General features: G+C 44.6%; 2 protein-coding genes and 1 long non-coding RNA gene across 4 annotated transcripts; 2 read left to right on the forward strand and 1 right to left on the reverse strand.

Moving 5' to 3' along the window:
- The first annotated feature begins 27,336 nt into the window (after positions 1–27,336).
- On the forward strand, positions 27,337–36,058 carry dtwd1 (DTW domain containing 1). Of its 2 annotated transcripts, XM_060924309.1 has the most exons (6): positions 27,337–27,456; positions 28,989–29,030; positions 29,531–29,821; positions 30,946–31,083; positions 31,241–31,514; positions 35,657–36,058. In XM_060924309.1, exons 3-6 carry the CDS (start codon positions 29,540–29,542, stop codon positions 35,878–35,880), a joined length of 918 nt encoding a protein of 305 aa, XP_060780292.1. In that variant the 5' UTR covers positions 27,337–27,456; positions 28,989–29,030; positions 29,531–29,539; the 3' UTR covers positions 35,881–36,058. The 2 variants fall into 2 exon arrangements, with proteins under 2 accessions (XP_060780292.1, XP_060780293.1); XM_060924310.1 differs by lacking the exon at positions 28,989–29,030.
- On the reverse strand, positions 35,538–120,767 carry LOC132888231 (NAD(P) transhydrogenase, mitochondrial-like). The gene is made up of 21 exons (XM_060924308.1): positions 120,497–120,767; positions 116,953–117,182; positions 116,655–116,872; positions 116,448–116,535; positions 116,208–116,296; positions 114,351–114,538; positions 114,040–114,173; positions 113,653–113,844; positions 113,322–113,475; positions 112,970–113,131; positions 112,740–112,850; positions 110,818–110,963; positions 97,834–98,029; positions 97,416–97,649; positions 96,932–97,092; positions 74,131–74,310; positions 73,793–73,952; positions 73,169–73,250; positions 65,160–65,278; positions 40,963–41,078; positions 35,538–36,208 (listed from the first exon to the last, which is right to left on the reverse strand). Exons 1-21 carry the CDS (start codon positions 120,582–120,584, stop codon positions 36,056–36,058), a joined length of 3,201 nt encoding a protein of 1,066 aa, XP_060780291.1. The 5' UTR covers positions 120,585–120,767; the 3' UTR covers positions 35,538–36,055.
- Positions 50,982–51,882, forward strand: LOC132888234 (uncharacterized). The gene is made up of 2 exons (XR_009654920.1): positions 50,982–51,544; positions 51,823–51,882. It is a non-coding gene; the product is annotated as an uncharacterized LOC132888234 (long non-coding RNA).
- Positions 120,768–144,179: the final 23,412 nt, after the last annotated feature.

The raw sequence follows: 144,179 nt of genomic DNA on the forward strand, positions 1-144,179 counted from the left end.
TTTGATTATAATGAAGTCAGTAACAATTACACAGGTTTAACCAGAATGTCTGTTAAAACCTGAATGTTCCCTGAACCTGAGAAGACGTTATTTTATGGGGTCAAGTAAACCGTACGATGTTCTGAGAATCTCATTGTGTGATTACAAAAACACGTCACGCTGAGGTTAATAAAACATCTCGAACGATCCTTTCTTTATTAATTAACATCGTTATACCTGCTGTGGCTTATACATCAGTTATTATTATGCAATTATAAGGTTAATTACAACATTATAATTTGCCTAGAACTTCAAAAATAATTTGATATAATTATAAAAATCTTAATAATAAATTAATTTAAAAGGAATAGACAGGTTTAACTGTTATTTGAAATTATTTTTTAAACCTGGATTTCATTGTTACATGAGAGCATTTTATAAATAAGTATTTATAAAAAAAAAATTGATCATTCTTTACTGATAATTATTTTTAATTATTTATCAAATATAATTTATTTAACATTTGTATTTGCATTTCTCATCAATTATGTAAATATGCATTATTATTCAATACAGTATATTTACAGAAAAAAATATAATTGTTTATTACAACACAATTACGAACACTGTTATTTAATCATCATGGAATACAAAACCCAAACACCCACTGGGTCATTAAAGCCTGCGCGCGCACACACACACACACACACACACACACACACACACACACACACACACACACAGAGGGAGAGAGAACAGAGTTGCCTGAGTGTTTTTATTGAACATTTTTAATACGAAGGCAGCACTGCAGTAAATTATTTAGCGTATGTTACAGATATAACGCTCAGGTCTGCGCCTCCTCTTTGTGTTCCTGAAGTGAATGTCTGCACGCAAGTCTGCACTTTCCAGCTCATTTAATGTGTCTGAACCCCCTTTTCCACCAAAGCAGTTCCAGGGCTGGTTCGGGGCCAGTGCTTAGTTTGGAACCGGGTTTTCCGTTTCCACTGACAAAGAACTGGCTCTGGGGCCAGAAAAACCGGTTCCAGGGTAGCACCAACTCTCTGCTGGGCCAGAGGAAAGAACTGCTTATGTCAGCGGGGGGGCGGAGTTGTTAAGACCAACAACAATAGCAAGACCGCGAAAGGTCGCCATTTTTAAGCGACGAGATATCATGGATGCAGTAAAGCAGCAGTAGTCTGTGGAGGAGACAACAACCTGTCTCCTAGCGATATGGTCCACAGATGAAGTCCAGGCGAAACTGGAGGGTGCTACGTGGACCAAGCCCGTATTACACCAAATACAAAAAGAGGTGGCTGCAGCGGGGTATGAACGTACTCTCGAGCAGATCAGCAACAAATTAAAGAAGCTGAAGAAAGACTACAGGGACCAAAAAAAGGACCTCGGTCGAAGCGGCAATGGGTGACCGAGGAAGAACCCCCACTTCGATATTCTGGACTTGGTCCTCGGTGATAGACCGGCAAATAACGCCACCGGAGCCTTAAATTCAGCGACGGCGATGGTGGACGACACACTGCTGCAATCAGAGCCTGGTAAGTTTCTTTTCAAACATTTTCGCCTTGCATAAAGTTTTTTAGTGAGTGACCGTTACTAGTTACTTCAGTTAATGTTTGTTTGTAGAATGTTATAATGAAATCTGACGCATAGTTTCAGTCACTAGTTCATTTCTGTAACTGTGAACTTAGTTCAGAATTGTTCATTACGAACTGAATGAGCTCATTTTAAAATTTGTTCACTGAACTTTGAAATAGTTCATGTAGAAAGTGAACTTTCCCAACACTGGCTGTTTTTATGTGGTTTATAGAGTTGTCCACCATCGGGGACGAGGACCTGATGTCTCCACTCCACTGCAGCTCTCCTGCACCATCCAGCAGCTCAGGACAATCGCAGCAGACCAGACCTGGTAAGTTGTTGTGCTGAGTATCCAGTAGTCTGTCTCACCGGATACTATGCAAACATGGATATATACCGAATAGTGTGACTTTATAATATAAATACATGCTGTAATAAGTGACCAGTCATTCATATAAAATCCCCCACCAACCGTAAACAGTTAAAGATCTGATGACACGAACATGACTCTATGCAATTTCTTAAATAAACTATACAACATGGCAAACGTTAGATTTCTGTTATAATTACGTGAAAAGAAGCTGTTGTTACGCGAATATCCAACTTTTAATTGCACAGCACAAGAAAACTGGGTCCGTATTGCATTTTCATATAAATGGAAATGCAATACACTAAGCTCAAATGACTTTTGGAAAGTATAATTTCTAAATTTTTTCTACATATTCTTGAAGTCTGTCATCGGGGTACTTGCTACTGTTCCCTAACAACGCATGGCAAAGGGTAAAGTGTAGTGTTGCTACGAGTACTTGCTAAAGCCTCCGGTGGAAGATCCTCGATGTGCTGATAAGACATACAGTTCTATATAACACACAAGTGTCACGATAATCACAAAACAGATGCAAATTGTTAAAATACCTAATTTTTAAGCAATCATGTGTTGATCTCTTCCGAATAGAATCTATGATAGCCTACCCTCTTTACCCTTTGCCTCTCGTTGCTAGGCGGCAGTTACATGAAAGCCGCAAGCTTTCACAAGCAAATACATGACTGATATCACGCCGACTTTATGATTACATTTATGATCATCATGAATGTGTACTCTATGATGTGTACTCTATGAGCGCTCTGGAGCGAGTCACTTCCAAGATGGCCGCGCAGACCGCATGGTTACTATTTTTAGCATCATGTCGGAGCACTCTATAGCTCTACGTACCTTTATCTTATGTCGTTTCTCAACACGTTCTGACAGGAGGACTGTCTTTGGAGGAGTCGGCTTGTCCCAGGCGACTGCTGGATCCGGCATAGCTACTAGTAGACCCCCTCCGGAATCCTGTAGGCACTGCTGATGGTAGCAACACACGTTTGTGCTGAACTGAACACCCAAGAGATTCCTTTAAGCTGGGAAGGGTGTCAAAACAATCCAAATCGAAGTGTTCAGAGCACAGGACGGATGTTGGTGAGGGCTCCCGCTTGTCACGAGTGCGCCTGACTTGCTTCACCCACTTCGCATGCAGCTCGGGATCTCTGGGAAACTTGAATAAACTTACCCCATCCTTGTGGGTTTTGGAGCAAAAGCCGGCAACACAACGCGAAGGCATAATAACTATATATAATGTATAATAATGTATAATAAAAATACTAATAATGATAAACTGAACACCTCTCGCATCAACAACAAACTGGTAAGTGAGGAGGAAGATTCTTTTGCTGACGTCATATAGCCCCTCCTCCTCTTTCATCTCCTGGGTGCTGCAGCCCCGTCAAATTTGCCCAAATAGCCGAGTTTTTTATCAGAACTTGTAAAATAGGCGCCTTCGTGAATTAATATATGGATCATCGGGAATTACTTTTTATGTTATAAAACATCGCCAAAGATGTCAAAAACATGTCATCAGCACTTTAACTAATGCTCTTATTGCTGAGCCGACATGTTTCTTATTGTATTGCTGAACCCGTGTTAATCTACTTATGACTTAATAAAAACTTTTAAACTCATTATTCTGTTCTTGTACACAGCTAAGAGGAAGCGAGACAGCAACACTGAGCTCCTGGACTACCTCGAGTGGGCGGACGAGAGGTTCCTGCAGCACAGCAAGGAAACGAACGATGCCTTGCTGCACAAGCTGGAGGCAGACAACAGTGCGTTCCTCAGTATGATGGGGCGCATGGTGTCTGTAATGGAGGCGCAAGCCAGAAAATAATCACACCACTTTTCTTGTTCTGCACCTTTGCACTGTTCACGTCACTTTGTTGTTATGTTGTGTTTCTATGCACTGTGTAAATAAATGTTTTTTTCTAAAGAGACATGTCTGCTTGTATATGTTTTCACTAGTGATGTAAAATTATTTTAACTGTGTAATAAGTACAAGTAAAGCTGGTTAGAGCTTGTGAAAACAAGTAATGAAAGAACTCAACAAGCTACCTTTTATAACACAGATGCTGTCAGTCACTTTATTTACAAATAAATGACTCATTTCTGTGAACTTATCGAACTGAACAATTAAACAACATTGACATGAAGTAAATAGCAAAATAACCAAACAAATTACTCGTTCCCTCTGTTAAAGTAGGCCATTAAAGCGGCTCTAATGTCAGCCCCTTCTTGACTGCCATGTTCAGGTAATGCCTGAAGAGGAGGCTGGATGTTGGCATGTCTGTCTTGGTGCTCCTCACTGAAATTGTCTCCATGTTCCTCACAGATGTTATGAAGGACACAGCAGGTCAGTGCCATTTTCTTGCACAGTTCCAGCTTGCAGTCATTTCTTTTTAGTAGGCACCTCCACCGTCCTTTCAATCTCCCAAATGCCATTTCCACAAGCGATCGTGCACTGCTGAGGCTGTAATGTAGGCGTGTTGTTCAGGGGTCAATCTGCCAGTGTCAGAAAAGGGTTTCATCAGCCAGTTCTGCATGGGGTAGGCTGGATCACCTATCAGGTAATGTCCAACCTCACAGCCAGAGACGGTCACTTTGCTTTGACCTAGAAATTCCCCGTCACTTAGGACTTCCCACAAATGTGACTGTTTTAGGACTCTTGCGTCATGCACACTCCCTCGAAAGCCAACACACACATCCCAGCAAAGACCTCTGCCATCTACAACTGCTTGCAGAACAACTGAATGCCATCCCTTCTGGTTGTAGTAGTCTTGGGGATACTGTTCTGGTGCTATAATGGGAATGTGGCTTCCATCTATTGCACCAACACACTGTGGCACTCTCCAACGACTCTGAAAGAGAGCAGCCATTTCCGCTAACCTCTCAGCATCAGGGCATGTAATGTGGGCAGGGAGCAGCAGCTTGATGACTGTGTTACAGAAATCCTGAATGCAATTAAAGACGGTGCTCATGCCTACTCCAAAAAGATGGCTGATGATCCTGTATTCACAACCAGTGGTCAGCTTCCAGATGGCAATAGCCACCCACTTCTGGTTTGGGACACACAAATGGTAATTTGTGTTCCTTCTCCCCAAGACATGCCTCACCCGACTGCAGATATACTCAAACGACTCTCGGGACACATGGAGATTCTGCATGAACTGGTGTGAGGTGAAATCAGGAACAATTGTGTCCCACCAGTAGCGAGATCTTGGGTGTGCCCAGACAACATGTGATCTCCGCCTTGCCATCAGTCACAAGATTACCTGTAAAGAGAAAAATGTATAGGTAAATAAACATGTTGTGTGGAGAGTCATCAATACTCAAACAAATATTCATCATGGTACTTAACCCTTGTGCCTCTTTTTCCCCTTAGATTAGAGTGGGATGTGTACTGAGAAATAAATGTGCATGTATGAGTTTTGGAAACATAAGTGTTACATTTACTTGTGGAGTTAATGTACAGCACATTTGCCGTACTTTATTTTCTCATCTCATCTCATTATCTGTAGCCGCTTTATCCTGTTCTACAGGGTCGCAGGCAAGCTGGAGCCTATCCCAGCTGACTACGGGCGAAAGGCGGGGTTCACCCTGGACAAGTCACCAGGTCATCACAGGGCTGACACATAGACACAGACAACCATTCACACTCACATTCACACCTACGCTCAATTTAGAGTCACCAGTTAACCTAACCTGCATGTCTTTGGACTGTGGGGGAAACCGGAGCACCTGGAGGAAACCCACGCGGACACGGGGAGAACATGCAAACTCCACACAGAAAGGCCCTCGCCGGCCACGGGGCTCGAACCCAGAACCTTCTTGCTGTGAGGCGACAGCGCTAACCACTACACCACCGTGCCGCCTACTTTATATTCTATTGACCTTATTATATTTCTATATATATGAACACAGTCAAAATAATAAAGAAAATTAACAACCGACAAGCCAAAAATGTCCTTAGTGAGGCATAAGGGTTAAAGAAACGAGGTTAAACATAAATCATTCACTTGTATTTCCATGCAGTTTGTTTACATTCACTTCAGTAAGTTAAGTTCATTACAGAGCTAAGCATCCTCATATCTACCGCTGTGGTAGGTACAGTATGAGCAGCGACTTAAAAATCGCCAGTAATAAGTTTGTGAATTTGTGACAATTCCAGCAGGGACATAACACCGGCTAACGTTAGCTCATAACAAAGGCTAACATAACCATCTCACATTCAGTGTAAGTAAGAGTCGAAACGTTATTAGGTTATTACCTGTCTCCTAGAACGTAATCGCCGTCCACTCAAAACCTGTCGATCAACACAAACATATTGGATCTGCCGTTTTCTGATCCCAATGAAGCACCGTAAAGCCGGAAGCAGCAGCTGTACAAACGCGAAGTCATCCATTATCGTTATTGTTGTTGTTGCTTCTTCTTCTTCTCCATGTTGTTGTTGCTTCGACGTTCGCGCCAAGGTTTATGCAAACACAGCGATGTAACTGACGTATACAGTGACGTAATGACGTAGCTCTGGTTCTCAGCTGGTTCGCAAGTTGAACAAGTTGCGAACCAGCACCAGCACTGGCCCTGAACCAGCCCTGGAACTGATTTGGTGGAAAAGGGGCATGAGTGGAGCGAGTTCACAGGTCTGAGCTCACGTATTCAATTACAGCTGAGAAAATCAGATGAGTGTCAAAAAGTGGTACGGATCTGGAACTAACACAATGAAGTGAAAAATTTAACAGAAAATTAGAAATATTTACTCTGTACACAATCCTGAGACCTAAAAGTGTTAGAGGGTGGAGGCATGTATTAGAGGATGGAGGCGCGTGTTAGAGAGTGGAGGTGTGTGTTAGCTGGTGGAGGCGTGTGTAAGACAGTGGAAGTGTGTTAGAGGGTGGAGGTGCGTGTAAGAGAGTGGAGGTGTGTGTTAGAAGGTGGAGGCATGTGTTAGAGGGTGGAGGTGCGTGTAAGAGAGTGGAGGTGTGTGTTAGAAGGTGGAGGCGTGTGTTAGAGGGTGGAGGCATGTGTAAGAGAGTGGAGGTGTGTGTTAGCTGGTGGAGGCGTGTGTAAGACAGTGGAAGTGTGTTAGAGGGTGGAGGTGCGTGTAAGAGAGTGGAGGTGTGTGTTAGAAGGTGGAGGCATGTGTTAGAGGGTGGAGGTGCATGTAAGAGAGTGGAGGTGTGTGTTAGAAGGTGGAGGCATGTGTTAGAGGGTGGAGGTGCGTGTAAGAGAGTGGAGGTGTGTGTTAGAAGGTGGAGGCGTGTGTTAGAGGGTGGAGGCACGTGTAAGAGAGTGGAGGTGTGTGTTAGCTGGTGGAGGCGTGTGTAAGACAGTGGAAGTGTGTTAGAGGGTGGAGGTGCGTGTAAGAGAGTGGAGGTGTGTGTTAGAAGGTGGAGGCGTGTGTTAGAGGGTGGAGGTGCATGTAAGAGAGTGGAGGTGTGTGTTAGAAGGTGGAGGCATGTGTTAGAGGGTGGAGGTGCGTGTAAGAGAGTGGAGGTGTGTGTTAGAAGGTGGAGGCGTGTGTTAGAGGGTGGAGGCACGTGTAAGAGAGTGGAGGTGTGTGTTAGCTGGTGGAGGCGTGTGTAAGACAGTGGAAGTGTGTTAGAGGGTGGAGGTGCGTGTAAGAGAGTGGAGGTGTGTGTTAGAAGGTGGAGGCATGTGTTAGAGGGTGGAGGTGCGTGTAAGAGAGTGGAGGTGTGTGTTAGAAGGTGGAGGCGTGTGTTAGAGGGTGGAGGCACGTGTAAGAGAGTGGAGGTGTGTGTTAGCTGGTGGAGGCGTGTGTAAGACAGTGGAAGTGTGTTAGAGGGTGGAGGTGCGTGTAAGAGAGTGGAGGTGTGTGTTAGAAGGTGGAGGCGTGTGTTAGAGGGTGGAGGTGCATGTAAGAGAGTGGAGGTGTGTGTTAGAAGGTGGAGGCATGTGTTAGAGGGTGGAGGTGCGTGTAAGAGAGTGGAGGTGTGTGTTAGAAGGTGGAGGCGTGTGTTAGAGGGTGGAGGCACGTGTAAGAGAGTGGAGGTGTGTGTTAGCTGGTGGAGGCGTGTGTAAGACAGTGGAAGTGTGTTAGAGGGTGGAGGTGCGTGTAAGAGAGTGGAGGTGTGTGTTAGAAGGTGGAGGCGTGTGTTAGAGGGTGGAGGTGCATGTAAGAGAGTGGAGGTGTGTGTTAGAAGGTGGAGGCATGTGTTAGAGGGTGGAGGTGCGTGTAAGAGAGTGGAGGTGTGTGTTAGAAGGTGGAGGCGTGTGTTAGAGGGTGGAGGCACGTGTAAGAGAGTGGAGGTGTGTGTTAGAAGGTGGAGGCATGTGTTAGAGGGTGGAGGTGCGTGTAAGAGAGTGGAGGTGTGTGCGGAACATGCTCCCAGAATAAGACAGCCAATCGACCCCCTGCCGACTTACTAAGACCCCTTCCTACTCCACATTGACCTTGGTCTCACATCGCCTAGGACTTCATCACAGGACTCCCCAACTCAGGTGGCAATACATGCATCCTCACTGTCATTGACTGTTTTTCTAAGACCGTCCATTTCATTCCTCTGCCCAAGCTCCCCTCAGCCAAAGAGACCACAGAACTTCTCGTCCACCATGTTTTCCGCCTACATGGTCTGCCTACTGACATAGTTTCTGACCGGGGTCCTCAGATCACTGCACAGTTCTGGAAAGCCTTCTGGAAACTCATCGGGGCCACCTGTAGTCTCTCCTCAGGCTTCCACCCACAGACCAATGGCCAGGCAGAATAGGCTAACCAGGCTTTGGAGGTTGCACTCAAGTGAATGGCAAACAGGGATGCCAGTTCTTGGAGCAAATACCTACCTTGGATCGAATACAGACATCACACTCTCCCTTCCTCTGCCACAGGTCTCTCTCCAATCCAGTACTCACTAGGGTACCAACCACCACTGTTCCCCAGCCAGGAGGAGGACGTCACCATACCATCAGCCCAGGCCTTTATACACCACAGCAGGAGAACGTGGGCATTGGCCTGGAGAAGACTCATTCACTCCACACTCGCATCCAAGAAACAGGCTGACAAACGTCTCTCCAAGGCACCCATCTATCGAGTGGGTCAACTAGTTAGGATGGAGATGTGTGTTAGAGGGCGGAGGCGTGCGTTTGAGCGTGGAGGCGTGTGTAAGAGGGTGGAGGTGTGTATTAGAGGATGGAGGCATGTGTTTGAGGGTGGAGGCGTGGGTTAGAGGGTGGAGGCATGTGTTAGAGGATGGAGGCGTGTGTTAGAGGCTGGAGGCGTGTGTTAGAGGCTGGAGGCGTGTGTTAGAGGGTGGAGGCGTGTGTTAGAGGGTGGAGGCAAGTGTTAGAGGCTGGAGGAGTGTGTTAGAGGCTGGAGGCGTGTGTTAGAGGGTGGAGGCGTGTGTTAGAGGGTGGAGGCATGTGTCAGAGGGTGAAGATGTGTGTTAGAGGGCGGTGGCGTGTGTGAGAGGGTGGAGGCATGTGTTAGAGGGTGGAGATGTGGGTTCGAGGGCGGAGATGTGTGTTAGAGGGTGGAGGCATGTGTTAGAGGGTGGAGATGTGGGTTCGAGGGCGGAGATGTGTGTTAGAGGGTGGAGGAGTGTGTTAGAGGGCGGAGGCATGTGTTAGAGGGTGGAGCCATGTCTTGGAGGATGGAGGCGTATGTTAGAGGATGGAGATGTGTGTTCAAGGGCGGAGATGGGTGTTAGAGGGCAGAGGCGTGTGTTAGAGGATGGAGGCATGTGTTAGAGGGTGGAGGCATGTGTTAGAGGGTGGAGATGTGTGTTTGAGGGCTGAGGCGTGTGTTAGAGGCTGGAGGCATGTGTTAGAGGGTGGAGAGGTGTGTTAGAGGCTGGAGGCGTGTGTTAGAGGGTGGAGGCGTGTGTTAGAGAGTGGAGGCATGTGTCAGAGGGTGAAGATGTGTGTTAGAGGGCGGTGGCGTGTGTGAGAGGGTGGAGGCATGTGTTAGAGGGTGGAGATGTGGGTTCGAGGGCGGAGATGTGTGTTAGAGGGTGGAGGCATGTGTTAGAGGGTGGAGATGTGGGTTCGAGGGCGGAGATGTGTGTTAGAGGGTGGAGGAGTGTGTTAGAGGGCGGAGGCATGTGTTAGAGGGTGGAGCCATGTCTTGGAGGATGGAGGCGTATGTTAGAGGATGGAGATGTGTGTTCAAGGGCGGAGATGGGTGTTAGAGGGCAGAGGCGTGTGTTAGAGGATGGAGGCATGTGTTAGAGGGTGGAGGCATGTGTTAGAGGGTGGAGATGTGTGTTAGAGGGCGGAGATATGTGTTAGAGGCTGGAGGCGTGTGTTAGAGGGTGGAGGCGTGTGTTAGAGGGTGGAGGTGTGTGTTAGAGGCTGGAGGCGTGTGATAGAGGCTGGAGGCGTGTGTTAGAGGGTGGAGGCGTGTGTTAGAGGGAGGAGGCGTGTGTTAGAGGATGGAGGCGTGTGTTAGAGGCTGGAGGCGTGTGTTAGAGGCTGGAGGCGTGTGTTAGAGGGTGGAGGCGTGTGTTAGAGGGTGAAGACGTGTGTTAGAGAGAGGCGGCGTGTGTTAGAGGATGGAGGCATGTGTTAGAGGGTGGAGATGTGTGTTAGAGGGTGGAGGCGTGTCTTAGAGGATGGAGATGTATCTTAGAGGATGGAGATGTGTGTTCAAGGGTGGAGGCATGTGTTAGAGGCTGGAGGCGTGTGTTAGAGGGTGGAGGCAAGTGTTAGAGGCTGGAGGAGTGTGTTAGAGGCTGGAGGCGTGTGTTAGAGGGTGGAGGCGTGTGTTAGAGGGTGGAGGCATGTGTTAGAGGGTGAAGATGTGTGTTAGAGGGCGGCAGCGTGTGTTAGAGGGTGGAGGCATGTGTTAGAAGGTGGAGATGTGTGTTCGAGGGCGGAGATGTGTGTAAGAGGGTGGAGGAGTGTGTTAGAGGGTGGAGCCGTGTCTTAGAGGATGGAGGCGTATGTTAGAGGATGGAGATGTGTGTCCAAGGGCGGAGATGTGTGTAAGAGGGCAGAGGCGTGTGTTAGAGGATGGAGGCATGTGTTAGAGGGAGGAGGCATGTGTTAGAGGGTGGAGATGTGTATTAGAGGGCGGAGATGTGTGTGAGAGGCTGGAGGCATGTGTTAGAGGGTGGAGGCGTGTGTTAGAGGGTGGAGGCGTGTGTTAGAGCGAGGAGGCGTGTGTTAGAGGGAGGAGGCGTGTGTTAAAGGATGGAGGCGTGTGTTAGAGGCTGGAGGCGTGTGTTAGAGGGTGGAGGCGTGTGTAAGAGGGTGGAGGCGTGTGTTAGAGGGTGAAGACGTGTGTTAGAGGGAGGCGGCGTGTGTTAGAGGGTGGAGGCATGTGTTAGAGGGTGGAGATGTGTGTTAGAGGGCGGCGGCGTGTGGTAGAGGGTGGAGGCGTGTCTTAGAGGAAGGAGACGTATCTTAGAGGATGGAGATGTGTGTTCAAGGGCGGAGATGTGTGTTAGAGGGCAGAGGCGTGTGTTAGAGGATGGAGGCATGTGTTAGAGGGTGGAGGCATGTGTTAGAGGGTGGAGATGTGTATTAGAGGGCGGAGATGTGTGTGAGAGGCTGGAGGCGTGTGTTAGAGGGTGGAGGCGTGTGTTAGAGGGTGGAGGCGTGTGTTAGAGGGAGGAGAAGTGTGTTAAAGGATGGAGGCATGTGTTTGAGGGCGGAGGCGTGTGTAAGAGGCTGGAGGCGTGTGTTAGAGGGTGGAGGCGTGTGTAAGAGGATGGAGGCATGTGTTAGAGGGTAAAGACGTGTGTTAGAGGGAGGCGGCGTGTGTTAGAGGGTGGAGGCATGTGTTAGAGGGTGGAGATGTGTGTTAGAGGGCGGCGGCGTGTGTTAGAGGGTGGAGGCGTGTCTTAGAGGATGGAGACGTATCTTAGAGGATGGAGATGTGTGTTCAAGGGCGGAGATGTGTGTTAGAGGGCGGAGGCATGTGTTAGAGGGTGGAGGCAAGTCTTAGAGGATGGAAGCGTGTGTTAGAGGATGGAGATGTGTGTTAGAGGGCGGAGGCGTGTGCTTGAGGGCGGAGGTGTGTGTTTGAGGGCGGAGGCGTGTGTTTGAGGGCAGAGGCATGTGTTAGAGGCTGTAGGAGTGTCTTAGAGGGCAGAGGCGTGTGTTAGAGGGCAGAGGCGTGTGTTTGAGGGCTGAGGCGTGTGTTAGAGGCTGGAGGCATGTGTTAGAGGGTGGAGAGGTGTGTTAGAGGCTGGAGGCGTGTGTTAGAGGGTGGAGGCGTGTGTTAGAGGCTGGAGGTGTGTGATAGAGGTTGGAGGTGTGTGTAAGAGGGTGGAGGCGTGTGTTAGAGGGAGGAGGCTTGTGTTAGAGGATGGAGGCATGTGTTTGAGGGCGGAGGCGTGTGTTTGAGGCTGGAGGCGTGTGTTAGAGGCTGGAGGCGTGTGTTAGAGGGTGGAGGCGTGTGTTAGAAGGTGGAGGCATGTGATAGAGGGTGAAGACGTGTGTTAGAGGGAGGCGGCGTGTGTTAGAGGGAGGCGGCGTGTGTTAGAGGGTGGAGACATGTGTCAGAGGGTGGAGATGTGTGTTAGAGGGTGGAGGCGTGTCTTATAGGATGGAGATGTATCTTAGAGGATGGAGATGTGTGTTCAAGGGCGGAGATGTGTGTTAGAGGGCGGAGGCGTGTGTTAGAGGATGGAGGCGTGTGTTAGAGGATGGAGGCATGTGTTAGAGGGTGGAGGCATGTGTTAGAGCGTGGAGGCATGTGTTAGAGGGTGAAGATGTGTGGTAGAGGGTGGAGGCGTGTGTTAGAGGGTGGAGGCATGTGTTAGAGCGTGGAGGCATGTGTTAGAGGGTGAAGATGTGTGTTAGAGGGGGGCGGCGTGTGGTAGAGGGTGGAGGCGTGTCTTAGAGGATGGAGACGTATCTTAGAGGATGGAGATGTGTGTTCAAGGGCGGAGGCGTGTGTTAGAGGCTGGAGGCGTGTGTTAGAGAGTGGAGGCAAGTGTTAGAGGCTGGAGGAGTGTGTTAGAGGCTGGAGGCGTGTGTTAGAGGGTGGAGGCATGTGTTAGAGGGTGGAGGCATGTGTAAGAGGGTGAAGATGTGTGTTAGAGGGCGGCGGCGTGTGTTAGAGGGTGGAGGCATGTGTTAGAGGTGGAGATGTGTGTTCGAGGGCGGAGATGTGTGTAAGAGGGTGGGGGAGTGTGTTAGAGGGCAGAGGCATGTGTTAGAGGGTGGAGGTGTGTGTTAGAGGATGGAGATGTATCTTAGAGGATGGAGATGTGTGTTCAAGGGCGGAGATGTGTGTTAGAGGGCGGAGGCGTGTGTTAGAGGATGGAGGCATGTGTTAGAGGGTGGAGGCATGTGTTAGAGGGTGGAGATGTGTGTTAGAGGGCGGAGATGTGTGTTAGAGAGCGGAGATGTGTGTTAGAGGGTGGAGATGTGTGTTAGAGGGCGGAGATGTGTGTTAGAGGGTGGAGATGTGTGTTAGAGGCTGGAGGCGTGTGTTAGAGGGTGGAGGCGTGTGTTAGAGGGTGGAGGTGTGTGTTAGAGGCTGGAGGTGTATCTTAGAGGATGGAGATGTATCTTAGAGGATGGAGATGTGAGTTCAAGTGCGGAGATGTGTGTTAGAGGGCGGAGGCGTGTGTTAGAGGGTGGAGGCAAGTCTTAGAGGATGGAGGCGTGTGTTAGAGGATGGAGGCGTGTGTTAGAGGGTGGAGGCATGTGTTAGAGGGTGGAGGCATGTGTTAGAGGGTGAAGATGTGTGTAAGAGGGCGGCGGCGTGTGGTAGAGGGTGGAGGCGTGTCTTAGAGGATGGAGGCGTGTGTTAGAGGCTGGAGGAGTGTGTTAGAGGCTGGAGGCATGTGTTAGAGGCTGGAGGCTTGTGTTAGTGGGTGGAGGCAAGTGTTAGAGGCTGGAGGAGTGTGTTAGAGGCTGGAGGCGTGTGTTAGAGGCTGGAGGCATGTGTAATAGAGTGAAGATGGGTGTTAGAGGGCGGCGGCGTGTGTTAGAGGGTGAAGGCATGTGTTAGAGGGTGGAGATGTGTGTTCGAGTGCGGAGATGTGTGTAAGAGGGTGGGGGAGTGTTTTAGAGGGCAGAGGCATGTGTTAGAGGGTGGAGGCATGTGTTAGAGGGTGGAGATGTGTGTTAGAGGCTGGAGGCGTGTGTTAGAGGCTGGAGGTGTGTGATAGAGGCTGGAGGTGTGTGATAGAGGCTGGAGGCGTGTGTTAGAGGGTGGAGGCGTGTGTTAGAGGGAGGAGACGTGTGTTAGAGGATGGAGGCATGTGTTTGAGGGCGGAGGCGTGTGTTAGAGGCTGGAGGCGTGTGTTAGAGGGTGGAGGCAAGTGTTTAGAGGCTGGAGGAGTGTGTTAGAGGCTGGAGGCGTGTGTTAGAGGGTGGAGGCATGTGTTAGAGGGTGGAGGCGTGTCTTAGAGGATGGAGGCGTATGTTAGAGGATGGAGATGTGTGTTCAAGGGCGGAGATGTGTGTTAGAGGGCAGAGGCGTGTGTTAGAGGGTGGAGGCATGTGTTAGAGGGTGGAGATGTGTGTTAGAGGGCGTAGATGTGTGTTAGAGGCTGGAGGCGTGTGTGAGAGGGTGGAGGCATGTGTTAGAGGGTGGAGGTTTGTGTTAGAGGCTGGATGTGTGTGATTGAGGCTGGAGGTGTGTGTTAGAGGGTGGAGGCGTGTGTTAGAGGGAGGAGGCGTGTGTTCAAGGGAGGAGGCATGTGTTTGACGGCGGAGGCATGTGTTAGAGGCTGGAGGCGTGTGTTAGAGGCTGGAGGCGTGTGATAGAGGGTGGAGGCGTGTGTTAGAGGGTGGAGGCATGTGTTAGAGGGTGAAGACGTGTGTTAGAGGGAGGCGGCGTGTGTTAGAGGGTGGAGGCATGTGTTAGAGGGTGGAGATGTGTGTTAGAGGGTGGAGGCGTGTCTTAGAGGATGGAGATGTATCTTAGAGGATGGAGATGTGTGTTCAAGGGCGGAGATGTGTGTTAGAGGGCGGAGGCGTGTGTTAAAGGGTGGAGGCAAGTCTTAGAGGATGGAGGCGTGTGTTAGAGGATGGAGGCGTGTGTTAGAGGGTGGAAGCATGTGTTAGAGGGTGGAGGCATGTGTTAGAGGGTGAAGATGTGTGTTAGAGGGCGGCGGCGTGTGGTAGAGGGTGGAGGTGTGTCTTAGAGGATGGAGACGTATCTGAGAGGATGGAGATGTGTGTTCAAGGGCGGAGGTGTGTGTTAGAGGCTGGAGGCGTGTGTTAGAGGCTGGAGGTGTGTGTTACACTCAAAAAAAGGATTCTAGCTGTCTGTAAAATGTACATAAATCTCGCAAGCACTTTCTACCCAATGTTGTCACGTTAGCAAAATGACAGTGAAAACATCGTGTAAGATTTACTAGGCAGTTATTCCAAAGACTATGTAATGTTGAACGAATTCAAAGCAGTCAAGCAATTACTCCCACTACCCAGAATGCCACGCTCCAGCCTTTCGACTTGACCAGAGGAAGAACAGTTCGCTTGTCAGCAAGGTAACGGCGGGTAAGGAAACCTCTTCCAATAAATCCTTAATCTTCCTCTTATGAAACAAATCAAAACTCTGAGTAAATTTGTAACATGTTAATATCATACTCTTATTTAGCAGCAGCACACGATATGTTCGATGTTTGATGTTATTAATTACCCTACAATGTAGGCTAATTAATAATAAATCCCCAGAGGAATTGGCAAACCACGGTTTTCACCTCAGTGACCATTTTCCTATGAATTCAAAGTGAATTGGTGGCATGTCTTCCAGTATTTATATTCGTGTCCTTGGCCAAGCGTAATGAATCGTCATTTGAAAAAAGCTCATTGCTCCCTTGTTACAGGGGTTAGCACGTGCTCTGATGTGCGGGAGTTTCGCTGGCCTGTACGCGCTGTTTTGTGGACAGGGAATGCTATGGGGGCCTTCAGGGAAGTCAGTGGACGGGAGCAGTCCTTTTTCCATCCAATTCTGAAGCGACTTAAGCCCCATGTCGACTTAATTTAAAGCGACACAAGACGCACCAAAACCGTTTTCCATCACATGTGTCGCATTAACTTTTTAATGCGCATCATTTTAAAGCGACTTCATTTTGGATGGAAAAAGGACTTCTGCGCTTTGAAACAAAATGTGAATTGAGCCGTCAGCTTCAGCGAGAGCGGTGTTAACTCTACAGCCAGACCATGAAATCTAAGCGGTTTCTGAACGACGAAGTAGCGTGCAGTCTATTCACCTGGCTTATAAATGGGTGTACTTTCTTGAAAGTTGCACACCTTTTACACGTAGGGTCACCTAACCAAGTAAACCATTGAGTGGCCTTTTAAACAATGTTTTAAAAAGGGGGCATTTTGAAATATCATATTGAACCTAAATGTAACTGTAGAACTATGCAACATGTGATAATCTCACCAATTACAGATATTGTGTTTATTGCAGAAGTGTACAGCGTCTTGCAGTAGCCTACTGTTAATGCTGGCAAAAAGTGCAATCTGAGTTCTGGAGTATTTCAGGGTATGTTTTACTATGCTTCCATTTTAGGTGTGATGAATGCAACATACCTAGATTGTGTGCGATTACAGCACAGTCATAAGCATCTTGCATTCACACAGATCTTTCAAGATATAGAATGCTTTGCATATCCATTTGTGTGTTAATCACCAAGACTATTTCCAAAAGGTGTATTCAGTTGGGAATTGTATCCTTGTTGTGATATTCAAACAGAGACGACGATTTCCTCACAGGCAGTGGCTTTTGGGTTACCTGACAGCATCAGTGAGCTCAGATGAAATCTCTCCTGGAAGATTTCAAGGTATGAACTGTTTTACTGGGCTGCATCTTCCATCTTCCAATATATTAAACCTTTGCATGTAATGAATGTAAAATATGAATAACCACAAGATTTGAGCTGCTGAAATATTCAGAGACAGTCACTGGCAACAACCCTGTTGCATATCCATTTGAGTAGACCAAGACAACTTCTGGAAGTTACATTTCATATTCACTTGCCATTTGTGTCCTTGTGATCTTCAGACAGAGACTGATCTACCTGGCTGGTGGCTTGTGTGGTACCCTTCAGCATCAGTGAGCTCAGGTGAAATCTCTCTCCTGTGATGAATGTTATATGTGTGGCCACTAGGTTTTAACTGTTAAAACATTTGGGTATTAGAGTCAAAGGCTTGGATTGTTTGTTTTGGCCTTTGGAGACACTTGCCCTGTAAACTTGTTACTAGAAGATCTGAGTAATGATGTAGAAATGTGCACTCTCATTCAGACCATACACAGCTCTTGTACACACTAACAGTGTTTTTTTTTTTTTTTTCTGCCTTAAAACACACTTTTAAATGTTGTATTTTAGAAAGGCCTGATGAATGTTACTAAAACCTATCTAGGTGATGTAGAAATGTGCTTGCTCCCTCATACAGGAGGTGGTGTTTGGGCATTCCAGTAATGTTTTACCAAAATCTGTTTGGGTAATGATGCAGAAATGTGTTTTACATGATGTTCATTGTTACTTTCTCCCCATCACTGCAAGCACTGAGCAGATCATTGAGAGGCTCCAACCACTCCACCACTATTAGTTTTCCAGTGCTAAACACTGTCTGCAGGCGTGCTGTGTCTGTAAGTGTGTGTTTGTGAGAGAAGAGAAATGTACACACAGACGAGTCATATCCATGCATGCGTCTTTTACAAACATGCATATTTTGTCTTCAAATATTTATAATTTTCATTGTTGTTTGTTTGTTTGTTTAGCTGTTTTTTTTTCCCCCGGAAGAGACAGTTGCCATATCTGTGTGTCGCTTGCATGTCTCCCCAATCACATACATGAACTCTTGTGTACACCAAATGTTTAAGTTTTTATTATTTTATTTATTGCCCTCAAGACACAATTTTAAATGCTGTGCTTTTCTGAATGGCCTGGGGAATGTTCAGAATAAAAGTTAATCTTGAACATCTTGGTTTTGTGGCGTTTTTTTTTTTTAACCTAGATTTATAGCCTTTTCAATGCAAGCTTAACTGTAATGCTTTGAAAGTAATTGATTAAAACATGGAAAGTATTTCCACATTAATCAATAGCACATTTCCAACATTATGAGCTCTTGCTGGATCAACTTGAGACCATTGGGATAATCAACCCAGAATCAAACCTGTTGGCTGAACATTATGAGATCCTGTTGGATCAACTTGATTGAATCAGGTTTAGATAACCTGACTCAGTAATGTTGGATCAACCCAAATAAGTAAGGTTACATGAACTGAAGGTAATCCTTTTAAACCAACAAAGTTGCCTAACTTAAAAATAAGAAAGGCGATCATGTGGAAATACTTTCCATGACTTTCTTAAGTAAATCCAACACTTTTTTTTTTGAGTGTAGAGGGTGGAGGCGTGTGTTAGAGGGAGGAGGCCTGTGTTAAAGGATGGAGGCATGTGTTTGAGGGCGGAGGCGTGTGTTAGAGGCTGGAGGCGTGAGTTAGAGGCTGGAGGCATGTGTTAGAGGGTGGAGGCGTGTGTTAGAGGGTGAAGACGTGTGTTAGAGGGAGGCGGCGTGTGTTAGAGGGTGGAGGCATGTGTTAGAGGGTGGAGATGTGTGTTAGAGGGCGGCGGCGTGTGGTAGAGGGTGGAGGCGTGTCTTAGAGGATGGAGACGTATCTTAGAGGATGGAGATGTGTGTTCAAGGGTGGAGATGTGTGTTAGAGGGTGGAGGCAAGTCTTAGAGGATGGAGGCGTGTGTTAGAGAATGGAGATGTGCGTTACAGGGCGGAGGCGTGTGTTTGAGGGCGGAGGTGTGTGTTTGAGGGCGGAGGCGTGTGTTTGAGGGCAGAGGCATGTGTTAGAGGGTGGAGATGTGTGTTAGAGGGCGGCGGCGTGTGGTAGAGGGTGGAGGCGTGTCTTAGAGGATGGAGACGTATCTTAGAGGATGGAGATGTGTGTTCAAGGGCGGAGATGTGTGTTAGACGGCGGAGGCGTGTGTTAGAGGGTGGAGGCAAGTCTTAGAGGATGGAGGCGTGTGTTAGAGGATGGAGATGTGCGTTAGAGGGCGGAGGCGTGTGTTTGAGGGCGGAGGTGTGTGTTTGAGGGCGGAGGCGTGTGTTTGAGGGCAGAGGCATGTGTTAGAGACTGGAGGAGTGTCTCAGAGGGCAGAGGCATGTGTTAGAGGGCAGAGGCGTGTGTTTGAGGGCTGAGGCGTGTGTTAGAGGCTGGAGGCATGTGTTAGAGGGTGGAGGCGTGTGTTAGAGAGTGGAGGTGTGTGTTAGAGGGTGGAGGCGTGTGTTAGAGGGAGGAGGCGTGTGTTAGAGGATGGAGGCGTGTGTTAGAGGGTGGAGGCGTGTGTTAGAGGGAGGAGGCGTGTGTTAGAGGATGGAGATGTGTTTGAGGCTGGAGGCGTGTGTTAGAGGCTGGAGGCGTGTGTTAGAGGGTGGAGGCATGTGTTAGAGGGTGAAGACGTGTGTTAGAGGGAGGCGGCGTGTGTTAGAGGGTGGAGGCATGTGTTAGAGGGTGGAGGCGTGTGTTAGAGGGTGGAGGCGTGTGTTAGAGAGTGGAGGTGTGTGTTAGAGGCTGGAGGTGTGTGTTAGAGGGTGGAGGCGTGTGTTAGAGGGAGGAGGCGTGTGTTAGAGGATGGAGGCGTGTGTTAGAGGCTGGAGGCGTGTGTTAGAGGCTGGAGGCGTGTGTTAGAGGGTGGAGGCATGTGTTAGAGGGTGAAGACGTGTGTTAGAGGGAGGCGGCGTGTGTTAGAGGGTGGAGGCATGTGTTAGAGGGTGGAGATGTGTGTTAGAGGGTGGAGGCGTGTCTTAGAGGATGGAGATGTATCTTAGAGGATGGAGATGTGTGTTCAAGGGCGGAGATGTGTGTTAGAGGGCGGAGGCGTGTGTTAGAGGGTGGAGGCAAGTCTTAGAGGATGGAGGCGTGTGTTAGAGGATGGAGGCGTGTGTTAGAGGGTGGAGGCATGTGTTAGAGGGTGAAGATGTGTGTAAGAGGGCGGCGGCGTGTGGTAGAGGGTGGAGGCGTGTCTTAGAGGATGGAGATGTATCCTAGAGGATGGAGATGTGTGTTCAAGGGCGGAGGCAAGTCTTAGAGGATGGAGGCGTGTGTTAGAGGATGGAGGCGTGTGTTAGAGGGTGGAGGCATGTGTTAGAGGGTGAAGATGTGTGTAAGAGGGCGGCGGCGTGTGGTAGAGGGTGGAGGCGTGTCTTAGAGGATGGAGACGTATCTTAGAGGATGGAGATGTGTTTTCAAGGGCGGAGGCGTGTGTTAGAGGCTGGAGGCGTGTGTTAGAGAGTGGAGGCAAGTGTTAGAGGCTGGAGGAGTGTGTAAGAGGCTGGAGGCGTGTGTTAGAGGGTGGAGGCATGTGTTAGAGGGTGGAGGCATGTGTAAGAGGGTGAAGATGTGTGTTAGAGGGCAGCGGCGTGTGTTAGAGGGTGGAGGCATGTGTTAGAGGGCGGAGGCGTGTGGTGGAGGGTGGAGATGTGTGTTCGAGGGTGAAGATGTGTGTTAGAGGATGGAGATGTGCGTTCGAGGGCAGAGATTTGTGTTAGAGGGCGAAGGCGTGTGTTAGAGGGCGGAGACGTGTGTTAGAGGGCGAAGGTGTGTGTTTGAGGGCGGAGGCGTGTGTTAGAGGGCAGAGGCATGTGTTAGAGGACGGAGGCGTGTGTTAGACAGCGGAGGCGTGAAGCCATGTGTTAGAGGGCGGAGGCGTTTGTTAGAGGGTGGAGGCGTGTGTTAGAGGGCGGAGGCGTGTGTTAGAGGGTGGAGGCGTGTGTTACATGCTGGAGGCGTGTGTTAGAGGGTGGAGGCGTGTGTTAGAGGGCGGAGGCATGTGTTAGAGGGCGGAGGCGTGTGGTGGAGGGTGGAGATGTGTGTTTGAGGGCGAAGATGTGTGTTAGAGGGCGGAGGCGTGTGTTTGAGGGCGGAGGCGTGTGTTAGAGGATGGAGGCCTGTGTTAGAGGGCGGAGGCGTGTGTTAGAGGATGGAGGCCTGTGTTAGAGGGCAGAGGCCTGTGTTAGAGGGTGGAGGCGTGTGTTAGAGGGTGCAGGCGTGTGTTAGAGGATGGAGGCCTGTGTTAGAGGGCAGAGGCCTGTGTTAGAGGGTGGAGGCGTGTGTTAGAGGGTGGAGGCGTGTGTTAGAGGGTGGAGGCGTGTGTTAGAGGGCGGAGGCGTGTGTTAGAGGGTGGAGGCCTGTGTTAGAGGGCGGAGGCGTGTGTTAGAGGGTGGAGGCGTGTGTTAGAGGGTGGAGGCCTGTGTTAGAGGGCGGAGGCCTGTGTTAGAGGATGGAGGCCTGTGTTAGAGGGCGGAGGCGTGTGTTAGAGGGCGGAGGCGTGTGTTAGAGGGTGGAGGCCTGTGTTAGAGGGTGGAGGCGTGTGTTAGAGGATGGAGGCCTGTGTTAGAGGGCGGAGGCCTGTGTTAGAGGATGGAGGCCTGTGTTAGAGGGCGGAGGCGTGTGTTAGAGGGCGGAGGCGTGTGTTAGAGGGTGGAGGCGTGTGTTAGAGGGTGGAGGCGTGTGTTAGAGGATGGAGGCCTGTGTTAGAGGGTGGAGGCGTGTGTTAGAGGGTGCAGGCGTGTGTTAGAGGGCGGAGGCGTGTGTTAGAGGGCGGAGGCGTGTGTTAGAGGATGGAGGCCTGTGTTAGAGGGTTCAGGCGTGTGTTTGAGGGTGGAGGCGTGTGTTAGAGGGTGGAGGCATGTGTTAGAGGGCGGAGGCCTGTGTTAGAGGCTGGAGGCGTGTGTTAGAGGGCGGAGGCGTGTGTTCGAGGGCGGAGGCGTGTGGTGGAGGGTGGAGATGTGTGTTAGAGGATGGAGATGTGTGTTCGAGGGCGGAGATGTGTGTTAGAGGGCGGAGACGTGTGTTAGAGGGCGAAGGTGTGTGTTTGAGGGCGGAGGCGTGTGTTAGAGGGCAGAGGCATGTGTTAGAGGACGGAGGCGTGTGTTAGACAGCGGAGGCGTGAAGCCATGTGTTAGAGGGCGGAGGCGTTTGTTAGAGGGTGGAGGCGTGTGTTAGATGGCGGAGGCGTGTGTTAGAGGGTGGAGGCGTGTGTTACATGCTGGAGGCGTGTGTTAGAGGGTGGAGGCGTGTGTTAGAGGGCGGAGGCATGTGTTAGAGGGCGGAGGCGTGTGGTGGAGGGTGGAGATGTGTGTTTGAGGGCGAAGATGTGTGTTAGAGGGTGGAGGCGTGTGTTTGAGGGCGGAGGCGTGTGTTAGAGGATGGAGGCCTGTGTTAGAGGGCGGAGGCGTGTGTTAGAGGATGGAGGCCTGTGTTAGAGGGCAGAGGCCTGTGTTAGAGGGTGGAGGCGTGTGTTAGAGGGTGCAGGCGTGTGTTAGAGGATGGAGGCCTGTGTTAGAGGGCAGAGGCCTGTGTTAGAGGGTGGAGGCGTGTGTTAGAGGGTGGAGGCGTGTGTTAGAGGGTGGAGGCGTGTGTTAGAGGGCGGAGGCGTGTGTTAGAGGGTGGAGGCCTGTGTTAGAGGGCGGAGGCGTGTGTTAGAGGGTGGAGGCGTGTGTTAGAGGGTGGAGGCCTGTGTTAGAGGGCGGAGGCCTGTGTTAGAGGATGGAGGCCTGTGTTAGAGGGCGGAGGCGTGTGTTAGAGGGTGGAGGCCTGTGTTAGAGGGTGGAGGCGTGTGTTAGAGGATGGAGGCCTGTGTTAGAGGGCGGAGGCCTGTGTTAGAGGATGGAGGCCTGTGTTAGAGGGCGGAGGCGTGTGTTAGAGGGCGGAGGCGTGTGTTAGAGGGTGGAGGCGTGTGTTAGAGGGTGGAGGCGTGTGTTAGAGGATGGAGGCCTGTGTTAGAGGGTGGAGGCGTGTGTTAGAGGGTGCAGGCGTGTGTTAGAGGGCGGAGGCGTGTGTTAGAGGGCAGAGGCGTGTGTTAGAGGATGGAGGCCTGTGTTAGAGGGTTCAGGCGTGTGTTTGAGGGTGGAGGCGTGTGTTAGAGGGTGGAGGCGTGTGTTAGAGGGTGGAGGCGTGTGTTAGAGGTGGAGGCGTGTGTTAGAGGGTGGAGATGACGTGTTCTCATTGTTAAACTCAGATTTTTGGGTGAAGCTGGGTAGTCTTGTGTGTGACTGAAAGAGAAACACAGCACCATCACACAGCTGCACTCATTTTATTGAAATAAACTTCCACAGCTGGAGCAGGCAGATTTGCGTGCAGACGTGAACATGAAGAACATCTGGAGGAACCTCCTCCACTGTCTGCTTATGTACACATACATCTGTCCATCCCATCCTGAACATTCACAAGCTACAGGGTGTTGAATCCCACTCAGTGAGTCTTTTATTCAGTTCTCTCACTTTATTCAAAACAACCGATCTGACGTTTCACTCTTTCATCTGTAAAAGGAGGTTCCTCCAGATTATTTATTTATCATTCATACCACAAAGACACATAGTATAATAATAATAATAATAATAATAATAATAGAAAGGGAAACTCGATGTACCTTATGTAAATTGTATTCACTCTTTTTTTTTGTTTTTATCTGGAACCACCCCCGCATATATTTTAAAGTGTCTGTGTCTTTACATAAATCAGACTGAAAATATTTTCATTAAAAATACATTAATATTTTTTTCCTGTGTTTGTTATTTTATCTGATTTCCTCTCTTCTCAGGACTACAACATTTTATTAAAACTGCAAACATGAAGAATCACTTGTGCTGCTTCACTTCACAGAATTTATAATCTGAAGTAATTTTTATGACTTTTATGCGTCATATGAGTCAGAGTTTCTCTCTGAAGTTTATCATTACAACAATAATACTTTAAATGTTGTAGTATTTAAATAAAACCGTATCAGATGGGTCTCTGTTTCAGCCCAGACATGGAGTCTCAGCCTTAGATGGTACCGTATCTAAAAAAGTGGAAACATATCATCTGTTTGTTTTTACTTTATATCTCATATCTTCACATTTCTGTAGATCATTTTACTTCTTTCTCGATATAAATGCCGTGTGGTTTTCAGTAAAAGTTAGGGGGTGCAATTTAGTTGTGAGAGAGCAGCAGAGGGAATAAATGTGTAAATGGATGACTTTTACACACACACACACACACACAGCTATGACCTTTATTACACTGTTTATAATACATAGGGCCAAATTACTCAATTCTGATTGGTCAATCAAGGAAGACTTTTTTCCTTAACACGGGGCCGTATTTCTGAAATGCTATTGGCTAGTTTGTTGGAATGGCTAAAAAGCCAAACAAGTCCAAAAGCCTGATGAAACAAGAACAAGATATTTTGTGGAAATGCGGTCCTCGTGTCGTGTCCCCGTGTCATGATGAAAGACGCTTTAGAAACTGATTCAAACGTGCAAGATAGTCTTGTGCCCTGATTGGTTCAGAAAACGTGAATGACAATTGTTGTGAACTTGAATGGCTTCCGAAGTATGAATTTGGCCCTATAGATTATAAACAAGTAATCGTATGCTTCCTCGTAAAATTAAGGATCAATTTCAGTTGTGATTTCGAAGTTTTGAAATTTTCAAAACTTTGAAATCACTCGTGAAATTAATCCTTAATTTTACTCGGCCTCATACGATTACCTATACTTATCTTCACTTGATCATCTGTTCCATCAACCTGACATTAAACAAATCACAATAAGTGAACACCATTAGTACACACCACGAACTTCAACAATTAACTACACATCTGTGTGTGTGTGTGTGTGAGAGAGAGAGAGAGAGAGAGATTTTTGTCATTGACTTTCATGTATTTTATTATTTTTCCCATGCAGGACCTGTGGTTTTATTTATATCACATTATTCATCCAGGATGGCGCTGCGGACGGCTGCCTCGGGACTTTGCTCTCTCATACTTTCTATGTTCTGTGTAATTGTTGTGTTAATTCTTCTTCGTGCTTTCACGGAGAGCTGCTGCACTGAGGTTTTTTAAATGTTTCCACATAGTGCTCCTGACAGGAGCATAATGCGGAGGTGTTTTTTTCCTCTCATCTCGCATTGCTCTGCCTCTCCTCCCCTGAGCTTTCTTGCTTCTGACTCGTCTTGTCTGAGAGACCCTTTCTGCATTGTTCTTCAAATCAAAATTCATGGATTTGATAAACTGGTCTCTTCACACAATTGACACAATCTTCTCGACGAGAAGCCTGGGTTCAGGGGAACCAGGCTGTCCTGCCGGAACGTTCGCAGCTGGATATACGATGGACGCTTGGGAAAAGTGTCGTGTCGTGTGCCTGGCGGTTCTTTCTGTGGAGGACATTGAGGATATTTACCTATTCGGAACCATGATCACAGGACTTTTGCTGATTGGACTAGGCATTGCCCTGGTGTATTGAGGAAATCAGAAAACGGTGACAGCTGTTCAAAGCCCCAAAAAGCTGCCCGACATGATTGAAGCGGTGGGCAGAGCTGTCGGCACTCAGACTGTGGCTATTTAAAAACTTGAGCCGCTCGGTGGATTCCATATTGGAGAAGTTGATGGCTTTGCAGAGAGATATGTATCATTTTAGTGACCAGAATGGACGAGCGGGGTAGTCTGCCACGTCCACCCGTTTCAAGCCTAAACAAATTCCAATCTTATCTTCGGCTCTCCCAGCCAGCACTGCCTCAAGGTCGTTGCTGGAGCAACAATCTTCCCCTGAAGATCACTGCAGTTAGACTCTCCCTCTGTATTTCCTATTATTCCCTACTATTGCACCATTCCTGTGTTTTGTTTGTTTGTTCGTTTTATCTGTGTTGTACTATGAAAGCTAAGTGGTACCGGAGTCAAATTCCTCGTGTGTGTTTGCACACCTGGCAATAAAAGTGTTTCTGATTCTGATTCACATGGGTTTGTGTTCACTTGAGTTCACACGGTTTACAGGACTTCTGATTCTTCTGTAAGATATAAAACTGTAAACATCTAATCTTGGTTTTATTACAATTAAACTTTAATTAGGGTAATTAATTTAATGCGTGACCATAAATAATCCCTCATGACGTCAATGATTAGAATCTCATCTCATCTCATTATCTGTAGCTGCTTTATCCTGTTCTACAGGGTCGCAGGCGAGCTGGAGCCTATCCCAGCTGACTACGGGTGAAAGGCGGGGTTCACCCTGGACAAGTCGCCAGGTCATCACAGGGCTGACACATAGACACAGACAACCATTCACACTCACATTCACACCCACGGTCAATTTAGGCTACGTTCACACTGCAGGCTGAAGTGACTCAAATCCGATCTTTTCGCCCATATGTGACCTGTATCCGATCTTTTATTGACAATATGAACGACACAGATCCGATTTTTTCAAATCCGACCCAGGCCGTTTGGATATGTGGTCCTAATTCCGATTCCTATCTGCTCTTTTCATATGCGACTTCAGTCTGAACCGCCAGGTCGCATTCATCCGACTTACACGTCATCAACAAGCCACAAACGTCACTATTCTGCGCTGAAGCAGGCGGCGGGTCTCTCAAAAAAAGTTACAACAACATGGCGCATAATCACGGGCGTAGATAGAGGGGGGGACTCGTCCCACCCAGATTTAAATTCACCTCATTCGGTCCCCCCCACTTATAGGGAGGAAAAAACGTCTATGCTGTCTTTCTTTGCATAAGGCAAACCTCACGGAAAAATCAAAAGACTAATTACCATTCGGTTTATTGAGGTGCACAGCAGTGTATACATAGTTGCAACAACTCACATAAAACAAAACAAAGACTGATATTCGGTTGGTTGAGCTGCGCAGACTGCACAGGTTGCGAGCTCAAGCTTGGTTGCTATGGTAACCCACAACAAGTTTGACAGGCATATCGGGGTTGGGGTTGGTTTGCTGGCAGCTTTGTCCCCCCCAGTTCAAAAAACGTATCTGCGCCCCTGCGCATGACATCAATGCGAGGGACGCTTCGGGCTGTGAAGGTTCTGAATCTTCTCAATGGAAGGACGCAGAGGTTAGGGAGCTGATTTCCATTTGGGGGGATGCAGCTATTCAAGCTAGATTGGATGGGTCATACCGCAACCGGGCGGTTTTACTTCCATAAACACTGGCCATGCTCACTGCGTGTGACGTCGTCGTATCCTGCAATGCGCATGCGGAACACTTTTAGGTCGCTTTTCATTCATACTGAGGATCACATACAAGTCGCATATATTTGTTAATGTGAACGACCTCACAAAAAATCAGAATTGAGCATTATGATAGAGTCACCAGTTAACCTAACCTGCATGTCTTTGGACTGTGGGGGAAACCGGAGCACCCGGAGGAAACCCACGCGGACACGGGGAGAACATGCAAACTCCGCACAGAAAGGCCCTCGCCGGCCCCAGGGCTCGAACCCGGACCTTCTTGCTGTGAGGAGACAGCGCTAACCACTACACCACCGTGCCGCCCCTGATTAGAAGCTATGTTTATGTTTATATTCTACCGTTAAATTCTTTTCACATCTATTTACTTATTTTTAATAAAATATTAATTATTATTCATAATTAATTTTAGTTTAATTTCCTTCGCAATCCTTGAAATTTATCAAATTCCTCATTCGGCACAAACCCTCCAGTTAAGCACTTCCTGTGTGAAGTCCGAGTGTTTCCGGTGCGCCGCTAGCACAGTGGGTCAGGCGAGCAGTGAAGCTGAAAGTGCTGGGCTGTAAGAACAGTGCAGATGTTTCTCCTGGGTGTGTGATGTTTGTGTGAGTTCTGTGGAAGGTGAGTGCGGGAACACTGATAAACAGCGAGCTCGCTTCCGGTTAGCTAACAGCGCTAATCTCGCAACGAAGACGCGGTGGTATATTTGTGCGCATGCGCATTACGGTTTCCGGTAAACCTCCAAACCCGAACAGTAACCGTCACTAAAGCAGATGAGTGTAACTGTCAGGAAGCTTATACAGCATTACAATGAGTAAAGTTTCCGGTCTGCTGAGGCACAGAAAAGCCCAGAGCATCCCAGAGCGTGAAGCAGAGCTCATATTCCATGTTTATTACAGAGACATGGGGCAGGGTTCCTTAAAGCGCCCTGTGGAGGGACGGAGGACCTCCTGAATGATGCTCCTGCTCCTTCTGAGGAAAAGCTCCCTACATGACCCGTGTGAAGGTGAAGGTCTGTGTGCACATCTCCTCCTGTCAGGAGCTCCATCAGCTCTCCGGCCCTGACTCGGCCCGGAGCTCCAGTGGAGGAGGATAAAACACACGTCTCAGTCCTTCTGCTGGAGAAACGTGTCCTTCAGCCCAAAACTGAGGCCGTGTTTCATCACAGTGCAGCCGGTTAAATAACCTGTTTCTCATGAATATTAATTTTAATTACAGCGTGCAGTTCTGAGATACACAGAAGGAATTAGATATCGAAATAAAAATAGAGAAAAATACATTTAAAAGGATCCATAGTGACAGTTGGGTTTGACATACATGTCAACCTATACGGAATGTCCGTATTTTATACGGATTTGATTCAATAAACGTGGTATACGGGCGGCACGGTGGTGTAGTGGTTAGCGCTGTCGCCTCACAGCAAGAAGGTCCGGGTTCGAACCCAGTGGCCGGCGAGGGCCTTTCTGTGCGGAGTTTGCATTTTCTTCCTGTGTCTGCGTGGGTTTCCTCCGGGTGCTCCGTTTTCCTCCACAGTCCAAAGACATGCAGTTAGGTTGACGTGGGGTGCCCTTGAGCGAGGTACCGAACCCCTGACTGCTCCCCGGGCGCTCTGGTGTGGCTGCCCACTGCTCTGAGTGTGTGTGTGCGTGTGTGTGTGTTCATTGCTTCAGATGGGTTAAATGCAGAGGATGAATTTCACTGTGCTTGAAGTGTGCGTGTGACGAATAAAGGTTTCTTCTTCTTCTTCTACGGGCGTATAAATAAAGTTATACGGATTCTTTAAAAAAACTTCAATATTTATTTAGAGCTATAATCAATTCCCACGATGATAAAAGAGCACATAACATTTACAAACGTACTGTACACCACAGACAGCCAGTAAAGAGTCTTATGAAATCGCGCGTTGTCTTGTGGTAGCGAGGCTTCATTCCACTTTTGATCATGCGCACACCGCATTGCGAGAATCCCGCCAACCGTGAAGTCATAGACATATAAACATAGACGCCGCCTTCTGCGTAGAATCATACGTCATCCTCGCCGCCATATTGGATGTGGCAAAGTGGAGATTCTTCAGCCGTCTCTGGTATAGCGTCTAGACAGTAGCCGAGAATAAAGATGCCTCATTCATGTGCTGCGTTTAACTGTACCAACAGGTTTACCGTCCAAACGAGATCACATGGGATTACCTTTCACAGGTGAGACTGGAAAAATACTTTTCATTGTATTTGGTCATTATAACGTAATTTTACGAACAGATTTTCCTGACTTTGTGGCTAATATGAAGTCTCGCGCATAATAGCCGCTCGGTGAAACCTGTCTCCAAACAACAAAGTATTTCCTTTGTAACTACGCTGATAACACTTTGTGTTTTTGTCAAACATTGGAGCTTTGTATTCATTCTGAAGGTTTATTGTTATTAATATTGAATAAAAAGCAACTGGGATATATCATTGTTAATTATCATTCAAATTTTAGGTAAATTATTTTAATTTGCATCTGATACGGATTTTATAAGGGAAATACGGATTTTGGAGGTTGGTTATACAGGTTTGATTGACCAAAGGTTGACATGTATGGTTTGATCTTCAGGTGATGTTCCTCCCTTTGTGGAGAAAATGCACAGTGAAGAGTGACTGACCCAATAAAGGGTTTATAAAGAAATGAAAACGTGTGTGTGTGTGTGTGTGTGTGTAAGGTGAGGGTGATGTCTCAAACAGGAGAGGACAGACAGGATCATGGTGAGAGTATGAAGAAGGATGATGAAGGACTTGCTGATGGACCAGTGGAGTGTGTGAGGAAGAAGAAGGATGGTGATGATGATGAAGATCCCCTGAGGGGTCTAGTCGTCTCTCCTCACACTGTGCTGGAGGAAGCTCATCACACAGGCAGGTTAAAGTGCTCCACCTGTGGCTCCTCCCGCCTCCTCTACTGCTACACCTGCTGCTGCCTGGTGGGACTCGACCCGCAACTCATCCCCAACATCAAGGTCAGAGACACACACACACACAATATTACAGACCCTCCAGGATTTTGCAATGTTGCAATTTGCAAATTCAACCAATCCCCGCGAATTCAGGGCGGTGTTGCAATTCTATCCAATCACCACAACTTTCCCACAAATTTGACCAATCGTTGGCATCGTCTTGCGGTGACGCCGACAAACTACCTTCCGCCTTACTTCTGTATATACATTCAAGAGAAGCAGCATGTGCGCAGTGTTGCCAGATTGGGCGGTTTTAAGTGCATTTTGGCGGGTTTTGAACATATTTTGGGCTGGAAAACGTCAGCAGTATCTGGCAACACTGTGTGCGAGTCAGTGTTTATATAGGCTTAAAGTCTGTTGCTGAAAGTGTGTTATGTTTACAGTGAAGGACTGTGTGCACTTTACATTACTTTTTACTTAATACAATAAATTAATGGATGCCAACATTTTTGCCAAAATGGTATTTTATTTTCCATTGTTTAGGCAGCTTCAGCATCATACTGTGAGATTCTGTTCAAATTGTTTTTTTCTTCTATGAAGCCTGAGCCATTTATTTTATTAGTTTATAATTATTGTTTAATTTAGTCTTCAGGAGAGACTGCCTGCACACAGTACTAGTATTAATAGTGTTTTTTTCTTACATGAAAGCTGAGGCATTTATATTATATTTGAAGGTAACTTCATGTTGTGCTGTGAGGTTCTCTGCACTTTAACTTTTGAACCAACAGGAGCATTTGGATAAGTAAAGCCTATTTTTCTGCATTTTTGTAGTCCTGGTAATCTTTTATATTGGTAAAGTTGTTTATAGGACCATTTCTCAGTGTCTTTGTTTTTTTAATCAATAGTTTTTCAGTAATAACTTAATATTTAACATAGCACTCAATTTTAATCACAAAAAGAGAAAATCGCAACAATTTCTCGCAACTTTCACTTCCTCCCGCAATGTAATCGCAACAAAAACCTAAAAAACACCGCAACTTTCATCGCAATTTTTTGGAAACCCCCCCCCCACAACATCAGACATTTTAGCCCGCAACAATCACAAAAAAGGCCCGCGGAATCCTGGGGGACTGATATTAGGTTCGGGTAAATACAGATGTGTTTACAGTTGGTTGTGTGTGTTTCAGCTTCCTGTAAAGATTGACATCATTAAACATCCAAATGAGACGGACGGGAAGAGCACCGCGGTTCATGCTAAACTCATCGCACCGGACGACGTTTCCATTTATACCTACCCCTGCATCCCAGAGCTGGACACGCACAGCGTACGGGTTACACACACACAGTGTAGCATTCTCTCTCTCTCACACACACACACACACACACACACACCATTATTAATGTCATTTCATGTTCCTCACACTTCACTGTTCATCTGGTTGTTTTACTCAAGTGTGTGTGTGTGTGTGTGTGTGTCTCCAGGTGGTTCTGGTATTTCCAGGTCCAGACTCCATGACGGTTGAGGAGCTTGTGGATTATATCAGTCAGAACGGAAGGAAAAGAGGAGCAGAGAGATTTGAGGAGAGAGAGACCAAGAAACCCAAACTGGAGAAGACGAGTGACCGCTCACACACACACTCGCACACACACACGTCAGAGTGCATACAGGAACACACGTGTCCCATTCAGAGGGTGATCTTCATCGACAGCACCTGGAACCAGACCACGAAAATCATAACAGATGAACGGCTACAGGGTAACACACACACACACACACACAATAAATCATTTAATATGGATTGGTTATTTATTTATTTATTTTTACTTTTAATGGCAATAAACAGCTGAAGAACCTCTATCAGGGCTGTGAAAAATCCGCGGATCCGCAGAATTCCGCGAATTTGGCCGCCAAAAACATAATTTTAGTAAATCATCTAATTTTGCAATAAAAATTGGGGGGGGTGTTCTTTTGCGACAATGACAGACCGGTTTACGGCATTTGCGCCATGCTTACAAACCACGGCGTGAATCTTGTGCTCTTTAAACACACTTTCGATATCAACGGTTTTGAAAAGGAGAATTTCGCGGTATGCCCGTGTCATGGAAGGACATCGTTCAGAGGGAGGACGGTGAGACTGACGATATCGAAAACATTTGACAAGGAAAACGGCATCAAAAATCCATGGAATTGGCGATGGCTGGAGTTTAAAGTCGGTAGTGAATGAGCACATACGGAAGATAAAAGAACCGGGAAAGCTTACTGCATCTTGTGCCATCAGGATGTGAAGTACGGTTCTGGTGGAAGAACGCGTTTGGTTGACCATGTTGAAGGAAAAAAACATGCGGAATTGGTGAAATTGAAGCTGTCGAACTATAGACCCTTTTCAGTCACGTGACCTTCGTAAACGCGACCACCATTTTGGACATGTAGCGGACTTCGGCTCGAATTGGTTTGAATGCGAGGAAGGCGACAAACGGAGAACATGCAAGAAAAAGGAGCGACGTAGGGCATTTACAGGGCGAGCAGAGGGAGAAATAACAGTAACGACACATTAGCAACGCCGTACAGAAATAACGGTTTATGGCACAGACCCTTTCGGTTCTCGCTCATCTAGCTGCTACAATGACTGCTTAGACTGCAACAATAATACCGAACACACATTTAAATATCCGTCGTAAAGACGTGAAACTCATCGAGTGACGAGCGTGTTCATTGATCAGCTAACACAATCTAAAAGTAGACATACCATCACACTGCCCTGGCGCTGTGTACAGTTTACCTTCTATGGTTTGTGCACTCGCTATTTGCCATTATTTTCTCCAACCCAGTGTTACAGATTACAGGGAACGGCCTGGATTTAAGAGACAAATACATGCTCCTCTTGTTTTGAACACTTATTTGTAGGCAGTGCTTAATTTGTAAAGTGGGAGGTCCCGGAGCGCAGAGGATGAGCGGCTCCAGTGCGGGAAAAAAAGAGGGGGGGAGGGGGGCGCGGCGCTGCGCTTCTGGGCATGTTTTGTAATAACACTGCAAATTAAGTTCATCTGCAGATATTTTGTGGATGTCGTTTCATGAGAGAAATCACCAACAAGGCAGATATCAAAATCAGACATTAACACTAAATAAACTTGCATTTTTTTATTTAATTATTTGGGTTTTGTTTTTTTTGTTACATAGTCAAAAGAGGTGTCGGATCACCGGATCCAGTGTAAATAGCTGCCGGAGCCAACGCCCGAGGTTCCGGAGCGCGCTCCGGCTTGCTCCCCCTCAAATTAAGCGCTGTTTGTAGGACACTGCCTCTGATCTGTCCTACAGTCTACCAACAGCAAAGGAACACAACGCTAGCTAATGTCGTTAGCTAATAGCTACTACAGAAGAACAAAGAGGTTACAATGGGTTATTTTAGCCTATTTGGTTACACACTCGCCGCCACAGAATGTTAACAGCAATGTAATGCCTTTTCTGGCTAATTTTATTCGTCTTACCTCCAACAAAGTGGTCACTGCACAAGCGCTGGTATGCCAAGGGCTGCCAATCTTTCCTGTTAATGGCCGCTATCCATCTTCTCCGTCGGGATCCGATAAAATGATAACCCTTGCCTTGTTTGTTGATGGTTACTACATCCAGGTGCACAACAATATAGTGGCATGATGGAAGTCTTGCTGAAAATAAACACTTTCTTTGCTGCCGTTCCTCAATGCTGGCTGTGGTAAACTACTGGTAGTACATGTCCAAAATGGCGGCCGCGTTTGTCGTGACGTCACGTGAAAAGGGTCCATAGATTACCAGGTAGACCATCTTGTTCACATTTATATATTCAATTTATTATAATAATAATAACTAGACCGGACAATTCCCCGGGGGAAATTGTGAGAGGATGCAGTGCGCGAAGCAATTCGGTCACGCATGTTTGCTGGCCGTGAATGTGTGACCTGCAATGATGTTTCAATGCAATGATTATGTGTGTGCTTGAGACAGCAGCCGTCATGAAGAAGAGCTATTCAAGAGTATAACCAAAGTGACTACAGGCGGAAATTAGCATGTACTGCTATAACCTGGGACAGACATCTGTCCTTACCACAAGGATAATGTTTAATTTGTGCACTGTCCCTTTTAAAAATAAAATAAACTCTAAGGAGAGTGTTTGTAGTTTGTATGTACAAACAGAAGTGTTCCTAATAAAGTGGGCGGCTAAGGTGAAGTGTCATGCCGACCGAGGCTGGTTTTTTTTTTTCACAAACAAAAGACATTCACAAAATTCTTTCACAGTGAGCGCTAGAAGGGTCTCCTGAATAAAATGATGTATTTTTTGTCTGTAGTGTTAAAAATAACGACACTAGAGCGATTTTAAAACGAGTGACTTTTCTCTCACGTTTATAATGGGTGTCAATGAAGCCTGTCAGCTGCCCTGTCCTCAGTTTGACGCTTGTCATTCAAAGACTGTAAATCCTATCGTTTAGGTAGACACATTGTGTGAATCAGGACAAGTTTTACTACTACTTTTGAGAAAATCATGTCTGTAGAGTGAAATTTGTGGCTGAAAACACAGTTTAAGCGAGAAAGTTTGAGCTTTTTTTCAACCTCTCTCCACTCTAAGTTAACGAGCTTCACTGGTGTGTAACGCAATAGACACCCATTCAAAAGCTGGATTTTCTCCCAGAACCCACATGGCGTTTGAGCCAGGACTGATCCGAAAGTGTAGAACCTAGCAGAAAAGTTGAATGCCAGATCCACAGAGGAGAAGTTTTCCTACGTTTTAGAGTTTGAATCACGTCTCTAGGTGAAAGCATGCCAGAGCAGCGTACGTTTGAAAAACGTTGAAAAAGTGCTTTTTTTTTCAATTAATTCCATAGAAATGAATGGGGGTTTTTTCGACGATTTTTTCGCGACGTAGTCACGAAAAAATCGTATTCTGTAGAGAAAAGTAATAGCATAGCGAGTCCGATCGAGCCGCACGTTTTGATATATTGTTTGTCTGTGTGCGACATATGGTTATTGAGTTATTCGAAATCGAAATTTGCGTAGGAGGAAGAAGAATACGGAAGAAGAAACACGTAGAAGAACAATAGTTGCAGTGCTTTGCTCCCCTAGGGGAGCCCATAGGTTGCTATGCTGCAGCACTGCATCCTAATAAACAGTTCAAATTAAATGACATGGTTGAGAAAATATTTGCTTTCAGCAGATGCTTCAAATCTATCAATATACACAAAATCTGTTCAGCTTCTGGGGCCCCTGGCTCCTGGGGGGCTGCTCCTCCCAGACCCCCTGTTAAAATTGTTTCTTCGGATTTTGTCATTTCTATTTCACAGCCCTGCTCTATGTACCATCACCCTCATTAAAATCGCCCTTCTGAATATGCCTGCGTATGCAAATGAGGACACGCCCCCAAAGCCCTGGCTCTCCCTCACAGTTTAACATCACTAGCATTCACTAAGTTAGCTAGCAGGTTTGCTAACTGTTACTAAGCAGGCTCTCTTTACATCCTGTCTCTATACTGATCCTCATGCTCCCTGTCTGTCTTTCTGTCTGTCTCTCTATCTGTCACTGTCTCGTCTCGCTACTGATCCTCATTCTCTCCATCTGTCACACTCTATCTCTGTGTCACTCTCCCTGTTTTTCACTCTCTATCTGTCTCTCTACTGATCCTCATCCTGTCCATCTCTCTTAATTTGCATATCAGACTGTGATTGGTTTGAAGCAGTGAAGATAACTTGGTGACATCACAGTCTGAGCTCATATGTAGCCCTGCCCACAAATAATTGGGGAAAAAAAAGGGAATTAAGGAAGGAAATGTGTTTTATTTGGAGCAAACAGACACATTTAAACAGCACACTGTAGAGTTCGGGAGGATTTTAATGTGTGTGTGTGTGTGTGTGTGTGTGTGTGTGCGCGCACAGAGTTTCCACGTGTAGAGCTGAAATCGAGGAAGACGTGTTTCTGGCGTCACCAGCGAGGATGTCCCAACACATACTTATCCACCATCGAGGCTGTTTATTACTTCCTGAAGGATTTCCACACACACTGTTTACAGAGAGAGTACAGAGGAGAGTACGACGACCTGCTCTTCTTCTACACCTTCCTCCACAAACTCATCCGAAAAGCCAAACAGGCCAGAGTGTGAGGGGGAGGGAGGAGCACACACACACACACACACACTTCCACAATCAGTATTCCTCCACAGTAACTCCACCCACTGTATTACTGATATATATTTTATTTACATGTGTGCACTTGATTACTGAGTGTGTGTAGGTGAGTGTGTAGTCAACTTTGCAGAAGAATAAATGTTGTTTCTCCTAGTTGGTGCTGAGGGTGTCTCTGATTTTGGCCTGCAGACTGTCGCAGGTTTTCTTGGCGTCTCCCAGCAGCATGGCCGTGTTGGGCTTGTAGAAGATGGGATTATCTACAGCGGCGTAACCCACACCCAGCGTCCGCTTCATCACAATTACCTGAACACACACACACAATAGAGGTGCAGAGAAAGACACCACCCTCCAGTTAAACACGGTCCATACTGAGATTATGAAGTCTACATGTACAGTGGTGCTTGAAAGTTTGTGAACCCTTTAGAATTTTCTATATTTCTGCATAAATATGACCTAAAACATCATCAGATTTTCACACAAGTCCTAAAAGTAGATAAAGAGAACCCAGTTAAACAAATGAGACAAAAATATTATACTTGGTCATTTATTTATTGAGGAAAATGATCCAATATTACATATCTGTGAGTGGCAAAAGTATGTGAACCTTTGCTTTCAGTATCTGGTGTGACCCCCTTGTGCAGCAATAACTGCAACTAAACGTTTGCGGTAACTGTTGATCAGTCCTGCACACCGGCTTGGAGGAATTTTAGCCCGTTCCTCCGTACAGAACAGCTTCAACTCTGGGATGTTGGTGGGTTTCCTCACATGAACTGCTCGCTTCAGGTCCTTCCACAACATTTCCATTGGATTAAGGTCAGGACTTTAACTTGGCCATTCCAAAACATTTAACTTTATTCTTCTTTAACCATTCTTTGGTAGAACGACTTGTGTGCTTAGGGTCGTTGTCTTGCTGCATGACCCACCTTCTCTTGAGATTCAGTTCATGGACAGATGTCCTGACATTTTCCTTTAGAATTCGCTGGTATAATTCAGAATTCATTGTTCCATCAATGATGGCAAGCCGTCCTGGCCCAGATGCAGCAAAACAGGCCCAAACCATGATACTACCACCACCATGTTTCACAGATGGGATAAGGTTCTTATGCTGGAATGCAGTGTTTTCCTTTCTTCAAACATAATGCTTCTCACTTAAACCAAAAAGTTCTATTTTGATCTCATTTGTCCACAAAACATTTTCCAATAGCCTTCTGGCTTGTCCACATGATCTTTAGCAAACTGCAGACAAGCAGCAATGTTCTTTTTGGAGAGCAGTGGCTTTCTCCTTGCAACCCTGCCATGCACACCACTGTTGCTCAGTGTTCTCCTGATGGTGGACTCATGAACATTAACATTAGCCAATGTGAGAGAGGCCTTCAGTTGCTTAGAAGTTACCTTGGGGTCCTTTGTGACCTCGCCGACTATTACACACCTTGCTCTTGGAGTGATCTTTGTTGCTCGACCACTCCTGGGGAGGGTAACAATGGTCTTGAATTTCCTCCATTTGTACACAATCTGTCTGACTGTGGATTGGTGGAGTCCAAACTCTTTAGAGATGGTTTTGTAACCTTTTCCAGCCTGATGAGCATCAACAATGCTTTTTCTGAGGTCCTCAGAAATCTCCTTTGTTCGTGCCATGATACACTTCCACAAACATGTGTTGTGAAGATCAGACTTTGATGGATCCCTGTTCTTTAAATAAAACAGGGTGCCCACTCACACCTGATTGTCATCCCATTGATTGAAAACACCTGACTCTAATTTCACCTTCAAATTAACTGCTAATCCTAGAGGTTCACATACTTTTGCCACTCACAGATATGTAATATTGGATCATTTTCCTCAATAAATAAATGACCAAGTATAATATTTTTGTCTCATTTGTTTAACTGGGTTCTCTTTATCTACTTTTAGGACTTGTGTGAAAATATGATGATGTTTTAGGTCATATTTATGCAAAAATATAGTAAATTCTGAAGGGTTCACAAACTTTCAAGCACCACTGTACACTACATCCTTCCCAACTCCACAGATTCCGACAGGTGAATCCCACCTACCGATTTTAGGTCTAAAACGACTGCATTACAAAATAATCAGCGAACACGGTTGGATTCAGCCTTCTGATCTCACTCCAGCTGTTTTTAACACAGAGGATACGAGTTTACTGCATCAGATAGTCATATGAAGTGAAGCTGAGAGCCAGTGGAATGGCGCAATGATGATATTGAATCTAAACCGTATCGTTATCTGTGGTTGGTTGAAGAGAGCAACTGGACTTGCTTGACGATTCTTGAAAACGTTTCGCCTCTCATCCTAAAGGCCTCCTCAGTTCTGTCTGACTAATAGGGAGTATCCAGTATTTATCCTCTCATAGATCATCATAGAATCCGAATCAGAATGCTGATGGCTGCATTGTAGGCGGCTGATAAAAGATGTCATAGACACCCACCTCTGTTCAGTGATGGTCGTTCCAGGTTGACAAAAATGAACGATCCTCTCTGGCTAAGATGTCTGCCAGTTTTCTGGAAGTCCTCTCACACTCCCGCACCAGTCGAAGGGATCTCATCCCAAAGTGCGTAGAAACATATCTGTGAAGAATCTCAGTCATCCAGGTACATAGTAATCTGTGGTTGGTTGAAGAGAGCAACTGGACTTGCTTGACGATTCTTGAAAACGTTTCGCCTCTCATCCTAAAGGCTTCCTCAGTTCTGTCTGACTATCTGTCATTTTTGTCATCCTGGAACGACCATCACTGAACAGAGGTGGGTGTCTATGACATCTTTTATCAGCCGCCTACAATGCAGCCATCAGCATTCTGATTCGGATTCTATGATGATCCATGAGAGGATAAATACTGGATACTCCCTATTAGTCAGACAGAACTGAGGAAGCCTTTAGGATGAGAGGCGAAACGTTTTCAAGAATCTTCAAGCAAGTCCAGTTGCTCTCTTCAACCAACCACAGATTACTATGGACCTGGACGACTGAGTTTCTTCACAGAAACCGTATCGTTCCATTGGTTCTCGTTATGGTTCTCATCAATCAGCAATGAGGTCACATACTACAACAAATTGTGAAAAAGTATTTGTAAAAATCAAACACACTCTGGTGATCACAAACGATGAAAAGTCTGAAGGGAAAAAAAGGTTTGCTGTGACAAGAAGTTCAAGGCGACTTGGTCATCGGATCCTCAGCATTGAGGCGAGGTGAGAAACAGCATTCTGTGAAGTACGTTGGTCCGATTTCTTGATTCGTTTTCTTCAAATATGGCAGGCAGATTGCAGGAGAGTACACCATTTTACACCACTTTTTCCCAAAAAATTTTCAGGGGGGGCATACCCCTGGACCCCCTCTAAAAGGGCGTGGCACAGCTGTGCAATCTGATCTACCACTTTTCATTCTCTGGGGGTTCATGAGTCTGGGTACTGCGTCGTCTCCATGTGTGATGAAAACAGCAGATACTGCGAACTGATGAGTTCCTTTTCTGGAACCCATTCAGAATTTTCAGTCCAAACAGTTCTCGGGTCTCAGTGAGAGGATCTGCCCCCAGGGGGCGCTCCCCTGAAAACTACACACCATCAAGGGCTGTTTTTCCCTGATTGCATTCATACTGTTATTAGGAACACCGTACTGCTGTAAGCTGGCCGATGGTTGCTATAGCAACGTCACTAGTTTGTTGTTTTCATATGAATGTTGTCTTGTCCATCGATGTTCTTATGTTTCTGTGAAAACAACAAACGGATTTAAACTTGTCCACTTTCGCGTGTCATGTTTCAGTCCAGTGTTTCTATAGAAACGGATCGTTCCACTGAGCTGTAGAAGGGGCGGAGACCAGAAGTGTTCGTGCTGAGAGTAAATTCTTTATTTTACATTATAAAGAGTGGAGGAAAATAATTAATGAGTGATTAAAATTGCGTGTTTCCTGATCATGTTAGTGTGGATTATTATTTTATAGGCTAACGGTTTTCTTACATGATGGCTAAGGAAGAAAAAACCCATGGACAAGAACATTTAGTGTAATTAAGGTTTTTATATTTTGCTTAGCCGTGTCAAAAACACACTGCATTTCCTTCATCACATAAACACAATAAAGTGTGGACTTCACCGCTGCTCCATTTGCCCATGAGTTTTCTTCCGTTTTTTTCACACTAATATTAAGAGCTGTTGTTTAAACCGCTGACATTTTACACGGATTTTTTAAAATAGCAGTTGTCGGGGGTGTCGTGGCTAAGGCGCCATGCCATAAATCCGGGGACCCGGGTTCGATTCTGACCCGAGGTCATTTCCCGATCCCTCCCTGTCTCTCTCTCCCACTCATTTCCTGTCCTGTCTCTACACTGTCCTATCCAATAAAAGGTGAAAAAAAGCCCAAAAAATATCTTTAAAAAAAAAAATAGCAGTTGTCGGTGTTGCATTGGCTCACATTCAACCGATCACTGCACACTTCCATCACTCGGGGTTCCTATTGTGCTGGGAGAGAACCTACCCTGAAGTAGGAGCTTAAAAAGTTCCTCAAAACAGAATTCTAAGAACTACGATCATCCACAGGTCCTGTAGCGTGACTCACAAAAAAGGGGGAACTTCCTCCAACAGTTCTCAGAACTATGAAAAAGTTCCTCTGGTCTGAAGGCGTCTATAATAACCAGCCTGTGGCCACGACCTAAGCTGCAGTGTATAGAGCTCAGTAGCCAAGCTCTGAGATGTTCCTCAGCAGTGGGTGATACTTGGTTAATGTTGGTCATAAAGGTTTCCTTGAGGCTAGAGTCAAAGGTGTAGCCTACCTCTGGAACAAACACCTGTCTAACAACAACAACAACATGTGGCGAGTTAGCAGAGAGTAAAGCTGACTGAATGCTGTATGTTCTCACACAGGAAGATCAACAGATTGTTCTGAGGTCTGCTTTTCTAACCCCAGGGTGTGGGGCTTTGACTCACAGCCTAATGGCACCTTTCATCTCTACATCTATAAACAGAGAGGAGCGAGCCAGTTCCCTAACATCTCCATCATCATGTTCAGGAGGTGGGAAATCAGTGTGTGTGTGTGTGTGAGACATTCTGACCTGTTTTGACTTCCACACCTCCAGCACAGGCATCCCGGCAATTATGGAGTTTGGATCCTCCTGAGCTGCAGAGTTCACCGTGTCGTTGGCTCCAATCACAAGCGTCAGATCAGTCTCTGAAGTACACACACACACACACACACACACACACACACACACACACACAAGACCAGGCTCAGCTCTGCATGATTATCAGCTGTGTGTACACTGTTGCTCCAAAACATTGCATGTCTGTACACAATTAAAGGATGAAAATGAATCTTTACAGTGTCAACACATACACACACACACACACACACAATTGCTTGGACATGAAACAAGGTTTTCTGAGAAGTTCACACAGTGTTAAATGTCGCCTTTGAGCTCTGACTGGAATCGATTGACTCGGAGCCTGTTCATTACTTCACTGTGTTCACATGAATATGACTCGGATTATAAATCAGTGATTCACTTTATTTGGACTGTAAACATTGTTAATGTAAAGAAATGACTTTTTCAATCTTACTCTCCATATTTATTACTGAATCATTTCCATGTTTGTTTGAATGGTCTCATCTCATCTCATTATCTGTAGCCGCTTTATCCTGTTCTACAGGGTCGCAGGTGAGCTGGATCCTATCCCAGCTGACTACGGGCGAAAGGTGGGGTTCACCCTGGACAAGTCGCCAGGTCATCACAGGGCTGACACATAGACACAGACAACCATTCACACTCACATTCACACCTACGCTCAATTTAGAGTCACCAGTTAACCTAACCTGCATGTCTTTGGACTGTGGGGGAAACCGGAGCACCCGGAGGAAACCCACGCGGACACGGGGAGAACATGCAAACTCCACACAGAAAGGCCCTCGCCGGCCACGGGGCTCGAACCCGGACCTTCTTGCTGTGAGGCGACAGCGCTAACCACTACACCACCGTGCCGCCTGTTTGAATGGTGAATGAATGAATTCATTTGACTCTTTTGGATCACTGCCAAAGATTTGTTTTATTACCATGATTGATGATAACAGAAATAAGCGATTCTTTGTTTTGAATCATTTTCCTCATGATAAAATACAGCTCAGTAATTCTTTAAATCTCATTTCATTGATTCCTGAATTATCGCCATGATTCATTTTCACACTGTGACTAATGACATTGTGAATAATGGATTCGTCTTATTTCTGAGGAAGGACTGATGTTAATATCTCTTAGGACAGAGTATGAATCAGTGACTCTTTACAGAACATTTTGAAGATTTGAATCGGAGTCAGCATGTCTGAATCTGACAAAAGACAGAATACGATGCAGTGATTCATCATAATCAGTCTGAATAAATCACACTCACTTCTTTATATGGATTTTAGCCCACTATGAGGCAGTGCCAGTTGTTTTTTTTTTTCTCATAACAGGATAGCAGCAGTGAATCAGTGCCTCTTACAATCGATTCTTTCATGTCTGAATCAGTTTCATGGTATTTTGTGTTAAATATTTTACTTGACACAGAATATGACTCAGCGATTCTTTAAACATTCTGAATTATTTCCACAGCTTGTTTGTATGAATCATTTATTTATTCACCCCCCCCCCCCCACACACACACACACACACACTGCTTGGATGTGAAGGTTTTTGGGAGCTTTCACACAGCATTAACATTCAGTCCGAGTTCTGAATCTGCACAAATTGAATCAGTGCCAACAAATAACTCAGTGACTCTTTGAATTTTATTCCAGAGATTCTTGAATCAGTGCCATGACTTGGTTTATTTCTAGCGAATCCTTGTTTGGAATACAGTTCTGAAACTTCGCCAATACTAATTTTTTTTAAATTGCCAAATACAAAACATTGGTTCTTTGCATTTTTGAGAGATTTTCTGCAATTTCTAAATCATTACTCTCCGTTTCTTTAGTCCAAGGCCGGATTAACTATATGGGCCTGCGGCACAGTGCCCAGGGGCACCAACCACTCACAGCCAGTAGGGGGGCACCACATGACAGAAACTTTAAAAATATTTTTCGTGAATGTTTGTACACTTAAAATGGTTATACACTTGACATTGTTAAATAGTCATATATAATTCATTATGAACACTAATTTCATAAGAACAACAACAATAATCATAATTCTGAGCAAGAGTGGCCTATGTGACCATTAACCCCCCTTTCCTCAACCTGTCAGTTGAGCCAGTCCACTTACGGTGAAATGTATCCATTTTTTAAAAACCGCGGTAGAAATGAAAAATGGACAGACATCAATTGAGTGGTTGTGCAAAGAGAAAATTAAAAAAAAGAGAGACTCCAGGCGTGTAGCTGCAATTAAAAATGTTCCAGTGTTTGATCTTTTTTTTATAAAAATATCGACAACTGCTGTCACTACCAGCGCTGAAGCCAAAGCTAGTGAAATCAGCGATGCTAGTGAGGGAGATGGCCCTGCTAGCACTAGCCGGGGAGATGCTACAACCACAGCCAGTGTTAGCTGAGGGGTCGGCGACGACGAGGATCCCCTTGAGACATACAAATATATGCTGCTCATTTTTGAAAAAGACATTTCAATATGCCTACATGCATATTGTTGGTTGTTTTCACTGAATTTCATGGGCTGATGTAGCCTACTTAATACATTTTCAATGAGGAAGAATGACCTTGTTTATGTGTACTATTGTTTATGTATACAGTGGTGCTTGAAAGTTTGTGAACCCTTTAGAATTTTCTATATTTCTGCATAAATATGACTTAAAACATCATCAGATTTTCACACAAGTCCTAAAAGTAGATAAAGAGAACCCAGTTAAACAAATGAGACAAAAATATTATACTTGGTCATTTATTTATTGAGGAAAATGATCCAATATTACATATCTGTGAGTGGCAAAAGTATGTGAACCTTTGCTTTCAGTATCTGGTGTGACCCCCTTGTGCAGCAATAACTGCAACTAAACATTTGCGGTAACTGTTGATCAGTCCTGCACACCGGCTTGGAGGAATTTTAGCCCGTTCCTCCGTACAGAACAGCTTCAACTCTGGGATGTTGGTGGGTTTCCTCACATGAACTGCTCGCTTCAGGTCCTTCCACAACATTTCCATTGGATTAAGGTCAGGACTTTGACTTGGCCATTCCAAAACATTCACTTTATTCTTCTTTAACCATTCTTTGGTAGAACGACTTGTGTGCTTAGGGTCGTTGTCTTGCTGCATGACCCACCTTCTCTTGAGATTCAGTTCATGGACAGATGTCCTGACATTTTCCTTTAGAATTCACTGGTATAATTCAGAATTTATTGTTCCATTAATGACGGCAAGCTGTCCTGGCCCAGATGCAGCAAAACAGGCCCAAACCATGATACTACCACCACCATGTTTCACAGATGGGATAAGGTTCTTATGCTGGAATGCAGTGTTTTCCTTTCTCCAAACATAACGCTTCTCATTTAAACCAAAAAGTTCTATTTTGGTCTCATCTGTCCACAAAACATTTTTTCAATAGCCTTCTGGCTTGTCCACGTGATCTTTAGCAAACTGCAGATGAGCAGCAATGTTCTTTTTGGAGAGCAGTGGCTTTCTCCTTGCAACCCTGCCATGCACACCATTGTTGTTCAGTGTTCTCCTGATGGTGGACTCATGAACATTAACATTAGCCAATGTGAGAGAGGCCTTCAGTTGCTTAGAAGTTACCCTGGGGTCCTTTGTGACCTCGCCGACTATTACACGCCTTGCTCTTGGAGTGATCTTTGTTGGTTGACCACTCCTGGGGAGGGTAACAATGGTCTTGAATTTCCTCCATTTGTACACAATCTGTCTGACTGTGGATTGGTGGAGTCCAAACTCTTTAGAGATGGTTTTGTAACCTTTTCCAGCCTAATGAGCATCAACAACACTTTTTCTGAGGTCCTCAGAAATCTCCTTTGTTGTGCCATGATATACTTCCACAAACATGTGTTGTAAAGATCAGACTTTGATAGATCCCTGTTCTTTAAATAAAACAGGGTGCCCACTCACACCTGATTGTCATCCCATTGATTGAAAACACCTGACTCTAATTTCACCTTCAAATTAACTGCTAATCCTAGAGGTTCACATACTTTTGCCACTCACAGATATGTAATATTGGATCATTTTCCTCAATAAATAAATGAAAAGTATAATATTTTTGTCTCATTTGTTTAACTGGGGTCTCTTTATCTACTTTTAGGACTTGTGTGAAAATCTGATGATGTTTTAGGTCATATTTATGCAGATATATAGAAAATTCGAAAGGGTTCACAAACTTTCAAGCACCACTGTATGCTACTATTTTTGACAGCAAAGGGCAAGGTTTGTGAGTGTGTGCAGGAGGTTACTGAACACGTGCGCGTGGGGGGGGGGGCGGGGCACTTGAGGTATAGTGCCCAGGGGCACCGCATTGGCTTAATACGGCACTGCTTTAGTCAATTTGATCGATGACTGAATACGACCTTTATTTGAGCAGTTATTTAAGAGTTTTCAGAGTTAGTAATTTGGTTTTAATTTCCGTGGCTGAGTGTAGAAGATGACTCTGTGATTCTTCTGCGTGTCAGTAAACCTGCCGATTTCGACCAATTTACAAACATGGACTCTATGAATTACACTTCTCAGAACTTACAGCACCCTCTGTCTCCTGACTATTAACCACAGCTGTCACTCATCACTCTATTGGTCCATCCATCCATTACCTGTAGCCACTTATCCTGTTCTACAGGGTCGCAGGCAAGCTGGAGCCTATCCCAGCTGACTACGGGCGAAAGGCGGGGTACACCCTGGACAAGTCGCCAGGTCATCACAGGGCTGACACATAGACACAGACAACCATTCACATTCACACCTACGGTCAATTTAGAGTCTCCAGTTAACCTAACCTGCATGTCTTTGGACTGTGGGGGAAACCGGAGCACCCGGACGAAACCCTATTTAAACTCCACTCTCACACCAATTCACTGCGAAGTATCGTTCTGCCTTTCCCAATACATACTGAGCCTTGTTTATTTCTGACTGATGCACATTTTCTCAACTTTAGCTTCTCCTCTCTCGTTTACTCTCTTACCTGTCCTCGTTTGCCCTGTTTGCCGTTCGCCCGACCATTGCAAGTTCTTCGACTCTGATTCACATCTCACGTTTTGGCTTGTTCACTGTTTGCTCTACACTCCTCTTCTGTGCATACGTCCATAAGTGCCTGCACCGTGACAGGATACTTCACCATCGTGGATGTAGCAGAAGAGGCGAAGCAGACAGCTCTCAATGCTCAGGGACGCTTGCTAGGAGAACATCAGCAGATGCGAGCTGACCTCAACACCAGGATGTCACAACTAGCAGCTGTGATGTCACAGGCCCTCCTACCGTGTTCTGAACCAGCTCCGAGCCCAGTGCTACAACTTCCTGCCCCGGAGAAATTCTCCGGCAATCCGCTCGCATGTAAGGGTTTCTTCCTCCAGTGCTCAATGTACTTTGCTACTGTGCCTAACCTGTCTGATGAGCACAAGATAGCTAAATTTCTCTCCTTTCTCATGGGTAAAGCCCTGAGATGGGTCAGTGCCATCTGGAACAATGGCAACGGACCCATGAGAGCCTATCAACAGTTTCTTGTCCAATTTAAGAGGGTTTTCGACCACGAACCTGAAGGCATTGAAGTAGGTGAAAGTTTGCTCATCATGTCACAAGGTTCCAGAAGCGTGGTGGAGTACGCACTGGAATTCAGAACACTAGTGGCCGCGAGTGGATGGAATGAGCCTGCGCTTAAAGCGGACTTTCGCAAGGGGCTATACCCAGAAATACTGAGTGAGCTCGCCTGCCGGGATGAACAGTTGACACTGGGTTCTCTCATTGACCTTGCAATCCATTTGGGCAATCTTCTGACTCACTGTCCCGCTCTACAAGAGGCTGGTAAGCCTGCTCATACCCCAGAAGAGAGCTCCACTATGGAAATCTCCAGCACCCGGTTAATACGCTCCGAGTGTATTAGGACGAGAAGGGAGGGACTATGTTTCTACTGTGGGAGTTAGGAACATCAGCTCAACCGCTGCCCCGTTCATTGTCCCCACTCATCTTCTGCAGAATGTCCTCCATGTCACGTAAGTCCCACTCACAGGTTTACTTCCAAGTCATTCCAAGTTGCTGTGTTGTTGAAGATGACTTCAGCTACCTACATCCTCTCTGCTCTCATAAACTCAGGAGCAGAGGGGAACTTTATCAGCAGTGTAGTCGTCCAGAAGGTTAACTTGTCCACAACCCCACTTCAAAGTCCACTCAACATCAGCACAATCGACAGAGGACCCATAGGGGAGGGTCGAGTCTCTCAGTGCACCATTCCCATCTGTGTCCAAGTAGGCTTTCTTCATTCGGAGCTCATTTCACTCTATATCACCACCACCAACCAACATGACATCATTCTGGGTTATCCTTGGCTGCAACTCCACGACCCCTTGATTTCTTGGCAGAACAAGGAGATTCTGCAGTGGTCACCCACATGTTTTCATAGCTGCATCTCTTGTCCCAAGATTATGCTTGCTTCCACTTCTGTGGAGAGCCTCCAGCCTGACTCCATGGACAATGTTCCCGAGTGTTATCTGGACCTCAAGGAGATTTTTAGTAAGGGTAAAGCTTGTGGGTTACCACCTCATAGGCCTTACAACTGCGCTATCGACCTTCTACCAGGCACATCACCACCTAAAGGGTGCATCTACCCTCTCTCTCAGAAGAAGCAATCTGCTATGGAGGAATAAATCCAAGAGGCCCTCAAACAAGGATACATCTGTCCATCAAAATCTCCCACTTCAGCAGGCTTCTTCTTTGTGAAGAAATGTGGTGGTGGTCTTCGTCTTTGCATTGACTACAGAGGGTTGAATCAAGTGTCAGTCAAATACCCTTATCCACTTCCTCTGGTCCCAGCAGCCTTAGAACAACTCAAGTCGGCTAAGATCTTTGCCAAGCTTGACTTATGCAGCGCGTACAACCTCATCTGAATAAAGAAAGGTGACAAGTGGAAGACATCATTTAGTACAGGCTCCAGCCATTTTGAATACTGGGTAATGCTGTATAGCCTCTCTTTGGTGCCTAGCGTGTTCCAGTGTCTCATTAACGATGTGTTACAGGACATGCTAGGCAGATATGTCATCGCCTACATTGACGACATCTTAATATATTCCCTGGATGAAGAGAGTTACATCAAACACGTTAGGACGGTCCTCAAATGTCTACTCCATAACCACATCTACATCAAAGCAGAGAAGTGCGAGTTCCATCAGCACCGTATATCGTTACTGGGCTACATCATCAGCTCCGAAGGTGTTAGCATGGACGTATCCGAGGTCTCTGTGGTCACGTCTTGGCCCACTCCCATGTCAGTTAATGAACTCCAACATTTCCTAGGTTTCACCAACTTCTACCGCCATTTTATTTGGAGTTTCAGCTCCATCGCCATCCCACTAATATCACTACTTAAGAAAGGGCCCAAGCGTCTTCACTGGAACTCCGCAGCGGAAGAAGCTTTCAGTTGCCTCAAGCAAGCCTTCACCTCAACTCCCATCTTGCAGCATCCGGATCCAAGCAAACCCTTCGTTTTAGAGGTTGACATGTCTGACACGGGAGTTGGAGCTGTGCTATCGCAACATTTCGGAGAAAAACAGAAACTCCATCCAGTAGCATTCTTTTCCAAGAAAGAAAGAAATTATGATGTGGGAAACCGGGACCTACTTGCCATAAAACTGGCCCTTGAGGAGTGGCGACACTGGCTGGAGGGAGCCACGCATCCGTTTGTTATTCTCACTGACCACAAAAACCTCGAGTATCTCAGAAATGCCAAGCGGCTAAATCCTCACCAAGCCAAGTGGTCCCTCTTCTTCACCAGGTTCAATTTTACCATCTCATTTCGTCCTGGCTCCAAGAATACTAAGGCTGACACCCTATCACAAAACTTTGCTCCCATGCTCCAAGACCCCGGTACCCATCCCATACTTCCTCCTCAGTGCTTCATCCAGTCAATTACCTGGGACACAGATAAAGAAATCAGAGACTCTCAACCCCAAACACTTCTCAACGATCTTCCGCCCAGTCTCCTATATGTACCCAAGCATCTTAGGAGTAAACTGATTACATGGGCCCATGCCTCACCAGCCACTGGACATCCTGGCAGCCAACGCACCTATCAGATGATCAGGAATAAGTACTAGTGGGAAAACATGCTCACAAAAATTGACCAATTCATCTCCTCATGTTCCACCTGTGCCCAAGCCAAAGTTCCCAGAACACCTCCAGCTGGCAAACTTTGTCCCCTCCCTGTTCCCCAGAGACCCTGGTCCCACATCACCATCGATTTCATCACCCACCTCTCCTCTTCACTAGGTAACACAACCATCATGGTAACCATTGACTGTTTTTCCAAAGCCCTCAGACTCATTCCGTTACCTGGCATCCCCACAGCGTCCCAAACTGCAGAACTGTTGTTCCAGCAAGTGTTCTGTTATTATGATCTCCCAGAAGACATTGTCAGTAACAATGACAATTCACTTCATGCTTCTGGAAGAACTTCATGGAGAGATTAGGAGTATCGGTGAATCTCACATCTGGATACCATCCTCAGTCCAACGGCCAAGTGGTTGATTTTCAAGATGGCCGCCAAGGGGCAGACACACAGTTTGGCAGGTCCTGTGTATTTGCTTAAAAAGTCATATACTTGCAGGAAAAGACCTTGGATTTCACCATCAACATGTCTGTCTATTGTCTTTATAACTCTATACCTTCTTTTGAGTTTAACCTGTCCAAGAAAAGTGGATAACTTGACTTAGTTACCAGCTAAGCAGAGCCAACTTGCTTTGTACACAAGAGTACTGCATCATGGCCAGGCTAGGCCACCTCCAGGTAAAGACGAACAATCAACTACAACTCATCCCTTTTGGGGAATTGTTCATCTCCTGATGATATTGCTCCTGGCTGGTGATGTTGAAGTAAATCCTGGACCTCAGTTTCTCTGTTTACATTTTTTGGATGTGCCACAACCACAGCTGATTGGCCTACTATCACAACTGCCTAGGCCAGAGCTACCTGGGCTGCTACCACAGCTAGCCCCATCACCATACTTGGCTGGACATCTACCATCATTAGCCTGGCGTTCACTACACCAGGCCAGGCTTTCACCAGCTGGGCCACCACTACAACTAACTGGGCCACTATTGTTAGAAGAGCTACAGCTATACCAGGCTAGACTGCTAGCTGGGCATTTACCACAGCTAACAGGCCTCCCACTACTGCTAACTGGGCCTTCACCACCACTGACTGGGCTACCATCATATTATGCCTGGCCAAACACACAACCAGCTGGGTTAACACCACATCTAGCTGGGCATCCATCTCTGCAAACGGAGCTACAGCTACATCAGGCTCGACTTTGTACTGGGTCTCCACCACAGCTATCAGGTCTTTTACCTCTGCTAACTGGGCCTTCACCACCATTGGCTGGGCTACTATTACGCCTGGCCTGGCTAACAACCCAATCAGCTGGGCTATCACCACATCTTGCTGAGCTTCCACTGCTAACAGAGCAATAGCTACGACAGACTCTACTACAAACTGGGTTTCCACCACAATTAGCGGACCTTCTACCACTGCTAACTGGGCCTTCAACACCACTGGCTGGGCTACTACCACATCAGACCTAGCTAACATCACAACCACCTGGGCCACCACCACAACTACCTGGGTCTCTCCCCGATAGCAGAGGGTCATTGAAACGACGTAGAGTTTTGGTCAGAATGGTCGGTTTCCGTCGTACGTCAGAAAATCAACGTTGAAACGGCGCCGTGAAACGTCGATTTCTCCGCCGTCTGAGAGGGTCGATTTATCACCGTTGAATCAACGTGGGTAAAGGTTGATCTGTCGACCGTCAGAGAAGGTTGAATATACGACGTTGAACCATCGTCACTTTTGCCGGCCAGTTTTCAACATTGGTAGGATGAGCAAATTCTGGCCCGTAGCCAGGGGGGATCGGAGGGTTCGTTCGATCCCCCCCCGCGACACCGCGCCCCCGACACACACGCCCCTCAAGATTACTCAAGATTTATTCATTTGTTCATGTCCGATGAATATACATTGATTCACATTTAAATTTACAATATCAAATCCAGACTAATCAAAAAAGAAAAGTAGACTAAGTGAGGACGAGTTAGAAAAACGGGTTCATTTCTCCTATGTTTATGTTTACAAGTTTTGTTCAGACTGCTTTACACCCCAATCCAGTGGGTGGCGGTAATGCCCCCATTAGACCCCTTTCACTGACGTCACCCGAAACCGGAAGTAAACAAACCCTGCGCCACATTGGAAGACCAACAAACTCGTGATTAGGGGGAAATAACGGCAGCGCGCGGTCTGTGAACCCACGAGGCACTTGGTTCATCATAAACCTACAATGGTAAACTTTTGTGCTGTGTTAGGGTTCCAACAAAGCTGATGGGAAAGGTGAAAAGAAGTCTTTCTACAGAATACCAGCTGTGATTGAGACACAAGCAAACCAAGGAGCTTTCTGCCGGGAGACAGAGAGAGGATTTAGCTGCTTTATGCAGAGCGGATCTGAATACTTCAAGTCTATTTTGTTACTGGTAAGTCACTAGGCTAGAGTGTTGTAGAACATTTTTTTAAATGTTTACTGAATAAAAACATCCTTAATTTTATCAAATATTCTCTACTCTATATTTCATTTCTTTCTTTTGTTTTAATTTTCCTCCCTCCATCCCTCTTTGGATTTTAAATATAGTTTTTCCCCATGTCCAAATAATGAGGTAGGGTGGCATTTAGAAACCCATAGCCTACTGCTGACTTTCTTTATCAATGCTGCATCAAATTCATTTTGGTTATGTTTTTCTGTTTCCATGTACAGGTCTGCGCCGCAGGAGGAATAGGCCACAATTATAAATAAATCATAAAATGTTTCTAAGAACTTGTTCAAGTGTGTTCTGTTCCTTATAAATGTTAAAAGTTATGCCTCATTAGATAGCTTGACAAACATTAGGAGAGGTGCATTGTTGCATGCATTTTTATATCCTGTTGTACATTAAACAGGACGTAGCCTACGCACATTGATATAAATTAAGTTTCACTTTCATGGTTGAAGTATGCATGTGTGTGTTCATCCTAGGCAAGAGCCCCGATGCTTTATTGTTAGCTAGTTTAATTTAGCCTGTTTTGCTTAATTTGTAGCCTTCCTGTTGTACATAAAACAGGAAGTAAAGTTGGATGAATCATCGCCGAAAATTCAACTATAAATCGACCGAAATCCGTAGTTGAATAAAGGGTGAAAGGGGGTCTATTCTCTGTCGACCACCAGCCACTTTTCAACGTCGTTTCAACAGAAACTCGTATGAGCAAAGCGGTGTTGAATCAACGTCGGTGATCGACGGTGATTCGACAGCGTACAGGTCGAAGAACATGCCGATGATTCCACGTCGAATCAACGACCCTCTGCTATCTGGGCTACTATTGCGAGCAGAGTCACAGCCACACTTCCCACCACTGCCAACTGGGCTTTCATCAACACTGGCTGGGCTACCATCACAACAGGCCTGGCTCTCACCACATCCAGCTGGGTCACCTCAACATCCAGCTGGGTCACCACAACATCCAGCTGGGTCACCTCAAAGTCCAGCTGGGTCACCTCAACATCCAGCTGGGTCACCTCAACATCCAGCTGGGTCACCACAACATCCAGCTGGGCTCTCATTACATCAGACTGAGCAATTACCTCCGTTATGTGACCGAACTGAGCAGCAACCACTGCATCAAGGATCATGTTTACAACTGCAGCTACCTGAGGTAACTGGGTCTCCTTCAACAAAGAAAACTTTACATTCGCTTAATCCAGCAATTAAGAAACAAAAGAAAATGCACTTCTTTCAAATCCTTAATAATGCCAAAATCATCTGGGACTCCCGATCTAAGCCAAAGGGAATTTTGGTGGGCCATATTAACATTCGAAGTATTGTCAACAAAACAGAGCAAATAGAACATTTATTAAGTGAGTCGAATATTGATATACTTGGAGTATCTGAAAGTTGGTTGACACATTCGTCATCTACAGCAGCTATTAGTATTCCAGGGTATAATGTGTTCAGAAAAGATAGGGAATCAGGGAAAGGTGGGGGAGTATTGATTTATGTAAGAGAAAAGTTTAAGTGTGAGCTATTAAGTTGGCCTATTGAAGTCAAAGCTGAATATATTGGTCTTAATATATCACTTTGCTCTGCAATGTCTTTTATTGTAATTTGTGTGTATCGACCTCCCTCTGCAAAAGATGTATTTTATGATCATCTGCAAACAGTTTTAAATCATTGCAATTCTAATAAGGAAATCATATTACTTGGTGACTTTAACATCAACTGGGACATCAAGTCAGACCGAAAGAAAATTAAACAACTTATGGATAAATTCAATATGACACAAATTATAAAAGGACCAACAAGAATAACAAATACGTCAAAAACAACGATTGATCTAATATTTACTAACAAACCAGACAGGATCTCTAAGACTTTTAATCTACTATCTGGTCTGTCAGACCACAATTTTATTCTGTGTACGAGGAAAATTTCAAGGAAGTACTTAGCAGCATCTACCAGGGGTCATGATTACTATTTCATACCCAAAGGCCAACAGCATATTCTGAAGGAGGAGATAAAACACACAGATTGGTCTAATATTCTTGAAAATAACAACATTGAGACTAGCTCAGATAGTTTTATCAAGAAAGTCAATGACATTATAACACATTTTACAAAAAAAGGTAAATCCAAGAAACAGAGAAATAATCTGCCTTGGCTGAATAGTGAGATTTTAAAATTAATGAAAAGTAGAGATAGTGCTTTAAAGCAATCTCTAAAAACAAAAACTATGAGTGACAGACAGATCTTCACATCATTACGAAATAAAGTCCTAAGGATGACCCGTAAATCAAAAGCAGAATTTTACATTGAGACAATTAAAGAGGCAAATGGCAATGGGAAGCTAATATGGAACAATCTAAATAAGCTATTGGGAAGGGACAACTCTAATTATCTTAGTGATTTACAACTCCAAGTACATGGTAAGCTAACCAACAACCTAGACATCATTGTGAATGACCTAAACAGATTTTTTATTGAGTCAATACAGGAACTCACAAAACACTTAAAATGCTCACACATTCCTCATAATCCTGTCGATGCAAGTAAACCAGCATTTATCATAGAAGAAGTAACTGTCCCAGAGGTAATAAAAATAATATCATCTTTTAAAAGTTCAAAGGCCAAAGACACATTTGGTTTTACTAGTGATTTTTTAAAGACCCACAAGGAGGCGCTTGCTGACCCAATTGCACATCTTGTAAATCTATCCATAAAGCATGGTATAGTACCATCAGCGTGGAAGATTGCTAGGGTCACCCCAGTCTTTAAGTTGGGGGACAAGACTAAATCTGAGAACTACTGACCAATAAGTATTTTACCCATCATTTCCAAAGTAGCGGAGAGATGGGTTACTACAAAACTGACAGAACATTTAAATAAAGGTTATGCCACTCTCCATCCAATGCAATTTGGGTTTAGGAAATTCCATTCCACAGAGACAGCTACCTGCTATTTCCTAGAAAACTTAAAGAGCATGTTGGATCAGGGTGGCTATGTTGCCAGCGTATTTCTTGATTTAAAACGTGCTTTTGACACAATTAATCATGATTTGCTTATTACAAAATTAACATATTTCAATTTCTCAAATAGCGCCCTCTGTTGGATGAAGTCATACTTGTCAGACAGAAAACAGGCAGTTCAAATTGGTGACTCATTGTCTTCATACCTCACTTGTTCTGCTGGAGTTCCGCAGGGCTCAATACTGGGTCCTGTTTTATTTAGCCTATATGTCAATGATCTACCTGATGTCTGTAGAAACATAAAAATACAACTATATGCTGATGACACTGTACTATACTGTCATGCAAACTCTATGCAAGAAGCTGCTACAAGACTCTCAGGAGCCATGGTGCCAGTGTCCCATTGGCTCCAAAACTGTTGCCTACATCTGAATACAAAAAAAACTGTATGTATGTTTTTTTCACGACAACCAACAGGGGGGCAGCAACCATCAGTTATGGTAGATGGAGAGTGACTTGATGTGGTTTGTTACAAACTGATGTAGCAGTGTAACATCTATGACAAAAGTCACAGGGCTCGTTTAAGTCTAGGGGTATTTTATTGTAAAATAATAACAGAACAGACCAAGGGAAAACCAACAAAGAATTAAAGTATATACAAAGGGGAAACCAAAACCACAAAGGAGAAACAAGCAGGCATCAGATAGGCGTGGAGCCAGCCCCCGAGGAGAGAGTGAGTGTTCAGGCTCCCATCCTAGTATTTATAGGGGAGACATCATTGGCTCTACACCAGCCACCTGTAAAACAATTAGGTGCAGCAACCATACAAAAATGTACTGGGGGCCCCTAGTGGTAGGAGGACGTAACACCTTCCCACTAAGTTGGTGACATATGGCCCTTTTCCACTACCCTTTTTCAGCTCACTTCAGCTCACTTCAGCCTGACACAGCTCGCATTTCGACTATCTCAGAGCAGCACGACTCAGCTCGCTTCAGCCCTGCTTAGCACCCAAAACTCGCACGGTTTTGGAGTAGAGCTGAAGCGAGCCAAACCGAGCCGAGTGGGGCTAGGGGCGTGAGGAGACACTCCCCTGTGCACTGATTGGTGAGGAGGAGTGTCCTCACATGCCCACACATGCCCCGCGAGCACGCTGGGATCTGTAAACACTTTAAACCCGGAAGAAGAAGAATTACGAATTACGAGAATTTCTGAAGCCTTATGCGCCTCGCCTCATCTATACGCTCTTGCCAGTATCTGTTGGCGTTGTCGGTGACAACAAGCCACAGCACCAAGACCAGCAACTCTAACGACTCCATGTCCTCCATGTTTATTGTTTACTATCTGGGTCGTGAGACTACCGCTTAAAAGGTCACTGATGTCACTGTTTGCGCCACCTAATGACATCACGTGACGTCCACCCACTTTCGCTAACTCCTCCCAATGTGTCCACCCACTTCCAGCCAGCACGGTTCAGCGCGCTTGTAGTCGAAATGCAACTCCAACAGCCCGACTCAGCCCAACTCAGCACGGCACGGCTCAGCCCAACTCAGCCGTGTTTGTAGTGGAAAAGCGGCAATAGTCCCCAAATTACTAACACAAAAAACAATGTCATACACCACGTCCACAGGCAGGTCGGGTGCAAGACACACAAACATAATTAAGTGTCCACAGAGAGAATGGGTGTGTGGCACAAACATAGGCACAATAAGGCAAACAAAACGCATAATGGTTCATATATATACATGAGACACATTACCAAACACCAAAAAAATAAAAAATAAAAATAATACGGGTATACCGTAGAAGACACCACTAAGGCACTCTGGACAAAGCGTCTGCTATAACGTTGTCCGTACCCCGAATGTGTTTAACCAGCATGTTGAAAGGTTGCAAGATCAAACACCACCGCATGAGCCATTGATTTGAATTACGCATGCGCCAGATGAACTTCAACGGGTCATGGTCGGTATAGACGACGATGTTCTTTGAGGCACCCAAGTAAACCTCAAAGTGTTGTACAGCAAGGACCAGGGCTAGTGCCTCCTTCTCTATGGTCGAATACAACCGCTACGGAAGGCTAAATTTCTTAGAGAAATAAGAGATGGGATGTTCAACATCATCAGCACCAAGCTGGAGGAGGACAGCTCCAGCACCATAGTCACATGCATCGACAGCAAGGGAGAAGGGCTTTGAAAAATCAGGCGCGCTCAAAACTGGAGCCGCAACCAAAAGCAACTTCAGATTTTCAAAAGCCCTACTGCATTGCTCTGACCAGGCATACGGGACCTTCGGACTTAACAAATCAGTTAACGGGGCTACTACTGCAGAGAAGTTCTTGCAAAACACACGATAGTAGCCCGCCATGCCAAGAAATCTGCGGAGCTCGCGGCGATCAGCAGGGGCAGGAAAATTGCAGATGGCAGAGGTTTTTGCATCCAACGGACGCACCTTACCCCCTCCCACCAAGCGGCCAAGATACGTAACAGTAGCCTTTCCAAATTCGCATTTTGCCAAATTGATGGTCAAATTTGCAGACGAAAGATGCCGAAACAGTTCTCGAATTTGGACAAGGTGACTGGACCAATCAGGACTGTGCAATACAACATCGTCAAGATAGGCCTCACAATTAGACATACCCGACAACACTGTATTGATCAGTCTCTGAAAACTCGTGGGAGCGTTACGCATGCCGAACGCCATTACACGATAAGACAGAAAATCGTCCGGTGTTACAAAGGCAGAAATTTCCTTGGCTCTGGCTGTCAATGGAATTTGCCAGTAACCTTTGAGCAGATCAAATTTGCTCACAAACACAGCTGACCCCACCCTGTCAATGCAGTCATCAAACCTCGGAAGAGGATAACAGTCAGGTACCGTGACTGCATTGACACAGCGGTAATCAGTACAAAAACGGAATGTGTGATCAGATTTAGCTACAAGAAGACAAGGAGAACTCCAGGGACCCGAACTAGGCTCAGCAATGCCATTCGCCAACATGTACTCCACCTCCTTCCTCAAAATCGCCCTCTTTGCAGGATTAACGCGGTATGGATGCTGCTTGATTGGAACTGCAGCGCCAACATCAATATCATGCTCGAGAACTCGCGTTTGTTTTGGTACATCGCCAAAGAGCTCAGGGAACTGATTGACTATTTCCACTATGTCAGCCCTCTGCGACGGAGATAGGTGAGGAAGGTGAGAGTCAAGCACAGAAATCATAGCAGAATTGTTCAAGCACCCCTCTACCACTGCACGACATGGGCTACTCCCAACGTCATCGTCCCCCTCTTCCACTGCAGAGATCAGCACCGCACCACTGGACAGCGCCGGATCAGCAGTTGGTTGCGGGTCAGGTGGCACAAGAGGAAGAGCAGAGGAGTCACGCTCATGAAACGGCTTCAACATATTCACGTGACATAAGTGCTTCTGACGCCTACGATCTGGAGTCGCAATCACATAGTCCCGATCAGACACTCTTTCCAAAACTTCATATGGGCCGCTAAATCGAGCCTGCAAAGTAGACCCAGGAACAGGTAGCAACATCAGCACTTTGTCGCCCACTACAAAGTGACGATCGACAGCCTTACGGTCATACCACTGCTTCATTTTACATTGAGTTTGTTTTAGATGTTCACGAGCAAACTCACATGCCCAATGTAAATGATCACGAAAGTCAGATACATGAGAAAGTATGTTCTTAGTGGGGTCATCACTAAAACATTGGTGTTTCAGGACAGCCAACGGACCTCATGGTGAGTGCGCAAAAACGAGATTAGCCGGACTAAATCCCAAAGACTCCTGGACAACTTCCCTACATGCAAACAACAACCAGGGAATAGCATCAGCCCAATCCCTACCAGTCTCTAAACAATACTTCCGTAACATACTCTTCAAAGTCTGGTGGAAACGTTCCAGTGCCCCCTGACTCTCAGGGTGAAAAGCACTGGAAATGTTGTGCTGGATGCGCAACTGTTGTAACACGCGGGCAAAGAGACGAGAGGTAAAATTAGACCCATGGTTGGTCTGCACAACCTTGGGTAGACCGAACAGCGAGAAAAATTTTAACAGCTCCTTAAAGGAACAGTCCACCGTACTTCCATAATGAAATATGCTCTTATCTGAATTGAGACGAGCTGCTCCGTACCTCTCTGAGCTTTGCGCGACCTCCCAGTCAGTCAGACGCAGTCAGACGCGCTGTCACTCCTGTTAGCAATGTAGCTAGGCTCAGTATGGCCAATGGTATTTTTGGGGGCTGTAGTTAGATGCAACCAAACTCTTCCACGTTTTTCCTGTTTACATAGGTTTATATGACCAGTGATATGAAACAAGTTCAGTTACACAAATTGAAACGTAGCGATTTTCTATGCTATGGAAAGTCCGCACTATAATGACAGGCGTACTAACACCTTCTGCGCGCTTCGGCAGCGCATTGATACGGAGCTCAGATATCAATGCGCTGCCGAAGCGCGCAGAAGGTGTTAGTACGCCTGTCATTATAGTGCGGACTTTCCATAGCATAGAAAATCGCTACGTTTCAATTTGTGTAACTGAACTTGTTTCATATCACTGGTCATATAAACCTATGTAAACAGGAAAAACGTGGAAGAGTTTGGTCGCATCTAACTACAGCCCCCAAAAATACCATTGGCCATACTGAGCCTAGCTACATTGCTAACAGGAGTGACAGCGCGTCTGACTGCGTCTGACTGACTGGGAGGTCGCGCAAAGCTCGGAGAGGTACGGAGCAGCTCGTCTCAATTCAGATAAGAGCATATTTCATTATGGAAGTACGGTGGACTGTTCCTTTAAGTACAGCCTTGGTGGTGATAGTACGCAGAGGGATCGCCTCTGGGAAGCAAGTCGCTGCGCACATCATTGTCAACAGATACTGGTACCCACCTTTTGCATGGTCAAGTGGACCAACAATATCAGCAATGACTGTATCGAATGGCTGGCCTAACACAGGGATAGGATACAATGGCGCAGGTGGAATGGTTTGATTTGGTTTGCCAGCTAACTGGCAAACGTGGCACGTCTTGCAAAAACGAACAACATCTCTCCTAACACTAGGCCAGAAAAAATGTTGAATAATATGATTTAATGTCTTTGCTATCCCCAAGTGTCCAGCCAAACAATCATGAGCTATACTTAAAACCTTACCTCTATACATCTCAGGCAACACAATTTGGACGCACTCCTTCCCCAGGTTTGGAGCATGAGGAGGTCTCCACTTCCTCATCAACACTCCATCTTTGAAAAATAAACACTGCGGTTCTTTTTCTATGTCAACATCTGACACAAGCTGCAACAATGGAGCAAGCGTTGAGTTAGATTTCTGAGCAGAAATCAAATTTTCACGAGACAAGTTCAGTGTGCTTTCAACTTTCGCCAACGGCACAGAAGTAGTAGACGAAGGAACAATACTACCTAAATCATCAAGATTAGCAAAGAATGAATCAGACAAATCGGGCGCATCAACAGCGGAGGAGGACAGTGAGCGCTTACGCTCCTCAGAAGCTGCGCGCTTCATCATAGCATGAGTGACGGCACAGGCGGGGAACACTTCGGGATGCTCCCGCACACACTCGTGGACAACAGATGGATCAGGGACAGAAACCTTGGGCAGCACATTTGAATTCGGTTTGGCCCACACATTACCAAATGCGATATCATTCCCAAGAATAAACGTTACTCCTGGAATAGGCAGTGAGCCACGAACCCCCACAGCAACAGTACCAGTGACCAAATCAGATTGCAACTCAATTTGGTGAAGTGGAACGGTCACCGACCCCATTTCAAAGCCACGCACAAGGACACTAGTCCCCATCTTCGTATTTTCAGACAAAGGCAAGATTCCCCCTAAGATAAACGACAGTGCAGCTCCAGTATCATGCAAGATACGCACTGGCACACGATTTTGATCACCAGCCAGACACACACAGCCATCACTTAGAAAGGGTTCATAGCCAGTTTTCAACCCAGACACAGCTTGTAAAACAGAGGAGGAAGGACAAGCTTTAATTAACCCCACACTCTTGGTGTCCAACTTTCCATGCTTCTTCTTTAACACTGCACAGTCAGCCACCAAACGACCGGGCCTCTTACAATAATGACAGGCTTGTTCACCACCAGGCAAAGTTTTAGGCGAGTCAGGACGATGTTTGTTTTTAAAAGTCACGCGATGTCAGCGCATACTCGTCAGCCAGAACCGCGGCTTGATGTAATGTATTTACCTGACGCTCATGGAGAAAGGTGGCAACAGAAGGAGGGAGGCAATTCTTAAACTCCTCGATCAGCACCAGTTCGCGCAGTTGCGCTTTACTGTGCACCTCACTAGCTGTGCACCAACGATCGAACAGTATCTCTTTCTCACGAGCGAATTCCATATAGGTCTGACTGTCTACCTTTTTTGAGCACCAGAAGCGCTGCCTGTAAGCTTCAGGTACTAACTGGTAACCCCGCAGAATTGTGGCTTTAACCACATCACAATCTGCACTTTCCCGGTGAGACGACGAAACGAATATTTGTTGGGCATGTCCTGTCAATACAGATTGAACTAACAGAGGCCACACTTCCTTCGGCCAATTCAAGGTGTGAGCAACCTTCTCAAAGTGCGGAAAAAAATTATCCACGTCCTTTTCTGCAAAGGGAGGTACCAATTTGATGTGTTTCGTGACATCAAACGGCGCTGACGCCAAATCAACACCTCCCTGAGCAACCTCGTTTTCTAGTGCTTTCAGCTGCAACTGATTTTCAGTTTGTCTTAATTTTAACTCCTCCCGCCGATTATCTAATTCCTTCTCTCTAATGGAGAGCTCTTTCAACCGGATTGTCTCCGTTAGATCAACGTTAGGCAAGATTCCTTTCTCAATCAAAAAGGGATGGACTACACTCTTGATTGAGGTCTTCAACTGCTTCTCAGAAGCGCTGAGTTGAATGTCAAATAACCCAGCCACTTCAATCAATTGATCTTTCGTGAGACTATGAAAAGCCTCCAACGTCGGATTATCGGCAAAACCTTGTGCCGCAGACGTCATGGTGTCAATTCCAAAAGGTACACACACAAAAAAAACCCACAAAATCGCACCTGCTGCAATGTGCGGCACAAAAAAACTGCAAACAAAGTAGTCACTAAAATTCCCCACCAAAGTGACTACAGCTCTCTCCCCACACACAAGAGGGTGGTCCACCACTCAACCAATAGGAGGACACAAGGCTAGACAGACCAAAAGGGCAAAACACCCACTAAAGCAGCACCGAAGTCTAACCAGAACCCCTAACTACCAGTAGCATGGGAGAGAAAAAAAACCCACGCAAAACACCAAAGCGACAGAGCACACGACCAGAATTAATTTGCACTGTACTGCAACCTGAACACTTACCTGTCAAAAAAAAACTAACCTGAACTAAACCTTACCACTAGTCTTCAGTGGTTCCCCTAAAAGGCGTAGTTTAACCGCAAACTCAAGGGGTGAATGATGCCACGCCTCTGAAGCAGGCCGACTAAGGGCTACCACCAAAAACAAATAACTAAAATAAAAAAGTGGTGGACTCTGTGTCCACCCGGCGGCTTCCTATTCACAGTACAGCAGAAACCACTCACAGCCGAACAAAAGTGCTTACCAAAAGTCGCAAACTTACAACCCACTTCTCTCAGTACAAAAACTATCAAAAAGGTCAAAAGGGTGCAAAAACGGACGAGCCCCCAAATGTTACAAACTGATGTAGCAGTGTAACATCTATGACAAAAGTCAAAAAAAGATCATTTTAAATATCTTGGGGTAACCTTTGACTCTTCTCTTAATTTTAAGCAACATGTTAAAAAAGTAATACATAAAGTTAAAGCTAGTTTATCTAATTTTAAACACATAAGACCTTTCCTACCCATGGAGGCTGCAAAGACCTATATGCATGCAATGATATTTACTCACATTTCTTACTGTTACACTACATGGTCACACACATCAGAGAACATTTTAAAACCAATTAAGTCTCTCTTCAAGAGAATACTTAAAGTTCTTGATAAAAAGCCCATATATCACCACTACTGTAACATTGTTAAGAAATACCAAATATTGGACTTTGATAGTTACCAGTTGTTTTTAGATGTCTGTCTCATTTTTAAGGTTTTGAATGGACTAGCCCCTCCACCATTACAGGATCTCATAAAGAAAAAATATTCACGAGTAAACACAAGAGCACTGACAAAAGGGGACTGTGAAGTGAAATGGCGTAGAACTAAATTCAGCCAAATGGTGGTGTCCATTAGAGGAATGCAGTCCTGGAATACACTGCCAGCTCATATCAGACTGTGTGACAACATCAACACCTTCAAAATGACCCTTAAACAGTCGCTGAAGATAAGTCAGACCTGCTCCCATTAATGATCTTAATTTCCAGGTGTATATTGTGAACTTGATTTTACTTTCTGTATTTTTATATGTATTTTGTGTTTGTGATGTACGAGTATAATGTCTGCATGTTCTGTGATGTTGTATTGTTTGGTTTATTGTTGTTTGGTTTATGATACCTGCCTTAGGACAACGGATGAAATTTAGCAATTATGCTAACTCCAGCATATTTATATTGATGTTTTTTACTGATGTATTGATTAATGTGCAATGTCCTAATCAAATAAATGGAATGAAATGAAATGAAAAATGAAATGAAGTCGAAAGGGCAAATCAAGAGCTCGGCTGTTTCTTAAGAATCTTCTGTATGCACAATCAGGGGGACTGGGCACACTTCCTTCCATGGGCCGAGTATGCACAGAACTCCCTCAAGCACTCAGCAACCCAATTAACACCATTTCAGTGCATACTCGGCTACCAGCCACCCCGTTCCCTTGGGACGACTCGCCCAACCAGATTCAAGCCGTAGAGGACTGGGTCTCATGCAGCCAACCGAAGTACACCAACGTATTGAAACGATCAATGCCAAGTACAAAGAGTATGCGGACAAACACAGAGCAGAAACACCCGTATACAACCCAGGGGACAGAGTATAGATTGCAACCAAAAATCTCTGAGAATCCAATTCCTGCAAGAAATTACAACCAAGATATATCGGGCCATTCAAAGTCACAGAATGCCTCAACAAAGTGTTGTATCGGCTTGAGCTCCTCCCTCACAGCAGACTATCACCCATGTTTCACGTATCCTGTTTGAAACCTGCTATTCCAGGCCCTCTTGCTGAAAACACACCCAGCCAGGAACACCCAGCTCTCGACGTGGAGGACGAACCTATCTACCAGGTCAACAAGATTATCAGCTCTAGACGATGAAGAGGGCAGATCAAGTACCTTGGAGGGTTATGGATCCAAAGAACACAGCTGGGTTCCCACCAAGGGCGTCCTTGATCCACTTCTCAAGCAAGAATTCCATGCCGCACATCCTGACAAACCTGCACTCAGAGGTAGGGGTCACCCTAGAAAATCTGTACGGTAGCTCCCAGTGGTAGCTCCTCGGCAGGGGGCTCTGTCAGTAAACCTGACGATTTCAACCAAACTACAAACGTGGACTCTATGAACTACACTTCCCAGAACTCACAGCGCCCTCTGCCTCCTGAATATTAACCACAGCTGTCACTCATAACCCTATTAGTCCCTCTGCCTATTTAAACCCCACTCTCACACCACTTCACTGCAAAGTATCGTTCTGCCTTTTCCAGTACTTACCAAGCCTTGTTTATTTCTGACTGACGCATGTTTTCTTGACTTTAGCTTCTCCTCTCTCATTTACTCTCTTGCCTGTCCTCGTTTGCCCTGTTTGCCGTTCTCCCGACCATTGCTAGGTCTTCAACCCTGATTCACATCTCACATTTTGGCTTGTTCACTGTTTGCTCTACACTCCTCTTCTGCACATACATCTGTAAGTGCCTCCACCGTGACACTGTGGTCGATGATTAAATATGATTCCTTGTTTGGGAAAAAGGTTTTCATAAAAACAAACAAACAAAAAACCCATTATCTCTCTCTCACAAATCTATAACTGTAGCCATGAAACTAGTTTCTGAGAAATTCACACAGCGTTAGTGTCATATCTGAGCTCTGAGAGGAGATACACACTGATTCACTTCTAAAATATGAATCATTGACTCTGAATCTTTTTAAAATACAAATCGTTAGATTCAGTGCAATGGTTATTGATTTGGATCGACAAATCCACAGAGTTCTGATTCAGTGCCATTTGTTTGAATATGTTTTTTAATAAAATATTGATACATGTAAAATTTATATATTTCTCTCAAGCTGCTTTATGACGATGTCTGTTATTAAAAGCACCATACAAACAAAATTGAATTGAATTTTTAAAAGGAAATAATTATTTTTTTACTGATAAAATCACTATCAGTAACTTTTAACCTTATAATGTTATTGTATTTGAGTATGAATCAAATACAGCACAAATCAGTGATTCGTCACGTCAAACTTTCTGAATCGTACAGCAAATGAATCAGTGATTCTTTGAATTTCATGTTTATAACACAACAAATGTCTGTTTGTGTTTCCTCGGACTGGTTATCATGACAAAATGTGCTTCCCAGATATCTGGTTCTGGAGTGTGTGTGTGTGTGTGTGTGTGTGTGCTGAACCTCACCAGGGAAATCCTCATTAATCTCGTCCATCTCCAGAACAACATCGTAAGGAACTCCAGCTTCAGCCAGCAGCACGTTCAGCTGCCCTGGCATGCGTCCTGCCACTGGGTGAATCCCAAACCTGAGGTCACAGTTATTGGGAAACGTTTAGTTTGATTATTAAATCAAGCTGATTTTGTTATCACTCTGTTTATCTAATCAGGTCATGATGAATCAGGATGAAGTGTCACAGAGCAGATGGAGAGTGTGAGATCAGCGTTACAGTCAATTCCACCTCGAGATGGAGGTCATGTTGTTCTTTCTTAGTACAATGTGTTTCACAACACCATACATGATTTAACGAAGTTAGCTGAAGTTTAGGAGGGAAAAAAACCACTGAAAGTTCATGATGATTTTCATTTATATTCCCGTTTCTCTCCTTTCCCTTTCCATTGAAACAATTACTCCTGATGAAAAGACGACCAAATTAAGACAACACTCCCAAGTGCAGAAAACACACACATCAATTTTACAATGTAGAGCTGCATCAGGAAACATCCCTCAAACAAATAAAGTTTACAGTAAATGCAGCAATTTGATCTGAGAACATGTCTGCTGCAAATTCAGACTATGAAGTAAAGAACGACACGCTGCCTCCTCATCGAACAGAGCTGTTTGGGAGATCAGCATGTACCTACAATCTCAGAAATTCAGACTTTTTCATCAATAGATTCAGCACTGAGTGTTATGGGAAACATTCACTGAGATCCTTTGGCCCATATTTGTGGTCAAAAATCGACAGTAATGGCAGAAAAGCAAATTCTGTATCTTCCTTTAAATCACACAGAAGAAAGAAGGCTCTTACATCGATAACACAAGGCAGCTGTGCCTCATGCTCTGCATGTCAAAGTTCAGATCCCACGACCGAGAATATATAACAATCGGCATATTAATATAGAATTTAATACTGAGATTTACATTTGAAGATTTGATGAGTTTTACCCAGAATATATGTTAAACATTTTAATATAGAATTAAGGTTTTATCGTATATATTTAAGATGATAAATTTGAGTAAATATTTATTCAATATTTCCTTCATATTTATTTATTTATTTATTTATATTCCATTCTAATCAAGGATCTTTAGATGATGATTTTTTTTTTTTGGTCAAGAATAACAGTTAGGACTTTCTTTTTAAGTTTTATAGTATACATTTAAGATTTAAAGCTGTACTGCCTTTCAGATTTTTCAAGTGTAGGTCATAAAAAGAATTTTCCTGACACCCAATTATTTTTGTTTAGGGGACCGAAAGCTACTGAATTCAAATCACAGACGTCCACTTTTATTAGGTTTTTAAAAATAGAACTATTAATCAATTTATCTCCAAGTGGCCCTCAGTTCTCCGCTATTTTTTCCTGCTTCACCATGAACCAATTTGATATACTACATCATGCATCATGTGCTGGGCTTTCCCCGTTCACACAAGGCATTGTGGGATACAAATTTGAAACAGGAGAGAAAAATGGAGGACGTGAGTGTGCGAATGAAACGTGAAAGAGCGACTACAGTAACGGAAAGAAAGCGGGAAGAAAAGACGTTATGTTCTATACGAAGGAAAGGAAACGCAGGACCAAACTAATAAATATTGGCGCTCAGCGAGCACCTCGGTGTGATCAGCTGTTCGTTTAGCGACAGAATGATGGAACTGTCAGTGCACGCTCAAAGGGAAACCTGTAGATGGCAGTAATGCAACACTGTGGATGCCAGCTGCCGTAAAACCCAAAAGAAGAAGAAGAAGGTAAACCTGCGCATGCACACACGGACTTCCTCTGTCTGCTTGACTGCGCCAAGCGAGCGATTTCATGCACATTATTTGCTTTAATCCCCTCAAATTAAATAACTTCCCAGCCACAGAATGGCCTGATATTTTGTGAGATATTACAGAAATAAACAGATATCACAATCACCACATTTCAGACGGAACTAAATTTCACCGGTTTTATGAAATCAAAAGACTGTCTAGTTTTAAGATTCATTGTTTATATTTAAGATTATAGATAGAAGTATATATTTCCAGAGGTGGACAGTAATGAAGTACATTTACTTGAGTACTGTACTTAAGTACACTTTTTGAGTATCTGTACTTTACTTGAATATTATTTTTTTGGCAACTTATGACTTTAACTTCACTACATTTGAAAGACAAATATACTTTTTACTCCACTACATTTCTATCAAGGTCCTCGTTACTCGTTACTATGAAGCGGATTTGAAAATGCATGGTTTTTTTTTCTTTTCTAAAATGTGATGTTTTTTTTCGCAGGTGACACTGAGACAGCCTGTCAGTAAGCACTAGGGTCACGTAATGTCCATAGACTGGATAAAATCAAGATCAATGATTTCTCCGCAGCGTTATTTAACACGATCAGTTGATGGCAGAATGGAAGGAGGCGGTTCTTCTGGGGAATGAACGCACTCACAGTTCTATAGCTAGAACCCATGTTTCAGTTTTCTGAAAGGAATAAAGAGTTGTTTCGTTTTAAATGTTTACTTTGCCTAAAACAAACCACATCACAGTCTACAAAAACTCGCCGTCCAACCTGCGGAAGCATATTGAGGTATGTAAACGTTTTATTCCAAGAGAAAGTGAAGTTGTCTGTGCTTTTAGAGCGAGCGATAACGTTGCAATAGCTGTGCAGTCTGGTTAGTCAAATTGCTTTCTATGGATTGTCCCACCAAGTTGCTGTAGCCTTGTCCACGGCTAATGATAACACATAGCTAGTTAACTTGGACACTGTTCGTTAGCATGTAAAACAGAGTTACGCTAACACGCTATTATGTTAAAACTGTTTACAATACTGTCTACACAGGTTTTTTTAAGTTAATTGCACTATATAAAAACTGTTTAGAACACTGTTTACACTTTATACATATCTGCCATATTTATACTTACACTGAAAATTCTGCTCATACTGCCATTTTTTTAATTGCACTATATAAAAACTGTTTACACTTTATACATCTTTAATCTTTGATAGACTTCACTGCTACACTGTTTATACTGTCATATCTGCCATATTTATACTTACACTGAAAATTCTGCTCATACTGTCATATTTATTTATTTATTTATTTATTAATATTTATATTTATACTGATAATTACTATACTGTCAGACTGCTATTCCCGTTTACATTGTTCATTCTGTTTATATTGTCATTCATCACATTAAATTTATACCATTAATTCTGTTCACACTGCCACATTTGCACTTTCTGGATTGCCACGGTCTTTTCTTAGATAGCTTTAACTTGTGTGTGTAAATAACCCCCCCCCCCCCCCCCCCATTTTTTTTCTCTTTTTAAAGTTTATATCTTGTACCTATATTTTATATTTCATGTTTATTACTGTTTGCACCGCGGATAAGAGTGAAATGCAATTTCAATTCTCTGTATGTCCTGCACATATGGCATTATTGACAATAAAGTTAACTTGAACTTGAATGAATAACATTAACTTATCTGAAGTGGTTTCAGAAATGTTTTAGTATAATCTTGCCAAATAACCAAAATGTAGAAATCTTTCTTTTCTAGTAATGTTAGCTACCTAATATGTTTTCGAGTTTAAAAAGATTTTGCTAGCATGTCAGGTGGAGCTTCACTGACTAGCTAGCTTAATGTTAAACCACCATGATTCCACAGGAAGATTCATACATGCATGAATACATACACATGCGCACACACACACACATGAGACCTGTGAGATGGACAGTATTGTACTAGTCAGTCACAACAAACTGCTGGAATTTTTTGTTTTGATGTCAGATGATGGTCTTGCACTTTTTTGTTTTGCTTTAAGCAGAGTTGCTGTTGGGCCGTTATTAAGCTCAAAGTGTGGATCTGAGTTTTAATCAGGTTGGATTGTCATTTTTATTTTCTGAGCAAGCTGCATTTACAGCTATTCCACCATCTTCCTGATTAACATACACATACATGTGCACATACTGCCAGAGCCGGGTCAGAGCACTACCATGCTGCTTTGTGGGGGTGGGGAGGAGTGTGACAATAAAAAAAAAATACAGTGGCTCTTTTTCAGTTCAGTTGTGTTTCATTTTGTAATGTTCTACCAGGCGTTTATTCTACAGGTTCTACAAGTTAGTCAGTAAATCCAGTCGGTTGCTTCAGAGGTGTTAGGTTTTGTAAGCACTGTGACAATAATACAACAATGCATTGACAGAACATGTACTTTTAATACTTAAGTATTTTTAAAAGCAAATACTTCAGTACTTTAACTTAAGTAAAAATTTGACTGTACAACTTTCACTTGTATCGGAGTAACATTTGACCAGTGGGATCTGTACTTTGACTTAAGTAATGAAGTTGGATACTTTGTCCACCTCTGTATATTTCAGATTTTATTCATATTTATTTATTTATTTATTTATTTATTTATTTATTTATAGCTAGTGTCTCTAATCAGTAGGCTACTTGTGGCCAGCTATAAGTTTGACACTTGAATAAAGTTGTTGGTTGATTGATTGATTGATTGATTCAGACAATGCACACAAAAACAGAAACATGATGCAAATATCCACAACACAAAGAGAGGTCTCCATGTGGAGGACTTACTGACAAACCCTACGATACTTTATGAGCCGAGTTGGACTTAACTTATTGATGATTTAACTCTGAAGACGGCCATATTTTCAGGTTTGATTATTGAACAGAGACGTTGTTAATGTTCTTTATTGTCTTGTTGATACAAGGCAACTGAACAATAGCTAAATGAAGTTAAGTTCAACTTACTCAGACCACGAACTACTGAAGGGTCCATCAGTAAGTCCTCAGGGCAGAGACCTCTCTTTCAAGTTTGGATCGCACTTTTAACAGCAGACACTGTCACAGAGCAGCGTTACAGAAAATTAAAGACTTTAAACATGAGCTAATTTTATCCCTAATTTATGTCCAATGATCAAGCCTGTGGTGGCTTTGTGGCTTCGTCTTTGTGTTGTGTCAACTTCCGTTGTGTCATTTACAGCTGAATAGCTTTTATCTACACACACATTTGAGCATGATGAAAATCAGAGAAACTTTCATAAATCTGGCAGAATTTTTTTTTTAGTTCAGTTTGGCTATGAAAATATTTACACACTACTTTATTAAAAGATTGATATCCTGTATGAGGTCCACTGTTTCCTCTGAACCAGTGAATGAAGTGTCTGATGGCGTCAGGATTCTAATGGATTCTGTTAGTGGTATCATGCCTTCTCCAGAATCCACACCCTAGTATTCAACTCTGGATGATGTCACTTCCTTTATTAAACAAGCAGGGCATGGTGCTGTCCAACTCCGAAATCATCTCTGATTCTTTTTTAAACCCAGAGTAACTCAGAGATTATTTCAATCCCTAAAGATCCCTGAAGACATCTTTTGAATCCCATCTTGTTCCTGTGTACCTCTCTGCGGGATCGCAGGATCTCTTCTTTGACCAGAAGAATTGTAATCAGAGAAGAATTTTATTAGATCACAGCCTTTCATTCACCCTCTCTAGAATTCCACAGCATCTGTTTGGAAACATCCTTCCATGCCTTCCAGACTCAAGCGCAACTCCTTTTATCTAACCTCAACTATTCACACCGGAGTCCAAAGCAAGTTTCAGAGCATCTTTTAATCAGTCCCTGTGCTGGACCTCATTGTCACCCGATATGACTCCTGCCTGAAGGAACGTTCATGGGTTCTCTTTCTCCAGCATGTAAACAGCTTCATCTTCTTCTACTAGGACCTGTTATTTGAACCTGAAGACTTGCAGCTCTCCACAGACATTGCCCCATCTATTAGTTTTCATCATTTCTACAGTAATTGTAGGTTTTCTTCTTGCTAGTCTCCCAAATCCAGTCTTTCCTGTTGAGTCCAGCAAGTCTTTAACTCTATAGGTATTATTTCTCATCATTCTTCAATCTGCTGGACTTTACTACTAAAAACATGTCCATCAATTCCCTGCAATATCTTCATATGGTGTCTCAACCTCTACCACAATCCAATTCACCAACTCTTGTGAAAATGATCTTGCCATTTGGGCCATAAAGCTCATCAATGAATCTCTTTTTATCCCCAGCAGCCTTCCTCACATGACCCTTTTCTTCAAAGGACTACAAAACTTCTCTTCTCACCATCTTCCAATAGCCTCAGCTGTTTAGACACAATCCCCCAGGAACAAACGCAGAAGCCATCCTCCTTCTGCTCTCTTGGGTTCTGGAGAAATTATTTAATCATTCATGGGTGCCATTCTTCACAGTGACCCTTTTACCTTCACCATCAAACTGTGAAAAGAGGGTCTCCTGTCACAACCATCATCACCTCCTAAGCTGTCTTCTTTCCAAGCAGTTATCAGGACACTGATTCAGAACTGATCCTCTGCATCTCAAACCTGAATTCCAGATCCCACCTTCTTGAGCATTGAAGATTCCCAAAGATACAGTACCATGTTTCCATCCAGCATCAAGACAAAGCCTCTGAGGAACTGTCATCAACTCAACTAAGGCATGGTATGTACTCGGAAAAGATGAAATGACCAATGTTTGGTAAAAAGATCACAGCCAACACATTGCCCTTCATAAGCATTCACCTCCCTTGAATGGACTTGATAAAAGTCATATATCTACACAAAATATCCAGAAATTAGTTCTGGTGTGACCAGTCACCATCAGGAGTCCCATAATCCCCATAAAGGAACTTCCTCAGGACCTCCATAATCCTGCTCAGCCTGGCTGTCTGAAGTAAACAAGGTGGACTCTCAAATATTTTTGGTTGAGTGTGAAAGCTGTTCCTGGCCCAGGAATCCTCTCAGGTCTACCTGAATACTTCAGGTGAGTTTGAAACCATTCTGTTTCCATCAGGTAACATGTCATGTTATCTCATCTCATCTCATCTCATCTCATCTCATCTCATTATCTCTAGCCGCTCTATCCTTCTACAGGGTCGCAGGCAAGCTGGAGCCTATCCCAGCTGACTACGGGCGAAAGGCGGGGTTCACCCTGGACAAGCATGTCATGTTATTCAGTATCTTATTATTTATTCACTCATCTGCTGGAAGATCTTTATCCTGGTTAGGGTGATGGTGGATCTGGAGTTTATCCTGGGAATGCTGGACACAAAGCAGGAATACACCCTGGATGGGATAGCAGTCTGTTACCTACTCATTCACACCTCACGGAAATGTAGTATCACCAGTCCATTAACTGACATGACTTTGAACGTAAACTGGAACCTGGAGGAAACCCACATGGACCTGGTGAGAACATTCCCACAGACATTAACCACAGCTTCAGGGAACCCTGGAGCCATACAAAGGCAACACTACACACTGCTTCACCGTGACATCCGTCTGGGTTTTGTGTATTAAATTTAACAGCAGCTAGAAAATGTGACGTCGTGTCACTATGTAGAGCTCAGAATCCCACATCATGCATTTTTCAGATTTAGAGTACAGAATTTAACTTTGAATAAAAGGTTGCAGTAAAACTGTTGAATGTGTGTCAAGTGGAAGAGTACAGTCTTGGCTCACACATCCAACAGTCATGTCGATAAACACGAACAAACACATCGCTCCAGAGTCAAGATTTCTGTCCTGAAATATCTGAGCCATGATGTCACAGTGATGGTAATAATAAAGAACACTGCAGAGGATCTGTGTGTAGTGTGTATACACACACACACACACACACACACAGGCCCATGGGAGCGTCGCAGTGCCTGGTTCCGACTCGTGCGTGTATTGTCAGTGTGTTTTTCACTGTCTGAGATCAGATCCAGATGTGTGTGTGTGTGTGTGTGTGTGTGTGTGTGTGCGTGTGATTCACGTTTTAATGTGATGAGGCTACAGCACTCATCTTTTACTACAAGAACACTGACAGCCAGACAAAGAGCGAGAGAGAGGGAGAGAGAGAGGGAGAGAGAGAGAGAGATACGTTGTAGAATTGTGTATATGGAGTGGGAGTGATGGGTAAGTGTGTGTGTGTGTGTGTGTTTACCTGACAGTCTTGCCCTGCTCTCTCAGCATCTTCACCATGTCAGCGATGGGATACTGAGCCTTTGCTGCACACAGACCCCACCCTGAAACACACACACACACACACAGTCACTACTCCTGCTGAAAGTATTGTGTGTGGGGGGATGACTCTGTTTGATTGGATTCAGACTGCGGGATCTTCTGAAGCTTTAAATCCAAACACGGTCAAAGTCTGCATGTCTCTCTCTCTCTCTGTCTCTCTCTCTCTCTCTCACAGACACACACACACACACACACACACACAAATCAAACAACAATACTTGACAATATTAATTAAACACACTATTTGACTATATATAGTTATGTCTCTCTCTGTGTTTGTGTGTGTGGTGGGGGATTTATAGAGTATAAAATGGGGTATTGTGGGGTATAAAGTATAAAATGAGGGAATACTGCCCTCTAGTGTTTAACATATGTATTACAGGGTTCTCTTCCTGTCCAGTATCATCAGTTACTTTGAAATATGAGTGTCATCTTCAATTATTCACTCAAAATTAGTGACAAATATTTATACTTATTAAATGATTGTGTGTGTGTGTGTGTGTGTGTGTGTGTGTGTGTGTGTGTGTGTGTGTGTGTATCAGACCAGGTGTGATGATGATGGTGTTGGCCTCTCTGATCATCTCCACTGCCTGATCCAGGTTCACCTCAGTGTGTGTGCCAACGATCTCCATTGGCTTTCCTCCAGCCGTGGATGTGGTTCCGTATCCACCAAGGATCACGTTAGGAAGAGAACGATTCATCGCCTGTCTCACACACACACACGATTGGTCCGAAGGTGTTGATTAGTGCATAAGAAACATCCAGAATGTGGTGTGTGAATATAACACTCTGTGTGTGTGTGTGTGTGTGTGTGTGTGTGTGTGTGTGTGTGTGTGTGTGAGTATAGTGCATAGTGTGTGGTTTGAGTTTTCACATACGCACCACACACATGATATAAGAGAGGATGGCCCCGGATGAGCCAATCAGAGCTCCCACGATGGTCATGAGGTTATTATCAAGCAGGAAGCCTTCAGCACACAGAGCCCAGCCCGAGTAACTGTTCAACACCGTGATCACGACAGGCATGTCGGCTCCGCCTATCGCTGCCGTCAAGGTCACACCCTACACATAGTATGCAAATACACTCAATAAAATACTTGTTGAATATTTTGTGATAACAGACTGTAACCTGTGATAATTATTGACTGGTGATGTGTGATTAGTATCAGATAAACCAATAAACTGAGGTGGTGTTATATTGAGATGGTGTAATATTGAGGTGGTGTTATATTGAGGTGGTGTTATATTGAGGTGGTGTTATATTTGGGTGGTGTGCTATTCAGGTGGTGTGATATTCAGATGGTGTAATACATGGGTGGCGTAATACATGGGTGATGTTATGTTGAGGTGGTGTGATATTCGGGTGGTGTAATATTGAGGTGGTGTTATGTTCAGGTGGTGTTATAATTGGGTGGTGTTATATTGAGGTGGTGTAATATTGAGTTGGTGTTATATTTGGGTGGTGTTATATTCAGGTGGTGTAATATTGAGCAGTGGCTAGACCTAGCTTGGAGCCAGTCTAGAATGGAGAGGTAAGGTGCCTCCTTCCCTCCATTATTCTGGGTGGACAGCCTGGGCAGGTGTTAACACACCCGTTGCCTCCCTCGGCCAGGGATACGGCCTCGCTATGCTATATGTAAATAGCCCTACTACCTTGTGGGTGGCTAGGGATAGCCAAAGGCTAAGGGAATGAACCCTGACAGAAATTCAGAGTGAAGTCCCGTAGGCAGCTTGGTGGTAATCCAGTCACTGGCAACTCCTGCAGTCAAACTGGTCCTGGACGTACTGGCTATGCCTTTCCTTTGGACTCTACCAGCAAGACCAAGAGTGGGATTCTGGGACATGGGCAAACCAGTTTCTCCATATACACTGCCCAGGCTAGCACATTTTTGGAAAGGTAACTTCAGCATGTTGTACAGCTTTGCCTGGCACGGAAACAAACCAGGGAGTGACAGTAACCGGTTCAAAGTCATGGCTTGATTGGCGTGGAGTCTGACACCAGGGGTCACTCCCAACAGTGGGAGGGGCTTTTTAGCCCCATTGGACATCTACCACCTGCTTAAAGCTGGGCAGCCCCCAGTCAATAAGATGTTGTCCCACCACAGTCCACCTGTCCCATTGAAGTGAGCGAGACTCATCTCATCTCATTATCTCTAGCCACTTTATCCTGTTCTATAGGGTCACAGGCAAGCTGGAGCCTATCCCAGCTGACTACGGGCAAAAGGCGGGGTACACCCTGGACAAGTTGCCAGGTCATCACAGGGCTGAGCGAGACTCAAGTTTGGAAAACAGACTGACAAGTGGACTGCGACTCTTTCACCTAAGAATCCTAGACTCACAAAAAGAATGCTAGCTCTCACTCTTGGGAGCTGGAATGTCCGAGCGATGCTTTCCAGTCTGACCAAGGATATACACGACATTGATGGACTTCGCAAGACAGCTGTCATCAGCAGAGAACTGGAAAGACTTCATGTCGACATCGCTGTGTGGCAGTATTAAGCCGATCCGAACCTGCGTGTATCACCCACAAATGGACGGTTTAGTTGAACGGTTCAATCGCACCCTCAAAAATATAATTAAAAAATTAGTAAGTGAGGACGCACGTAATTGGGATCAGTGGATTGAACCCTTGTTTGTGAAGATTCTCAATCATCCAGGTCATAGTAAACTGTGGGTGGTAGAAATGGGCAACTGGACTTGCTTGAAGATTCTTGAAAACGTTTCACCTCTCGTCCAAAAGGCTTCCTCAGTTCTGTCTGACTAATAGGGAGTATCAGATATTTATCCTCTCCTGAATCAGAATCAGAATTCTGATGACCAGCTCATCTAAGGTGTCATTGAGGCATCATGTTGGTGTGGGTCACTGGAGGCTGGGTGTGAAAGGCGAGTCATTAGGGTGATCAAAGGATTGTCCGTTAGGGTGATCAATGGCAATCTGACTCTCTCTGTCCTCCTGTGAGTCACTGAAAACAGCTGGGTCCTGGCGTACACCCAGCCGTCTGGGAAGAGTGTCCAATACCGCCTTGTAGATGGTTGACAAATGATGTCTTAGACCCCCACCTCTGTTCAGTGATGGCTGTTCCAGGTTAACAAAAATGGCTTCTTAACTCCTCGCTCATACCAATGATCCTCTCTGGCTAAAATGTGTACATTACAATCCTGAAATGAGTGTCCTTTGTTGTTAAGATGAATGTAGACAGCTGAGTCCTGGCCTGAGGAGCTGGCTCTCCTGTGTTGGGCCAAGCGCCTGTATAGCGGTTGTTTGGTCTCACCAATATATGAATCCGTGCAATTCTCACTGCACTGAATTGCATACACTACATTGTCCTGTTTGTGTCTGGGTATTCTGTCCTTAGGGTGGACCAGTTTCTGCTTCAAGGTGTTACTGGGTCTGAAATGTACCGGAATGTTGTGTTTTGTAGAAGATCCTCCTGAGTTTCTCAGATAGACCAGAAATGTAGGGAATGACAATGTTCTTGCGTTTGTTCCTGTTATCATCCTTGTCAGTTATGTTCCTTTTTATGCTCTTTAGGAAAGCCCAGTTGGGATAACCGCAATTCTGAAGTGCTTTCTTGATGTGATTCTGCTCCTTCTCTTTTCCCTCTAATGTTGTAGGAATGTTCTGGGCCCTGTGTTGCAAGGTCCTAATGACCCCCAATTTATGTTCCAGTGGGTGGTGAGAGTCGAAAAGTAGGTACTGGTCTGTGTGGGGGGGTTTCCGGTAGACCTCGATACTAAGGCTTCTGTCTTGTCTAATGTGTACATCACAATCCAAGAAGGCTAGATTATTCCCACTGACATCCTCCCGAGTGAAGTTGATGTTGCTATCCACTGCATTGATGTGTTTCGAGAAAGCTTCCACCTCCTGGATTTTGATTTTAACCCAGGTATCATCCACGTATCTAAACCAATGGCTGGGAGCAACTCCTGCAAAAGTGGTCAAAGCTATATGTTCCACTTCCTCCATGTATAAATTGGCCACAATAGGGGACACTGGTGATCCCATGGCGCATCCATGCTTCTGTCTGTAGAAACTTTCATTAAACTGGAAATAAGTGGTAGTCAGGCAGAGATCAAGCAGGGCGCAAATCTGGTCCGTGGTGAGTTTCGTTCTATCCAGTAAGGAGCTATCCTGAAGGAGTCGTTTTCTTACAGATTCGACTGCTTCTGTGGTGGGAATGCAGGTGAACAGAGAAGTGACATCGTAGGAAACCATGGTTTCATCTGAATCTAGTTTGAGGTCTGCAACTTTAGAAGCAAAATCTTGGGAATTTTTGACATGATATGGTGTATTCCCAACCAGCGGAGCCAAGATGGTGGCTAGGTGTTTAGCAATGTTATATGTGACTGAGTTTATACTGCTGATAATAGGTCTGAGAGGAGCTCCTTCTTTGTGAATCTTGGGGAGTCCGTATATGAGAGGCACGGCTTCCCCAGGGTACAATCTGTAGTAAAGAGATCGGTTGATGGCTTGGTCCTTTTCTAGTTGTTGCAAACAGCTAACAACTTTCCTTTTGTAACCACTTGTGGGGTCCCTCCTCAATGTTTCATAAGTGGTTGTATCACTGAGGAGACTGGTCATCCTGGAGTGGTAGTCCGCTGTATTTAGCACTACTGTGCATCTCCCTTTGTCAGCAGGAAGGATGGTGATGTTCTGGTCTCTTTGAAGCACTGTAAGAGCCCTCCTTTCTTGGCTGGTGAGGTTGGAGGGGGGTGCTTTCGCACTGGATAGAGCAGCTGATATCTTCAGTCTAAGTTGTTCTGACTCCGTGTTGGTCAGGTTGTTGTTCCTGATGGCTGTCTCTGTGGCTGTGATGAGTTCTACTACCGGTATCTGCTCAGGTGAAACTGCAAAGTTAAGACCCTTGGATAAGACATCTCTCTCTGGTTGGGTGAGTACCCTGTCGGATAAGTTCTTCACCCATTTCTCTTCTATGTCGGGTGGTGTAGTCTGGTCAGATTTCTTCCTCCAAGACAGCCCTTCTGTCTTGTCGGAGGAGGTGGTTTTAGACAGCAATTTTTGAAATGTGCGCATCTGTCGTTCCTTACCTTTGGTGTGTTGTGAAAGCTGTGCCTTCTCAGTGAGATCAGAGACTCGTTCCAAAACTTCACTGGGAAGAAGGGCTGTCAACTCCTCAAACCTCAGTTTAGTCTTGTTCTGGAGAGCATCGATGGTGAAATGTACTTGTCTCACTCTCTCATTGAGAAGCTGCTTCTGGGCTTTCTGCAGGATTATCTCAGCTCTGTGTCCTTTAACCATTGAAAATAGGCGTAGGCTAGTGAGGATAATGTTGGATTGTCAGCATCTCAGGTTAAAACGCAGGTGGTTTCTGTAGTCTGCCAGTTTTCTGGAACACTTCTCATACTCCCGCACCAGTCGAAGGGTTCTCATCCCAAAATGCGTGGAAACATGTCTGTGAAGATTCTCAATCATCCAGGTCATAGTAAACTGTGGGTGGTAGAAATGGGCAACTGGACTTGCTTGAAGATTCTTGAAAACGTTTCACCTCTCGTCCAAAAGGCTTCCTCAGTTCTGTCTGACTAATAGTGAGTATCAGATATTTATCCTCTCCTGGATCAGAATCAGAATCAGAATTCTGATGACCAGCTCATCTAAGGTGTCATTGAGGCATCATGTTGGTGTGGGTCACTGGAGGCTGAGTGTGAAAGGCGAGTCATTAGGGTGATCAAAGGATTGTCCATTAGGGTGATCAATGGCAATCTGACTCTCTCTGTCCTCCTGTGAGTCACTGAAAACAGCTGGGTCCTGGCGTACACCCAGCCGTCTGGGAAGAGTGTCCAATACCGCCTTGTAGATGGTTGACAAATGATGTCTTAGACCCCCACCTCTGTTCAGTGATGGCTGTTCCAGGTTGACAAAAATGGCTTCTTTAACTCCTCGCTCATACCAACGATCCTCTCTGGCTTAAATGCGTACATTACAATCCTGAAATGAGTGTCCTTTGTTGTTAAGATGAATGTAGACAGCCGAGTCCTGGCCTGAGGAGCTGGCTCTCCTGTGTTGGGCCAAGTGCCTGTATACACCCAGACAGCTGGGTGTACGCCAGGACCCAGCTGTTTTCAGTGACTCACAGGAGGACAGAGAGAGTCAGATTGCCATTGATCACCCTAATGGACAATCCTTTGATCACCCTAATGACTCGCCTTTCACACCCAGCCTCCAGTGACCCACACCAACATGATGCCTCAATGACACCTTAGATGAGCTGGTCATCAGAATTCTGATTCTGATTCTGATCCAGGAGAGGATAAATATCTGATACTCACTATTAGTCAGACAGAACTGAGGAAGCCTTTTGGACGAGAGGTGAAATGTTTTCAAGAATCTTCAAGCAAGTCCAGTTGCCCATTTCTACCACCCACATTGAACCCTTGTTGTTTTCAGTGCGAGAGGTCCCACAAGCCTCCACGGGGTTCTCCCCGTTCGAATTATTATATGGGCGTAAGCTGCACGACATTCTAGATGTGCTGCGAGAAAATTGGGAGGAGGGACCTTCACCAGCAAGTAAAAACAAAATTCAATATGTTATTGACCTGCGTGCAAAACTCCACACACTCACACACCTAACCCAGGAGAATTTGCGGCAGGCCCAAGAACGGCTAACCCACCTGTACGACAAGGGTACGTGCCTTAGGGAGTTCACACCGGGAGACAAAGTACTCGTACTGTTGCCCACATCGAGCTCCAAATTGATCGCCAAGTGGCAAGGACCCTTTGAGGTCACACGGCGAGTCAGGGATGTCGACTACGAGGTGAGGTGAACGGACAGGGGTGGGGCGCTACAGATTTACCACGTCAATCTGCTCAAACTCTGGAATGAGGAGGTCCCCGTGGCGTTGGTGTCGGTGGTTCCGGAGTAGGCGGAGCTGGGGCCGGAGGTTCAAAAGGGATCATTGGTATCGCGTACCTCTCTGGTCCCCTGTGGAGACCACCTCTCCCTGACCCAACTCGCGGAGGTCGCCCAGTTGCAGACCGAGTTTTCAGATGTGTTCTCGCCCCTGCCCAGCCGCACCGACCTCACAGAGCACCACATTGAGACGCCCCTGGGGGTGGTAGTGCGCAGCCACCCTTACAGGCTACCCGAACACAAAAAAATGGTTCGGGAAGAACTCAAGGCCATGCTCGAAATGGGCATCGTCGAGGAGTCCCACAGTGACTGGAGCAGCCCGGTGGTCTTGGTACCCAAGGCTGACGGGTCGGTCCGGTTCTGTGTAGACTATAGAAAAGTCAACGCAGTGTATAAATTCAACGCGTACCCAATGCCTCGGATTGATGAATTGCTTGATCAACTAGGCACGGCTTGCTTTTACTCGACACTGGATTTAACAAAGGGTTATTGGCAGATCCCCTTGACTCCATTATCCCGAGAAAAAATGGCCTTTTCCACACCGTTCGGCATACACCAGTTTGTCACACTTCCTTTTGGACTGTTTGGGGTGCCCACTATGTTTCAGCAGCTGATGAATAGGGTCCTCTGCCCCCACGCCACCTATGCGGCCGCATACCTCGATGACATCATTATTTATAGTAATGACTGACAGCGGCACTTACAACACCTGAGGGCCATCCTTAGGTCACTGAGCCGAGCGGGTCTCACAGCCAACCCAAAGAAGTGTGCGATTGGGTGGGTGGAAGTATGGTATCTGGGCTTCCACTTGGGCAATGGGCAGGTGCGTCCCCAAATTAACAAGACAGCAGCAATTGCAGTCTGCCTGAGGCCCAAGGCCAAAAAGGGGGTGAGACAGTTCCTGGGGCTGGCTGACTGGCTACTATCGTAGGTTTATAACTAATTATTCGGACGTCACCAGCCCGCTGACTGATCTCACTAAAAAGGGGGCACCAGATCCTGTCCAGTGGGCGGAGCAATGCCAGCGGGCTTTCTCTGAGGTAAAGGCTGCACTGTGCGGGGGGCCACTGTTACACTCCCCTGACTTTTCTTTCCCTTTTATGTTACAAATGGATGCATCGGACAGGGGGCTGGGGGCCATTTTGTCCCAGGAGGTGGAGGGGGATGACCGTCCAGTGCTGTACATCAGCAGAAAGTTGTCAGTACGTGAGGGGCGCTACAGCACGATCGAAAAAGAGTGCCTCGCGATCAAGTGGGCAGTCCTCGCCCTCCACTACTACCTGCTGGGGCACCCTTTCACCCTCTGTTAGGACCATGCGCCCCTCCAGTGGCTCCACCGCATGAAGGATGCCAATGCGCGGATCACCCATTGGTATCTGGCACTCCAACCCTTTAACTTCAAGGTGATCCACAGGCCAGGGGTGCAGATGGTGGTGGCGGACTTCCTCTCCCGTCAAGGGGGGGGGGGAGTCGGCTGCAGGCCGGATGGCTGCCCAGCCTGAGTCGGGCGGTGGGGGTATGTGGCAGTGGGGGCATGGTCAAGGGCCGGTCTGTGAACCGGAGGGCGGAGTCAGGGAAGGTAAGTGGCAGAATCACTACACCTGATGTCAATTAACCTGTGTTTGTGTGTCTTCCCAGTGACCGCGCCCTACATAAAGAGAGAGAGAGGAAGTGAGCTCTCTCCTAAACCAGACGACTTGTGTGTGTGTGTGTGTGTGTGTATGACTGGGAGAGTAATTTGTGTCTGAAAAGAACAAATAAACTAAGTTATGGAACTTTATTCTGGCCTGCCATCTTTCTGTGCTCCTCCCCCTCCTACGAACTGCCACAGTGGCACTGAAACCCGGGATGGAGCACAGGAAAAGAACAGCCCCATGGAGTCCTCCCCCTTTGCAGACCTGGTCCACGCCCTCGCCATGGCCCAGCAGAGCCAGCACCAGGTGCTAGTCACCCTCCGGAAGGAGCAAGAGCACTGGTTCGAGGCCCTGGTATTGGTGCAGCAGGAAGATCGACAGGCGTTCCGGCACCTCCTCGCGTCGGTGGGGTCCACCATCTCCACCGCCGCGGGCCCTTCTTCCCTCACCCTAACTAAGATGGGCCCACAGTTACGACCCCGAGGCCTTCCTCACGCTCTTCGAGCAGGCAGCAGAGGCCTCGGGATGGCCGGTGGAACAGCGAGTGGCGTGCATCCTCCCCCTGCTAACGGGAGAGGCACAGCTGGCTGCACTACAGCTCCCCACCGACCACTGGCTGGCCTACGCAGACCTTCGCCGGGCCGTCCTCCAGCGGGTGGGGCGCACCCCCGAACAATAGCGACAGCGCTTCCGCACTCTGCGTCTGGAGGAAGTTGGCCGGCCGTTCGTGTTTGGCCAGCAGCTCCAGGATGCCTGCTGGTGGTGGTTGAGGGCCGACAACTGCGACGCTGAGGGAATCATCGATCAGGTGGTACTGGAGCAGTTCATCGCCCGCCTACCAGAGGGGACCGTGGAGTGGGTCCAATGCCACTGCCCAGCATCACTGGATCAGGCCATCGAGCTGGCGGAGGACCATTTGGCGGCTGTTCCGACGGCAGGACAGTGGACATCCTCTTCTTCCCTCTCCTCTCTCTCCCCCTCTCCTCCTGTGTCTCATCCTCGCCCCATTCCCCCACCATGGAGATGGGGGCCGGCCCCACCCCAGCTGGCCTGTCGCACCCGTGGTGCCCTCCCGTTTTTCCCTTCTGTGTCTGTCTCTTCCCCCCCTCAGGTGAGTGAGCCCCAGAGCGCCGGTGCAGGGAGGAAGCCCGGGCCGGTTTGCTGGTGCTGCGGGGAGCCAGGCCACCTCCAACAGCAGTGCTCGGCAATGGAAGTGGGTGCGGTGGTTCGGATCCCCGACGCGCCAGGAGCCGCCCTCAATCGGGCTGGAGCGTATCGCATACCGGTGAGTATCCAAGGGGATACATATCAGGTGTTGGTGGACTCTGGCTGTAATTAGACCTCAGTTCACCAAAGCCTGGTGCAAGATGAGGCATTGGGAGGAGCACAGGGGGTGAAAGTGTTGTGTGTACACGGGGATGTTCACAGCTACCCTTTAGTGTCAGTCCACATTCTTTTCCGAGGGGAAAAATTTAGAGTAAAGGTGGCAGTTAATCCTCGCCTCACCCACTCAATAATTTTGGGGACTGATTGGCCGGGATTCGGGGAGTTAATGAGCCATTTAGTGAAGAGTGGGTCCTGCCGTAGTTCAGCAGGGGGAGGTCCCGGTGTCGCATTGGTGGGAGCAGCTGTCACAGAGCCATCTACATCATCTCCACGTCAGAGTGAGGGGCAGCAGGCTTCTCCTCCCTCTCTTGGGGAATCCCTCGCGGATTTCCCATTAGAGCAGTCGCGAGATGAGACTCTGTGGCATGCGTTTGACCAAGTGAGAGTAATCGATGGTCAAACGCTCCAGCCAAACGCCACCCCGTCCTTCTCCTATTTTTATATTATGAAGGATAGATTAGACCGAGTGACGCAGGACACTCAGACTAAAGAGCAAGTCACGCAGCTTTTGATTCCAAAGAGCCGCCAGGAATTGGTATTCCAGGTGGCTCACTTTAATCCCATGGCTGGACACTTAGGACAGGATAAGACACTAGCCCGAATAATGGCCCGGTTCTATTGGCCAGGGATTCGCGGCAATGTCCGTAGGTGGTGTACGGTGTGCCATGAATGCCAATTAGTAAATCCAGCGGCCATTCCAAAAGCGCCTTTGCACCCTCTCCCATTAATCAAGACCCCGTTTGAAAGAATTGGGATGGATCTCGTCGGGCCATTAGATCGGTCAACACGAGGGTACCGCTTAATTTTAGTTCTGGTGGACTATGCAACGCGATACCCGGAAGCAGTGCCTCTTTGCAATATCTCAGCACGCAGTATTGTGGAAGTGCTCTTCCGCGTCATCTCCCGAGTTGGAATCCCGAAAGAGATTCTGACTGATCAAGGCACGACGTTTATGTCACATACACTGAATGAACTGTATGGGTTATTAGGAATTAAGCCGATCCGCACCAGCGTTTATCACCCACAAACGGATGCTTTAGCTGAACGGTTCAATCGCACCCTCAAAAATGTAATTAAAAAATTCGTAAGCGAGGACGTTCGTAATTGGGATAAATGGCTCGAACCCTTGTTATTTGTAATGTGAGAGGTCCCACAAGCCTCCATGGGGTTCTCCCCATTCAAATTGTTATATGGGCGTAAGCCCCGTGGCATTCTAGATGTGCTGTGAGAAAATTGGGAGGAGGGACCTTCACCAGCAAGTAAAAATGAAATTCAATATGTTATTGACCTGCACGCAAAACTCCACACACTCGCACACCTAACCCAGGAGAATTTGCGGCAGGCCCAAGAACGGCAAACCCGCCTGTACGACAGGGGTATGTGCCTTAGGGAGTTCGCACCGGGAGATAAAGTACTCGTACTGTTGCCCACATCGAGCTCCAAATTGATCGCCAAGTGGCAAGGACCCTTTGAGGTCACACGGCGAGTCGGGGACATCGACTACAAGGTAAGGTAAAGGGACAGGGGTGGGCTGCTACGGATTTACCACCTCAATCTGCTCAAACTCTGGAACAAGGAGGTCCCCGTAGCGTTGGTGTCAGTGGTTCTGGAGAAGGTGAAGCTGGGGCCAGAGGTTCAAAAGGGAGCATTGGCATCGCATACCTCTCCAGTCCCCTGTGGAGACCACCTCTCCCTGATCCAACTCGTGGAGGTTGCCCAGTTGCAGATCAAGTTTTCGGACATGTTCTCACGCCTGCCCGGCCGCACCGACCTCATAGAGCACCACACTGAGATGCCCCCGGGGGTGGTAGTGCGCAGCCACCCTTACAGGCTACCCGAACACAAGAAAAAAGCGGTTCGGGAAGAACTCGAGGCCATGCTCGAAATGGGCATCGTTGAGGAGTCCCACAGTGACTGGAGCAGCCCGGTGGTCTTGGTACCCAAGGCCAATGGGTCGGTCCGGTTCTGTGTAGACTATAGAAAACTCAATGCGGTGTCTAAATTCGACGCGTACCCAATGCCTCGTATTGATGAATTGCTCGATCAACTAGGCACGGCTTGCTTTTACTCGACACTGGATTTAACAAAGGGTTATTGGCAGATCCCCTTGACTCCATTATCCCGAGAAAAAATGGCCTTTTCCACACTGTTTGGCTTACACCAGTTTGTCACACTTCCTTTTGGGCTGTTTGGGGTGCCCGCTATGTTCCAGCGGCTGATGGATAGGGTCCTCTGCCCCCACGCCACCTATGCGGCCACGTACCTCGATGATATCATTATCTATAGTAATGACTGGCCGCGGCACCTGCAACACCTGAGGGCCATCCTTAGGTTGCTGAGGCGAGTGGGTCTCACAGCCAACCCAAGAAGTGTGCGATTGGGCGGGTGGAAGTACGGTATCTGGGCTTCCACTTGGGCAACGGGCAGGTGCGTCCCCAAATTAACAAGACAGCAGCAATTGCGGCCTGCCTGAGGCCCAAGACCAAAAAGGGGGTGAGACAGTTCCTGGGGCTGGCTGGCTGGCTACTATCGTAGGTTTATACCTAATTATTCGGACGTCACCAGCCTGCTGACTGATCTCACTAAAAAGGGGGCACCAGATCCGGTCCAGTGGACGGAGCAATGCCAGCGGGCTTTCTCTGAGGTGAAGGCTGCACTGTGTGGGGGGGCCACTGTTACACTCCTCTGACTTTTCTCTCCCCTTTATGTTACAGACAGATGCGTCGGACAGGGGGCTGGGGGCTGTTTTGTCCCAGGAGGTGGAGGGGGAGGACCATCCAGTGCTGTACATCAGCAGGAAGCTGTCGGTACGTGAGGGGCGCTACAGCACCATCGAAAAAGAGTGCCTCGCAATCAAGTGAGCGGTCCTTGCCCTCTGCTACTACCTGCTGGGATGCCCTTTCACCCTCTGTTCGGACCACATGACCCTCCAGTGGCTCCACCGCATGAAGGATGCCAATGCACGGATCACCTGTTGGTATCTGGCACTCCAACCCTTTAACTTCAGGGTGATCCACAGGCCGGGGGTGCAGATGGTCATGGCGGACTTCCTCTCCCGTCAAGGGGGGGGGAGTCAGCTGCAGGCCGGATGGCCACCCAGCCTGAGTCGGGCAGTGGGGGTATGTGGCAGTGGGGGCATGGTCAAGCGTCGGTCTGTGACTGGAGGGCAGAGTCAGGGAAGGTAAGTGGCAGAATCACTGCACCTGAGGTCCATTAATGTGTGTTTGTGTGTCTTCCCCAGTGACCGCACACTATTTAAAGAGAGAGCGAGAGCAGAGGGAGAGCTCTTTTCCCAACCAGACGACTTGTGTGTGTGCGTGTGTGTGTGGCTGGGAGAGTTATATTGCTACTGAAAAGTGCAAAATAAAAGAGTTTTTTTAACTTAATTCTGGCCTGCCATCCTTCTGTGCTCCTCCCACTCATACAAACTGCCACAATGGCATTCTGGCTGAGGTATTTAAATGCAGCGGGAGCAGGCTGCTCAATGCTCTCCATCAGTTGCTCTGCAGGTGCTGGGAGGAAGGAGCGATCCACCAAGAGTTGAAAGATTCCATCATCACAACCCTGTACCAGAACAAGGGTGACTGCAGTAACCATGATAACTCCTGCAGCATCTTATTACTATGCATTGCTGGAAAGCTGTTCACTCGAGTTGCTTTTCATCGCCTCCAAAAGCTTGCAGAGAGGGCCTATCCAGAATCTCAATGTGGCTTCCGTTCCATGTGCTCTACAGTAGATATGATCTTCTCACTGAGACAACTCCAGGAGAAGTGCCAGGAACAACAGCTCCTCTTTATTGCATTCATTGATCTGACTAAGGCATTTGACTTAGTCAGTAGAGATGGTCTCTTTAAGATCCTGCCCTTAATTGGCTGCCCTCTGAAACTCCTGAGTTTTGTCAAGTCCTTTCATGGTGGAATGCAGGGCACTATACAATTCAACAGGCGCAGGTCAGATGCATTTAACATCATGAGCAGCATGAAACAAGGCTGCATGCTAGCACCGACACTCTTTGGCATTTTCTTCTCTGTCCTTCTTAAACACACTTTTGGGTCAGTTGATGAAGGCGTTCTGCTGCAAACTAGATCAGACGGGAAGCTCTTCAACCCAACACATCTCAGGACAAGAAGCACATTCTCTCATATCACTACATCAAGGTTGGCCAAGTTCAACTGCACGTCATGCTTTATGCCGATGATGCTGCCCTTGTTGCTCACAGTGAGAAAGAACTTCAGAATTTTCTCAACCACTTCTCCAAGGCATGTGATGACTTCAGCCTTACCATCAGTCTGAAGAAGACAAAAATCATGTGCCAAGGAGTCAAAGCTTCTCCAGTTGTGACCATCAAAGATTACACACTGGAAGTTGTCTCACAGTTTACCTACTTTGTCTCCACCATCTCAGACAATGTCTCTCTCAATGCTGAGCTTGGTAAAAGAATTGGAAAGGCTGCAATCAGCATGGCCAAGCTCTCTCCTCACATGTGGGAGAATAAGAAGCTTACAGTGATGCTTGAAAGTTTGTGAACCCTTTAGAATTTTCTGTATTTCTGCATAAATATGACCTAAAATATCATCAGATTTTCACATAAGTCCTAAAAGTAGATAAAGAGAACCCAGTTAAACAAATGAGACAAAAATATTATACTTGGTCATTTATTTATTGAGGAAAATGATCCAATATTACATATCTGTGAGTGGCAAAAGTATGTGAACCTCTAGGATTAGCAGTTAATTTGAAGGTGAAATTAGAGTCGGGTGTTTTCAATCAATGGGATGACAATCAGGTGTGAGTGGGCACCCTGTTTTATTTAAAGAACAGGGATCTATCAAAGTCTGATCTACACAACACATGTTTGTGGAAGTGTATCATGGCATGAAAAAAGGAGATTTCTGAGGGCCTCAGAAAAAGTGTTGTTGATGCTCATCAGGCTGGAAAAGATTACAAAACCATCTCTAAAGAGTTTGGACTCCACCAATCCACAGTCAAACAGATTGTGTACAAATGGAGGAAATTCAAGACATTGTTACCCTCCCCAGGAGTGGTCGACCAACAAAGATCACTCCAAGAGCAAGGCGTTTAATAGTCGATAAGGTCACAAAGGACCCCAGGGTAACTTCTAAGCAACTGAAGGCCTTTCTCACATTGGCTAATGTTTATGTTCATGAGTCTACCATCAGGAGAACCCTGAACAACAATGGTGTGCATGGCAGGGTTGCAAGGAGAAAGCCACTGCTCTCCAAAAAGAACATTGCTGCTCATCTGCAGTTTGCTAAAGATCACGTGGACAAGCCAGAGGCTATTGGAAAAGTGTTTTGTGGACAGATGAGACCAAAATAGAAGTTTTTTGTTTAAATGAGAAGCATTATGTTTGGAGAAAGGAAAACACTGCATTCCAGCATAAGAACCTTATCCCATCTGAGAAGCATGGTGGTGGTAGTATCATGGTTTGGGCCTGTTTTGCTGCATCTGGGCCAGGACAGCTTGCCGTCATTGATGGGACAATGAATTCTGAATTATACCAGTGAATTCTAAAGGAAAATGTCAGGACATCTGTCCATGAACTGAATCTCAAGAGAAGGTGGGTCATGCAGCAAGACAATATATTCATATTTGTATAGTGAAGGCTACATCAGGGGGCAGAGCCTTTTCTTACAAAGCCCCACAGATATGGAACAGCCTTCCAAGTAGTGTTCGGGAATCAGACACAGTCTCAGTGTTTAAGTCTAGGCTGAAAACATATCTGTTTAGTCAAGCCTTTCGTTAAAGGTGCTTATGTGGTAAAGGTGTAGATCTGGAGGGTCCTCAGACATAGAGTGTTTTGGTAAACTGGGATGGATGGATGCTGCCAGTCCCCCACTTGCTTGCTCACTCGAGTTTGTTGACGGTGTAGTGGCTGCTGCTTTATGTCCCGGGGCTCCCTCATGCCTGTGTTACTATCTGGCTCTCTCATTTTAGTTATGCTGTCATAGTTAGTTTTTCTGGAGTCCCTGCTTGTACTCAGGCAAAATGTATACTGTACCTACTTATTCAGGTGACATTGGGCATATCTAACAACTTGTGTTTTCTCTCTCTTCTCACCCCCAATCTGTCCCTCTGAGTTTCATGTCAATCCTGGGATTGAGGTGCTGACCTCTTCTGCTCCTTGGACCTGCCTGATCCATCCTGATGTCCTATGTCTGGTTGGAGTCTCATCACATCGCTCCTGTGGAGGACGGCCCCATATGGACAGTTGAAAGTCATACTTGGAAGACACTCTGGACACCTACAATAATGCTTTTGTGGCTGAGGACTACAGTTGGCTTGCTAACTTTGGGGCTGCGGTTGTCATGAACAGTTTTGCACTCAAGTTTCCATTAATGAAGCATTATCAACGAAACTGACTTCATGTTAAAACTGCTAATGTTATAGTCATGTTGTCTGCTGTTGTCCAGGTGAGGATTGGTTCCCTTTTGGGTCTGGTTCCTCTTGAGGTTTCTTCCTCGTGTCATCTGGGGGAGTTTTTCCTTGCCACGTCGCCATGGGCTTGCTCATTGGGGATAGATTAGGGATAAAATTAGCTCATGTCTTGGGTCATTCAGATTCTGTAAAGCCGCTTTGGGACAATGTCTATTGTTAAAAGTGCTATGCAAACAAACTTGACTTGACAACGACCCTAAGCACACAAGTTGTTCTACCAAAGAATGGTTAAAGAAGAATAAAGTTAATGTTTTGGAATGGCCAAGTCAAAATCCTGACCTTAATCCAATCAAAATGTTGTGGAAGGACCTGAAGCGAGCAGTTCATGTGAGGAAACCCACCAACATCCCAGAGTTGAAGCTGTTCTGTATGGAGGAGTGGGCTAAAATTCCTCCAAGCTGGTGTACAGGACTGATCAACAGTTACCGGAAACGTTGAGTTGCAGTTATTGCTGCACAAGGGGGTCACACCAGATACTGAAAGCAAAGGTTCACATACTTTTGCCACTCATAAATATGTAATATTGGATCATTTTCCTCAATAAATAAATTACCAAGTATAATATTTTTGTCTCATTTGTTTAACTGGGTTCTCTTTATCTACTTTTAGGACTTGTGTGAAAATCTGATGATGTTTTAGGTCATATTTATGCAGAAATATAGAAAATTCTAAAGGGTTCACAAACTTTCAAGCACCACTGTACCACTATCACCAAAGTCTCTGTCTATCACACTTGCATCATGAATACCCTGCTATACGGCAGCGAGTCCTGGGCCACCTATGCTTGTCAGGAGAAATACTTGCACTCCTTCCACATGAGGTGTTTATGCTGCATTCTGTCCATCTCATGGACAGACAAGGTCCCCAACAGTGCAGTATTTGATAGAGCAGGCATCCCCTCAATATATACCCTCCTCAGACAACATAGGATGAGATGGCTGGGCCATGTTCGGCGAATGGAGGCTGGTCGCATCCCCAAGGATCTCCTGTATGGAGAGTTGGAACTCAGGTCAAGGGCTGTCGGAAGACCAAAGCTACACTTTCGAGATGTCTGCAAAAGAGACATGCTTGTGATCAGTCTTCCAGTGGATGACTAAGAACATCTTGCGGCAGAACATAGTATCTGGAAGGCCACTTGCAGTGAAGCACTTGAAGTAGGACAGAAAAGGCTCAATGATGAGGCCGATGTAAAAAGAGCCAGGAAAAAGGTCACTGTAGGAGCTCCATCAGCAACAGCCCATATCTGTCCAACTTGCCATCACGTCTACTGATCTAGGATTGGGCCAGTAAGCCATCTAAGGAAATGCTTGAATCGGACCTGAATGTTGTGACCCATGCGCTCGTCATGGACTTTGTCCGATGGCTGCCGACAGGTAGTACTGAGGTGGTGTTATATTCCCTCATCCACATCGTGGGAGGTGGAAACAGTTCGGCTGGCAAACGGGGCTCTGATGAAGCTGTGACGGGCCCAGCAAGCCGGCAGTGGATAAACTTTTGCTCGAAGACAAAAAAGGAGCGGAAGATGGATGGATCTATATGGAAACCAACCAGAGAATGGAAAAGGACAAAGACATGGACCAAGGGCTAGGCTTAAGAAAATCGGAACATGGAACATTTGTGGAGTGAGAGATAAGGAACTGGAGATTGTAGATTTTATGGTACAGTGCAAAATCACAGTTATGGTTATTGTGGACTGCAGAAGGAAGGGCAAATGCTGTAAGGAAATACATTTAAACTACATCCTTATCTGGAGTGGAGTTGACCAGCATCAGAGGGCAGTGCACAGCATAGGGTTTGTCTTACATCCCAACACAGCAAAAAACCTCTCAGAGATAGTATATATTTCAGAACGAATTGTCAAGATCAGGATCAGGGAAGAAAGCAGAACCACCAATTACTTTCAGGTATATGCGCCATGTCATGATTCATACACAGACGAGGAAAACGATTATTTCTTTGAACAATTGTCAGAAAACCTTGGCCAAGTACCAGACAAAGAGGATGTTGTTGTGATGGGTGACTTAAACGGCAGGGTAGGAAAAAGAAGAGACCCCTGGTCAGCATATTTGGGTCCCTACAGCGACCCCAATGCACAGTGCAACTACAACGGGCACCAACTTCTGAGCCTTTGTGCAGAACATAAGCTCTTCATCACAAATACTTTCTTCCAACACCGTCCCAGCCACAGACAAACATGGTATAAGTGGAACGACCTGACAATATCATCACAGATAGACTATATCCTAATGAGAACATCAAAGAGGAATACAGTACATGACACTAGGGCAATTCCAAACGTTAGTCTTGACTCAGACCATTGACCTGTTGTGATGTAGACAGCTGGAAAGGTAAAAGGGCTACAGAAAAGGAGAGTGTTGTTAGAGTCACAGGTCAACCTATGCAAACTCCAAAGGAGAGAGGAAGCCCAAGCAGATACCCAGAGAACAGTTACAGAAAAACTGGAACAGGTGGACACCAGCCAGATGACAGCAGAGGAAGCATGGTGCACCTTCAGAGACACCCTTCTTGATGCCATTAAGAAAACATGTGGGACAAAGAAACCCAGTAAGGGAAAGAGAAAGACCACGATATGGTGGAATGACAATGTGAAGGAGGCAATAAAAGAAAAGAAGAGGCTATACAAGACATGGGTCAAGTCACAGTCAGAGGAGGACTATGTGAAGTATAGACTCACAAGATGAAACAGCAAGAGAGCACTCACTCACTATCTGGTTTAATGTCCGTCATCCACCACCGGTGAGGAGTGAGGGATGCAAAGAACGCCTCCTGGAACACCTACGGTAGGGAGCTAAGTGAGCTGTGCAAAAGGTCACCACAAGAGTTCTTCAGGAGCATCAAAGCTATGAGACTCTGAGAGGATCCATACAACCCCACCTCTGTAATAAACGACCATGATGGAAACCTTCTGTATGAGGAGGCCAAAATCAGACAGAGATGGGAGAACTACTTCAGAGTTCTACTTAACCCCAATGTAGAAAACAACATCAACTCACACTTCAGCCCCAGATACCCAGACCAAACAGAACCAAACATCCTGGAAGAAGAAGTCTGGAAAGCAGTCAGGCAAAGTCCGAAGAACAAGGCTGCAGGAGTTGATGGAATCACCACAAAGGCCATCAGTGCCTGTGGAGACGTTGCCATCAAGTGGCTTACAAACATATTCCAGAAGGCATGGGAGGAGAGATGTGCTCCAGATGACTGGCAGAGAGCAACAGTAGTCCCCATATGGAAGAAGAAAGGGAGTAAGAAAGACTGTGGTACCTATAGAGGTATTTCCCTTCTCAGTCACATGGGGAAGATCTATGCTAAGGTCCTGGAACAGAGTACTAGAGCAATAGTGGATCCACGACTGAGTGAAGCCCAGTTTGGCTTTAGAAAAGGTAGAGGCTGCACAGATGCAGTATTCGCCCTTCGACAACTCTGTGAAAGAGCTTGTGAGTACCAAAAACAACTACATCTGGTCTTCTTAAATCAAGAGAAGGCATTCGATAGAGTGGACAGAAACAAGCTTTGGGGGACATTGGAATGGTATGGTGTGAAAGGACAACTCCTTGACAACATCAGAGCAATTTACAACAACAGTCAAAGTGCAGTGCGGACCACATGTGGACTCACAGACTGGTTTAAAGTGAGGCAGGGCTGTGTGCAGTCACCATTACTTTCATTGTGTATATGGACAAGATCACCAAAGATGCCAACATAGATCCCCAGGGACTGGATGAACTACTGTTTGCTGATGACCAAAGCATTATGAATGAGGACAAAGAGCTGCTGCAAAAACACATGGACAGATTAAACAGCAGTAGTAAGCAGCAGGCAATGAAGATCAGCGTAGAGAAGACGGAGGTCATGTCAGTAGGGCGCACTTCCGAAGAACTAAATATCACCATCAACAGACAGCGGCTCAAGCAAACCACAGAGTTTAAGTACCTTCACGGAAGAAGGGAAGCTTGACAGAGAAATAGAAATTAGAACACAAAAAGCAAACACAGTCAGCCACCAACTAGCACCTCTCCTGAAGCACCTGAACATACCAATGGAAACCAAAGCCAGTCTGATTAATGCTATCTTTGTCCCCACTCTCATCTACCAATGCCAGACATGGACTCTAAACAAGGCCCAGCAGAGAAAATTCACAGTATGCGAGAAGTGATGCCTATGGAAAGCAGCTGGAAAAACCAGAATGGATAAGATCAGGAATGAAGAAATAAGGAAGATGATCGGTGCCACTCCTGTCAGCCAGTATGCAGCACAGCAGCAGCTCAGATGGTTCGGGCACTTGATGAGAACACCACCCAACCAGCCAGCCCTGCGGGCCTATAACACCAGGTACTCTGGCTACAGAGCCAGAGGGAGGCCCTGCTGCAGATGGATAGACAGAGTCAGAGACACTCTCCGGAACCATGGAATGACACTGCAGTGGGCCACGCAGCTAGCAAAGGACTAACATCTCCAACTCCCCACAATGCCTGAGAGGTAGAACTGGATGGATAAAGTAAAGTAAGTTATATTCAGGTGGTGTTACAGTACCTTGCAAAAGTATTCATCCCCCTTGGTGTTTGTCCTGTTTTGTTGCATTACAGCCTGGAATTAAAATGGATTTTTGGGGGGTTAGCACCGTATGATTTACACAACATGCCTACTACTTTAAAGGTGCACATTGTTTTTTTTATTGTGACACAAATAATAATTAAGATGAAAAAAAAACAGAAATCTGGAGTGTGCATAGGTATCCCCCCCCCCCCCAAAAAAAAGTAAAAAAAAATAGAGGCACCTTTTGCTACAATTACAGCTGCAAGTCTCTTGGGGTATGTCTCGGTTAGCTTAGCACATCTAGCCACTGGGATTTTTGCCCATTCCTCAAGGCAAAACTGCTCCAACTCCTTCAAGTTAGATAGGTTGCATTGGTGTACAGCAATCTTCAAGTTATGCCACAAATTCTCAATTGGATTGAGGTCTGGGCTTTGACTAGGCCATTCCAAGACATTTAAATATTTCCCTTTAAACTACTCCAGTGTAGCTTTAGAGTATGTTTAGGGTCATTGTCCTGCTAGACCATGAACCTTCATCCCAGTCTCAAACCTCTGGCCGACTCAAACAGGTTCTCCTCCAGAATTACCCTGTATTTAGTGCCATCCATCTTTCCTTCAGTCCTGACCAGCTTTCCTGTCCCTGCAGATGAAAAACATCCCCACAACATGATGCTACCACCACCATGCTTCACTGTAGGGATGGTGTTCTCAGGGTGTTAGGTTTGCGCCACACATGGCATTTCTCATGATGGCCAAAAAGTTACATTTTTGTCTCATTTGACCAGAGAATCTTCTTCCATGTGTTTGGGGAGTCTGCCACATGCTGTTGCGCAAACTCCAAACATGATTTTTTTTTTAAAGCAATGACTTTTTTTCTGGCCACTCTTCTATAAAGCCCCACTCTTTGGAGCGTATGGCTTAAAGTGGTCCTATGGACAGATACTCCCATCTCCACTGTGGATATTTGCAGCTCCCTCAGCATTATTGTTGAAATTCTAAAGGGTTCACAAATTTTCAAGCACCACTGTATACTTCTCCACAACTTTGTCTCTGACCTGTTTGGAGGCTCCTTAGTTTTCATGTTGCTTGCTTAATAGTGTAGCAGAGTCAGAGTCCTTCCAGAACAGGTTGGATTTTAAAGTGGATTTTAATCAACTAATTATGTGACTTATGAAGTGAATTGGTTGGACCAGCTCTTATTTACAGGTTTCATATGAAAGGGGGGGTGAATACTTATGGACACTCCAGATTTCTGTTTTGTCATCTTAATTATTGTTTGTGTCACAATAAAAAAGTGCACCTTTAAAGTGGTAGGCATGTTGTGTAAATCAAATTATTATTATTTTTTTAATTTATTTAACTTCGCCTATTAAAATATAAGCTGGTGCCCACAACAGCTTCACCGCTTACTGTGGGCCCGAAAAAAAAATAGAATAAAATAAAATACAAAAGTATATTAAACATTCCAAACAATTAATTACAGCAGCTGACTGCAGTTGCCAAACTACAGCTGGTATTGCACTTTAAACAAATAGTTTTCCAAGTACGAGGATTGTCCACATCATAGTTAATCAGTAGGGCAGAGTTTTAATATTCATACAGCAGACTCTTAAACTGATTTAAGGTTTAATTAGGCTGTTTCAGATTAGCAGGAAGGACATTCCATGTTCTGATTGATCTTATGAAGAAGGATCGTTGAAAAGTCAGAGTTCGGCATTTACGAGATCGATAGTTTCTTAATCCAGAGTTCCTTGATCTTATTACTCTAGCAGATACATTAACTGTGGGTAGAACTTTGTCAGACAACTTGACAAGTCCGTTAGTGGCCTTTAAGAAAAAGACCAGGTCCAAAAACTCATGCCAATAAGTAATAGGTAAGAGTTCAGTAGCAACCAACCTGTCCTTATAGCTTTCAGAGCAGATGAAAGGAAGACTGAGGATGAATTTTGTTCCGCGTCTCTGAATGCATTCAATTCTCTGTATCAGGTTGATTGACTGAGGACAGCACACCTGTGTTGCATATCCAATAGCAGGTGATACTATAGTTAAGTAGATGGTCCACCGTATACGATAGCTCTGTAATTGACTTGCGCAGCGTCGTGCAAAGCTGAGTAGTTTATTGGCTTTAGCACAACGGTCTAACACATGTTTGGTCCATGTCAAATTGCAGCTAATCCAGACACCAAGATATTTTTCAGCTGATGTATCTTCTAAGATCTTACTGTCCAGTTGATAAGACGTTTCTACAGGATTGATTTTTCTTGTTAACCATTGACTTTTTTACACTTGTCTGGGTTAAAGAGAAGGCCAGAAGTTGTAGACCAGATTTCACAGCTATTTAGATATTTTTGAAGGGCAGCATTGTCTGAGATGGAGTCTATACATCTGAAGATCACGGTGTCATCAGCAAATGTGGCGCACTTGGAATTGCTTATGATGTCAGGCAAGTCATTTACGTACAGCAAAAACAGGTGCTAACCCCCCAAAAATCCATTTAAATTTCAGCTTGTAATGCAACAAAACAGGACAAACACCAAGGGGAATGAATACTTTTGCAGGGCACTGTATATTGAGGTGGTGTAATATTGAGGTAGTATAACACTGAGATGGTGTAATATTTGGGTGGTGTAATATTCAGGTGGTGTAATATTGAGAGGGTGGAATATTTGAGTGGTATAATATTGAGGTGGTGTAATATTCGGGTGGTGTGCTATTCAGGTGGTGTAATATTCAGGTGGTGTAATATTCAGGTGGTGTAATATTCGGGTGGCTTTAGTCTCACCATGACCCCAGAGAGAGCAGAGACAGTGAGTAGACAGCTGATCCCTGCCATATAACTGTCACTCATCATAAAGGGCACTAACCCCCCTACAGAGGCAGCCATGAGACAAGCATTCAACAGGTGACGACCAGGGAGGAGCAGGGGGGCGGAGTTTAGGAGACCTGTATATGCGCGCACACACACACACACACACACACACACACACACACACGCACACAGGATGTTACAGAGAAGTGAGAAACATTCTCATCTAGGTATTTCATTACCCGATGTAGTGAGCATTTATAGTGAGCAGAGGTCATTTGGAATTCAGCCTCACTGTGTTTTAGTGGCTTTAAAATGTAACTTCACCCCCAGCTCTGATTTTGAATTGATGAAGTGCACACTTTGTCCCCTATGTAGAGCTCTAATATCAGTCTGCGCGCATTGTACTAAAAACATGGAGCAGAAATAGCTATACAGTGTCACTGTTTAGAAATTGTACCTTGCAACTTGCCATAGGCTACAAGGGAGCCAGTGAAGGTCACTCCGCCGATGTAGGTCCCTAGGTAGGCAACACACTTGACCACTGAGGCAGCTGGATGAGTGTCAAGGTGCGGGTGCTCAATCATGAACTCGGCGATGCAGGTGAGAACTGCAGCAAGTCCGACTAGACTGTGGAACCCAGCAACCAACTGAGGAAGGTCTGAGATCTCGATCCGCTTAGCCACGGTGAGACCTGCACACACACACACACACACACATGCACACACACACCCATCATCATTATAAACACCATCCTCAGGACACGTTCCAATCCACACAGACACTATTCACTGTATAAGCCCATAAACACCATCATCAGTGGGCGTGTTCCAATAATATGGCTGTGTGAATGCAGGTGGTGTCAGAGTGAATATTACCCAGAGTTCCTCCGGTTGCCATGGCAAGGGACATCTGTGTGAGGAGTTCAGGTGAGGGTTTGAGTGCGCCAAGTGTAGCTGCAATCCCACCTGACACACCAATCATCCCCAACGTGTTGCCAAGGCGACTAGTACCCTGAGCTGAGAGACCGGCTAATGCACCGATACAGCACAGACCCGCACCCAGATACATCATCTACACACACACACACACACACACACACACACACACACACACACACACTTTGTAAGTCTGACCAGAGGTGTGATGTTTCTTGGTTGTCTGACTGTCCATGTCTTGTGATTGCAATATCTCAAGAAGACCTTGAGGGAATTTCTTCAAATTTGGTAGAAATGTTCACTTGGACACAAAGATGAACTGATAAGAAACATACACATTAACACACTATACACAGGCTTTAAATAAGAAACACACACACTAACAAACAAACACACTAACACACTACACACTGGCTTTAAATAAGATGGTGGCAGTGCCCTGTTCGGCTGCGGCTACATTGGCTTACAATAGAAACAAACTTTTGATAAGAAATAAACCACTCGAACTGATGAGACCAACTGCTTATGTTCAGTGCAGAAATGCTAAACTAATGTACAATCTTCAGGTAATGTTGGAATTACGTACAGCCAGTAGTTTAGGGACTGTAGACACAAACACTTTGCACATGCTACATAGCCTCAGACTGCTAAGTCAATGATTACCAGTAGCCCAGGAAGCAGCGGAGTCTCCTACCAGTACTGGCTGCTCCTGAAGGAGATGGAGGAGGTGCGATAGAAAGCGGAAGCGTGGCAGTTTAGGCGGGCTAACAGCCAAACTAAAGGCTAACCCTTTTCTGATGCCACTTCCATCCATGGGGCGGCACGGTGGTGTAGTGGTTAGCGCTGTCGCCTCACAGCAAGAAGGTCCAGGTTCGAGGAGTTTGCATGTTCTCCCCGTGTCTGCGTGGGTTTCCTCCGGGTGCTCCGGTTTCCCCCACAGTCCAAAGACATGCAGGTTAGGTTAACTGGTGACTCTAAATTGACCGTAGGTGTGAATGTGAGTGTGAATGGTTGTCTGTGTCTATGTGTCAGCCCTGTGATGACCTGGTGACTTGTCCAGGGTGTACCCCGCCTTTCGCCCATAGTCAGCTGGGATAGGCTCCAGCTTTCCTGCGACCCTGTAGAAGGATAAAGCAGCTAGAGATAATGAGATGAGATGAGACTTCCATTCATTCTGCTTGCAAACATCCACTCCTTAGAGAATAAATTGGACTATCAGAGGTTGGATTTAATAATGAAATGGGAGATGAGGGACTGCTGCGCTATAATTCTAACAGAGACATGGCTAAACTCATCTGTTCCGGATGTCGCTGTTAACATGGAGGGGCTAACAACATTCCGATGGGACAGGAGCTGCACTCTCAGTGGTAATTCTGGGGGGGCATCTACACAAATAACTGGTGTAATAATGCAACAGTGGTCTCAAGTCATTGTTCTCTGGGCACTGAGTTTTTGACTATTAAATGCAGACCATTTTATCTACCCAGGGAATTTACAACTTTTATCATCACAGCTGTGTACACTCCCCCCAGTGCAAACACCACAGAGGCCCTAAATTTACTTTACCACTCCATCAGTGATCTGCAAACCACAAATCTAGAGGGTGTTTTCATTGTAGCAGGGGATTTTAACCAGGCCAACATGAAGACAGTCCTCCCTCATTTCCATCAATATGTGGATTTTGCAACTAGAAGCACGAGCACACTGGACCTAGCCTACCCAAACATTCAAGAAGCATTTAAGGCAGCCCCCCCCCACCCCCATCTCGGCTCCTTGGACCATCTTTCTGTGATGCTGATCCCCGCATACAGGCCCATGCTCACCAGGAAAAAAAAACACCAGGAAGCAGGTGAGGGTCTGGCCCGAGGGTGCTATGTCAGCATTACAGGACTATTTTGAATGCATGGATTGGGACATGTTTAGGGAGGTGGCGACTGAAAATCAACACATCAGTGTGGAGGAGTATGCTGAATCTGTGTCTGTAAACATTTGGAAAAGCAAAAAAGAAGGAAAGAAAGCACAACTTTTATTCATCACACACTTGTGAAATTTCCTCTCTGCATTTAACCCATCTGAAGCAGTGAACACACACATGCACACACACGTGAGCAATGAGCACACACACATACCCAGAGCAGTGGGCAGCCATGCTAACAGCACCCGGGGAGCAGTTGGGAGTTAGGTGCCTCGCTCAAGGGCACCTCAGCCCAAGGCCGTCCCATATTAACCTAACTGCATGTCTTTGGAAGTGCATGGAGGATGTCTGTGTCACTAAGTACATCATCACATGAGTCAATCAGAAGCCACGGATGACCAATGAGGTATGTGAAATTCTGTAGGTGCGTAATGCTGCATTCAAAGCTGGGGATGTGGTGGTGCTCAGATCAGCAAGAGCCAACCTGAACTGTACCATCAGAGATGCAAAGCGTGCCTATAGCCAGAAAATCAAGAGCTTCTTCTATGACCCTACGAACACCAGGCACATGTGGCAGGGCATACAGACTATCACAGACTATAAGGCCGATCCACCACTCTGTGAGGATAACATAGACCTCCTAAATAAACTCAAAAAACATTTTGCACATTTTGAGGCACAAAATAACATTCCTGCAAGAAAACTGCTCCTAATTTTGATGAGCAGGCACTCAGTCTTGACCCAGCTGATGTACGTAGGATCCTGAGAGGAGTCAACATCCAGAAGGCAGCGGGTCCCGATAACATTACAGGACGGGTGCTCAAGGAATGTGCAGATCAGCTGGCTCCTGTCCTCATCAAAGACATCTTTAACACCTTGCTGAGCCAGGCTGTAGTTCCATCATGCTTTAAGGCAGCTACTATAATCCCAGTGCCAAACCCCCCACAATTACATGTTTAAATGATTACCGCTCAGTTGCACTCACACCCATAATGATGAAGTGCTTTGAGAGACTGGTTAAAGCCCACATCATCTCCAGGCTCCCCCCAACATTTGACCCGTTCCAGTTTGCCTACCATCCCAACCGCTCCACAGAGGACACTATCTCCACTGTACTCCGCCTGAGCCTGGCACATCTGGAGGAGAACAACACTTTTGTGCAAATGTTGTTTCTGGACTTCAGTTTGGCATTCAACATGACCATCCCCACAGCATCTGGTAGGAAAACTAGGCCTCTTGGGCCTCAGCACACCCCTGTGTAACTGGCTACTGGATTTCCTAACAAACAGACCCCAATCTGTATGGGCTGGAAACAGCATCTCCAGTGCCATCTCCCTGAGTACCGGCTCCTCTGAGGGCTGTATCCTGAGTCCATTACTGTTCACCCTAATGACCCATGACTGCTGTGCCAGGTTCAGTACAGATCACATTGTGAAGTATGCAGATGACACAACAGTGGTGGGCCTCATTCAGGATGACAACAAACAGGCCTACAGGGAGGAGGTGAGACAGCTGATGGACTGGTGCAATGGAAACAATCTGGTCCTGAATGTTGAAAAAACAAAAGATATCATTGTCAACTTAAGAAGAAATAGGCACAGTCTCACACCACTTCTCATCAATGACACCACAGTGGAGTTAGCCAGCAGCACCGAGTTCCTGGGGGTGTAGATCACGGACAGTCTGACTTGGTCCCTCAACATCGCCTCTTTTGCAAAGAGAACACAGAAGTGCTTGCACTTTCCATGCCAGATGAGAAGATCATACCTCCCCCTCCCATCCTCACCACATTCTATAGGAGCAGTATAGAGAGTGTACTGACCAGCTGCAGTCTGTTTTGGGGACTGCAAAGCCTCAGACTGGAAGATCATGCGAAGAGTGTTGAGGACAACTGGAAAAGATCACAGGTCATCTCTGCCTTCCATCCAAGACATTGCAGTCAAATGCTGTCTGACCAAGGCTCAGAACATTATAAAAGACCCCACCCATCCACATCACAGACTGTTCTCCTTGCTGCCCTCTGGCAAGAAGTTCCACAGTATCCGGAGCAGAACAACCAGGTTCTGTAACAGCTTCTTCCCCTAAGCCATCAGACTCCTGAACTCTAAATAATCCCTTCCCATATATATCTGGACAAGTACCTCACTATCCAGACTAGGTGTAATATCCTAGACACTGCTATAAATCCTTTATTGTGCAATATATATATATATATATATATATATATATATATATATATATATATATATATATATATATATATATAATCTCATTATCTCTAGCCGCTTTATCCTTCTACAGGGTCGCAGGCAAGCTGGAGCCTATCCCAGCTGACTACGGGCGAAAGGCGGGGTACACCCTGGACAAGTCGTCAGGTCATCACAGGGCTGACACATAGACACAGACAACTATTCACACTCACATTCACACCTACAGTCAATTTAGAGTCTCCAGTTAACCTAACCTGCATGTCTTTGGACTGTGGGGGAAACCGGAGCACCCAGAGGAAACCCATGCGGACACGGGGAGAACATGCAAACTCCGCACAGAAAGGCCCTCACCAGCCACGGGGCTCGAACCCGGACCTTCTTGCTCGCTAACCACTACACCACCATGCCGCCCGATATACACACACACACACACACACACACACAAAATAGTCAGGGTCAAGGATAGGTGACTCTGCTACTGGTAACATGTAACCCAGTACCACCTGCTGCATGGATGGGTAGTCGGCATCTAAACTGTCTCCCCCACCAGTGTAACTGGTAAGGTGGGTGGCATACCACCCTGCAGGACTAAAAACAAGACCTGTCAAAGGGTGGATGAGCTCTTTGCAAGCCAATGGCCAGCATGCAAAACAATATCCTCATACACTGTCCATGAATTCGGGAGTGGAGCCTCCCTCGACAGTTGACGTCTTAAACCTCTTCCTGTTGGCAGCTCCTGCGGTCAAACCAGCACTGATTGTATTGGCTCTGCCTCTCCATTTGACTCTGCTGGCAAGATCCACACTTTATTCAATGCCAGATTTGAAAGACCAATTTTTCGAGGCATTGGACAGCTTGATATCATCCATCCCCGATAGTGAACACCTACAGTGGTGCTTGAAAGTTTGTGAACCCTTTAGAATTTTCTATATTTCTGTGTAAATATGACCTAAAACAACATCAGATTTTCACACAAGTCCTAAAAGTAGATAAAGAGAACCCAGTTAAACAAATGAGACAAAAATATTATACTTGGTCATTTATTTATTGAGGAAAATGATCCAATATTACATATTTGTGAGTGGCAAAAGTATGTGAACCTTTAGGATTAGCAGTTAATTTGAAGGTGAAATTCGAGTCAGGTGTTTTCAATCAATGGGATGACAATCAGGTGTGAGTGGGCACCCTGTTTTATTTAAAGAACAGGGATCTATCAAAGTCTGATCTTCACAACACATGTTACACAACACATGTGTAACATGGCACAAACAAAGAAGATTTCTGAGGACCTCAGGAAAAGTGTTGTTGATGCTCATCAGGCTGGAAAAGGTTACAAAACCATCTCTAAAGAGTTTGGACTCCATTAATCCACAGTCAGACAGATTGTGTACAAATGCAGGAAATTCAAGACCATTATTACCCTCCCCAGGAGTGGTCAACCAACAAAGATCACTCCAAGAGCAAGGCATGTAATAATCGGTGAGGTCACAAAGGACCCCAGGGTAACTTCTAAGCAACTGAAGGCCTCTCTCATATTGGCTAATGTTAAATGTTCATAAGTCCACCATCAGGACAAAACTGGTGTGCATGGCAGGGTTGCAAGGAGAAAGCCACTGCTCTCCAAAAAGAACATTGCTGCTCGTCTGCAGTTTGCTAAAGATCACATGAACAAGCCAGAAGGCTATTGGAAAAATGTTTTGTGGATGGATGAGACCAAAATAGAACTTTTTGGTTTAAATGAGAAGTATTATGTTTGGAGAAAGGAAAACACTGCATTCCAGCATAAGAACCTGATCCCATCTGTGAAACATGGTGGTGGTAGTATCATGGCTTGGGCCCGTTTTGCTGCATCTGGGCCAGGATGGCTGGCCAGCATTGATGGAACAATGAATTCTGAATTATACCAGTGAATTCTAAAGGAAAATGTCAGGACATCTGTCCATGAACTGAATCTCAAGAGAAGGTGGGTCATGCAGCAAGACAACAACCCTAAGCACACAAGTCGTTCTACCAAAGAATGGTTAAAGAAGAATAAAGTGAATGTTTTGGAATGGCCAAGTCAAAGTCCTGACCTTAATCCAATGGAAATGTTGTGGAAGGACCTGAAGCGAGCAGTTCATGTGAGGAAACCCACCAACATCCCAGAGTTGAAGCTGTTCTGTACGGAAGAACGGGCTAAAATTCCTCCAAGCCGGTGTGCAGGACTGATCAACAGTTACCGCAAACGTTTAGTTGCAGTTATTGCTGCACAAGGGGGTCACAACAGATACTGAAAGCAAAGGGTCACATACTTTTTGCCACTCACAGATATGTAATATTGGATCATTTTCCTCAATGAATAAATGACCAAGTATAATATTTCTGTCTCATTTGTTTAACTGGGTTCTCTTTATCTACTTTTAGGACTTGTGTGAAAATCTGATGATGTTTTAGGTCATATTTATGCAGAAATATAGAAAATTCTAAAGGGTTCACAAACTTTCAAGCACCACTGTATATCTCCTCAGGGACTTCAGTGCCAGGGTAAGCAACTGCAGCAAGTCTTGGCCAGTGTGTCTTGGCACTTTCAGCATCAGGTGATTGAATGAGAACAGCCAGAGACTACTTGAGCTGTGTAGCTACCACAACCTTTGCATAACCAGCACCTTCTTCAAGAGCAAAGAGCCTCACAAAGTCACTTGGATGCACCCAAGATCGCATCATTGGCACCAGATTGACCATATAATCACACCTCGTTGTGATCTAAAGTACACTCTGCTCAGTCACAGCTTTCATAGCGCTGACTGTAACAGCGACCATGCTCTTGTGATCAGTAAAGTGAGACTTCAGACAAAGAAAGTCTACCATGCCAAGAACAGGGGCAAGCCATGTATCAACACCATTCATACGTCTAGTCAAGAGAAGAGGCGTCAGTTCTGTGACTCTGTTAACCAGTCTATTGCCCACGTTCCCTGGAACAGCAGGGACATTGAGACATGTTGGAAATCGCTTTGTGACTCCATCTATGAGTCTGCAGAAGAATCTTTTGGCCTGCAAGTTCACAAAGGGCATGTACACGAGTATCAACAAGGCTATTGGTCAGTGTAAATCGAAACCTGTACCCTTGAAAGCAAAAACGGGCAAGAAAATTATAGATCAAGGAGATCAGCTGAAATGCTGGTTGGAGCATTTCCTCAATCTTTACTCCACCCAAAATGTAGTAGCTGCTGCCGCTCTGGAGACAATCCCGTCCTTATCTGCCCTGGGAGATCTCGATGCGCTTCCTTCCATTGAAGATGTCAGTGAAGCTATAGACCACATTTCTTCTGGCAAGGCCCCTGGCATGGATGGCATCCCTTCCGAGGTCATAAAATGTGCTAAGTCAACCTTTTTACAACCTTTGCACAAGCTCCTCTGCCTTTGTTGGGAGCAAGGCAACCTGCCTCAAGAACTAAGGGATGCCTGCATGATCATCTTGTAAAAGTGCAAAGGTGACCAAGGGGACTGTAACAATTATCGTGTCATTTTGCTCCTTGTGATTATAGGGAAGATTTTTGCATGTGTAGTTCTGCCGTGCCTCCAGCAGCTGGCTAGTCAAGTTTATCCAGAATCTCAATGTGGTTTCAGATCTGGAAGATCTACTGTTGACATGATATTCTCCATCCGCCAACTACAAGAAAAATGTTGCGAGCAGCAGCAGCCATTGTTCCTCGCGTTCACTGACTTAACCAAGGCCTTCAACTTCATCAGCAGAGCAGGTCTTCTAGCAGTGCTCAAGAAGATTGGCTGCCCTCCAAGACTGCTAAACTTGATCACCTCCTTTCATGAAGACACATATACCACCATCCATGTAAACGGCGTGACATCTGACGGCTTCCTCATCTCAAGTGGTGTGAAGCAAGGGTGCGTTCTGGCTCCCACCCTTTTGGGATTTTCTTTTCGGTTCTCCTCCAGTATGCTTTTGCTGAGTCAGCCAAGGGTGTATACTTCCATACTAGGTCTGATGGAAGCCTATTCAACCTTGCCTATCTATGAGCAAAGACCAAAGTGAGAACTCTCTGCATCCGTGAACTCCTCTTTGCGGATGATGCGGCCTTAGTCTCCAACAGTGAGGCTTAACTCCAAGAGCTATTGGACAAATTTTCCACAGCCTACGCTGACTTTGGTCCAACCATCAGTCTCAAGAAGACCAAGATACTGGCACAAGGCACGCCAGCCTCTCCTCACATGGAAATTGATGGTTCCTCTATCGAGGTGGTCAACAAGTTTACCTATCTGAGTTCAACAATAACAGACAATCTCTCCCTTAATGATGAGGTAAGCAAATGCATAGCCAAGGCTGCAGGTGCAATGGCAAGATTTTGGGATCGTGTCTGGGAAAACAGCTACAGTGGTGCTTGAAAGTTTGAGAACCCTTTAGAATTTTCTATATTTCTGCATAAATATGACTTAAAACATCATCAGATTTTCACACAAGTCCTAAAAGTAGATAAAGAGAACCCAGTTAAACAAATGAGACAAAAATATTATACTTGGTCATTTATTTATTGAGGAAAATGATCCAATATTACATACCTGTGAGTGGCAAAAGTATGTGAACCTCTAGGGTTAGCAGTTAATTTGAAGGTGAAATTAGAGTCAGGTGTTTTCAATCAATGGGATGACAATCAGGCATGAGTGGGCACCCTGTTTTATTTAAAGAACAGGGATCTATCAAAGTCTGATCTTCACAACACATGTTTGTGGATGTGTATCATGACACGAACAAAGGAGATTTCTGAGGACCTCAGAAAAAGTGTTGTTGATGCTCATCAGGCTGGAAAAGGTTACAAAACCATCTCTAAAGAGTTTGGACTCCACCAATCCACAGTCAGACAGATTGTGTACAAATGGAGGAAATTCAAGATCATTGTTACCCTCCCCAGGAGTGGTCGACCAACAAAGATCAGTCCAAGAGCAAGGCGTGTAATAGTCGGCGAGGTCACAAAGGACCCCAGGGTAACTTCTAAGCATTTGAAGGCCTCTCTCACATTGGCTAATGTTAATGTTCATGAGTCCACCATCAGGAGAACACTGAACAACAATGGTGTGCATGGCAGGGTTGCAAGGAGAAAGCCACTGCTCTCCAAAAAGAACATTGCTGCTCATCTGCAGTTTGCTAAAGATCACATGGAGAAGCCAGAAGGCTATTGGAAAAATGTTTTGTGGATGGATGAGACCAAAATAGAACTTTTTGTTTTAAATGAGAAGCATTATGTTTGGAGAAAGAAAAACACTGCATTCCAGCATAAGAACCTTATCCCATCTGTGAAACATGGTGGTGATAGTATCATGGTTTGGGCCTGTTTTGCTGCATCTGGGCCAGGACGGCTTGCCAGCATTGATGGAACAATGAATTCTGAATTATACCAGCAAATTCTAAAGGAAAATGTCAGGATATCTGTCCATGAACCTAATGTCATGAGAAGGTGGGTCATGCAGCAAGACAACGGCCCTAAGCACACAAGTCGTTCTACCAAAGAATGGTTAAAGAAGAATAAAGTTAATGTTTTGGAATGGCCAAGTCAAAATCCTGACCTTAATCCAATGGAAATGTTGTGGAAGGACCTGAAGCGAGCAGTTCATGTGAGGAAACCCACCAACATCCCAGAGTTGAAGCTGTTCTGTACGGAGGAACGGGCTAAAATTCCTCCAAGCCGGTGTGCAGGACTGATCAACAGTTACCGCAAACGTTTAGTTGCAGTTATTGTTGCACAAGGGGGTCACACCAGATACTGAAAGCAAAGGTTCACATACTTTTGCCACTCACAGATATGTAATATTGGATCATTTTCCTCAGTAAATAAATGGCCAAGTATAATATTTTTGTCTCATTTGTTTAACTGGGTTCTCTTTATCTACTTTTAGGACTTGTGTGAAAATCTGATGATGTTTTAGGTCATATTTATGCTGAAATATAGAAAATTCTAAAGGGTTCTCAAACTTTCAAGCATCACTGTACCTCAGGGTTAAGACTAAAGTATTAGTCTACCAGTCTTGCATTCTCTCCAGACTCCTCTAGGCTCACAAAACATGGACCACCTACACCAAGCATGAAAAGAGGCTAAACAGCTTCCATCTATGTTGTTTGGGACGCATTATGAGTATCCCTTGGCAGGCTAAGGTACCAATCTCTGAAATTTTAGAGCATGCAGGCATTCTGAGCATATTTGGTCTGCTTAGCCAGAGACACCTGACGTGGCTTGGACACATCAAGAGAATGGACGATGGCAGGATTCCTAAGGACCTTCTCTACAGCAAACTGTCCGAGGCCACAAGGCCTGTTGGGCACCTAAAACTCAGTTTCAAGGACATTATCAAACAGGACATCAAGAAGACCAGCATCGGAGTCACAGATTGGGAAGAGAAAGCAGCAGTTCGTTCCACTTGGCGATTGGCTGTCAGACAAGGAGTGAGGGAGTCGGAAGAGAAAATGTGAACTATGCTTGCAGAGCGACGGCAGCAATGGAAGGAAGGGCCAGCAGCACCCCCAGCGTTTAAGTGTCATAACTGCGGTCGAGACTGTCACTCAAGAATAGGCTTGCTGAGCCACCTGCACAAGTGTGATAGAGTGTAAACCATCTCACAAGATGGACGGATGCCATAGATAGATAGATAGATAGATAGATAGATAGATAGATAGATAGATAGATAGATAGATAGATAGATAGATATGTACTTATGAAGCACAGTTATTATATTTTATTCAAGGTTTTGTTTTATTTTTTAAAGTATCTAATTGTAAATTTGATATTTTTGGTTACCGGACTAGGGGCGGCACAGTGGTGTAGTGGTTAGTGCTGTTGCCTCACAGCAAGAAGGTCCGGGTTCGAGCCCCGTGGCCGGCAAGGGCCTTTCTGTGCGGAGTTTGCATGTTCTCCCCGTGTCCACATGGGTTTCCTCCGGGTGCTCCAGTTTCCCCCACAGTCCAAAGACATGCAGGTTAGGTTAACTGGTGACTCTAAATTGAGCGTAGGTGTGAATGTGAGTGTGAATGGTTGTCTGTGTCTATTGCCGCTTTTCCACTACAAACGCGGCTGAGCCGTGCCGTGCCGAGTCGAGCTGAGTCGAGCTGAGCGGGGCTGTTGGAGTTGCATTTCGACTACAACCGCGCTGAACCGTGCTGGCTGGAAGTGGGTGGACACATTGGGTGGAGTTAGTGAAAGTGGGTGGACGTCACGTGATGTCGTTAAGCAGTGCAAACAGTGACATCAGTGACAGTGGCGGAACAAGTCAGAGCCGGGCCGGGGGCGGGGCAAATGACCGGGCCCTTTATTAAAGCTTATCATAACATCATTTTAGGCTACAAAATGTCCGCAACTGCGGTGATTACCAATTTCAACACTACCGGGTGCAACTATGTTATTTAGTACATCAAGTCCTTCAAACGAACATGTAACTCAAACAAAAAACATTAGGATACTGTACATGGCTCATAATAAAACATCAATAGCCTATACTGCGCACATTATTTGAAGGGCATACGAATGAGCGCTCAGAGGTTGCAACGGTGACAGGAAGAGTCAGAAATAAAAGGAGGGCGGTGCAAACCTCACTGAATGCACTGTGTTTACCAATTTCAACACTACCGGGTGCAACTATGTTATTTTGTACATTAAGTCCTTCAAACGAACATGTAACTCAGAAACAAAAAAACATTAGGCGACATACTGTACATGGCTCATAATAAAACATCAATAGCCTACTGCGCGCATTATTTGAAGGGCATACGACGAGCCTTGCGCTCCGCGAACTCGTCCACGATGCTCTGTATGTCACTGATTCAGTGAGCTTTTAAGCGGTAGTCTCACGACCCGGATAGTAAACAATAAACATGGAGGACATGGAGTCGTTAGTGTTGCTGGTCTTGGTGCTGTGGCTTGTTGTCACCGATAACGCCAACAGATACTGGCAAGAGCGTATAGATGAGGCGAGGCGCATAAGGCTTCAGAAATTCTCGTAATTCGTAATTATTCTTCTTCCGGGTTTGCGGTGTTTACAGATCCCAGCGTGCTCGCGGGGCGTGTGTGGGCATGTGAGGACACTCCTCCTCACCAATCAGTGCACAGGGGAGTGTCTGCTCACGCCCCCAACCTCACTCGGCACGGCTTGGCTCGCTTCAGCCCCACTCCAAAACGGTGCGGGTTTTAGGGGCTAAGCAGGGCTGAAGCGAGCTGAGTCGTGCTGGTTTTTGGTAGTCGAAACGCGAGCCGTGTCGGGCTGAAGTGAGCTGAAGCGAGCTGAAGTGAGCTGAAAAAGGGTAGTGGAAAAGGGCCATATGTGTCAGCCCTGTGATGACCTGGCGACTTGTCCAGGGTGTACCCCGCCTTTCACCCGTAGTCAGCTGGGATAGGCTCCAGCTCGCCTGCGACCCTGTAGAACAGGATAAAGCGGCTACAGATAATGAGATGAGATGAGGTTACCGGACTATGTGCAATAGTTATATGCAGCAATTTTATGATGTAAGCCAGTGGAATGAAATTTCATTCAAATGTGCATTCTGAATGTACAGGCGAATGACAAAGTTATCTATCTATCTATCTATCTATCTATCTATCTATCTATCTATCTATCTATCTATCTATCTATCTATCTGTCTGTCTGTCTGTCTGTCTGTCTGTCTGTCTGTCTGTCTATCTATCGAGAAACAAACACACACACACTACCAAATACACACTTATTAAATAAAGAAATACACACAAATAACTTATTTTATAAAATGCATACAAACACAGATTGTACTTCTGGAAACACACACACACACGCTGTGGTGAATATGACCTGTTCGATGTTGTATCCAGTGTAATGCGCGGCTCCGTATCCACCCACGAACACGGCCCCAGGGAGAGTGTAGAGGTAATTATACTCTGGAGGATCTGTAGGTCTCTTAAACATGTCCAACATCCTCTGTGTGATGAGGAACCCACCTACACACACACACACACACACACACACACACACACACACAGAGTTAATTATTAACAGTAACTACTAGATGGCAGCATAGTTCCATCTGAACATGAACATTTAAGGCACAAAATAGTTATTATAATACAACCCCGATTCCAAAAAAGTTGGGACAAAGTACAAATTGTAAATAAAAACGGAATGCAATAATTTACAAATCTCAAAAACTGATATTGTATTCACAATAGAACATAGACAACATATCAAATGTCGAAAGTAAGACATTTTGAAATTTCATGCCAAATATTGGCTCATTTGAAATTTCATGACAGCAACACATCTCAAAAAAGTTGGGACAGGGGCAATAAGAGGCTGGAAAAGTTAAAGGTACAAAAAAGGAACAGCTGGAGGACCAAATTGCAACTCATTAGGTCAATTGGCAATAGGTCATTAACATGACTGGGTATGAAAAGAGCATCTTGGAGTGGCAGCGGCTCTCAGAAGTAAAGATGGGAAGAGGATCACCAATCCCCCTAATTCTGCACTGACAAATAGTGGAGCAATATCAGAAAGGAGTTCGACAGTGTAAAATTGCAAAGAGTTTGAACATATCATCATCTACAGTGCATAATATCATCAAAAGATTCAGAGAATCTGGAAGAATCTCTGTGTGTAAGGGTCAAGGCCGGAAAACCATACTGGGTGCCTGTGATCTTCGGGCCCTTAGACGGCACTGCATCACATACCGGCATGCTTCTGTATTGGAAATCACAAAATGGGCTCAGGAATATTTCCAGAGAACATTATCTGTGAACACAATTCACCGTGCCATCCGCCGTTGCCAGCTAAAACTCTATAGTTCAAAGAAGAAGCCGTATCTAAACACGATCCAGAAGCACAGACGTCTTCTCTGGGCCAAGGCTCATTTAAAATGGACTGTGGCAAAGTGGAAAACTGTTCTGTGGTCAGACGAATCAAAATGTGAAGTTCTTTATGGAAATCAGGGACGCCGTGTCATTCGGGCTAAAGAGGAGAAGGACGACCCGAGTTGTTATCAGCGCTCAGTTCAGAAGCCTGCATCTCTGATGGTATGGGGTTGCATTAGTGCATGTGGCATGGGCAGCTTACACATCTGGAAAGACACCATCAATGCTGAAAGGTATATCCAGGTTCTAGAGCAACATATGCTCCCATCCAGACGACGTCTCTTTCAGGGAGGACCTTGCATTTTCCAACATGACAATGTCAAACCACATACTGCATCAATTACAGCATCATGGCTGTGTAGAAGAAGGGTCCGGGTACTGAACTGGCCAGCCTGCAGTCCAGATCTTTCACCCATAGAAAACATTTGGCGCATCATAAAACGGAAGATACGACAAAAAAGACCTAAGACAGTTGAGCAACTAGAATCCTACATTAGACAAGAATGGGTTAACATTCCTATCCCTAAACTTGAGCAACTTGTCTCCTCAGTCCCCAGACGTTTACAGACTGTTGTAAAGAGAAAAGGGGATGTCTCACAGTGGGAAACATGGCCTTGTCCCAACTTTTTTGAGATGTGTTGTTGTCATGAAATTTAAAATCACCTAATTTGTCTCTTTAAATGATACATTTTCTCAGTTTAAACATTTGATATGTCATCTATGTTCTATTCTGAATAAAATATGGAATTTTGAAACTTCCACATCATTGCATTCCGTTTTTATTTACAATTTGTACTTTGTCCCAACTTTTTTGGAATTGAGGTTGTAATAACATGGTGTGTGTGTGTGTGTGTGTGTGTGTATACACACCTGCGATGTTGACAGAGGAAATGAAGGCAGCGAGCAGAGCGAGCGATTCAGGAAGGGTAGAAGGAGCAAGACCTCCACCCATCAACACCAACCCACCTACTGCTGTTAGACCTACACAGACACCCACCATCATGATGCTCATCATCACTGTCATCATCCATGAGCGTGTGTGTGTGTGTGTGTGTGTGTGTGTGTGTGTGTGTGTGTGTGTGTGTGTGTGTGTCTGAGACCTGAGATGGCGTTGGTGACGGACATTAGCGGTGAGTGTAATGCAGGGGTGACTCCCCACACTGTGTGATACCCCACGATTCCCGCCAGGCCAAACGTCGTCACCATCTGTGTGAATGCAGCGTTGGGAGAGATGAGGCCCAACCCTATCACTGAGGACACACCTACACACACAGGAAAAAATTACATGTTAGTTTTTGTTGTCAGCAGAATGCCACCAGGGGGTGACACAGATCATAAAGGACAGGGGTGGGACAGGGGGTGGAGTTAATGCTACATGTTATTTACAAGTACTCTGTGTGTGTGTGTGTGTGTGTGTGTGTGTGTGTGTGTGTGTGTGTGTGTGTGTGTTACCTGCTGTGTAAATTCCAGCCGAAGTCATGGTTTTTCTGAACGGAGAAATCCCTGCCCTTTTCTCCATCTCCAGTTCAGCTACTGTTTTCTGTTTGGCTGGTGAAGCAGGAGGGGTGGTCCTTGGTAAAGGGGCGGGGAAAAGATTCTTACCTTCCTGTAAACAGTAAGTTACATTATGCTTTTAGTGATTACACAGTGAATAGAGTGTGTGATGTGGGACATGCACACAGTGGTGTTGTAATTGTGTTTATGTGGCTTATATAGTCAAGTGTGTGTGTGTGTGTGTGTGTGTGTGTGTGTGTGTGTGTGTGTGAGAGAGACACACACACACCAGCATGACCACGGTGCCTCTGATGACGTGGTCGATGGTGCCGTAGTTGAACATGTCACTAGGAGTGAAGTGGAATTTCTCTTTATCAGGACTGATGGCTTTCAGGAGCTTCAGCAGGTTGTTGGAGTACAGAGAGCTCGACTGAGTGGCCATGAGACTCGGCAGATCTGTATAACCGATGTGTGTTACTCCCTGTGGACATGCGCACGCACACACACACACGCACACACGCACACGCACACACACACACACACAAAATGTTCAGTGTCTTAGATTCACTTTGTAATTTATAGTCCTTTTCAATAATTCATGACCATTCCTTTTAAAATACTGATCTAAAGTGTATTCTCAGTTACAGTAATTTTCAGTTTCTGTGTGTGTTCAGACCTTGTGTATGTGCAGTTCTCCAGGTTTTGTTGTCTCTATATTTCCTCCTGCTTCTGCTGCCAAATCCACCACTACTGATCCGTCCTTCATACTCTCCACCATCTCCCTCGTTATTAACACAGGTGCTTTCTTACCTACACACACACACACACACACACACACACACACACACCTTTATTTATGTACAATATACACATCCAAACTGAATTATGTGCCTGAGGTTCAGTCATACACTCACTAACATTTTCTGGAAGTTTGTTTCTTTGTGTGTGTGTGTGTGTGTGTGTGTGTGTGTGTGTGTGTGTGTTAACCAGGAATAAGAGCTGTGGTGATGATTATGTCCACTTCTTTGCACTGTTTGGCGAACAGAGCCATCTCAGCCTCGATGAAATCTTTAGACATCTCCTTGGCATAACCTCCAATTCCCTCCCCAGATTCCTTCACATCCACCTCCAAAGGTTCCACCCCGAAAGACTTAAACTGCTCCAGTGCTGCTGGTCTAAAGGAAGAGAAACATCATGTGGTTCTACCTAACTATATTAAGTATTTCTTTCATGAATTTGAAAAAGGTCACACACACACACGCAAATTATTCAACCTCTTTTCGATGCTTTGATTCATTTCAAGCTTTAATATTTATTTTATTGGTAGATCCTTTAAATTCTTTCTAGAAATATGAGTAAGTACTTAAAATGAGAAACAAATAGATCAAGTCTTGTTTGAAATGAGTAAAAATGTCTAGAAATAGGCTGAATAATCAAATATTTAAGGTGCTTTCAGACCAGAGAAACTTCTTCATAGTTCTGAGAACTGCTGGAGGAAGTTCCCCCTTTTCTGTGTCTCCCCACTGCAGGACCTGTGGATGATCGTAGTTCTTAGAAAACTGTTTTGAGGGACTTTTTTTAGCTCCTGTTTCAGCATGGGTTCTCTCCCAGCACAAGAAGAACCCTGAGTGATGTAAATGTAGTGTGATTGGTGGAGCACACGAACCAATTCAGCACCAGCAACCGCTATTTAAAAAAAAAACATGTAAAGTGTTATTGGTTTCAACAACAGCTTTTAGCATTAATGGTATAAAATGGACAAAAAGTGACGTCCGGGCTTTCTTGAATGTACACTCACTGGCCACTTTATTAGGAACACCCTACATCCCCCTGCTGTTTTGTGCAGTTCTGTAATCAGCCGATCCCTCGCCAGCAGCACGACGCATCAGATCCCACAGATACAAATCAGGAGCTTCAGTTAATGTTCACAATGTTCAAACATCAGAACGGGAAACATTGTGATCTCACAGTGTGACTTTCTCTCACTGTGGTCTGGGTGTTGGTTTGATCCAGATGGACTGGTTTGAGTATTTCAGAAGCTGCTGATCTCCTCCTGGGGTTTTCACACACAACAGTCTCTAGAGTTTACACAGAATGGTGCAGAAAACAAAAAACACTGAGTGAGTGAGCGACAGTTCTGTGGGTGGAAACAAACGCCTTGTTGATCAGAGAGGGTCAGAGGGAAATGGACAGATTGGGTCGAGCTTTTTTCCCAGGAAGGATATAGTAACTCATATAATCACTCTTTACAACCGTGGTGAGCAGAAAAGCATCTCAGCATGCAACAGCAGAACAGAAGAACACATTGGGTTCCACTCCTGCAGCCAAGAACAGGGATCTTAGAACCAACAACAAGTTCCTATTAAAGTGGCCGGTGAATGCGTATGTGATGGAGGAAATACAGCATGATTTTGATGTGTCTAAGAGAAATTTAAAAATCTTCATGAGCATTTCCTGGTAATGTCCTGCTAGCAAGCAGCGTACATCACTTCAGCATTCCTACTGGTGTTACTGGTTGGGTTCAAAGCCCTTGAAGGTGTATAGTTCTCAGTGGAGCTCCACAGTGGGTAGTTCCTCTCAAATAAGTCCCAAGAGCTGTTTGGTCTGAAAGCACCTTTAGTTTAATATAAATCACAAAATATGAAATACTTGATAAATTTGACATTTATGTATATTTAAAATATTTTCACTTGATCATTTTTTTGCAGTGTGGGTCTATGACAAATAAACACTCACTACATAATTTATTTTTCCTTTTAACGCATCTCATTCCTGTGAGGGGAAAAAAAACAAACACTTCTTTCGTATTATTTTCAGTTCCTGTTAGTCTTTCTTTACACTCACCTGGTGTCGAAACCTCTCACAATGGCTCCCATAGATTTAGCAGCTCCTGCAGCAGCCAGACCGGCTACTCCACCACCAATCACCAGCACCTACACACACACACACACACACACACACACACACACACACACACATTTACAGTACAGAATATAACAGAAAAATGGAAAGCATGTTTTGTGTGTGTGTGTGTGTGTGTGTGTGTGTGTGTGTGTGTGTGTGTGTGTGTGTGAGATGCTGTACCTTTGCAGGAGGAACCTTCCCTGCTGCTGTAATCTGACCAGTGAAAAATCGACCAAAATGGTTTGCAGCGAGGACCACAGCCTTGTACCTGTACACACACACACACACACACAACTAAATGCTGTAAGTGCCTTTAAAGTCCCACATCTCGGGCAGCAGATTTGCTGAGTAAAGCATAACGAGAGAGAACTGTAGGTGTTTTCATACCCGGCAATGTTGGCCATGGAGCTGAGGGCATCATAGCCCTGAGCGATGGTGACTCGTGGTACCTGGTCCATGGCGAGCACGGTGCTGTGACGCTCTGCTAGTCTGTCCATCAGCTCAGCATTCTGTGCTGGATAAATAAAACTCACCAGAGTGCAGCCTTTCTTCAGCAGTGCCACCTCATGGAGGCCCAAGGAGTCATTAAACACTGGTCCTCGCACCTACACCCATTTACAACAACACAATATAATCACACACAACCTACGACCTGATTGGCATTTGTGTACGGTACATTCCTCACTTTCAGAACTAGGTCTGAGTTAAAAGCTCCCATGGTGTTTGTGATGGAGGCTCCTGCCGCTTGGTACTGCTGGTCTGAGAACTTTGCCTCTCGGCCGGCTCCTTCCTCCACATGTACTTGGAAACCCTGCTTCACCAGAGCCTCCACGCCTGCAGGGGACACCGCTACACGCCGCTCATTCTTTACAATTTCCTTAGGAACCCCCACCAGCAAGTCCTTATAACAAATACCTAGATAATAAACACAAAAAGGTGCTGGGTGCTATAGAAGCAGAATCAGAGGCACCTAAAACAGTACTGAGGCAGAACTTGAGGCAGCAATACAGGATTAAGGCTGTAGAGGAAGAACCAGAGCAACATCCAAATGAGCACTGAGGCAGAAAGAGAGACAGCATAAGCACATGTACACAGTCATTTAAGTATTAAACACACATGTTTAAAAATAAAAAAGCTGCATTAAGTTACTGAGGCAGAAATGAAGGCAGTTGAAAAAGCACTGAGACATGGAGGGTTACTTATTTTTTCAGAGTGGAACCGAGGATGTTAAAGTGTTATCATACGAGTATTCTGGCTGAAGACAGGCAGTGAAGGACTGAGTGATGAGGCAGTAATGGTGTACTGAGGCAGGAATACATGCAACACTCAAGTGAGAGTCAACTGGAGGCAATAACAGAGGCAATTAAAGAAGAATAAAAAAATTATCCATAATACATAAGCATTATGAAAATTATGAAGTCGGGATATAGATAAAGGAGTTATCTTTCACTACTCTTGTTCCTCCGTCAATACTTCTTCACTCCCTCTGTTTCTGCCTCAGTACTCCTTTACTACATCTACTGTGGTGCTTGAAAGTTTGTGAACCCTTTAGAATTTTCTATATTTCTGCATAAATGACCTAAAACATCATCAGATTTTCACACAAGTCCTAAAAGTAGATAAAGAGAACCCAGTTCAACAAATGAGACAAAAATATTATACTTGGTCATTTATTTATTGAGGAAAATGATCCAATATTACATATCTGTGAGTGGCAAAAGTATGTGAACCTCTAGGATTAGCAGTTAATTTGAAGGTGAAATTAGAGTCAGGTGTTTTCAATCAATGGGATGACAATCAGGTGTGAATGGGCACCCTGTTTTATTTAAAGAACAGGGATCTATCAAAGTCTGATCTTCACAACACATGTTTGTGGAAGTGTATCATGGCACGAATAAAGGAGATTTCTGAGGACCTCAGAAAAAGTGTTGTTGATGCTCATCAGGCTGGAAAAGGTTATAAAACCATCTCTAAAGAGTTTGGACTCCACCAATCCACAGTCAGACAGATTGTGTACAAATGGAGGAAATTCAAGGCCACTGTTACCCTCCCCAGGAGTGGTTGACCAACAAAGATCACTCCAAGAGCAAGGCTGGTAATAGTCAGCGACGTCACAAAGGACCCCAGGGTAACTTCTAAGCAACTGAAGGCCTCTCTCACATTGGCTAATGCTAATGTTCATGAGTCCACCATCAGGAGAACACTGAACAACAATGGTGTGCATGGCAGGGTTGCAAGGAGAAAGCCACTGCTCTCCAAAAAGAACATTGCTGCTCGTCTGCAGTTTGCTAAAGATCACGTGGACAAGCCAGAAGGCTATTGGAAAAATGTTTTGTGGACGGATAAGACCAAAATAGAACATTTTGGTTTAAATGAGTAGCATTATGCTTGGAGAAAGGAGAACACTGCATTCCAGCATAAGACCCTTATCCCATCTGTGAAACATGGTGGTGGTAGTATCATGGTTTGGGCCTGTTCTGCTGCATCTGGGCCAGGACGGCTTGCCATCATTGATGGAACAATGAATTCTGAATTATACCAGTGAATTCTAAAGGAAAATGTCAGGACATCTGTCCATGAACTGAATCTCAAGAGAAGGTGGGTCATGCAGCAAGACAACGACCCTAAGCACACAAGTCGTTCTACCAAAGAATGGTTAAAGAAGAATAAAGTGAATGTTTTGGAATGGCCAAGTCAAAGTCCTGACCTTAATCCAATGGAAATGTTGTGGAAGGACCTGAAGTGAGCAGTTTGTGAGGAAACCCACCAACATCCCAGAGTTGAAGCTGTTCTGTACGGAGGAACGGGCTAAAATTCCTCCAAGCCGGTGTGCAGGACTGATCAACAGTTACCGCAAACGTTTAGTTGCAGTTATTGCTGCACAAGGGGGTCACACCAGATACTGAAAGCAAAGGGTCACATACTTTTGCCACTCACAGATATGTAATATTGGATCATTTTCCTCAATAAATAAATGACCAAGTATAATATTTTTGTCTCATTTGTTTAACTGGGTTCTCTTTATCTACTTTTAGGACTTGTGTGAAAATCTGATGATGTTTTAGGTCATATTTATGCAGAAATATAGAAAATTCTAAAGGGTTCACAAACTTTCAAGCAGCACTGTACTCCTTCATCAATTTTTCCTTCAGTGCCTTTGTTACAGCCTCAGCTTGCTTTAATGCCTCTATTCCTGCCTCAATACTGTCACTGCTTCTCTCTGCCTCAATACTCTTTCTTGCCCTTGTGACTGCCTTAATACTCCTTTACTGCATCTGTTGCTGCCTCAATACTCCATCTCTGTCCCTCCTTCAGCATGCCTTCATTCACCCATTTCTGCCTGAATACTGCTTGATTGACTTTGGTAGTGCTTCAGTAACCCTTTATTTCCCCGCCTGCTGTATCTCCCTCTTATCTGAAACATCCCTCAGTGTGCCTCAGCATTTATGTTCTGACTCTATTTCTGCCTGAACACTATCATTCGCCATTCCTACTACAGTACCTTCATGCTCTGTCACTGCCTCCATTCCTGTCATAATATGACCCCTGTCCCTCACTCAACACTCCTCTATACCCCAGTTGAAGTATTGAGTCTGGACTAGAGTCGATTAAAGCAGTAGGCAGCACCTGAGGCAGCTCACGCTCCAGCAGTTCTGGCACAGCCCTGCCTCACGAGCTCAGCTTTCACATTTCTTCTCATAACCAACATGGCCGCTTCCAGTGACACCAGGACATTATTAGCAGCTGGTTGGCTGAAATCCAATACGTCCTGGCCTGTACCATCTCACTGACTCACAGAGTTTAAATCCGACATAACGCTCACACTAACACATACAAAACTTTAAAAGTTACTGGGAGAAAGTCTGTCTCTCCACTCTCTCTCTCTCTCTCTCTCTCTCACACACACACTAGTTTACATTAATGTAAAAGGAATGGTCATGGCTGTGTAGCTGTGTTGCGATCACCTTTATTTGACCTCTCTTTTACCTCCAGTGATAAATTTCACAACACAAGAATAAATTATTTTTACATTGAAGGACTTATACATTTACAATCACCTCAATCTGCTTTGATTTACAAATCATTTTTATTTTACAGCAAATTAATAAACAGAACAGTTTCCTTGTGTGTGTGTGTGTGTGTGTGTGTGTGTGTGTGTGTGTGTGTGTGTGTGTGTGTGTGTGTTATTTACTCTTGTGTGTAACACGCCTGCATTATTCTTTTCTTACCTTTCGCTGCATGTTGGTTCCAGAGTGCAGGAATATTGTGGAAACGTCTGACAGAGATGCCACACATACACTGCAACAACATGGACATGATTCACACACTCCTTACACACTCCTCACACACACACTCCACACACTCTGTGCCGTCCCTAGGTTATTAAACAGAGTGTCTCTTGGTCACGCTCCTGTGCTCATGGTCTTCTCACAGAGGAACACCAGCACCCTCTCCTTTTCTATTCCTGTGTGTGTGTGTGTGTGTGTGTGTGTGTGTGTGTGTGTGTGTGTGTGTGTGTGTGTGTGTGTGTGTGTGTGTGTCTTGGGCAAAGGCTCCGTGACATTAAGGGAGAACATGGTAGGACAGCCAACTCTCTCTCTCTCTCTCACACACACACACACACACACACACTGCCAAGATAGAAAAACAGCCTATAAATCTGGGATTGGAAGAAATATTCAGGTGTGAAAAACATCCCCACCTGTGACCAACTCCTCCCATGACATTACTTAATGTCCAGTACAGATCTTCCCCTGTAAAAAAAAAAATCAGCCCTCAGCCTGAAAAATATACATTGGTTTAAAATAATTTCCCCCATGGAAAGTTGTGACTATCTGCTCATAGGCCTTGGTCAAATTCAGGCTTATATAAAAACGAGTAATAACAAGCTAATCCAGGAACTCACCAACATTAAGCATTTAGTACATTGGTTTAGAGCAGGGGTGGGCAATTATTTTTTCCATGGGGCCACATGAGAAACAGAAAATTTTGTGGAGGGCCGGACCAAAAGGCTGAACTAAATTCTGCATAATATTAATTGCATTTCTTTATATGAAGCAATAAATAACATTGTTTTTACAAGCTGCTAAGACTGGTAAGAGTATGGAAAAAACGAGGTTGCCTTACAAAAAATGTCATTTATTCAATCAAATTTCCCAAAACAATGGTTAACAAAATGTGAACGTTTGTACCATTTTTTTTCAGTCACATTCACCCCAAAACACAATAAAGACATCACAATATTGTCTTTCTACTCCAAATATCAAGCAAGATACATCATATTATAATAATGATGCCCACATTTGTAGTCTAATCACCTCATTTGGGGTTTTTCGCCGGAGATCGGCTCCGGCGCCTGCTGGTGACGTCACACTATGTGATTGGCTGGACCGTTTGAAGGATGACGTACAAGTTTGTGGTTGGTCTGGACAAATTACGGAAGTAGTTATCGCGCGATTAGGTTTTGTGGGATTTCATGTCATGTTCATGTCACGCGCATTGCGTTTTTGTTGAACACAACTTCAAAATAAAAGCAATGCACATTCAGTCCATGCATGAGGTAAAATTAGAAAATACGTTTATTTTGTAATTTCTCATTAACCTTACGCGGGCCGGTCAGAATGAACCAAAGGGCCGGATGCGGCCCGCGGGCCGTAAAATGCCCAGGTCTGGTTTAGAGTTCCTTTGCATAATCTATGCAGAATCACACTACCCCATCCTTCTTGCAGTTCTTCTAATCTATATACAAATGGATGAATGTATATGATTTCTCAAACAGTTTGAAACCAAGGACTCCTTTAATTGTCAAATATATCCAGGAGGACTAGCTTCATTTAATGCCATCCCATCCCATGTACTCTCTGTGTTCCCAGTGGTGCTGTAGCCAATTCCCTAAGAGCGGAATCACCAAGATCTGATTCAAGATTACTGAAGCATTGATAAAGGCTTGGAAGGTGAAGCTGATATATTCACAGTTTCAGCATTTAAGTCTCGGCTGAAAACATATCTGTTTAGTCAAGCCTTTTGTTAATGGTGTTTATGAGGTAAAGGTGTAGATCTGGAGGATCCTCAGACAGAGTGTTTTGGTAAACTGGGATGTATGGATGCTGTCAGTCCCCACTCGCTTGCTCACTCGAGTTTGTTGACGGTGTAGTGGCTGCTGCTTTATGTCCCGGGGCTCCCTCATGCCTGTGTTACCTTCTGGCTCTCCCCTTTTAGTTATGCTGTCATAGTTAGTTGCCGGAGTCCCTGCTTGTACTCAGTGCAATATGTATACTGTTCCTACTTATTCAGGTGACATTGGGCATACCTAACCACCTGTGTTCCCCCCCACCCCCCAAATCTGTCCCTCTGAGTTACATGTCAATCCTGGGATCGAGATGCTGAACCTCTTCTGCTCCTCGGACCTGCCTGATCCATCCTGGTGCCCTGTGTCTGGTTGGAGTCTCATCACATCGCTCCTGTGGAGGACGGCCCCATGTGGACAGTTGAAAGTCACACCTGGAGGACGCTCTGGACTCTTACAGTAATGCTTTTATGGCTGAGGACTACAGTTGACTTGCTAACTTTAGGACTGCAGTTGTCATGAACAGTTTTGCACTCAAGTTTCCATCAATGAAGAGTTTATAACATCAACAAAACTGACTTCATGTTAAAACTGTTAATGTTATAGTCATGCTGTCTGTTGCTGTCCAGGTGAGGATTGGTTCCCTTTTGGGTCTGGTTCCTCTTGAGGTTTCTTCCTCGTGTTGTCTGGGGGAGTTTTTCCTTGCCACCATCACCATGGGCTTGCTCATTGGGGATAGATTAGGGATAAAATTGGCTCATGTCTTGGGTCATTCAGATTCTGTAAGGCCGCTTTGGGACCAGTGTTGTTTTTGGCAGCCATTTTTGATTTAGTTTTAGTCTTTTGGATGAAATGCTTATTAATTTTAGTCACATTTTAGTCAATTCCATCCTTGATAGTTTTGGTCTAGTTTTAGTCGACAAAAACTAAAAGGGTTTTAGTCCAGTTTTAGTCATTAATTTTAGTCGAAAAAATAATTACTTTAAAACATTAAATTAGGCCAATACAGAGATAGGAAATTGTAATCGAGGTTGACAGGTTGTGCATAACATACTCTCAAAACAGTGTCTCAAAACAAACTTGTTTCACGTAAAAAGTATGTCAAATATTTGGGTTTAATAATCGATGACAATCTTTCTTGGAAGCCTCATATTGATTTTATTTGCGACAAAATAAGCAAGATTGTCGGCCTTTTGGCCAAGATTAGACATTTTATTCCACTACATACCCTTATGACATTATATCGCTCTCTGATTCAACCTTATTTAACATATGGTCTTAGTTCTTGGGGACAGGCTTGTAAAACTCATAAATAAAGTATTAATCCTACAAAAACGAGCTTTAAGATTAATCCATTTTGTTGATAATAGAGAAAGTGCCTTTCCATTGTTTTCCAAAACCAATATTTTACTAGTAAATCTTTTCTATGAATGTATTTCTAAATTAATGTATGACGTTGTTAATCAAAGTGCACCCTCAAACATTTGTAAATTAGAAGGGAGTCTCGTGGGATCATTGAGCAGGATGGTCGCATAGAAGGAGCTCTCCCATAGACCCACCGATTTTACCCTGAAATTCGATATATTATGCGTTTCATCGTTGAGTAGTGACTTATAATGTACTGCTGATCAGTCAAAAGTTGTTAAAGATGGGATTTAATGTACAATGTTGACGAGAACAGCGGCTAAACAAAACCCGGCCATACCAGCGGCTAGTAAGCTAACATCAATGGCTGGAGCTAGCAAGGGGGACGGAGAAAGTGTGCTAGCATCCATGCAGCAGTCACTGGAGAAAGCTATGAAGGAAATGGGAAGAGTTGGGAAACTTTTGACGACACTCCAGACTGAAATATCCGATATAAAAGAAAACAATGTTGTGCTTCGGACGGACATGGACAGTGTTATGCAGCGACTTGAGGAAGCGGAGAGCCGCATTTCCCAACTTGAGGACGAAAACGTTCAGTTACGCCAAGAGGCAAGTACGAGTTCTAAAACCTGCGAGGAGTTACGCTATGCAGTGGAAGACGCAGCAAATCGTGACAGGCGCCAAAATTTAAGGCTCATCGGGCTGAAGGAAAAACTGGAAGGTAACAAGCCGTCAGACTGCGTGAGAACTATTATCTCCGAGGCCCTTGGGATTGAACTGGACAGAGGTCAGCTGCAGCGAGTGCACCGAGTCCCGACTACTATGTCAGAGAACACCGATAATCTCTCACCAAGACCTATCATCATTCGCTTTCTGAGCTACTTGGAGAGGGAGAGAGTGTTGATGGCTGCGAAGAAGAAATATAAAGACAAGGAAGATGTAATATGGAAAGGCTGCAAGTTGTCATTTTTCCCTGACATGACAAAAGAAACGGCAGCGAAGAGGAGAAAGTTTAAGGATGTTAAAAGTCGGCTACACAGACTGGACGTGCGGTTTACACTGGGCTTCCCCGCAGAGATGCGCTTCACCTGGCGAGGAAAAAAAGTGAAGTTCACGGACGACAGAAAGGCGATGGACTTTCTGGACAGTCAGACGGGACAGCAAGATGTGGAGGAGGAGGTGTCCAATGGTCGTGAGTCAACAGATGAATAACTAAATTCCGAAAAGAAGAAAGGATTCGTTACGTTTTGCGCTGTGGCCGTTTGCCATTTTGATCCTTAAGACTTTTAGACGTGAGTATATGAGTGGACAATTGATTTGAAGTGCCTACTACAACATGGCTTGCTGAATATCAGGATAGTATTGTCCGAAAATGTGATATCAGAATAAAAGTTCTACTGACTAGGTCAGCAACAAGGGAATATTTAACATTTCAACGATATTATTATGGGTTTGGAGGGTAATGGGAGGGGAGGGGATTATTGTTGATCATCTTAGCGTACCTCATGGGCCTGTTTTGTGGGGGGTATCACAGGGGTGGTATTGGGTTTACATTTTATGTTTTTTGTTTTGAAAGGTTTTTGACAGAATGTGTGTTTTGTTTTGATCGGCAGCTTGGCAGCACTCCCCTTATTGTTTATATATTTTACTTTCTATGGCACACAGCTTTCATACATCTCAAGTCAATGGTATTAAGCTTAATTGTTAAAAAGAACACTAATGAATAACTGTGTTAGGATAGTATCCTGGAACGTGAATGGTTTACACAACCCCATTAAAAGAAAAAAATGTTTATCATATCTTAAATCACAACAAGTCCAAATAGCCCTTATTCAGGAGACACATATGGTTGAATCAGAGGCTGCAAAACTGAAAAGAGATTGGGTGGGCCAAATATTCCATAGCTCATATAGTAGTAAAAAACATGGAGTTGCCATTTTGGTACATAAAAATCTTAATTGTGTTATTATTAAGCAGCAAAAGGATGATGAGGGGAGGGTCATATACATACAAGTTAAAATCAATGGAGCACAAGTTACTATATGTAATATTTATGCACCAAATGAAGAAAATCCATCTTTCTTTCATAAAATTAATGATTTAGTGGGTAATGATAGTGGGGGTCCTATAATAATAGGTGGGGATTTCAACCAAGTTTTGGATGGAGCTCTGGATAAAACCACCTTTTCTAATATTATTCCAAAAGATAGAATGGCTATTGGTCTTATGATGGAGGATATGGGTCTGACAGATATATGGAGGCTTGTTAATCCGAAGGATAAAGAATATACATTTTACTCTCATAAACATAAATCACAATCCAGGATAGATTATTTTTTAATTAGCAAAGAATTGGTTAATAATGTCACAGACTGCTCCATAGGGCCGATAGCCTTGACTGATCATGCAGCAGTACATTTAGGAGTATTGATTGGATCAGAGGGTAAGAGAGGGAGTAGGTGGAGATTGAATGTTTCTATGTTTCAGGATCCTGTGTTCTGTAGCCAGCTTGAAGAGGATCTTAGCACTTTTTTCTCTGAAAATATAGGCTCAGTAGATAGAATAGGAACGGTGTGGGAGAGTTCTAAAGCATATATTAGAGGGAGGATCATAGCTCAGTGCAGTGCGAAGAAAAGAGAACAAAGAAACAAACTTAAGGATTTAGAAAATCAACTTAAAGATTTAGAGAAGAAACTGGCGGGGAAACATGATGATGTATTGCTGAAGGAAATCTGTGACCTCAAATTTCAAATAAATGATATATACAATAGAAAGGCAGAATATGCTCTATTCAAACTTAAAACAACATATTATGAGAGTGGGGAAAAAGCCGGCAAGTTGCTGGCTAGACAGTTGCGTCAGAAAGAAGCAAGCTATGCTATACCAGCAATTAAAAACAAGAAAGGGGAATTAATGACTAAAGCAATGGATATTAATAACATTTTTGCAAGTTTCTATAACCAGTTATATACATCAGAGATTAGTCCTGAATCGAAGGAATATGATGCCTTTTTCTCTAAGATCAGCCTCCCAAAAATATTAAACAATGACAAGGAGTTACTAGATAGCCCTATTTCAGTGGAGGAAGTTAAAAAGGCAATTAAATCAATGAGTGCTGGAAAGTCACCTGGTTTGGATGGTTTTCCCGCAGAGTACTATAAGAGATTTAGTGACCTTCTTGCACCTATTTTGACAGAGGTTTATGAGGAGTCTTTTTCAGTTGGCAAATTACCAAATACATTCAACGAAGCTTTAATATCCTTAATTGCCAAAAAAGATAAAGATCCTGTTGATCCAGCTAGCTATAGACCGGTTAGTCTCATTAATGTGGACTGTAAAATCTTAACAAAGGTCCTGGCAACCAGATTAGAAAACCTCTTGCCACAGTTAATACATTCTGACCAGGTAGGTTTTATTAAAGGGAGATCATCCTCTGATAATGTAAGACGTGTATTGCATCTGATGCAGATTAATCATAAAAACAACAATGCAATAGCGGCCATATCATTAGATGCCCAGAAGGCGTTTGATAGGGTAGAGTGGGGCTTTCTACACTACACCCTAAGAAAATTTGGATGTGGGGAAGATTTTATTAAATGGATAAATATTATTTATTCTGATCCAAGAGCTGCAGTAATAACAAATGGAATAATATCATCCTTTTTCCATTTATCAAGGGGTACAAAACAAGGAGATCCCCTCAGTCCGTTGCTCTTTACACTATTTTTGGAACCATTGGCAACAGCAATTAGGGGTGAGAGTGCTATCAAAGGGATCTTGCATAGCGGAGAAGAACATAAAATATTTCTTTATGCAGACGATATTTTGTTACTTTTAGAGGACCCTTTACAGTCGATTCCTAATGTTTTATCTACAATAGAGTCTTTCTCAGCATTATCAGGCTATACAATAAATTGGGAAAAATCTGAGTGCATGCCAATATCTAAAGGATGCAGTCAGAGCATAATGACAACGTTCCAGTTTAAGTGGATCCAAACTGGAATGAAATATTTAGGTATTAAACTGTGCCCTGATCTGGCTAATATAATTGACATGAATATGTCCCCTTTACTTAAGATGATAAAGTTGAATTTGGAAAAGTGGAGGGTAATTAACCTCACGTTATGGGGGAAGATTAATGTAATTAAAATGATAGTCTCCTCACAATTTAACTACATTTCCATGATGATACCAGTACATATTCCAAATGCCACTTTCAAACAGTATAATAAGTTAATTACAGAATTTCTATGGAATGGGAAAAGGCCCAGAATCAAGCTTCAAAAACTATTTGCCTCACGTGATGTTGGTGGGATGGCCCTTCCAAACATGGAATTATATAATATTGCTTTTGAAATGAATAAGCTGGCAAGATATTGGGGTATGGGTGACTCCAAGCCAGGGTGGGCTAAGATTGAAGAGGGGCTTGTGGGCCCATCTAGTGTAATAGAATATTTGTCACAGAAAACTCAGGCAGGAGGGGGTAATTTAATTTTAGATCATTCACGATGGGCGTGGGCAAGAGTGCATAAAATTTTGGGGATTTCACAATATAAACAAAGCTACTCTTCTATATGGAATAATCCATCTATCTGCATAGGTAAAAAGGTATTCTTATGGCCAACTTGGTTGGGGAAGGGTGTACGTATTGTTCAGGATCTATATAGAGATCAGACATTTCTGTCTTTTGAGGATCTCAAACAACAATTCAACTTAAATGATAAAGGGGATTTTTGGAGGTACCTACAATTGAGAAGTTCTGTTGGATCTGTTTTTGGTTTGGAAAGAGAAAAGAAAGAGGATAATGTAGTGCAACAGTTTTTTAATGCTCCACCTATTTTACATGTGCACTCTGCATCTGTTTTCTATAGTAAAATGTCAACAATTCAAATGGGAATGTGTGAAAACTTAAGGATTATGTGGCAGAAAGATCTTGATACAGACATTAATGAGGAGGTGTGGAAAAACATTATTTTAAATGTTGGAAGAGTTACAAGGGATGCTAGAAACAAATTTATTCATTATAAAATTGTGCATAGGTATTATTTTACACCAAGTAAGCTATTTCGAATGGGTTTAATAAAGGACAGTAAGTGTTGGAAGTGCAAGAAAGAGGTGGGTACACTTCTACATGCACTGTGGGATTGCCCCCTAATAATGCCCTTCTGGAAGGCAATATTGAAAAAATTTGAGGACTGGTTTGGTCAACCTTTGCCAGAGTCCGCACAATTCTGCCTGCTAGGAGATAAATCCTTGATGCCAGTGGGTATACCAAAAGCTGAAGGCAGACTTGTGATGACAGGCTTTCTGGTAGCGGCTAGGATTATTCTACGAAAATGGAAGAGTCCTTATAGACCAGAAATAAAAGAATGGCTTCAACTTATGTCAGAGACAGCTGCTTTTGAAGCCATGATTTCAAGGGTACAGAAGGAACCAAGTAAAGCTAGCCATGTATGGGTGCATTTTGATTATAGTGTTGGAGTGAACTCTTAAAGAACTTGAGGTGTGTTGTATACTTATTGTGAGTATGTAGTATGTATGTGCTTTAATGTGCCTATGAATGGATAATTGGGGAGATATGTCATGTTCTGTGTTGCTGCCGCCGATATGTGTTTTTGTATGTTATGTCTTCTTTCTGTAATTGCTATGTAAAAACAAAATAAAAATTTTAATGACAAAAAAAACATTTGTAAATTATTTTCTTCTATTTCTAGTATCCATTCTTATAACACTAGGTCATCTTACTCCAAGAACTTATATACTCAGTATTCTCGTACAAATCTACAAAAGAACTCATTTTCCCGTGTTGGTGTTAGGGTATGGAACCAGATTCCAACTTCTAGAAGATCTTCATCTAAATTGTCGTTCAAGAAAAAAGTCAGACACCACCTTTTTTCTGATTTAAGTAGATATGGATATGATGTTGACATCTCCAAACTCTTTCTTTCTACATAACTTTATTTCTATATATAATTAAGAGCTATATTTATTTATTTATTTATTTATCTTAGTTTTAACTTTAAATATTATTTAATACCATGCATGAATTATTATCAGTATGACAAGTATACCTCTCTCTCTATATATTTTTTTTCAATGTTATTGAATGATATATTACTGTACTTTTATATTGAATAACAACTATTGTCTCCTCTTTTTCTTTTTGTTACCAAATAGTTGTTAATTTGTCAAGTATGTTTTATCTTTTTCATACTTATTTAAGTATTATATTAATTCATATAAAATGTTTTTTTTCTTTGTAAACATGAGTCTGCCTTGATTAGCAGTGCGCTATTTGCAGACTCGTGTAGTCTATTATATGTTTATATGTAACTGAAATAAAAGATTGATTGATTGATTGATTGATTGATTGATTGATTGATTGATTGATTGATTGATTGATTGATTGATTGATTGATTGATTGATTGATTGATTGATTGATTGATTGATTGATTGATTGATTGATTGATTGATTGAAGTGTGTATGCGCTCTACATAAACGCTGTCTAGTGCGCATGCTCTCTACATAAACACTGTCTAGTACAGACATCCCAAGCCTCCCAGAAGTTCCGGGAGTCTCCCGCATATTGATAGTGGCTCCCTGATGCCCACAAATTGGAGAATGTCTTCCGGAATCTAGCGCAAGAGTGTGCACCTGAAACATTAATGTCTGCATCGTGCATATGATGGAGTGCACGAGGGAGCGCGAGAGAGACTGCGCATGTGCCTGTTCATGTAGCGCATGCTAGACAAAGAGCATCCTGATTGGTTTACAGACATCCAGACTCATTTCAGGGAGGTGTAGTGACACACACACACACACACACACACACACCCCCCGCTGATGGGAAAAAAGTCATGTGTCACAACACCTCCCTGAAATGAGTTTGGATGTTTGTAAACCAATCAGGATGGTTTCGACCAAAGGTTCGAACAAATATGAAAAGCATGTGCGTATCGAGCTGTGGGGTGACTTTATGGAACAGACTGGAGACAGAAATAAAACAAAGTGCAAATATAAATCTGTTTAAAAAAAGGTACAAAAATATTTTTAAACAAGTATATAGAAGAGGAAGTATGTTAACGGAGGATGATGAGGGATAAATAGAATAGGGGTGATTGTTATAATAGGACTAACTTAGTATATGGTATATATTTATTTACGGGGATAGTTTATATATTCATATTTACAGGGATAGGTATGTAGTAGATATTTATTTTTGTAATTATATATTTATATAGATATTTATGAAGTGTATATATGGTATATACAGGGTGCGATTTGTCAAAAAAACAGAAGGGGGGATGTTTTTTTTTTAATCATGAAACATCACAAAATTAAGGTAACAATAGGCTAACAGCTCAATAACATCCGATGATATCAAATGAATAACACTAAATGAAAACGAACACTAAACCAGAGATAGTAAATTCATCTTCCTATCTCTCTGACTAAATACACGAACACTAACACACAACAAAGTTCGCACTGCTTGTCGCGTTGCTGTGATGTTTCTCTCCCTCCGGATTAAATGGACAGTGACTCGAAAATCACTGAAATACATGAATACTAAATGAACAGTTTGCTCTGATGGCGCAGTTCACATTGTGCGCAGCTTTCCGATTTAAACTGTTTTTTTTCTCATCCTTACACAGCAAATTCCTCAGTGTTGAATTAACACTTTCAGAGTTAATTTGTGTCCAATTGGACCTATATAAACACAGTAGGGTGTTAAATCAACACTCTGGGTGTTAATTCAACACTGGGGATTTTGCTGTGTATACTTCCTGTTTCATGGACTGTAACGGATTTGCTTATTTAGTAATTTTAATACAGAATTTACTTTGAAATTATAATCAGACACTCCAACGCCCCCCCTAAAAAAAAAATCGGCCGTGAAAAAGGCGGCATCCGCCAAAAGGCGCGCTGTTTGCATCCCTGCATAGAATGCAAAGATATTGTTATTATCTACAATGTATCTATTTGCTGGGGACGTTCGTGAACATCAAAGCTGCCACTTCGGGTCATTTTGAAAGTGAGTGCAATGTCGACCATAGAAAACTGTGTCACAACATGCCTGTCATGTCAACTTTTTTTTTGGTTTGTTTGTTTTATTGACGGGGTTGTCCCCGAGGACTTTTTTTCAGCAGAGATAAAAACCAGAGAGGGGGATGATCCCCACCATCCCCCCAGCAAATCGCACCCAGTGTATATATATATATATATATATATATATATATATATATATATATATATATATATATATATATATATATATATATATATATTTGTAATTATATATTTATATAGATATTTATGAAGTGTATATATGGTATGTAGTATATATTTATTTTTGTAATTAAATATTTATATGGATATTCATGAAGTGGATATATGGTATATATTTTTATAGGTGTATTAATGTAGTTTGGATTTCGGGGTAGTTAAAAAGGGGTGGGAAATTAACCCTCATCCTACCATGCTATTTTACACCTTAATCTTACCATGTGGGGTCCGTTTGGACCCCAATACTTTTCTTTAAAATTAAAGCTTATAAAGACAAAATCACCAGATAAGTTTTGTTCAGAACATCTTGTATTAATGACAGCAATACACTAAAGGGCCCAAGGCATAAAGAACACACTTAACCTTCATCCTACCAGCAAATTTTACATACACAAACTACCAGGCGGGGTCTGTATGGACCCCAGGAGGGAATACCTTGAAATCAATGCAGTAAGAACCAATTCAATGCAGCAAACAGACATAACTTTATTGAAGAACAAAATCCACTATGGCTGAATATCAATGATGTATTATAAATGCAATAACATTGCAATAATATTGCAATAACTAGCATACATGTAGCAAATTATAGCGCCACAAAAAAAATTGGCATTATATACATGATTTTTGCAGCTCATGCAGCTGTAAAACATTCTGGATTACAACTTAAGTCTTTTCTTACAGAATTTAAAACAAAAAAGTAATTGTAAAATAATTTAGGGCTTTTGTTTTGCAGCCTGTGCTTATTGCAGCAGTGGGGTCCACACGGACCCCAAGAAGGAATGCCTTGGTAGTTTCATTATGGAACATAAAAGAAATAAAAGAAGTTAACTTTCAGTGTGCTATTCAATTATAAAATGAAAGACAGATAAACTTTACTCTGGGGTCCAGTTGGACCCCAGTAACAAATTAATTATACCTTCACAATGCAAAAAGTTGATCTTCCGGTGCTTTAGTGTTTTAATTAAGACATAAATTCCGACAAATTCATAAAACGGTGAGGCAGTATGTCACATATTTTTAAAATGGCAAACAAACATATAGGTGCGGGGTCCAGATGGACCCCACTTGGTAGGATGAAGGTTAAAAAAGTATTGTACTTCCTCCCACTCCTTTTTCGAACAATGTGCGATGTATTGTAATGTCTTAGCTCTTTATGTTATTTTATTTATTTTTTTGTCACTTTCTTGTTGTCTTTCTTTTGTATGTACAAATAGTTACATACATTTTTTTATACATGTTCGAAATAAAAATAAATTCATTCATTCATTACTCAACAATGGCAGAGGAAGTTTGGTATTGCTGGAGCTTGAACCATTGATATGCTGATGAGTAACCCATAGCCTTAAGCCCTTAGTCTGGCTAACGCGACAAAGCTCTCCAAGCATTTGGTCTGGCCAAGATATTAAGCCCAACCGTTTCCCAGAGCCCGTGGTTGACCCGCCTCCCTGAAATGCCTCAGTTTGCTACTGGTCGAAGCCAGAAAAGGCTGTGACGAAGCTTAAACCAATCACATCACTCTTTCCTCTGACGTATGCGACGCGACGGGGCTAACTGGTAGATTAAACTCTTACCGAAGCCGGTCGGGAGCAAGGCGAAAACGTCCTTCCTTTCAATAAATACCTCCAGGGCTGCTCTTTGCTCCGTTTTCAATGAGAACTTCCCGTTGAATGCTTTCAATACAGCATCTATGCGTAATAGACGCGGAAGCGTGAATGAAGCGCTTCCGGCATAGATTCTGTAAACAATCTATGGCTTCCGGTCGCAGTTCTACTACATCAGTGCCTTGAACACGCCTCTACCCAGGGCCGTTGGAGATGCTCAAAGTTGATTGGTTCCCGATTTTTCGGGAGCTTGGAAGAGCTGTAGATAGCTTGCCTGGCCAGACTAATGCCGCTTTTCCACTACCAACGCGGCTGAGTTGGGCTGAGCCGTGCCGTGCTGAGTTGGGCTGAGTCGAGCTGAGCGGGGCTGTTGGAGTTGCATTTCGACTACAACCGCGCTGAACCGTGCTGGCTGGAAGTGGGTGGACACATTGGGTGGAGTTAGCGAAAGTGGGTGGACGTCACATGATGTCGTTAGGCAGCGCAAACAGTGACATCACTGATCTTTTAAGCGGTAGTCTCACGCCCCGGATAGTAAACAATAAACATGGAGTCGTTAGTGTTGCTGGTCTTGGTGCTGTGGCTTGTTGTCACCGACAACGCCAACAGATACTGGCAAGAGTGTATAGATGAGGCGAGGTGCATAAGGCTTCAGAAATTCTCGTAATTCGTAATTCTTCTTCTTCCGGGTTTGCGGTGTTTACAGATCCCAGCGTGCTCGCGGGGCATGTGTGGGCATGTGAGGACACTCCTCCTCACCAATCAGTGCACAGGGGAGTGTCTCCTCACGCCCCAGCCCCACTCGGCTCGGTTTGGCTCGCTTCAGCCCCACTCCAAAACCGTGCGAGTTTTAGGGGCTAAGCAGGGCTGAAGCGAGCTGAGTCGTGCTGCTCTAAGGTAGTTGAAACGCGAGCCGTGTCGGGCTGAAGTGAGCTGAAGCAAGCTGAAGTGAGCTGAAAAAGGGTAGTGGAAAAGGGCCATAAGCTCACAGCAGGCCCTTGTGTTGCGTCACGCTTAGGATGGGCGGGCCCAGGCTATTAAGCCCTGAGCAACCACCACTCCACCTCCTCCATACGTGATGGTGCCTTTAAGATGATGTACTACCCAGTACCTGATTTCATGCAGAACTTAAAGCAGATACACAGAGCCTTTATTTTTAAATACATTTCTGAGTGGATAGTATCTCCATCCTTGACTCTTGTATGTTTCATAAATGGGAATAAAAATATATATTTTTGAGATTTAAAATTGATCACAAAGTTGTCATTGGAGCTGCCCCGCTGAGCCAGCCAGCCCTGAGTGCGTGACGTCACAGCGGTAACTGGTTTTAAGGCCGAGGCCTTTTACAGCTATAGACCAAAGTCATAAAAATAAAAATTTATGGTGAAAGTAAGAAAAACTGTTACCGACTCGCTCAACTAAGACTGATTTGACTTCACTGATTGTGGGTTGACTCTCATTAAAACAGGATGGGTGTTATAACGTATGCAGCATACATGTACATGCATGCATTTTCACTGATAAAACGTAAAAGGCTCATTAAATAATCAGACAAACTGAGACAATCACATTCTGAAGCAAATTAAATAATCTTATACCGCTAACTTAAACACACAATACAAGTTACATGGATTAATCTAAATGCAGATAAACAACGAGTGTTGTTTTTGTATCCAAATGAGAGTCGGAGCTTACCCGTCTGTGTTCTCGCTTCTTGAAGGCCGACCTTGTGGCCGATTGTTTTGAAACAATCTGACTTTCAGTTGTTTGTTCAGTTCTCCGTTCATTCACTTCTTCCATGTAAGGGCGAGATGGCAGCAATATCCAGTTTAGAAATCAGACGGCTGCTCCACTCATTCTCTCCATACTGTGTATTCCGCCATTACTGTTTGGCTCAGGCAATTACTAAAACCCAGGATGGAATGGGATGTCACCAGTTTTAGCAACAACCGCGGGGAGGTCACTGCCCAAGCGATATGTCACATCCAGTTCCATCCCAGGTTTTAGCAACAACCCTCGGCTCACTCTCCAGGAGGACTGGTGCAACTGAACTCACTTTAAAAAAATAAAAATAAATAAAATAAATACTTTCCTCTTCTTGTAGTTTTCTTTTTCTTTAATTGTTGGTACTGCACCCTCTTTCAATACGGACTTATAGCCAACACTCCTCAACAGATCAGAGTCTCATACGAGTCTTCAGTAAAATGTGCAGAGCAGAGGAGAGACCACTTCGTAGCCGCCCAATGTGCCTGTGAACTTCTCACAAAACGCGTCCAAATCTTTGCAGTTTGAACATTCTTGGGCAATGAATGCAACGTAAAGCCACCTTCTGTCGTGTTGCTGCACCGGCCAAAAACACATCTACATGGCATGGCGATAAATTAGCTCAAAATGGAGGATTGAAGTTGCAGTCAGCTCTGTGGTTTAGTATAGCGGAAATGGCGATGAGACCGATAGACTTCCTGCTGTGACGTTACGGACGTCAACGTCATTCACTCAGACCGCTACCTACAGTATATAAATCACTTTAATCATAAAAATTACTATATTAGATTTATTGTTAACACTTAAAACTATTCCTGTGCCATTCTTGAGGTCTCAAGGCGTTTATAAACGAAAGTGAGGCCATGGCTCTGCGTATCTGCTTTAAGTATGACTTAAACAGTGTCATTTTGTTGTTTTGGCATGCATTAAAGGGCAGAGCAAGGTGGCACATCATGGCTTCAGGGTGTTGGGTTTGATCCTGAGCTGGGTTACTGTCTACGTGGAGTTTTGCTAGTTCTCCCCATGTTCGTGTTTCCTCTGGGTTCTCTGGTTTCCTTTCACCTTCCAAAATCATGAAAGTAGGTGGATTGGCTAAGATGAATTGCCCTTAGGTGTGAATAATTATGTGAATGTTTGTTGCCCTGTGAGAGACTGGTGTCCCATCCAGGGCATGTTCCTGCCTCAAACCCAGTGTTCCTGGGATGGGCTCTGGATTTTCCATGACCCTGAACAGGATAAAGCTTGAGGGACCATACCACACCAAATGCATACCATACTCCTCTATGTCCATACAGTTAGGTCCATAAATATTTGGACAGAGACAACATTTTTCTAATTTTGGTTCTGTACATTACCACAATGAATTTTGAACAAAACAGTTCAGATGCAGTTGAAGTTCAGACTTTCAGCTTTAATTCAGTGGGTTGAACAAAATGATTGCATAAAAATGTGAGGAACTAAAGCATTTTTTAAACACAATCCCTTCATTTCAGGGGCTCAAAAGTAATTGGACAAATTAAATAATTGTTAATAAAATGTTCATTTCTAATACTTGGTTGAAAACCCTTTGTTGGCAATGACTGCCTGAAGTCTTGAACTCATGGACATCAGCAGACGCTGTGTTTCCTCCTTTTTAATGCTTTGCCAGGCCTTTACTGCAGCGGTTTTCAGTTGCTGTTTGTTTGTGGGCCTTTCTGTCTGAAGTTTAGTCTTTAACAAGTGAAATGCTGCTCAACTGGGTTGAGATCAGGTGACTGACTTGGCCATTCAAGAATATTCCACTTCTTTGCTTTAATAAACTCCTGGGTTGCTTTGGCTTTATGTTTTGGGTCATTGTCCATCTGTATTATGAAATGCCGGCCAATCAGTTTGGCTGGATTTGAGCACACAGTATGTCTCTGAATACCTCAGAATTCATCCGGCTGCTTCTGTCCTGTGTCACATGATCAATAAACACTAGTAACCCAGTGCCACTGGCAGCTATGCATGCCCAAGCCATCACACTGCCTCCGCCGTGTTTTACAGAGGATGTGGTATGCTTTGGATCATGAGCTGTACCACACCTTCACCATACTTTTTTCTTTCCACCATTCTGGTAGAGGTTGATCTTGGTTTCATCTGTCCAAAGAATGTTCTTCCAGAACTGTGGTGGCTTTTTTAGATGTTTTTTAGCAAAGTCCAATCTAGCCTTTTTATTCTTGAGGCTTATGAGTGTCTTGCACCATGCAGTGAACCCTCTGTATTTACTTTCATACAGTCTTCTCTTTATGGTAGATTTGGATATTGATACGCCTACCTCCTGGAGTGTTGTTCACTTGGTTGGCTGTTGTGAAGGGGTTTCTCTTCACCATGGAAATTATTCTGTGATCATCCACCACTGTTGTCATCTGTGGGCATCCAAGTCTTTTTGCATTGCTGAGTTCACCAGTGCTTTCTTTCTTTCTTTCTTTCTTTCTTTCTTTCTTTCTTTCTCAGGATGTACCAAACTGTAGATTTTGCCACTCCTAATATTGTAGCAATTTCTCGGATGGGTTTTTTCTGTTTTCGCAGCTTAAGGATGGCTTGTTTCACCTGCATGGAGAGCTCCTTTGACCGCATGTTTTCTTCACAGCAAAATCTTCCAAATGCAAGCACCACACCTCAAATCAACTCTAGGCCTTTTATCTGTTTAATTGAGAATGACATAACAAAGGAATTTCCCACACCTGCCCATGAAATAGCCTTTGAGTCAATTGTCCAATTACTTTTGGTCCCTTTAAAAACAGGGTGGCACATGTTAAGGAGCTGAAACTCCTAAACCCTTCATCCAGTTTTAATGTGGATACCCTCAAATGAAAGCTGAAAGTCTGGACTTTATCTCCATGTCCATTATATAACTATAACTTGAATATGTTTCAGTAAACAGGTAAAAAAACAAAATTAGTGTCAGTGTCCAAATATATATGGACCTAACTGTATGTCCAGACCTGGAGACAGTGTCATGGTTTCATTGTAATACTGCATAATGACGGGCGGCACGGTGGTGTAGTGGTTAGCGCTGTCGCCTCACAGCAAGAAGGTCCGGGTTCGAGCCCCGTGGCCGGCGAGGGCCTTTCTGTGCGGAGTTTGCATGTTCTCCCCATGTCCGCGTGGGTTTCCTCCGGGTGCTCCGGTTTCCCCCACAGTCCAAAGACATGCAGGTTAGGTTAACTGGTGACTCTAAATTGAGCGTAGGTGTGAATGTGAGTGTGAATGGTTGTCTGTGTCTATGTGTCAGCCCTGTGATGACCTGGCGACTTGTCCAGGGTGAACCCCGCCTTTCACCCGTAGTCAGCTGGGATAGGCTCCAGCTCGCCTGCGACCCTGTAGAACAGGATAAAGCGGCTACAGATAATGAGATGAGATGAGACTGCATAATGACCCAATTGTGTGATAAATATTGAAAACAAGTCCTTTAGTGTGTGTGTGTGTGTGTGTGTTATGAATGAGGAAATTATTTAGCAGCAGGTTTACAGCACTTGCTTCATCTTTATCTGACCAGGAAGTATGAATGAGTCAGCATAACCAAATATACATCAATTACACAACACATACAATACTTATTTATAGGAAGTAAACCATGACAGTAACTTAAAGTAACAGCACAACTGAAATCCTGAATTGTCTAAGGTTTAGATTTGGTGAAAAAACTAAACAAAACAAAACCTTTTGGCAGAAGATACAGTAAGAGGCTAAATAATAAATAATAAAATAACATACTTTCTCACATACTCACCAAAACACACTACAAATCCTGAAAGATCATTAATGAATCAATGAATTAATGAACCCTTTATTGTCACTGTTACCAGTGAAATTGACCATCAACCTGTCCTTACAGAGGGGGAACAGGACAGGAAGACAGGGATAAAAGATATCCCTGGGATAACTTTAACATGAAGAGAAACAAGCCAGGCAGAGGATGAACTCTGAGTTACTTCAATGACACACTGACTTGGAAAAGAAACCCAACCCAAATCAGTTTTGTGTAATTTTCAGGTCATCTGATCTGTGTGTTTATCATCCTCATGTGACACAGCGCTGCATCTGGATTACGATTCAAACCTCTGATCTAAGGGAAATGAGTAATATTTAATAATGAGTTTGGTTAACTACACAGTTTATTAATAAACACCATCCTGTTGGTGTGTTCTGGGTATAATCTTGATCACCTGGAAATTCTCCACTATGGTTTTGATGCCACTTTGACAAACGAACAGTGTGAATATGACTAAATGGACACCATTAGGCTGTTTTCACATACACACTGTTTAGTGTGTTTGCTATTATATCTGTATTTTATTACTCTAGTCATTATCATCATCATTATCTGTAGCCGCTTTATCCTTCTACAGGGTCGCAGGCGAGCTGGAGCCTATCCCAGCTGACTACGGGCGAAAGGCGGGGTACACCCTGGACAAGTCGCCAGGTCATCACAGGGCTGACACATAGACACAGACAACCATTCACACTCACATTCACACCTACACTCAATTTAGAGTCACCAGTTAACCTAACCTGCATGTCTTTGGACTGTGGGGGAAACCGGAGCACCCGGAGGAAACCCACGCGGACACGGGGAGAACATGCAAACTCCACACAGAAAGGCCCTCGCTGGCCCCGGGGCTCGAACCCGGACCTTCTTGCTGTGAGGCGACAGCGCTAACCACTACACCACCGTGCCGCCCTTATTACTATAGTGATTGCACTAAATAAATGCCATGACTTGATGAGGTATTGTAGCGTAAGATGCGATTTACATGATGATGTTGTAGCTTCAGTAAACAGCAGTTGTCATCAGGAGCAGTGGTGATCAGTGACTGGTGATTGGGAACAATGGTGTTTAATGGAGTTGTAGTCAAGACCACCTAAACTGAGACCAAGTCATGACCAAGACCAAAGTGTATCGAGACAGTCAAGACCAAGACTTTGAGGGGTTAAGACCAAGGCAGGGCAAGATGGAGTCAAGACGAGAACCAGACCAGTGTGTGTGTGAAGGGGGCGGGGGAGGGATGACGGCCATTAAGAGTAATGAAAATTTTGAATTAGCAATGAGTGACATTATTGGTCGTATTTGAAGCAGGAAGTTTTGCATCCAATCACAGTAACGATGTGGACAAACAAATCAGACATAACACAGGCAATTTAGTCAGCTGTCCATCACTAGCTATGACGACTGCTTCATTAGGATGCGCAGAAATGCAGATGGGCTGTGAGGCCTGCACCAGAGCAACATAAGGCCTAACGAAGCACCTTGCACAGTAAGGTAAGACAAACGATGTTGTGCCCCCATCGTTTTGTCTCTCTGGACCTCCAGACCTGATGCCAAGTGGTGCACAAAAGTGCCACAGACCTGACGGGTATGGAAGTTGCCTCACAGTGACAACTGACTTACCGAGTGATGCCATCCATTGGCCATTTGAGTGGCTCTTCCACATGCCATCTGGTGGTGTGCCATTGACCCTGTTGGGTTCATCTGCCACATTGCACCGAAAAGCGCCCTGCTGCCAGTGATGTACTATTTAACCCATAGCTGGAACCCAGGCAGGTGCGACCACTCCGGGTCAGAGCAGACCTGGGAGCAATGCTGATTAAGGGGTCACTCCACTTTCCCCAATACTCAAGTCCTCCTGGACCTGAGACTCACCACCGGTTCCAGTTTAAAGTCAGACCCAGAACTAATACAAGCAATTTAGTGAAATCCACGCAGTTGTGGTCTTGACTGGCCTTGAAATAAAATCCCGAGTCCTCTATGTCTGAGACCGAGACAAGACCAAGGAAAAATGCAGTCGATTCTGAGATGAGACCGAGAAATTCAAAAAGTTGTCTTGAGACCAGTCTCGAGTTCTACAGCAGTGGTGATTAGTGATTGATCATTAGGAACAGTGGTGATTCGTGATTAGTCATCGAGAACAGTGGTGATTGGTGATTGGTCATTGGGAACAGTGATGATTACTGATTGGTTATCAGGAACAGTGGTGTTTAGTGATTGGTCATCAGGAACAGCAATGATAAGTGATTGTCATTAGGAACAGTGGTGATTGGTGATTGGTCATCAGGAACAGTGTTGATTGGTCATCTGGAACAGTGTTGATTGGTTATCAGGAACAGTGGTGTTTAATGATTGGTCATCAGAAACAGTGGTGATTGGTCATCAGGAACAGTGGTGTTTAATGATTGGTCATCAGAAACAGTGGTGATTGGTTATCAGGAACAGTTGTGTTTAGTGATTGGTCATCAGGAACAGTGATGATAAGTGATTGGTCATCAGGAACAGTGGTGTTTAGTGATTGGTTATCAGGAACAGTTGTGTTTAGTGATTGCTCATCAGGAACAGTGATGATAAGTGATTGGTCATCAGGAACAGTGGTGTTTAGTGATTGGTCATCAGGAACAGTGGTGTTTAATGATTGGTCATCAGGAACAGTGGTGTTTAATGATTGGTCATCAGGAACAGTGGTGTTTAGTGATTGGTCATCAGGAACAGTGGTGTTTAGTGATTGGTCATCAGGAACAGTGGTGTTTAGTGATTGGTTATCAGGAACAGTGGTATTTACTGATTGGTCATCAGGAACAGTGCTGATTGGTCATCAGGAATAGTGGTGTTTAGTGATTGGTCATCAGGAACAGTGATGATAAGTGATTGGTCATCAGGAACAGTGGTGATTGGTCATTAGGAACAGTGGTGATTGGTCATTGGGAACAGTGGTGATTGGTCATCAGGAACAGTGGTGTTTAGTGATTGGTCATCAGGAACAGCGATGATAAGTGATTGGTCATCAGGAACAGTGGCGATTGGTGATTGGTCATTAGGAACAGTGGTGATTGGTCATTAGGAACAGTGGTGTTTAATGATTGGTTATCAGGAACAGTGGTATTTAGTGATTGGTCATCAGGAACAGTGGTGTTTAGTGATTGGTTATCAGGAACAGTTGTGTTTAGTGATTGGTTATCAGGAACAGTGGTGATTGGTCATTAGGAACAGTGGTGATTGGTGATTGGTAATCATGAACAGTGGTGTTTAGTGATTGGTCATCAGGAACAGTGATGTTCAGTGATTGATCATCAGGAACAGTGGTGATTGGTCATCAGGAACAGTGGTATTTAGTGATTGTTCATCAGGAACACTGGTGATTGTTCATCAGGAACACTGGTGATTGTTCATCAGGAACAGTGGTGATTGGTCATCAGGAACACTGGTAATTGTTCATCAGGAACAGTCGTGTTTAGTGATTGGTCATCAGGAACAGTGCTGATTGGTCATCAGGAACAGTGCTGATTGGTCATTAGGAACAGTGCTGATTGGTCATCAGGAACAGTGGTGTTTAGTGATTGGTCATCAGGAACAGTGCTGATTGTTCATCAGGAACAGTGCTGATTGGTCATAAGGATCAGTGCTGATTTGTCATCAGGAACAGTGCTGATTGGTCATCAGGAACACTGGTGTTTAGTGATTGCTCATAAGGAACAGTGCTGACTGGTCATCAGGAACAGTGCTGACTGGTCATCAGGAACACTGGTGATTGGTCATCAGGAACAGTGCTGATTGGTCATCAGGATCAGTGCTGATTGGTCATCAGGAACAGTGGTGTTTAGTGATTGGTCATCAGGAACACTGGTGATTGGTCATCAGGAACACTGGTGATTGGTCATCAGGAACAGTGCTGTTTGGTCATCAGGAACAGTGCTGATTGGTCATCAGGAACACTGGTGTTTAGTGATTGCTCATAAGGAACAGTGCTGACTGGTCATCAGGAACAGTGCTGACTGGTCATCAGGAACACTGGTGATTGGTCATCAGGAACACTGGTGATTGGTCATCAGGAACAGTGCTGTTTGGTCATCAGGAACAGTGGTGTTTAGTGATTGGTCATCAGGAACACTGGTGATTGGTCATCAGGAACAGTGCTGATTGGTCATCAGGAACACTGGTGATTGGTCATCAGGAACAGTGCTGATTGGTCATCAGGAACACTGGTGATTGGTCATCAGGAACAGTGCTGATTGGTCATCAGGAACACTGGTGACTGGTCATCAGGAACACTGGTGATTGGTCATCAGGAACAGTGGTGTTTCATGATTGTCATCAGGAACAGTGGTGTTTAATGATTGGTCATCAGGAACAGTGCTGATTGGTCATCAGGAACACTGGTGATTGGTCATCAGGAACAGTGCTGATTGGTCATCAGGAACACTGGTGATTGGTCATCAGGAACACTGGTGATTGGTCATCAGGAACAGTGCTGTTTGGTCATCAGGAACAGTGGTGTTTAGTGATTGGTCATCAGGAACACTGGTGATTGGTCATCAGGAACAGTGCTGATTGGTCATCAGGAACACTGGTGATTGGTCATCAGGAACAGTGCTGATTGGTCATCAGGAACACTGGTGATTGGTCATCAGGAACAGTGCTGATTGGTCATCAGGAACACTGGTGACTGGTCATCAGGAACACTGGTGATTGGTCATCAGGAACAGTGGTGTTTCATGATTGTCATCAGGAACAGTGGTGTTTAATGATTGGTCATCAGGAACAGTGGTGTTTAATGATTGGTCATCAGGATCAGTGCTGATTGGTCATCATGAACAGTGGTGATTGGTTATCATGAACAGTGGTGATTGGTTATCATGAACAGTGCTCATTGGTCATCAGGAACAGTGGTGTTTAGTGATCGGTCATCAGGAACAGTGCTGATTGGCCATCAGGAACAGTGGTGATTGGCCATCAGGAACACTGGTGTTTAGTGATTGGTCATCAGGAACAGTGGTGATTAGTCGTGATGTGAGCTGAAGAGCTGTATCAAGT

The sequence above is a fragment of the Neoarius graeffei genome, chromosome 6 (assembly GCF_027579695.1).
Source record: "Neoarius graeffei isolate fNeoGra1 chromosome 6, fNeoGra1.pri, whole genome shotgun sequence".
Lineage (NCBI taxonomy): Eukaryota > Metazoa > Chordata > Actinopteri > Siluriformes > Ariidae > Neoarius > Neoarius graeffei.

Coding starts and splice junctions, on each gene's coding strand:
- dtwd1 (XM_060924309.1), top strand. CDS start 29,540: ATGTCTCAAACAGGAGAGGACAGACAGGATCATGGTGAGAGTATGAAG. Junction 29,822..30,945: donor AACTCATCCCCAACATCAAG/GTCAGAGACACA, acceptor TGTGTGTTTCAG/CTTCCTGTAAAGATTGACAT. Junction 31,084..31,240: donor CAGAGCTGGACACGCACAGC/GTACGGGTTACA, acceptor GTGTGTCTCCAG/GTGGTTCTGGTATTTCCAGG.
- LOC132888231 (XM_060924308.1), bottom strand. CDS start 120,584: ATGTCCATGTTGTTGCAGTGTATGTGTGGCATCTCTGTCAGACGTTTC. Junction 114,174..114,350: donor CACCACAGCTCTTATTCCTG/GTTAACACACAC, acceptor GTGTGTGTGTAG/GTAAGAAAGCACCTGTGTTA. Junction 97,650..97,833: donor GGCAACCGGAGGAACTCTGG/GTAATATTCACT, acceptor GTGTGTGTGCAG/GTCTCACCGTGGCTAAGCGG.